The sequence below is a fragment of the Muscardinus avellanarius genome, assembly GCF_963383645.1.
Source record: "Muscardinus avellanarius genome assembly, chromosome: 7".
Classification (NCBI taxonomy): Eukaryota; Metazoa; Chordata; class Mammalia; order Rodentia; family Gliridae; genus Muscardinus; species Muscardinus avellanarius.
In genome coordinates, this window is record NC_137793.1 from 41,229,393 (window position 1) to 41,373,571 (window position 144,179).

At 41.3% G+C, this 144,179-nt stretch overlaps 1 protein-coding gene across 1 annotated transcript; it reads right to left on the reverse strand.

The window, feature by feature from the left end:
- Positions 1 to 8,850: 8,850 nt before the first annotated feature.
- On the reverse strand, positions 8,851 to 113,426 carry PRDM6 (PR/SET domain 6; the record flags this gene model as incomplete). Its single annotated transcript, XM_080698314.1, has 7 exons — positions 8,851 to 8,965; positions 15,927 to 16,103; positions 25,216 to 25,558; positions 37,061 to 37,185; positions 40,725 to 40,852; positions 103,882 to 104,189; positions 112,880 to 113,426. 7 exons carry the CDS (start codon positions 113,424 to 113,426, stop codon positions 8,851 to 8,853), a joined length of 1,743 nt encoding a protein of 580 aa, XP_080554440.1.
- Positions 113,427 to 144,179: the final 30,753 nt, after the last annotated feature.

The following is a 144,179-nucleotide window of genomic DNA, read 5'->3' on the forward strand; positions in this document are numbered from 1 at the left end:
CTTGAATTTGCTGGGAGTGGACTTGATTGACAGTCAAGCAAACTTGCTTGCTAGCACTTGAGAGAGGAAAAGAGCAGTCTCATCTCAAATATATTTCAATAAACCACAGAACTCAATTTCAATAATCTTTCTGCTAGTTAGGTCTATTTTCCAGCTAAGGCACCCCACTGAGAGTTTGTTGACTGCTTACCACCCAAGGTGAACATTAGAACCATACAGTTTGCTCTTGAAAAATGATCGACATGGGGCTGAGGATGTAGCTTAGTGCTAGAGTGCTTGCCCGGCATGCCCAAGGCCTTAGATTTCATTCCTGGTACTGGTAGAAAAAATAAAAGGATCATCCTGGGACTGGAAGGACAGAATCTAAGGGCAGGTTAAGATATCATAGAGATGGCTTTATTAATCAAATATATTTACATTTCACCGTCAATGATCTCTAAATGTGCCTGTTTTTCATTTAAATACAACATAATTCTGGTAGATTCTGTGATAAGAATACAGTTGCATGCATGATTTCATTGGTCTTTAGCAGCTTTTTTCTTAGTAAGATGTGAGTTTAATGAAGTTTAAAGAGGTAAGCAAATTATTTGCCATTGTAATGACTGCAGGGTAGTCATTCTTATCAATGTCCCTGGCAGCCAATGCCAACCCACAGGGATTTTCTCCTCATTCCCTTAATAGACTTTTTTTTTGGTGGTACTCATAGACATTCTACCTCCAAGCTATGCCCTCTAAACCCCTTATCCCTATTTTTATTCTGTATTTTTGAAACAGGGTCTCACGAAGTAGCTGAGGCTGGCCATAAACCTGTGATCCTACTGTCGCAGCCTCCCAAATTTTGGGATTACAAGTGTGTGACACCATACCCAACTTAACTATTTTAAACTTTCCAAACTTCAGAGCTGAAATTGAACACTCACCCTAGTTATTTTATTTGGTGGGAAGTTGGAGAGAGACATGATCCTATTCCAATGAGGAACACGTACAGTAAATTTTAAATATTCAGATTTAGAAATGTCATACGATTCCCTGATAGTACCTAAAGATCACATTTCTAGTTGCATACTTCAGAACCTGATAGCTTCTCCTTGATAAAACACAATTAATTAACTTAGGGGGTATTAGTTTTCCAAAATAAATTTGCTGACCCTAGCCAAAGTTTCCCTTCACATCTTAGTTACCACCTTGGCTTTAGCATTTTGAAACTGGGCATAAAGAACTTGATGCGTCCAAACAATTTGCCTCTGTTTTTGCTGTTTCATCTTCTCTAAGCTGGGACAAAATGGGGATGTGTGCTAGACTGTTCAGAGAAAGTGAGACTATCAGGCTTATTTTGTCAGCATCAGATGATACTCAAGAGTGGGTCGGCAGGAACTGTGAACTGGTGGATATTTAGTCTGGAATGGCTTCTCTCCTCAACATGTGAAATCACCTGCTATGGCAAGGTTGTTTGGTTGTTTGTTTTTCTTTTCTCTTTCTTTCTTTCTTTCTTTCTTTCTTTCTTTCTTTCTTTCTTTCTTTCTTTCTTTCTTCCTTTCTTTCTTTCCTTCTTTCTTTCTTTTTGGTGGTAGTGGGGATGGAATCCAGGAGCATTCTACCTCCACACTATACCCCCAGCCCTGTTTTTTGCTTTTATATTGAAACAGGATCTCAGTGAGTTGCAAAGGGCCTCCTCACTAAGTAGCTGAGGCTGTCCTCCTGTCTCAGCCTCCCAAGTGCTGGGATTACAAGTGTGTGCCACCATGCCCAGCTGTTTTTGTTTTTTTTTTAACACCAAAGAATTCTGCTATAGAAATGTATCTCAAACTTAAGTTTATATCAAAATAGTTTGGGGCTAACAGTGACGTGCCAAGCTTTGGGGAAGAAAAGCAACAATAGGAATGTTGTGCATGACAGGAAACGAGAAATGCCGAGTAAGAGCCTACCATGTTCAACTGACGTAAAAAATGCATTCATTCTTTTAACAAATGTGTGTGTTAGAATCAAAATCTGTAGGCAAGCAAATTACACTGTGATTCTGATACCACAATAAAGAACTGCTTGGTGAAGAAGCCAGTTCATGGGGGAAATACTGTAAACTTACTTTTTGAACAAACCTCACAAACATTTAGATTATGCTCAAGGACTTGAACCAGTTCCTTGAGTACCTCATGCATGTAATATTTGTACTTTTGACAAACAGAACCTATAATGACCTCAGTCCTCCTACCTCAGAGCTTTAAACCAGCAGGCCAATCACATAAGCCTACATTCTTAATGGACACAACTGCATAATTACTCCATTGATATCTGAAAATAAATTCACTTAGCATTCAGTGAGAACAAAGAAAGAACACCGGCCTTCACTCAGCCCCGCTAGATGCGTTTTTCACTTGTCGATAGGGTTCAAGCCATTTCTTCTCTTCTGGTCCCTCTCCGCCAGACCTGCCCTTCCTGCCTGTTGCCATTTGTCCTAATGGATTTCACACCCTTGAGGAGGTTACTTTTTAGTGTAAAATTTTAGTTGCGTGTTTACAAAACACCAAGTGCCTGCCAGCTCTGAGCCATCTGGAAGCCTGCTACCTGGCAACACAGAATTGGAGGTTACAAAGTCAGCGACTACAGTGGTGCAGAGTTCGAGTATTCTAGCTTTGCTTTCACCGACACATTTTATAAATACATTTTATTCATGTGTGTTAGCTTTAAAATGTTCTTGGTCTCAAAAACAGCTTCGTATGAGGAAGAATTTTCTGTTTTTAAAAATTACATGGTTTCAGGAAGAGGAGAGAAGCTCCTGAGATAATACTGTTAAGTATAAATGAGAAAGGGCTAATGCTACTGATTTTGTTATAAAGTAACTGTGGATTAAGTTAGATAATCCACATGAAGCAGTTAGGACAGTGCCCTGCAGTAACTGCACAATGTAAATTATGATCCTTATTATTGTCTCCATCAACATCTGAACAAATAAGCTAAGAGTTTCCGTAGTTTTCCATTAAAATGTACTCAACAAATTCTTTTCCAAGTACAATGGTATAATCTTTAGTATAGAGAGGAAACAATGCACTGGTTCTATGTCTTTGCCCTCTTTTCTAATACATTTGGGGCTTTTGTCATTTTACAGTTTGGCCTGATGAATGCCTGACATCATTACTTAAAAGAAACTAAATTTAAAAATGTAAATGTTATACATAGCCCCGATCGCTGCCTAAGCATCTCTGGAAAGGCTTCTAGAAATAAAGCAGTATTCTTTTCAGTTGGCTGTCTCTGATCAGGGCTGGAATATGGGCCTCTTCCCAGGGTTCTCTGTTGTTATTTTGTGGGTAGTTCAAATAAATACTAGTGATGAGTAAACCTTGAACTCTTGGGTGGATAAGTACCTAAACACCAAGTCACAACCTGAAATATCTACAAAACTCTCACCTCGAAAGGGACCTGACAAAGAAATAGAATTTCTGGAACTTACTGCTAGGTTGTTTTTTTTTTTTTTTTTTAGTGTTTTTTTCTTTAGGATTTAATATCAGAAATTGGTGAAGGCTGTGAGAAATAAAATTAAATTTGCATCCAGGAGTTTCTTATTACTGGCCGGGTTGTCTGTAGACATGTTTGGCCTTAGTAGGACAACAACAGATTAGCTCCTGACTAAGACTGCTGGGTGTGCTCAGAGTAGCACCACACTGGTCTGAGATGTCCCCATTTTGTGACATGTGCCATTTTTCACATTTCATACAACTCAGTAGATACTTGCATTTGATTTTTAAAGTTAGTACAAACCAACATAATAATAATATATTTCTACTTTGAAAAGCAACTGAATAGTAGTTTTCTATATAAACAATCCCCCAAACCAATTACTAGCAATTCGTTTTGCACTGAGGTGCCAGAGACCTCGGGACTCAGAGAAGAATGCTACTTACTGATGAAGAAGATTCTCCAATTTTATGCTACACTCTTGGATGAGGAGGTTTAAATGCTAAACTCAACCAAACAACTGCTATATATGTTTTGTGTGGGGGGGTACTGGGGATTGAACCCAGATGTATTCTACCTACAGGCTACACCCTCAGCCTTTTTTATTTTGAAACAGGGTCTCTCTAGGTTGCTGAGAGTCTATGTTGCTGAGGCTAGTCTAGAACCTGTGATCCTCCTGTCTCAGTCTCCCAAATACTGGGATTACAGATGTGAGCCACCATGCCCAGCTAACAACAGCTATATTTGAACCACTGATGAATGTCCACTCTGGTAGTGCTCTCTGCAGCACCTGAGCACACTGTCAATTCTAAAGAAGGCTTGGGTGTCCCTGTCTGTGAGAGCATGCACGACAGCCACACACAGGACACTGTGTGGCAATGTCAAGGTTCGGCACTAGCAAGGCACCTCAGATTCACCGAGGGTCCCCAGAGTTCCTTCCCTGAGCAGTTCCAGCCCTGTTGACATCTGTTGCCTTGTCAATGAGAAGTATTATAAAAACCTAAGACACTGGCCCTAGTCCTGGTGTGATGTCTCAGTATTGCTGCTAAGAACAAATAGCCTGGAGGGGTAACCAAAGACAACCAAGTTGTGATGTGAATTTGTTTTCAGACACACTGCTTTCTGACCCCCTGCTGAGTTTATATCTCTCGGATTCTTTTAGTTGCAGCAGTCTCTTAACCACATTGAGACAATGGTCCAAGGGAGTCATGCTACTAACTGGTCACTTGGAAGAATATTATTTTCTCACCAATAATTAGTTAATTAGCGCTGATTATGGCAAGTGCCTCCAATGAGGTTTTGATATAAAAGAAGATTATAATACATAGTTGTTGAATCAATTAATGGAACAATGAGCTGATCAATTGATGAAAAAGTCGATGAACTGGTAAATGTTTATAAATATTTGTGTATCAGGTCTAGAGTGAAGCTTTCCCAAGGTTTAGCCAAAAGACTGTAACCTCTTGAGGACAGAGTGGTATCATAACTTCTTTTGTTATACGTAGTTTCTAAAGAAGGCTACACTCAAAAAGACATTTAACATAAATGTAGTAATTGAGCCAAATTATATAAATTATACAAATTTTTAGCTTCATAGATTTATCCATTTAATAACTTTGTAAAAACATATCTTCCCTATAAAAAGTAAATTTTAGAAATAAAGACAAAAACAAAATGAAAAGTTTCTCTGAAAAAAAAATTAATGAGCATTTTTTTGGGGAAAGCATTCAATTTTTCTTTAGGTTATTGAGGATTTCTAGAAATATGACTGTCTTTAGCCCCACTGCCACCTTCTACACTATGATTTTACTGTGTATTACCCTTTGGCTTAGACTCTTAGCTGAACAAATGAATATATGCTAAAATGTAAAGCCTTATTCTGAAATCAAAACATACCATTCTTTTGTCCCGAGTGACTGAAAGGGTAAAGAAGATTGCTTTAAGAGCCAAGCCCTGGTTAGTTTCAACAGTCCACCTTCTCATCTTAGATATCCTCTTTCCTTGGTGGTTCTGAGCTTTTACTGTTTTATGCCAGTATTAGATAGAAACTTGCTAATCAGGAAAACTGGTGAATCTTTAATTGCAGTTTCCACCACCACTTGCTGTATCCCAAGTGATGATGGATCCATTTTAGACCTGCTCAGTTTCTGACCTGGGCTGGTTCACCCTCCTTAGGCAACCTGGTGGCCCCCCGCTCCCAGGAGGTCACCATATTGATGCCGAACTTAGTGTGGACACCCCCTCAGCATAGCGCACTACAGCCCAGAACTCCTGGACTTAAGCGATCCTCCCACCTCAGCCTCCCGAGTAGCTGGGACTACAGGCGCGCACCACCGTGCCTGGCTGATGGAGCCATTTTAAATAGAAAAGTTTAAAAGCCTTTCAATTGTTGGGACGTCTCAAGGAGAAACCCCTCCCAGCACACACACTGGGATCTAGCACCTTTGCCGGGGCTCCAAGTCACTTAGGCTCAGAAGTATGAAAATTGTAATTATCTCAAAATGCATGGAATATAATAATATCCACATTTTCTATATATTAAGAAAATATTTTCTAGTCAAATTTATTGGAATATATATAAAATATCTCTTTTTCTTGCAGTACTGGGGATTGAACTCAGAGATATTCTACCTCCAAGCTATACCCCCCAGCCTTATTTTTTATTCTTTGTTTTGAAACAGGGTCTCACTAAGTTGTGAAGAGCCTCACTAAGTAGCTGAGCCTGGCTGTAAACCTGTGACCCTCCTGTCTCTGCCTCCCAAAAACTGGGATTACAAGTGTGCACCACCATGCCCAGCTAAAAATCTTTCTTAATAATAGAAGAAAAATAGAGTAGAATACTAGAAGGATCTGTGTAGAGGCCACTGTGACATTCAGTGGGAGTTTGGGACCAGCTAGTAAAGCCATGGGTGGGGGGCAGACATCACCGCTCTGGGAACTCTTCCCAAGGATGCTATCAAGGGAGGAATGAAGGCCTCTTCTCCTTATACCTGCAGCCACAGGACCTGAGTGAGTGGCCTTGTGTTCAATTAGAAAATGAAGCAAATATTTGATTTTTTCACAAAAACCAACCAAACAAAATACGGCTGAGCCCCTTATCTTTTTCAGAAAGTTCAACCAACTGTTTCAACCTTAACATGGGCCAGTTTGCTCATCTGTGCAGCTGATCTGTCCTTGTCCTGCAGGTTTCAAGTTAATGTGGCTACATGTTAGCTTCCTGGTGACATGGGTTGTTGGCAGATGCTTCTGTCACACTTAGAGCAGGGAACTGTAAAATCAGAACACATGCCTACCTACCAGAGAACACTTAATCTGTAACAGTGACAGAGTAGCCTGGATTGCTTACCACTCCCGGGACAAAATAACCAACAAGAACGGGGGGAAATTCCCAGTGAACGACTCGTGATTGGCAACTGGAGGCCAGAAGAGCGGAGTTCCTCTCTGTGGCCTCCAATCCTAGATGATTCTAACTACAAACACAGAGAATAAGGCCCTATTTTATCCCATGTTAAATGTGACCGTTGGCATCAAGGAATAGAGAAGCACAATTAGAAGAGGAGATTGTCAAAAAAAATTAAAGACATGGTGACAGAAACTAAACCACACAGTGTCCTTGCCTTTCAGTAGTGAGATCTGTGTGTGTATCTTCTCTCTCTGTCTCTGTTTCTCTGTCTCTCTGTCTCTCTCTATCTCTCTCTCATAGTCTCATAGTACTGGGGATTAAACCCAGGAGGATTCTGCCTGCACTACATACATACCCAGCCCTTTTTATTTTGAAACAGGATCTTGCTAAGTTGCTGATGCTGGCCTAGAACCTGCAATCCTTCTGTCTCAGCCTTCCAAGTGCTAGGATTACAGGTGTGTGGCACCATGCCAGGCTATTTTATTTTATTTTATTAAGGGATGACAAGAGAGAGCGCAAAGACCAGGAATTCCTTAAAACACTGTACCTTGCTAATAGGTGACCAAGAAATCTGCAAACAGAACTTATTTTTACTAAACAGTCTGAATAAATGGCTTGGAGGTGGACTTAGCCTCTGAACTGCTGCGGGGAACTACGGGGCCAAGAACTGCTCAAGCCATGACGGCTGCCCGCTGCAGGCTCATTTCACAGAACGTGATCCAACTGTATTGCTTCACCGCTGTGGAACCACCCAAAGGCTGGTGAAGTTGAACTCACTTTCCAGCCACTCAATAAAGAGCAGTGCAGTCGCACATGTAACGTTCCCTCTTTTGATTAATCCATGGAGAGGAAAGGTAATTCCTACTGATAAAATTAACTGCTCCTGGGCCATATGAGTAACCTGAATCCCCCCATCCCCCGTGGCTCCTCCCATCCGTCCATGGTTCATGGCCTGGCCTGTTCTCATCTATTCCCGCAGTAATGCTTCTGCCACACAGAGGATTCAAGGGGCCTCCAGGCTCCGCGTGCACAGGGGAGGAAGATGAAACTGCCTAAGGTGAGGTGAGTTGCTGGCGTGGTTAGGAACTACGTTTGCTCACATGTTCAACGCTTGCCCAGACAGAATCAAAAAATTACTTGAAGTCTAATACCTCGTGTTCAGCCTCAAACCGAAGAACTTTATTTCCATTTTCTTTTTTTTTTTTTAGGCTAAAATGTTATTAAAAACAAAATTTTCTCCACTAGCTGCTTCAGAACAATATACTGTATTATGAAGCCCCGTACATTGGAAATGTTTTGGAAATCCCAACAGGACAAAGGAAGTCCCCCACTCTTTCCTTTGAATTTTGACACTGACATCATTATCCTTCTTTCCAGGCTGTCCTGCATCGAGCCAGGCTGCTGCATGGGAGGAGCCGTGTGAGATGTGCATGAGAACCGGGAATACAGAAGCAGAAGCAGGCTGGCTCTGGGGCTCCGAGCGAGGCTCTCGTGTCTGTTTCCATGGTCCCCACTGGGCCAGCCTGCATCAGCCGGGCGGTGCCAAAACAGCAGGAAGAGAGGCTGCACAATGAATGGGCCCCTTGAAACATGCTATGAAAACAGGTGCGACGAGAACCAGGTCCCTGTGTATTCACAGTCACAAGTGTGGGCAGAAGAACCCATCCGATTCCTCCCTTTGGTATTAAATAACAGTTAAAAAAAAAAAAAGCTTTTTAGAAACAAAGCAAATGCATGGTGGGACTGGAAACATTAGCCATCCCAGGTTAGCTGTCCACTGAAATCAGTCTCATCCCTAGTCATAAATAAATAATCTCTTTCCCGGTCTGACTTCCACGCCAGGATCAATATCTCTTAACATCTTACTTATTTTATTACTGCTTTTGGTTTTCTGGGACTGATTGAAAGTTGCTCAGAGGAAATCTTTGGTTTTGCTTAAGTGTCCGTGACATTTAATCATGACTTTCCTTGCAGTTTAATTCCAACCAGTCAATCAGTTAATCCACTTCGATTGATTCTGGGCTCTCGGTTATTGGCTTGCACTCATTGGGCATCCGCTGGTGTCGGCTCAGCTGGGTGGCCTGCGTGAAGCTCCGCTCACACCTCTCGCACCTGGTGGAGGCAAGAGAGAAAATTGAGACCAGGGAGCGGGGCCCGCAGGGTGATGGGCTTCCTCTCATCCTGCCTAATCAGAACAGACACTCCAAAGTGGCTTCAGATTTTACCGGCTCAAGAGGTTTAATTGGTGGCTCCTTCCAAGGCCTGGGTGCCTGGGATGGGACAAAGCCCGTCTGATGCAGAACAGAGGAATCTGTCAATAGGCAGGGGGAAGGTGATTTCTCCAGAGAGCCCTGTCCTGCTGCAGCTCTGATCACTGTCAGTTCAAATAGATAAAGAACAAAAAGAGATTTTAGGAGTGAGCCATCAAAGAAGCAGCTTGTCTGCAGTTTTCTGCTCCGTAACCCCAAAGAGAAATTGATGACAAATAGAATTTCACCTACTGCTAATTTAAAGCCCAGAATTCTGCTCCCCTCAACATAACAGCCAAAGAGTGATCATCTCAGAATTTGAAACTTGGTGAAAGCAATACTTTAATTTGCAGGGGTGGGGTTCCTGAAGCTAGTTACAGTGTCACAGCCCAACCAAATTTAGGGTTAGAGCAATTTTAAAAAGGGGAGTTTGTGGTGGGAACTCAGAAAAAGTGGAACTCAATGGATAGTTATGTGTTAAGAAGGGTCACCCCTATACAAAGTATAGTATATATAGTATATGTGTGGGCTATAATTAGGGTCCAGTGTCTCTATGAGGAAAAAACTGCTTTCATACTTCAATTGTATATCCTCCCTTCCAAGGAAAATATTTATTTTCCAAGGAAAATAGGAATGATGCTGAGCTCATTCCTATCTCCCACACAACCTTCACTAATTGATGGCTACTCAATCTATCAAATACACAGTCAGAGGAGGGGAGGCTACAGGTTTTCTATGGTGGCAGCTGTTCCTGGCTGATTGTCTGTGACTGTACACACACACACACACACACACACACACACACACACACGAACTGTAGCAGCAGCTGGGCATAGGGACATTCCAATCTCTACCTTACACATCCACCTTTCACATCTGGAGCATTGGCCTAGCACTTGTCAGGGCCCAGCAGCCACCTCAGCCATCCCTTCTGTCCTTTCCTCAAACCTTGAAAAAAAAAGATGTTCCCAAGGAGCTGCAGATAATGATCTTCCTTTAAATATCATAGCCTCGAGCCGGGCATGGTGGCGCACGCTTGTAATCCCCACGCTTGGGAGGCTGAGACAGGAGGATGGCGCAGGTTCGAAGCCAGCCTCAGCTACTGAGTGAGGCTCTCAGCAACTTAGTGAGAGCCTGTTTCCAAATAAAATATAAAATGGGTCTGGGAGTAGAGCCCAGAAGTAGAAAGCCCTGAGAACCTCTAGTTCTCAGGTCCCTACACTACTGGGGCTACAGCCAAAGCTACTACAAGAAAGTCCCCACTGCCTCATCACATGCAGCATGACCTCCTCTTTCTCCTCATTGGTAAATCATAAAAAATGCTCTGCCACAGAAATAATACCTGTAGGACTAGGGCACTTGTCCAGCCTGGGGGTGTCCCATGCCTGTGAATGTTGAGAGGTGGGAGCTTGGATATACCCCAGATTTTCTGGGCTCCTGTGTCAGTTGAGCATGTCAGGGTAAAGAAGTTGTTTCTTTGATTGTCTTTTGGGGAATATTTTTAGCAGCCTGTTCCACTGTTAAAAACTGCACTGTGATCTTGACAAATGTATAATGTCAGCTTTAATGTATCAGACCTATCAGCTCAATGAAAATAACTCAGAAGTATTGATCAGCTAATGATTTTTGGTGTATTCATTAACGTTCACAGGCAGCTCATCCCCTCTCCAGAGCTCCTGAGTGCTGATGACACGTTAGCGAACTGCTGATTGTTTATTAGAAAACTGATTAGTTACTGGATTAGTGTGTCAAAATATACTACCTTTCACCACTTGACAAACTTTCAAATTATTACATTCCTTTTTTTATTTTGAAGCTCTGGAATCAATTTCAAAGAGAGCAGAATAGTTTAAACAATTGTGAGGAAGGCCAGTTTATATAGTTTAGAATTTTTCCCTTTTAATATTATATGTTAAAATATGAAGAATTCCTAAGTGGGAAGCTTAGTGCTTCCAATAAGGAAAGGTGACTTTTAAATATCATATTAGTTTGGAGACATTAAGAAGAGAGTTATGTTTTCCTCAAGTGTTTGCCTAAAGGTCTTACAGATACTTACATTCATGGGACAATTTGTTGTAGTAGTCAGGAAAATTTTATGATCTACAGGGTGCATGAGTAAACCATTCCTGAAAAATAATTTCTAGTACTATCTTCCCACAAGTATGAGAAAAAATATATGCAGATGTGTTGAACTGCCTGAATCTAGATTATTTCTCAAGGAACTTCCCCTTTGTATGGAAAATGTGCTACTAGAAATAATATCTAAGTGGTTTGGGTATTATAAGAATATAATTTGTATATCAGAGGAAGTAAAGACAACTAAAATACTTTTTTAAAGGCTTCAGATTTATGTTCATCTTAAATCTTAGAGACATCTCCTTCATGAAATATTTTCACAGCTTTGTGAAACTCATCAGAAAGCCTGGCTCATTTCAAGTACCCTGGTGCTGAGAGGTCAGAGCTTGACTTTAGTTGAGTTGGCATATAATTAATCCCAAATTAAAATCTCAGGCAAGTGGTGGGGCATGGATATCTCTAACCCTGGACTTCATGGTGAGGATCCAAGTAAGAAGGAAAGAAAGATGCAGAGGATGAGTCAGGAGGAAAGGCACACTCTCGTGCACAAGTCTCCTACACTGTGCCTGCTCTTAGCCTAGGTGCTGATGTCACCGCCTTGAAGGAACCATTGCAGGAACACACAGGTAGAAAGTCGTCCAAATATCTCAGCAAAGAGGAAGTCCCCAATTTTTTTCCCTTCCAGTCTGAGATCCTCTTGTACTCCTTTACATAACATGATGGTTGATTGGACTGGATGTGCTGGGCACTCAACAAATGTGGTGAAGTTTTCTTACACAGAAAATTCACAAGAAGCTTTCTGTACATCAGCCACTCGTCACAAAATACTTCCTGAACTGGGCCATGGGCTTCATACCTGCGAGGTGCTCAGTGCATATTTACTGATTTGCTCTTTGGATTCACTTTGATTTGTCTAGATGGTGTGCAAATGTTGGATGTCCTTAGGAGTTTCCTTTTATTTCTTTATGCTGAGCCAAACTGCTTTCTTTGAGGCAAAAACATAGTGGTGTTTCCCCTGTCTTCTCATAGAATGAGGGACCCCTCCTAGGGAAAGCCCTGGCCTGCTCATGCAGCTTCCTGGGCTCAGAAGCCAGGCATCAAGCAGGTCACACGCATCCACCCAGGCAGAGCAGAGCAGCCTACCAGAGTCTTGAGACACTATGTTTAGTAATGGAAGGAAAGAAAGGTTCTCATCATAAAGAACAGTTTTAGATTTCAACTCGTTTCCTTCCATCCTTTCCTTCCTGCAATAATATGCATGACTATTGCCATTAAATGCAATGATATCTTGCTTTCACTTCTTGTTCTTCATGACTTCCAGTCTCACAAAACAAACTGAAAGTCAAGACTTTTGATATGACTTTTGATGTTTTAGGTTTCCTATGTTTTCTTTATCTCAGGAATTCTAAGTCTGCAGCCTAGGTTAGCTGTCATCAGGCCCCTGATCTAACTTGGGAGATGGACTCTTTCAGTGAGATTTCAGTTTGACTGGGTTGTGAGGAGACGCCTGGAACAAATCCTGATCTCTTAATGCCAAATCTTCTCCAGTCTTCTCTGGATGCCAACGATCTCGATCTGCCTCCAAACCTCACTGTTCAGCAGATTTCAAAACTTGGAAAGAGCTTGCCCCCGATGTGGCAGGCTCAGTCTTGGCTCTCCCTCGAGAAATGAGCAAGGGCCTCTTGAGCCCCGGGTGGGTGGTACAATCCAAGGACTGAGCCGTTTGGGTCATCTATTTGGAAGCTGCCCCAGGAGAGGGTTTAGGGTTGTGCATCTTTACAAGTTTCTTCTCCTTCTCAGCAACGTTGTTTAAGCCAATACCCATTAGTTGAAACAGTAAAATTAACTGTTGTGACGAAACCTTTTTTATTGACTAGTATGCAACAAAACTTTTTTGAATGTTTGTTTTATAAGATTGTAAAAGGATATCTTCATAATATTTACAAATGTTCAGGGGTTGGATATCCATGGGCTACGGTTGGAAGATTCCCAAAACTCCCTTGAGACAGTTCAATCCTTAAAGACCTGGTTGTATACACTTAAAGATTTAACTTTCCATTTCCCAGAAGATGTTTAAATCTTACACTTTCAAAATAAGCATACACTCAGCTTTCCCCTGCAAATATATATTTGATAAATTGAAACTCCCCCCAAATTTACAGCATGTAGCTATCTTGATAAGTATAGGAGCAGAAAGAACTAAAATGTACACATAGAAATTAATCCAACAATCCTAGTTATTTTCTTAATTTTTCTTTGCATTTCCCAGATGAAACCAGGTATGGTCGCCAAAAACTACTGTTGGGAAGGGGAAAATCTGCAACCATTAAGCCCTTTAAATATTAATCTGATGAATTAAAATTAAGTTAAGATGGTAATTCTATTGGAAACATGACAAAAACAGAATGTTAAAGAAAAAATTGAGTGGAGTCAATGAGGTTACACATAAGTAACACCTTAACATTAATAGAAATCTATTTCCCATTTTGACCCTGGAACCTCTTCAATTAATTACTAAAATCTATTTACACAGCAACAAGATAAAAATCAATCTGATTCCTGGCACTGTGTCTGTCTGGCTGCCCTCTGTAATGTGCGGGACCAGGAGGATCCTCTGAACTCCCACACCTGTTTCTGAACAGCTCTCATGGTCAAAGGCACATGAGCCATTGTCTCCTTTCACCTACAGAGCAGTGCTGAATCCAGATTCTGGGAAGCCTCCGGGGTCAGGCCTGAGGGTGACAACAAGGTCTACCAGGCAGGTCCTAAACACTAGTGATGGGGATATCCTAAGATGGAGAAGCCCTCTACTGCCTCAGGGTGATTAAAGAAAGAGGCTCTATTTGGCCTATTCGAGAGCACACTGCAGGATCAACTTTAGACCTCACCCAGCTCACTTTACTGCATACTTTTATGCCGTTAGCAATCTGTGCCTATGTATATGGACATAAGTTACCACCATTATTTTATTACTAATATCAATTAAACCATGGTAAATAATAATTAAAAGTAACTAATTCTTGGGGAGATCAACAAAGATGACAGCCTTTTATGAGTTCCTTCCTAAATTGACTGCCCACTGAGAAAGGCAGGACCCAGAGCAGCAGGATGTGCTACCCGACATACACTGTCCTCAGGCTGAGCATGACAGTGTGTTCCGACAGCAGATCTAGAGGGAAAATGATGGGTCATGAGACTCTGGGAGGAATTCTTGACTGACACTGAGCAAGGGAGTTAGTCTCCTACTCCCTGGACCACTTTCATTCTTGCTTGATCTTGTCCTACAGATGGTAAATAAGGCTGTTTATGCCCTTTTAATTTTCTTTCTCAAACAAGGGAAGCCATTATGGCAAATGAGTAAAGAGAGATGTAAGAGGGAAGACAGTTCATCACACAGACAGTTAAAACTGCTCTGAGGCCATCAGCCAGTTATGCGTGCTGGTTCACCCTCCCAAACCTTTCCACGGGCTGCTCGAACAAATGGAAATATTGCTTCCCCTGTATGTCTGGCAAACCTCTGCTCATCCTTCATGACACATCTTCAGTATCATCTCCCTGACAGCACTGATTATTCCATTTCTTGCTATTCCCAAATATTATACCTACATATTTTATTGTTGCACTTTTAACCCTGTTATTTACTGTGTATGTGCATGTATGTGTGTGGGGGGGGGTATTTTTCTGGGGCCTTCTACCTCTGAGTTACACCCCAGCCCTTTTTTAATTTTTATTTTGAAATGGCCTTGCTAAATTACTGCATGCTAGCTTCGAATCTGTGATCCTCTTGTCTCAGGATCCCAAGTACTGAGATCACAAGTGTGCACCACCATGTCTGGCCTCACCTTACGTTATTAACTGAGCTTCCCCTAAGAGTGTGAGGCCTTCAAAGCTGGAGTGGGATGGGACTGAGTCTCATTCACCTTTGTATCTCTTATGCTTAGCAGGGTACCCAGTGCAAAAGTAGATGCTCAATAAGTATTTGCTGGTTAAATGAGCATATATAATTGAAGGAGTGAATGAAGAAATGAATGAGTGAGTGAACAGGTTGCAGTGCATGGTTCAGATGAGCACTGTTTTGATGCCTGGGCTGTATCTTCAACACATTCTCTTGCTCAGGTGCCCTTACCCTGCCAAAGTCCTCAAAATTCACTTTCATCTCTTCCCATATTCCTGAATCCTCAAGAAGTCAAGATGTCCTGTGTTTGAATTTTTGTTTTGTTTTTCACCAAAATTTTGAGGTCAAAAATATACACTAAGAAGTCATAAGTTTGCAACTATAATAGATCCAAACTCCTTAACACATAAGAGGAAGAAATAGTTCACCAGAATTTTGAAGGGTTCAAGTCCTTCAAGAAAGAGTTATTTCAGATGTCCCAAACTTATGGCTACCTTCCTCAAGGTCATAGGGATTACTGATGGCCAAAAGAGCTCTGTGTTGTGGCTTCTAAATAAACTTTAGATACACAAACCCTCAGAAACTCAAAAGAATATTAAAATTACTTACTCATGTCTCCTTATTTTATTAATTAGAAGACAGACCCAGAAAGATCATCTCATGTCTGAGGCAGAAAAATTTGAGCCAGAATGAGTATATAGGTTTCTCAACTTCATTTCCTAAATGTTGGTCACTAGCCTACAGACTTTTGTAGCCTTGACGCTGACCTTCCCAGGGGCCTTCACCCGACGGTGAATCTGCCATCTCTGGAAAAGGCTAAGAGAGCGAGGACACATGGCTAGCCACTACTTACTTGAAGGGCTTTTCTCCAGTGTGGGTTCGGATGTGGTTGTTGAGAGTGGTGGCCCCAGCAAAGGCACGACCACAGTAGCCGCACTTGAAGGGCCGGTCACTGGAGTGAGTGACCACGTGGTTCCTCAGTTCTGAAGGTTGGGAAAAGGACTGGGAGCAGTGGCCGCATTGATAGGGTCTGCAACAAATAAAGAGACTTCCTGGTCATTATTTTCCACGTTGGTCAGTGGAAATCAGCATCATGAGACAAGGGCCCAGAACTTTTTTTTTTTATGTATTTGCACACTTTTCAAGACAGAGCAGAGAGCTTTGGCCTCTGGGTTCCTACAATTTTACTTGTTGCCACAGAAAAAGAATTCACAGAGCTGCTGAGACATAACAATTCCCAAGTGAATATTTCCTTTGAGTACTAATCATACCATTTCAAAAATCACTATTTTCTGGTTTTTATCTCTCCCTGGGGAAACATTAGTGTATTTTTGTAAGGCTTGAAAGCACAGGCTTAATTAAGCTGAATATTACAAGAAAAAAATATGTAATTGTCTCTTATGGTTCCATGGCATTCTTCACTTTTCAAAGTGCTTTAAAATAAATTATCTAGCTTAATCTTTATAATAATCCTCCAGGACAGGAAAAGTGGTTGTTATTATTTCTGGCAGTTCAGAAAATTGAGAATAAACGATCCTTGCACGATATAAGCTCTTGACGCCAAGGTCATCTTAGTTTGTTTGGACCTTATTCTCAGTGCCAGATAAACATACAGGCAAGTTTCACACGTGACCAATAAACGCTAAATTGCCCGGGGTCTATCCACAACACAACCACTGGTAGTGCACAAACATGGATGTGCACCCAGGTGCATCTCTTTGTAAAAGAAATCCCCACTTCTACTTACCACCCCTTCCCCTGAATGTTTATCCATCGAGTCTTTTTCTTGAACCTCAGTCCCCCAGTTTAATCTGGGAGCAGGGAATTATTTATAGCAGCACAGAAATGATGGGCTGTCACTATGCTTGCAGATGGGTGACTGGGATGCAAGAGCAAATGGAAAGAAGTTGTGACAAATACCTGATAATTAGCAAGATTATCAGAGCACATTCTTTCCAGCTCATGAGAAGTAAATCAATTTTTGGTTTTCATAAAATAGATTAAAATTCTGTCTTCCCTACAGAAGTTCTTCTGCTGACTTAAGCAGAATCTGGTGAGTGATATGAAACCTGAGGAGTTTTCCCTATTCGAAGCTATTTCATATCATTCTTTGACAAGGCTCTAATTTGTTTATCAAATTTTTTGTTCGGGAAATTAATAATCTGTCATGAAGGATATTAACAGAGCTCACTACCCACCCCCAGTTTGCAGCCCAGACATTTCTAGCCACAGTTAGAAAGCCAATGGCAAAAGAAGACTTAATTGCTCTGCCTTTAACACATGCAGAAACTCCAATGACCAGAAACCAAAATCAAGGGCCAGGAGACAATGGTCCCTGAGCATGTACAACAATTCAATTAAGATCAAAATAAAGTGTACCCTCTCATTTGTCAAGTGAAGTGCTTAATTGTGGCTACTTGCCTCACTGAACACAAACACTATTATTTTACCAGGCTTCCGCACACTGAGCACTGATTGTAGAATTTTTTAGCTTGATTAATAGTCCAGGATTGGTCAATAACTCAATACTATACAATTTTAATTACTTACATTTAGAAATCTATCTAACTGCTCTCAAACAAGTTTCAAAGAAATATATAAGAATCCTTGATAAGGAGTTTATTAATCTTGACAAATTACACATACATTTTATGACAATTATAAAATAATGCTTTGAAAGTCATTAAAATTATATGTAGATGAAAATGTCCTCCTGCCAGATCTGTTCTCGGTAGGAGACATTCACCTTTAAAAAAATTTCTCAAAAAATAATTCTCTTAGGAATAAATTTTTAATGCTATTAAGGATTATAAACAAAATAATATATTAATATATTCTATTTACACTAACAATTGATTTTTCTAATAGTGAAGGGACCATTAACATTTATTAGCCTCTGGTTATCTATTTTAATAGCTATCACTATAAACAATAAGCCTCTAAATAAAACCAATTAATCTTTTCTTTTTTTCCCTACCTCTGCTGTCAAAAGTTGAGGTGATTTATTTCCTATAGTCAGAAGTCAATCCATCCTTTTTATGTTAAGTCACAGTGGCAAAGATTTACACACAGAAGAACAGAGATGACTACAGAGAGGCTTAGCTGAGTTCTTACACCCCGGTAACAACAGTGAAAAATGAATGAAAAAAATGAAAAACATGAAAAATGAAGGACTCTAAAACATTGCTTTTGGCCGGCACCAGCCTGAGAGGCATTTTTAGGGATCCAGTGACTGATATGCATAGTTTTTAGAACCTTGAAAAAGTTAGCTTGGCTGAATAGAAGGCCTAGAGCAGGAGAGACAACAGAAAGCTCAGCCTCTAACTTGATCAGCTGTGGGGCTTGGACCAGTCACTCAACCTCCCTGACCTTCCTTTTTCATCTATCTGGAAAGGGGAGTGGACAAAGCTGGGTTCACTCTGACATTCCATCATGCTTTGCTCCTTCCGTCAGGTAACTGACTCCTCTGCCTGGCCTGGGATTTGTCCAACCCACAGCCTTACAAGACAAAGCATTACCAATGACCTCCATTTTGCACCATGTGTACTAGTTGGTGCCCTGGAGCTGTGTGTGTGTGTGTGTGTGTGTGTGTGTGTGTGTGTGTGTGTGTACATGCTCACTAGAATGTGGAAAATTTTAATGTATTGGTTAAAAAGTTTAGAATTTGAAACAAGAAAATGTAGTACCAAAATTACCAAGCCCTAATTTTAGTTAATTTCAAAAAGCAAAGCAAGTTTCTTTAGTCTTAGATACCTTGAAAAATAAGATTTTAAATAGTCTGATCATATTCAGCTTGGCAGAGCTTGACTTCATACAGAACTTATTTATTTATTTATATTTTTATTATTATTATTAATTTATTAATTTATTTTTTGGTGGTACTGGGGTTCCTAGAAGCCCTTCTACCTCCGGGCTACACTCCCAGACCTATTTTCTTATACTTTTTTATTTGGAAACAGGGTCTCCTCAGCCAGAGCGGCTGGCTTCGAACCTGCGCGATCCTCCTGTCTCTGCTTCCCAAGCGCGGGGATTACAAGCATGCGCCACCACACCCAGCCTCATGCAGAATTTAGAACTTGAGTGAGAACCTCACTTTTATAACAGTTTTTCTCTCAGTCTAGAAATTTATAGAAAGACTTCAGGACAGGAGTTACACAGCTAGAAGACAAGATTCTTTTATCCTTTCTTCCCCTTAATTGTCAGCATTTTCTTTCAAATTAATAAACAGAAATGATCAAAAAGGTAATTTTAAAATGTATTACGTGGCTAGGGTTTATTCTAAAAACACAGGAACACATTCAAGATAGAATTAAATCTCAAGCAGGGTTTAGAAAACATTATCACCACTTTGGAATCTCAGGTGTCAAAGTTTTGTTTGGGACAAACCTCCAAGCGAGTCCTGACTATGCACCTACACTTCTATTAAACACCTCTCAACTCACAGCGAAGGGCCTCTGTACGCAGGATTCCTTGCCATTACTCAGCTTACTCAGCTTTTTACTCTGGTTACTAACATTTCCATTACTTTTTCAAAGGCTAGCAAGATAATAAGACTTTATCCATTATGATTTTTTTTTTTTTTTTTGGTGGTACTGGAGTTCCTGGAAGTCCTTCTACCTCCTGGCTACACTCCCAGACCTATTATTATATTTTTTTATTTGGAAACAGGGTCTCTTAAGCCAGCGCACACACGGCTGGCTTCGAACCTGCACGATCCTCCTGTCTCCGCCTCCCAAGTGCAGGGATTACAAGCATGCACCACCACGCCTGGCTCCATTAAGACTTTGGATACAATCGATCTTAGCTCCAAAGTTCTGTCTCCCTTTGATGCGCCATACCTGAGGAAGGACAGGACTGACACCCATGGGCGCTCTGTTTAGCTTTATACTCGTTCCAAGATCTCACATCTTTACATTTGGGAAACTCCTTTCTAAAGCACTTTATTCTTCCAACTCATTATGCACATTAAGTATTGTACTGTTCTCAAAGCAGACACAACATATCACAACCATAAGTACCTACGGTTTTGTTACTACCTGAGATCTGGAGCAATGTTATCCAATGATGAGGGCATCCTGGATTTGAGATATCCAGTATAGGGGGCATTAGCCACATGGAACAGCTGAGCACTTGAAACATTCACCTAAGACACTAAGTATTATTTCACTTAATTTTTATTAATGTGGAAAGCCTCGTGTGTCTGGTACCAACACAGAAATCAAACTTAATAAAAAACTAGGAAGCATTCTGTATTCAATTAAAGAATACTGAAAAGTAAAGTGCGGGTAGGTTTAGTTAGCATATATGGATGCTGGTAAGTTTTTTTTATTTTTTATTTTTTTTTTGGTGGTACTGGGGTTCCTGGAAGCCCTTCTACCTCCGGGCTACACTCCCAAACCTATTTTTTTATATTGTTATTTGGAAACAGGGTCTCTTCAGCCAGAGCAAGCAGCTGGCTTCGAACCTGCGCAATCCTCCTGTCTCTGCCTCCCAAGCGCGGGGATTACAAGCGTGCGCCACCACGCCCGGCACTGGTAAGTTTTTAAGCAGAGAGAAAGCAGTGAAATAATTTCATACCTTCCCTGACACGCTCTGAAACTGGCAGCTCCTCAGCCAAAGAGTACGCCAGTAAAATGTGCAATTCATTTTCTTTGAGTTTGCAATTGGGTTGGTATACACATAGAAAAAGGATGAAACATTTAACAAAATTAAGTGTGGTTTGGTTTAAAATTATTAATCCTTCTTTGATTTTTTTTTTCCATGGCGTGAAAGCCTTCAGGGTTTTTGTTCAGTTGGGGCTACATTCTCTCCTTGCTCCACATCAGCCAGCCCAAGCGCAAATCTCCCAAGACTTCAAAGGGCCCCTGCTTAGGTCACTGCTGGCTGGTGGAGTAAGAATAGAACTTAGCTCTATGTAAGGAGAAAAAGACTCAGTAAAGTACAGAACCAAAAAGAAGATAACCTTCACGCTTGGGTGGAGGAGGGGCAGACAGAAACAGTGGAATACAGGAACATTGATACATCCAGAAAAACTACCATGGTGATGAATGATCTCCAGGCCCCTCCCACCAAACAGCACCTTTAAAAGTCATTTTCCCCTCAGGCACAGTTACATCCAATTACAAACAATGATATTAAACACAAATATGAACAGCTGATGGTGTGCCCAAGGGGCTAAAGGCAAATTTCCCCCACACGGTACAAATAATCTAAAGGGAGAAATAAAAAGGATGCAAAATAAAGATAAGCATTATAAAATACTTTCTGTGAAAACACATAAAAGAAGACACATGTACCAGAAAATAATCCACTGGTTGAGGCTTTGCTTACACCTTTCTGGAGCCTCTTCCTTTCCCTCAGCATGGATTTCTAACTCCTAGTTGGAGCTACAGTGAGACAAGCTGCCCTGACCTAGGAAATAAGCTTATGCAAAAATTCAAATGTTTATGAAGTCTCTAAATAAAATCTTGGTTGATCTAGATTCCAACAGCTTCTTGCCTTTGAATTCACAGGGTAGGGGGTGGTCAAAGAAATATTTGGTTTTGTTTGTTCAGTATTAACAGAACAAAATCAAGAAAATAACAATTCCAGCCGGGTGTGGTAGGGCATGCCTGGAATCAAAGCACTTGGGATGCTGAGACAGGAGGATTGCAGGTTCAATGACAGTCTCAGAAACATAGCGATGCTCTCAGTAACCTAACGAGACTCTGTTTCAAATAAAAAAATAAAAAGGGCTGGGATATAGCTTGGAGAGAGAGCATTCCTGGGTTCAAAACCCAGTAACACACACAGAAAGAAAGAAAGAAAGAAAGAAAGAAAGAAAGAAAGAAAGAAAGAAAGAAAGAAAGGGAAGAAAGCTTCGAAGAAGGAAGGAAGGAAAGAAGGAAAATTCCATGGCTCCTAGACCCTCATGGATATGTTTTTATCTTTAGTGCTCATTACTACTTTGCCAGTTCAAATCGATTTCTTTTTCTGTATTCTGTGTGAAATAACTCAGTGGTGAAAATGGTAATGCCAGAATTGCTGGATATCCCCAGATCTTTATACAAGGCATAGACTTTTGTAAAGCACTGACATGAAAAAGCTCACAAATAGAGACACACAACACCTCTTCGATAAAAGTTCAAATGTCTGGGGTTTCATGGTCTGTTGAGTGAAAAATCTTTAGGATTTCAGATGAAGAGGCCTCAAATCTAGGGAACTTCGAATTTAAACCTGTTGGAAACTCTAATCTGTTCACATCGAAAATATTCAGAAAAAAGTACCTATACTAAATGTGCACAGACTTTTTAAATCATTATTCCTCAAAAATAGAGAATAACAATTTTTAAATGACGTTTACATCGTGTGAGATTATAAATGATCTACAGATTATTTAAAGTGTACAGAAGGATGTACATTGGTTAGATGTAAATCCTGTACCACTTTATATAAGAGATTTGAGCATGCATAGATCTTGGGGTCTGCATAGATCTGGGACTCCTGAGACCAATTCCCTACAGATATTGAGGAACAACTGTATATTTATTGATGAATGGGGACAAACTGCCAAAGACTAAAACCCAGCTGAAATTTATATATATATATTCCATCAATTGTAAGTTTCTATGCAGATAACAGCTGTTTCTAAACTTAGTAACTATCATGAACAACTTTCATTTTCCATTATGGTCCTATACATTTTTCCTATCAAGCAACCTCCCTGATGTAGTAAAGGATTATGAACAGTATCTTTTCCTTCCGAACTCTCTGATACAAAGAAAGCATCCTGAGTCTGAAAAAACAACAACAAAAACCCTATTCCAATCCTATAAGCTAAACGCAAAGTATGCAGCTTGAATGCTATTAGTAGCTCACAGTACCTGGCATCTCCCTCTACTTCCTCTTATCTGGAATAATGGACTCATACGTAATGGTATAATTCAAGCATCTTCCCACTGTTACTATGAAACACTGTTTTATTACTTTGCCCGTAAAAGGACTGATCTTTTGATGTCATAATTCTTAATTTTTGACTTATTCATGAATTTTGTCAACTGCCTCTCAAGTTTTCACCAACAAAGTGCAGGAAGGGAGAAGCAGGAACCCAATGCTTGAGTAACCTGAGCCCACTCTGGCTAGTAAGCCTGATAACAAAAACACCCTTTATTCTTCCCAGTCTAGAAAGTCTGATCTCTGAGTATCTGAGTCAAATAAGCCATTTAGGTCTAGCACGAGATAGGAATCTCATACCACTGAGATTTTTGCCAAAACTCTAAATTAACTTAGAATCAGCAGTGACCTAACAAGCTCTCATACAAGTGCATTTTGTATATGGAAGCTAAAGTTTTAGATAGTTTTCATGGATATATTACAAGTGATGACACTATATTTTACAGGAAAGCCTTCAGAGGGACTTTAGCCATAATACACCCATGATTTTCTAAGTGTGACTGGCATCTGACAAAACAGTCTGTTTCGGTATTTTCCTATTTGCTTTAAAGTAGTTTGACTGCTTTTATGACATTCACCACAAAAATCATCCAGAAACTTGCAACTCTAATTTCATTTTTACTCTGCGTGTTCAGTTTCCATGACTACAACAAACCTTTGCAAATAATAGATGCATACATCTGAACTCACTCAACTTTATAAAAGCAACTTTATAAAAAAGAATTTAATGCATATGTTATACTAAAAACTGCTAAAATGCCTTGTAAATTCAGAATAGATGTATCTTGAGGCTATATGTATATTTGAAAGAAAAGTAAACTTAAAAAAAAAATTCTTTCTGAATGAGGAAATCATTGTCAAACTTTGCTATCACCTCTACAGCTAAGAGTACTAAGAGGTACACAAGTCTGTTAATACTTTCATGGAGACACAGCTGTCTTAACAATCCTAATGTAAATGTTTCAACATTAATTAGTTACAACAATGCTTGATGCTAAGCAAGTGGTTGTTATAATGGCACAATAAAGATGTACCATTGTAAATGTGCACATGTACCTCAAAACGATTATATCAGTCTCCCCACCTCCTTCCACCACACCTCCATCCTCTCTGCCCTGGCTTGGATTTTCTGGACACACTGCAGGATCCTACAGAGCTGGGAGGGAAGCACTCACTAAGCTAAGCATACATTACTAGGCAAAAAGAGTTAAGGGGCTCATTTAATTAGAATAATCAGTGGCAAAATTAAGGAAATAATTCAAGAATTTTTGCTTTCAAGTCTCCTATCCTAACTCTGAAAATCATCTTCTGCTTTTTTATTCAAAGTGAATTTTCAATGCTATTCCTAGAGATTTGGGATTTAATCAAGTTTTCCTATGACAGAAAGGAGAGATAAAACACAAGCAATCCTTTCTTATTGAATTAATTTGATTTTTGTCTTTTGCACTCCCTGCTATCAAGACTGTCGAATAAACCAGTTTTGATTCATAAATAATAGTTCCATTATATCTACTGTGCCACTCGTCAGAGTACCTGAAATTTTAATTCACTTGTTCAGCTAAATTTCATCCTCAGTTCATGGCCATAAAATTCTTTATTGACAAACTTTCAAACCAACTTTGACTCTGAGGTATCTAGTCAACATTTTTCTTCTGTGTGGATATTAGTTTATTGAATAAGTGGCATCTGTTTTCCTCCACATCACTAGCAGAGTAGGTATTTCCTTTTGACAGCTTTGCAGGATTTATGGGTTTGCATGCTCTGAAGAAAAATAGTACTAAGCAAAAAATTCCAATTCATTACCTCTTAGTACTTAATTAAGTCCATACCCACGGCACACTGGAGGTGAACTCTGAAATGACCATGACAGCCGCAGAGCAGCCGGCTATAATATCTTTAGAAGACAGAGAGGATTCTAATTATCCTGACCTCATTTTTCCACCTATGATATTCATAAATGTTCCTTCTATTTTGCTCCCTTTAAACTTGGACAGAACTGTTTGGATATCAAGTGCGGATTTCTCTCTGCAGCCACCAGCCTGTCTGTGCAGCCCTTGTGAAGCACAGAGGCAGGAGTGGCCGGCAGGATTCTCTACCTTCCAGCATGCTGACACCTCTTGGCACAGGCCTGGAGGCGGGGAGTAGGGGCTGGTGGCAAGGCAAGTGGCCAGGCTCGTAAGCAAACACAGTGTGAGCGTGAGATGGGTTACCTGTCGGGGTTCTGTGTGCACACATGCATCTGGAGGAGGATCCTCTGGGTGAAAGTCTTAAAACACTGCCCACATTTCCAGAGATGCCAGTCACTGAACTCTGAGTGCAGCTGGCTTGTGGAAGTGGGGCTTGCCAGGACTCGCTGGTTTTTCACGTTGATTTGGTTAAATCCCGATTCGATGGGCCCAGACTTATCCAGGAGAGAGAAGTTCCGGCTGCAGGGAGTCTGTGGGAACACTACGGAGCGTTGCTGGGTGGCCGGGGAGAGTTTGCTGCTCTTGTTGAAGGGCGGCAGGGCGTCCTGTCGGCACATGGCTTCCATTACAGTTGAAGGGACATTTACTAGAAGAAGGGCAAGAGTTTTAGAAGGTCAGTGTTACTAACACCTCAAATACACAGTAATACATTCGTTTTAAAGTCTTATAAATTAACATTTAAAATTTTAATTTAAACATCAGGGTTTATTCTAGAATAAAATTACTATATAGCCAATAATTCAAGAGAGAAAAGCATCACAAATTGATAACTCCCCTATTGCCTGTTTATTAAGCAACTACCATACGCTCAGGATTGTTCCTAGGTGGGCTTTGCCTTCAGAGTTCACTGTGACTTTAGACAGAGAAGACTCCACAGGCTGCACACTGCACCTGTCTGTAGCAGCTCAACAGGAGGTTCAGCAGAAGATGGGTAGTGAGCAGTGACCACCCATGGTGGCCTGGAGCCCAGCATCTGGTGGGCTTGACTTGCCTTGAAAGTCAGGCCTTGCACCAGACCTTTCCAGCACACAACAGGTGTTCAGGAAGATCCCGTTGAAGATATGAATGGAAAAAAAGTGACACCAGAGACCGATGCCTGGCGTTTTGCTGGGACAGTGATGGGGACAGGCTGGCCCGGCAGACACAGGTTAGTGGATACCCTAGGAATAAGCACTGGGGGACAGACTTCAGAGGGCCTTAAAAGTCCTACTGGATAATTAAAGACTTCATGCCTAGAAATAGGCACCGGGAGGGCTTGAAGAGGCATGACCGACAGAAAGGCACTCAGTGGCTAAAGTTCGCATGGGAGGCAGATGAGATGGGGCTTGCAGCTCAGGCTTCAGAATTAGAAAGACCTCGGGTCAAATCCTGACTCTGCCTTTTATTAGCTTGGTGATCTCAGGCAAGTTATCCAATCCTCCTGTGCCCCAGCTTTCCCTTCAGTGGCAGTAATAATACTAAAAATAATAGCAGCTTGGCTTAGTGGTTACGATGGCCTGGATCCCAACTCTGCTACTGACTGGCCTGTGACCGTGGGCAAGTGTGGATCATCTAAATCCATGATTGAGTCCTTGGTAAAAGGTAGAACAGAGCTCTATGCATTGGGTGAGATGATGGCATAGAGGGCATTTAAGGAGCTTGACCTCTGCTGACAAGAGACACAGAGCTCTCAAAACTCTAGTTCCTTCATCTTTCAGCCTCTGATTATGAAGTTGAAGTGAGACCATGAGAGCACACATCACAGGGCGGACCGCAGCAGCCACCACCATATTATTATTATTCAAGGAGAAGAGGCTGAAATAAAGAGGCTGGCTTTAAACTGGGGCGATGGCAGCAGAATTCAAGGAAGAACTAGAAATAAATATTTTTGAGGAAGGAAATTTAATATGTTGAAGTTTTTCTTGAAGTTACATGGTAATAATATTTATAAAGCATTCACTGGTCCTTTCACAGGGCCAAAGTGATTAGAACCTCCACAACAGACTTTCAAATTTTTTTTTAAAGTAACTAAAATGTCAAAAAAAATGGACTTATTTGTCATTTCAGGGGACAAAGAAGTTATAGGGTGGTTAAGATAGTGGTAAAACCATGAGGAGCAGCCTGGGCCACTGGCTCAGGGCTACATGGAAGTAGACACACCAGCGGGCACTGTCATGCCCAGCCACAGACAATAGCCAGCAGCCCTGCTCAGCATGAAGACTCAACCATCAGCAACTATAGAAGGAGAAAGCAGAGCCTGGGGATGTCGGGGAGCTCTGTGAGGTCAACCCAGCAGGTAGACGTCATGTGTGGGGACACAGGTTGGGTGAGGCCTGAGGGCTCTTGACTCATTCCTGCAGAATCCTGTGGTCAACAAAGCCAGTGGAAGGAGATGCCCCATCTACAGGGTTCTCAGCACAGCTGGTCTTAGAGAAGAAGCACAGTGAGACAGCACACCTGGAGAGAGCCTAGAGTCTGCCAAACCTGCAGTTCTCCACCCTGGCCATTGCATGTTAGACTCATGGTAGAGTACTCACAAAAGTTAAATCAGAATCTCTCACTAGACCTGAACATCTACATTTTTTATAAAGTTCACCAAGTGCTTCCAAAGTGAAATCAGGATTGAGAATCACTGATCTAACCCTACCCTCTCTCTTCACGCACAATGCAGGCTGCACCAAGCAGCTCCGGTGACTTGCTCGGATCACACGTTCAATTAAGACACATGTAGGCTCAAAGCTTTTAGCTCTCGACTTTCAAAGAATTTTGTTTCTGACTACACACCTTTACCATTTCTGCTCACTAGCTGTGTTTCAAACATACAGAGGACATTTTGCAGGCAATACCATGTTTTGTGTTTGTGTGTATCATGTACATCAAATCAATCATATATACATGTTAAGATAGCCACCCCTGCATACCTGTGTATTTTGCATATATGCCTATACTTAATATATAAATATTTATGTATAATTTGAACTTCTGAGGCAAAAGAGTATAATCAATATAAAATTTGTGGACACTTTTTGGATTTTTAAAAAATACTTTATTGCACACAGGTTGTTAATGTTTAAATAGGCACTGTAAGGTAAGGGAAAATGTTTGGCCATGTTTGGACCTTGTTTTAATAAAAAGTAAAAACAGCAGCACTATCAGAGATCATAGTAGAACCTGTCTGGGTTCAGCTCTTCCATAAGTAATAGGAAGAGGCAAAGCACAGGGAGACCACAAATGTTCAGGTGACACTAAAGCTCTTGCAGGCCAGTAAGTTTCAGAATAAAAGGCAGAAATGCACAGGGGGAAGCCAGTAGAATTAAGATGGCATCAATGTGCTGGGCAGTGGGAAAAACTGAACAGAGGCTTTACTGTGGGAAAGAGGAATATAGACTTTGGGGAAAATAATTTGACAAATGTATGTGAATATACATGATACATTCAACTTCTCATTTTTGCTTCTGGAGAGTAATCTAATAAGTTAACTTTAAAAAACTGTTAAAGTCACATTAATCTTTATATGGAAACAAAAGAATGTGTGGGCCGATGAACTTTTCTAAGTTTAATAAAAAAATGTCAAATGGTAACAAAGATAACTCACTATTTATGTATCTCAAAGTTTGTATAATAAGCCAGGCAGTATGGTATTTGAGTTCATTATAACATGATGTAATGACAATAAATTATTTAGGCAACAAAAAGTGGGGATGGTTGAAATAAAATTTTTCCCCATTTTATTTTTTATTTTCCAGAATACCCCAACATAAATATAAAATGTTTTCTAGCAGTACATAGAAATACATGCATTCTGTATTTTATTTTGGATATAGTCCTTTATTGTAGTTATGAATAAATTCAATTCTACCAAATGAAACTGAGTATATAATTTAGACAAAGGAGAAAGGATGGATAGAGTAAATATTTTTCACAAAAGCAACCACTTTTTATATCTCAGCTCTCCTGTAGTCCCTGTACACTTTTGCAGGACTCTAAGGGTCTAGCAGCTTCTTCTTTCTTCTTTCTTAAGCAAAATATTTTAGAAGATAAAGAAGATTATTTTCACTAAATATCTACCTCACTGGCTAGGTTAATCAAAAGTATTACCCAAACATAGGTAATTAATTATCACAAAGGGGAGCGAGCATGATATGGAAAATACTACTTCATTCTAACTCAAGAAAAACAATACAGACAGTCACTGTGGCACAGGCATATAATCCCAGTATTTGGGATTATAGGTTCGAGGACAGTTTCAGCAACATAGCAAGACTCTCAGTAATCTAGTAAGACACTGTTTCAAAATAATAAATAAAAAAATCCTAGGGTGTAGCTTAGAGGTAGAACATCTCTGAGAAGAGAAGGAGGAGGAGGAGGAGGAGCAGGAGGAGAAAAGGAGGAGAGGAGGAGGAGGAGAAGGAAGAGGAAGAGGAGGAGGAGGAGGAAGAAGAAGAAGGAGGAGGAGGAGGAGGAGGAGGAGGAGGAAGAGGAGGAAAGGAAGGAAGGAAGGAAGGAAGGAAGGAAGGAAGGAAGAAAGAAAGAAAGAAAGAAAGAAAGAAAGAAAGAAAGAAAGAAAGAAAGAAGAGGCCCAGCCTGGTTGTCATGTATCACACTTGTAATCCCAGGATTTGGGAGGCTGAGACAGGAGGATTGCACGTTCACAGCCAGCCTCAAGTACTTAGCGAGGCCCTCCACAACTTCAAAATAAAGAATAAAAAATAGGGCTGGGGAGTAGGGAACAAATAGCTTGGAGGTAGAATGCCCTTGGGTTCAATTTCCAGTACCACAAAAAAAAAAAAGATGAGGCACAGAGATTGCTAATTAACAGAACCAAAAAGAGCCAGTGGTTTGTACATGAAATAATACTGAGCTGGTAAATCTCTTAATACATTGAGAGAGGCAAAATCTGGAGCCATAAAATGAAGTCTTACTTTACCCGGTGCTTGAACACTCTTTCAATCCACAAGAACTTACTGAGCATCTACTTGATGCCTGCCATGGTGCTAGGTGCTGAAGATGTAGGGGGAACAAGAAAGCTCACAGTCCCTGCCCTCCTAGCACTTATACGCTAGTGGGAGAGACAGATAGTAAGCAGATATTTTTACAAATGAATATTTACTCTGTTGCATCACATTTAAAATTCTATTAAGTGCATTTGAACTTGTAAGTCATCACTCACTGGCAAGATACTTGCCAGTCTCAGAAACACTGAAATATAAAAATGTATTAATTTTAGAATTAACAAATATAGTTGCCACAATTAAGTAAGTGCTGTAAGAGAGAAGATACGGTCCTAGGAAATCATATATCAGGGATGGCTAAGCTTTCCCTGAAGAGTGCCTAGACATCAGAGAAATTAGAAGGAGGAGATGGGATTGAAGGAGACAGGCAACTCTGCCATATAGCCTTTGTGTCATGTTCAGGGTGTGGGGGAGCTCACAGTACTGAAGGAACTGAAAGAAGACCTATGTGGCTGGAGAGAGAAGCGGAAACAGGCTGCTGATGAGCTGGAGAGGAAGGCAGCCCCACTCCAGCACATGAGGGTGCCGGACAGGGATGGAAATATGTGATGGGGGATGGAGGCCGACTAGCACAGAGAGGGTAGAGGTCTGTACACAACGGAATACAGCACAGCCAGTCAAAAGATCTCTGGATTATAATTTTTTGGGGTGGTACTGGGGTTCCTGAAAACCCTTCTACCTCTGGGCTTCACTCCCATACCTTTTTTTAATATATTTTTTTAAATTTGGAAACAGGGTCTCTTAAGCCAGCGAGGCTGGCTTCGAACCTGCGTGATCCTCCTGTCTCTGCCTTTCAAGCGCAGGGATTACAAGCATGCGCTACCACACCTGGCTATGGATTATAATTTTTAAAAACACTATGTGAGACATACAAAACATTTCTGGAGAAATATGTGACCAGAGGATATCATACTAAAAAACTGAGTCTTTAGCATAAGAGTCAAGGTAAGCTGAAAAGGGTCTTGAGGGAGGGTGTGAGATCAGATTTATGCTTTAAGTGCATCATCATTAAATAAAGAAACGAGGCACAAAACATGGATATAGGATGCTATTATTTGTGCAATAAAGGAAAAGAGGGTGGAGGGAGAGCGCTCCAGAAAGAAAGGGAGGATGTGATAAGAGGTCTGAATGGACAGAAGTGCAGGAAGCACAGCTAAGAATCTGCAGCACCTCTGATCGTCTCTTGGAAAGACACCTGTTTGTCCATGGAACTTTCTATACTTTGATCTAGGAGACTCAACTCTCTGTTAGCAAAACAAGGGTATAAACTGAAACAGCAAAGTAAGTGATGGATGGAGCCTCCCTCTGGCTTCTGTGGATGGGGATGCTGAGCAGCATGCAGGGAGTAGAGATAGAGAAAGAAAGCACATTAAGAACACACAGTGGTGGAGGGAGCATGGCCAAGGCTGGGGTGGCTCTCCCATGCTGAGGGCAATTCTACAGCCCAGCGCAGCTAAGAGATGCCAACCCCCAAAGGCCCCGGGGAAGAGGGAGTCTTTAGATCCTGAAGCAAGGCTAGGATGGAGACAGCACACCATGCCATCCTACATTTTCCAAGAAGCCAAACCTCTCAGGACAGTGGCTTTGTCTGAGCCTCTCGTCGCCTTCCTCTGTGAACACACGTTTAGTGGGTTGCTGCTTTCTGTTGGAGTCTCTACAGAAACAAAGGTATCCCTGCATGGTCATTTCTCCTTTGCTTTTTCTAGAATTCTAAAGGTTTATCCAGTTTGGGGCCCATGTTTTTATTAATATCTTGGCCCAGGGTTTCTATATCTGCCAGGTAGTATAAAATCAAGCCTTATAACCTCCTATGGGTACAGCTAGTTTTTGAGTGTGATTGCTTTTACTAGTGGCCCAAGATAAACAGTTCCTTGGCCTCTTTGCTTAAGGGAAGTGTTTTTCTTGCATTGTTTTGTATATATGACAATGGGGATTAAATTCAGGTGTATTATACCTCTGAGCTATACCCCACCCCTTTTCTTCCTTCCTTCCTTCGTTCCTTTGTTCCTTCCTTCGTTCCTTCCTTCTCTCTCTCTCTCTCTCTCTCTCTCTCTCTCTCTCTTTCTTTTGTGGTACTGGGGGTGGAACTCGGGGGCTTTCTACCTCCAGGCTATACTCCCAGACCTTTTTTATACTTTATTTGGAAAAGGATCTCTCTAAGTTGCTGAGAGCCTCACTAAGTAGCTGAGGCTGGCTTTGAACCTGTGCGATCCTCCTGTCTCAGCTTCCCAAGCGCTGGGATTACAAGCGTGCGCCACCACCCCCGGCTCATTTTTTCTTTTGAAACAGGGTCTCATTAAGTTGTCGAGGGTCTCATTAAGTTGCCAAGACTAGTCTCAAACCTGCACGCATCCTGTCTCAGCCTCTCAAGTATTGAGATCACAAAGTCAACGTCACTACACCTGGCTGGGAAGCATTTTTCCCAGTAACCATTTCGAAATAGACTTGTAACTTCCCTGTTTCTGGGCTTACATAAGGAATCAATCCCAGCTTCCCTCTGTGCACAGGCCTGAGCTCTGGCTCCCCCATCCATATCCAGCCTAACACCCCCAGCTCAGGTTTAGTGCTTGGCTGTTTCATACAGAGATGGCATGATGTCTAATGCTGAAGTTGTGCATTTAGGTCCTTATAAATTCAGGACAGGGCCTGAATTTTGCACAATGCCTCTCTTTGGGGCCCCCACACACAGATGTTCTTGTTGGACCAAACCATGTTTTGGTTTCCTAAAGGCCACAAAGGAGAAAAGTTTGAATAAGTCCTTCAAAACACTGGTCTACTTTCCCATTCTTGGTGGGATGGCAGAGATAAGAGGCACTGTGCAGAGGTGCCCCTTTTATTTTCTGTCCTGTCAAATCTAAAGAAACAGACAGGCCCCCTGGAGGCAAGGGCTAACCCCACGCAACTCCCGCGTTGCCATCAAATCTCACATTCTGCAACCTCAGCTTCATACGCCGAGACAGAGAAAGCAGCAGGAAGACTTGTTGAACATTTATTCCCAGGTTTTTTTTTTAATTTCCTCTGAAACGAATATGAATGCACTATGGTCTTTACACTCCGCAGGAGCTAATCCCCCACTGGAAGGTTTGGGGAACCTCATTCCTCCTTGCGGATGCCATCTGTCAACAGGCGCGCTCCTGCAGGCTCTTTTGAAAGGCCCACAGTGCATGGCGTGGCTTTCTCTTTGCAAGCTCTATTACAGTTATAACTATGATTCTTTAAAAAGAAAATAATGTAGGAATTGCTTCCAGAGCCCAAATGCCTGTGTGAAAGGCTGTCTTCTCTTGGAGAGCAGGCGGCTTTCAGTGGCTTGTCCGGCAGTGAGTGGGGCTAGAGTCCCCACTGCAGACCAAGGGGGCACTTACCCAGGCCTGAGCCCACTGCACACACTCCACGGGAAATGTGTACTTTCAGTGTTGAAAGAACCATGGGAAGAAAATGATATTTTTATAAATGAAAGTGCTTAATAAGTATTATTCACTAAGTAAAATCATATTTGCCTTGAATGTCTTTGTCAGTTTCATTAACAAAGAAAAATCTGGCTGAAATATTTAATCTCTTCCAATAAAATTAATAAATGGCAATAAAAAATTCTCCATATTGGTCCAGTGAGCATTTATTAATTGTTTGCCATGTACATCATGCTATTAGGAGGCTCTGTGAACACATTTTAGCCAGTCAGACTTTGATCTTTAGAAGCTTTTGTTAAAGGTACCTAATTTATTTTGTGTCTATCTCATGGGATAAAAATTGTCTCAGAATTTCTAATCCAGTTTAGATGATTTAAATTACTCAAGGCCCATGAAGGCTACTGTAAAAATTTCTCTCCATGCCCTTTCATACATTTGTGATTTTAAATCACACTGAGTATTTTTTTCGGCAGGGAATAAGGAACCCTCATTATGAAACATTCCCGGGTCTGTCAGTGAATCGCATGGAATGAGAATCCATCTTGGAGTCAAAGTCATATATCTCCCCCACGCTATCTGATAAAATCATCTACTGGTTTCTTGGGTGGCCCATCACATGACAGATATATGACTTTGAGACAGGAACTGAAATAAAATTCCTGTAATACCCTTAGGGGAAAGAAACATTGTCACTGTTGAGCCTTTTAGTCAATGACTTAATTCCCTTTAAACTTTCCTTAACTCTTACTTACATCTTTGAACTGAACCCAAAAGAGCTGCCTAGTTTTCTCACTGAATCCACAGTGCTTCCTACTGCCGTGGTTTTCTGGATTTTCTTTCAAGGACCTTGGTGCTAGATGATGTGACATTTGCCCTGAAAGATTGTACTCAATGCTTTGATCCACAACCTCACATAGGCAGGACTACAGGAGAGACGAGGGCTGGAAAGCAAACCATATGGCGTTCCCAGAAAGAACAATGTACTCCTGATGGCACTGTGGCCCTACATCTGAAGACCACATGGTACATTCTTAGCCACTGGTTGTCAGATGGCCACGAACGGCCCTGAAATGCTGCCCCCAACCCCTAAATCCCTTCCATCCTATATCAGCATGATGAGGTAGAAGCAACGTGTGGATGTGTGACTTCCGCTCCAGAGAGCCTTGTCTTTTCTGCCTCAGGGCTTGGTAAATGCCTGGGCCCTCCTTCCAGTTCCTTGGACCAAAAGCCTCAGAATCATCTTGACTCCTCTCTCACCCACAATCTAACATTTCAGAAAATGCTGTTGGCTTTACTTTCAAAATAGGTCCAGAATCCAGCTACTTCTCACCACCTCCACCACTGCCACACTGGTCCAAACCACCAACATCTCTCCCCAGGGGCCCTGCAGGAGCCTCTAACTGCATTCCTCAAACCACCCTCATCCTCACGGTCTACACTCCACTGAGGACCCAGAATAAGCTTGTTAAAACCTCCGTCGGACCATCTCACTTTACAGCTTACAACTCCATGCCAGCCCCATCACTGGCCCACACAGGACTATGGCAGGGGGACTGATGGTGGCCTCGAGGACCTGACCAGATGGTTGTCCACACCTCCAAACCCAAGCGGTCATCTCCCCACTCACTCTGCCATGCTCATGCCAACCTTAGGACTTTCCTCCACATGCCGGAATGCATTGGGTCTTTATGTTTTAAGTCCAGCTGCCTGCAATGCTCTTCTCCAAAGCAACACATGGCCTATACCTTCACCTCCTTAAGTCTTTGGCCAAAGGCCACCTCCCCACTGGGGCCCACCCCAATCACCTTCTGAATCTGCAGTCCCCTGGTACTATTTATCCCTTTTCTGTATGGTCCCTAAATTCCTGAAAGTATTTATCCCTTTTCTGCCTTTTTAGCTATACAACATATTACCATCTGAACGACTATTTATTTATACAATTGTGGATTATCTCCCTCCACTAGAATGTAAGCTCCACGGGGGCAGGAATTCTTGTCTGTTTTGTTTCCTACTGTATTTGTAGCAACTAGCATAGACACTGGCTCGTGGTGGGTGCTCCGTAAATATCTGGGCAATGAATGAATGAATGTTTGGACTCTGAGCTCTCACTGTAGAACTCCAGACATTCCACTCCCAGACATTCCTTGCATACAGCACATCCTCAGAGCCTGCAGCAGTTTGTACTAATGGAAGAAGCAGGGTCCTCACAGGATTTCTGGAATCCTTTAGCATCAAACTCTGTACTTCAGAAAGTGAGGTTATGTTAAGGTTTCAGTACAGAGACCAGCTCACGTCAGCGGATCAGGGGTGCTGATACTAGGATTGTTACATACACAGCCCTGGATCTAGTTTCAGGGGAGGCCAGCTTGGAACCATTCTGGGCAAGGCACAGCTCAGTGGCCTCCACGTTCATATCTGACTCTCACAACAACCGCACACTCATGTTCAACACTGAGGTCTCCTCCTAAGAAAACAGACACTCCCTCAAACAGGAGTATCACTGCGAGAAAGAAACTTTCCAATGGAAACTTGGTAAGTAAGAAGAATGTACCCTACATCCAAAGATTCATTTTTTGACTTGAGACTGGTTTGGAGTTAGGGTAAAATAGAAAAAGAAAGTTGATAGCAACAGGCTTCTTGCGGATTTTACTTTTTACAAAGAAATTCAAGACAACATGGGAAAGAAATATCTGATCATCAGCACTTTGACCAGTAGTAACATAAGCATTTTTTTATTGGAGTTAGTGTGCACACATGTGTATGTGAGAAAGTAAGTTAAGAAGGAAAAAGAAAAAGTAATTTTTTAAAATGGAATTTTATATCCATTAACAAGATAGATTTGTTGTCTCTGTGGTTTTTTGTGGTATACTCTCAAATGATCAGTTCACCTGGTCAATTTAGTAACAAAAAATACAGCATCCTTGAAAGAAACCAGTGTTTCTAATTGAAGCACATCAAATTTACATAATTCTGTTCTGAACATTGGAGATTACCTTATAATACTTCCCAAAGATGCAATAAAACAAAAATACAAATTTTAAGTAAAAGTTGCTTCAAGTTCACATTTACCTAAATATTAGACTATTCTTTTCAAGATAGAGAAAAAAGTTACAAGATTTTGGACAAGAAAACTTAAAAAGTCACAACTTCCATAGTCATATATCCATGACTTGTGCTATCATTTCTTATTCTAATGACTGCTTAAGAAGAAGCACACTCAGGCCACTGTCCCTAATTAAATAGTATTGTATTCTGTTTTTGTTTTTTTTTTTTTTGCATGAAGTGTGGCTCCAGAAGACTGTGCATCCTTCCAGAGCAGCGGTTGTTGGATCTTCTGCTGCTCCTACAAGCCCCAAAGTGGCAAGCACAGAATGAGACACATACTAGTAGGTGCTCGGTGAATACCAGCTGGCTTAACTTTGCTGTTAGACGTTATTCAAAACTCTAGCAAAGGCTTTGAAATTGTGCACAGGCAAAGAAGAACTGGCCAGTTCATGTTAAGAGGCCCTGTGAAAAGCACACAACATACGGGGCGGGGGGGGGGGAGAAAATGATAGAATAAACTCGTGCACATTTGTACTATGCATCCTGTTTCAGAAATTTCAAAAAAATAAAAATAAAAACACGTCAAAAGTTAGCTTTGAAGTAGGTATTTTCAGATGTGAATTCAGAGCTAAAGTAAATTCTTACAGTTTTCATCCTGGGCAATGCATTGTAAGGGGATCCCAAAGAAAGACGTATAGCTGTCATTGTACCACACCAGAAGCTCGGTGCCCCTGGGGATATCTATACAGGCTCGGTAGAATATATTCGACCTATTCAAAACAAAAGAAAACCCAGCTTAGTAATGCATAGGACTCTTGTGCCCCCACCACATTTTTATTGCCCCGAAAATGTTCTGCCCAGCTCCATCTAAACAGTTTGTAATAAATCTACACCCACCTTATTGTCCTCAGTAATCAATTAGAGCCTGTAACTCAGTATGATAAACAGCATACAGTTTATTTCCACAGTGTTCTTCTACAGAGGGTCTTAAAGAGACAGATATTTGGCCGAGGAGACAAGCCAAAAGGAAAAGTTCATTTAAAAACAATTCCATCTCACACTAATGAGAAAATTATCTCTCCCGGCAAACTGGAAATACTGTGGTGCACAGCCTCATATATAAATTAATACTATTAATTTCTTATTTGAAGGAAAAGCACTAAGCATATTCTGGTGAGTTGGCATCGGGAGCTATTTGTAATAAAATGAACCATCTTCATAATATAAGGATTAAGAGAAATAAAAATCTGCTCCACAGCCTTTTCCCTGAAGTTTGATACAGGAGACCAAAAAAAAAAAAAAAAAGAGAGAGAGAGAGAAAAAAGAAATCCTTATGTGAAATAAATGGAAATTCAATAAATACAAGAGGAGCACTTTACACTGGCTGAAAGATTATACTCTGAAATGATACAGTGAGGGTGCCAAGAAATAAACATTTTTTATAACAGCCTTGATACTGTAAAGAAAAATCTACAGATTAAGAAAAAAATGAGGAGACTGCGACTGGTTTTCTCAATGAAGAATGGCTACAAATATTAGCCTCAAGTTCCAGATAAAAGTGTGTGGGGTTGGTGGGCCTTAAATTTCGCCTTTCTATAAGGAATTGGCTGTAGCAGGGCAATTTGCTCCTTGTGTAACACTGCAGACACAAGGCGAGCCCTTCTCCACATTTTTCATGGCAGTGAGATATGCGCTTGTCAACATATTTTGTCACCACAAAGTGGCTCTTGGCAATAGGATCATAAAGATCAATAAAAAAGTGCAGATTCTCAATATTTTACTTGCAGCTGCAAAAATTTCATTTATCTTGTTATTTTCCTTACTTGCTGCCACTCTGTCTCACGAGGGCACTGCTAGCTAAGCATAATGTTTTTTCCCCAACATTCTATGAATATCTGACAAAAACTCCTGCCAGTTGTCCAGCCCTGGCCGCCCTTCCTCCCCCTGCATCTCCTAAGAGCTATGCATTTTATTAATTCTTTCCACCGCTACATATAAAAAAAATCAAAATCAGAGCAAGCTATAAATCACTGGCATCTCCTAACTTGAGAAAAATTGAGTCTACTTTGTACTTCACCCTTGTAACATTTCATCTCTCGGCTTGGCTTCCCTTAGTATAAACACAGCGCCCGGCAAATGAATGTGCGAAAACCAAATGACACACTTTGCCGCTGAAAGAGCAGAACTGTTTTCGAGCGATGGGTGGTCTTCTGAGGCACGGAGTAGGCCGAGAGGGGGGAAAAAATGTGTAAGCGTACACCGTTCCTTACAGGCGGGCAGAGCTTCCAAAACTCGCAGAAATCTCTGCATGTTGAAGCACATCAAAGGGATTTTTCCCTTTTCAGATAATATTTCCTTTGCTGACATGTATTTAGTATTGTGGTTGGATGACTCATAAAGATAGCTTCGTGGCGTCCCAACGCAGTTGAAGCAGAACACATGCCAACAAACATTATTGTCAGCCTCAAAATAAAAACACAACGTTCAGCTGAGGGTCAATCAATCAAGGGCGCTTTGAAGAAAATTCCATTTAGATATTACAAATCATAACAGAATGAATTTAAACCAGCTGACTTTTTGTGAAGAGGACATTCATGTACAATAAAAATTAGGCTGGCTCTTCAGGGTCCAACTTTTCTATTTTCTTACTTTTGGACGTGGCCAGTAGTGATGGATGCCAGTTTTTAAAATTGTGTTTTTGTAGTTCGTTTTATAAAGATCTGAAGTAATCGAAAACAGACCAGCCAAGAGAGCTCACGGTTTCAACGCCGTCATGAAAAGGGAATTGTAAGATCCACTTCATATTGACAGATAGGTAATGACTTACTTATTCCCCCTTCCGTTTAGGACTTTTCTGTCCCAAATTCAGATTTTGCCTCAAGAGTTCCCTGGGTACCCATTATGGAACCAGCCAAATTATCCCTTGCCGACCGTATGAGAACAATCCTTACTGATTTTTTTAGTTCAGAGTTTGGTAAAACCTTCACGACAGCAAAGGATTATGAGTAAAGCTTGTGCACGGCAGTGTAACCAAATTCTGTCTTGCACTATTTCATTTAGACCATTATTTAATCAAATAAAACTGCATTGGGAACCAAGGCCATAAGTCAGATGCTGCCCAAAAAGGTTCCTTTTAAATTGGAGCCCTTCAGAGAACAAGCCAGATTTGAGCAGTCTTTAAGATATAAAACGAAGAAAGATTAAAGAAAAAAAGGAAGAAAGAAAGAAAGAAAGAAAGAAAGAAAGAAAGAAAGGAAAACTTCATTAAAAATAAAAACAGAAAGGAAAATAAATAGCCATAGGCAGGACTCCAAGTTGCCGAGCACAGGGCCCTCTGCTTTGATGTGTCTGTGGTGCCTGATAAAACTAAACAGTTGCTTCTGATTTTAAAGAGAACACGGCTGTTTATAACTGAGCTCATATATTTATATGGCACATGTTTTCGAGGGATTTTGAGAAAAGATGGCTTAGTGGTAGGGCTTTTTTTCCCATTTGATTTGCTTTTGGCCTCTCATCTTCACTCCAGCCTTCTTGGGCTCTAAGTAGAAAGCTTGGCCAGCAGGTGCACTGAGAAGAGCTGGCTTAGCATCTGAGGGTCCTCGTGCTCCTCAGCTCCGCAGAGGCCTCCCTGTGGGACTCTCAGTGGGGAACAGGGATGGCTTCGCCTTGCCTTTATCACCCTTCTGGCTTTGCCCATAGATCTTGGGAGGCCAGAGGCCTCTTTGTGCTTTGAAACCCCTTCATCATGTGAAACATATCCAGAATCATTAAAGGGTCCCATCTAATATCCAGATACCCTTTGAGGAAGCAGGAGAGGTTACCCAAGGCCAGTCATTGCTGAAAGCATCACTGGTTTGGGAATGGCAGTCTTGGGAAGGTTGAGAGTTCTTGGTTTCCCATGCCTTTGTGCAAATAAAACTGTCCTCCCAGGGAGCCAGCCTGAAGGAGATGCAAAGCAAGGGATCTGGGGCTGAGTCTGCGACTCCTACTTATCTGCTGGGTGAATCCCTCCAAGTCAGTGGGCTTACTGGACTCGATCAGTCCTCTGTGAGAGTTCAAGTGATGATGTAAAAGTAACTTTAGCATGTGTACAGGGTAGGAGAGGCCATCTACTAACACCTTTATTTCTGAATGCTCATGAAATGACTGCCTTAGGAACTAGCCAAAAGCAACAGCAACAACAACAACAAATCTACCAATCTCTGCAGAGTTCTGCAGGCTTTTTCCAAGCACTAGCAGCAAACCTGAATTTGTATATTCAAGCCAAAGGGCTTCCATTATTTAAATGGTAAATCAAGATATACTTTACCTGTACTGAACTACTGTTAGATTCTGTTCTCCGCAGTGCCTTGCACATCGGATATACCTCATCCAGCTCGACTTACTAGGTTCCCCACCATCAATAAAGTGCTGTAGTGTCCCATCTTGGTCATATATCTAGAGAAGAGGTCAGAAGGTCAAGTAGTTAGAACGAATCATCAGCAATCATTTTCCCTGCTTCCCTTCATGTCTTTCTGTGTCAGCTGCAGAAATTTATGGCCCTCAGGTTTCTTAGTACCTATTGACGCCCTGGAAACTCAACCAGAATAACAGTAAACTATTTTTTGGTGATGCAAGCCCATTACGTTTTTCTTATCAAGCCAATCTTCCCTGTATTAAACATACTTGAGGTATCTCAAGGATGTGATCGTATTTCCCAAAGAATATTTAGCCTATTTTGACAGGCTAGTCTTAAGTAATGAGCTGCCGGATAAACAAAGCAAGCTGAATGGAGAGGCACGCTGACATGGTTGGAACATCCACATAACAGACCCGCAAAAAAAAAAAAAAAAAAAAAAGGCCCCAGTCTCAAACATGTGATCATTCAAAGGCATTTGAGAGGCCATCACCGTCTGTCCAACAAGCTGGGTGACACCAAGCAGAAGGCAGTTGGAGACTTACAGAGCTGTAATAACCGGTAATGGGCTGGGGATATAGCTTGGTGGTAGAGTGCTTGCCTAGTGTGTGTGAGGCCCTGGATCCAATCCCCAGCACTGGATAATAAATAAATAAATTAATTAATTAATTTTAAAAATTAAAAAGCTGGGCATGGTGGAGAACATCTGTAATCCTAGCAACTAAGGAGGCTAAGGGAGAAGGATCACAAGCTTAAGGCCAATCTGTGTGACTTAGTGAGACCTTGTCTCAAAATAAAAAAAAAAAAAAAAAAAAAGAAAGAAGTGTGGAAGTAGCTTGGTGGTACAACATTCCTGGGCTCAATTCCCAATACTGAAAAAGAAAAACTAGAACTGGCAAAATAGATTCCAGTTCCAATGAATGAACAGACTTTCACCTTGCAGTAGATGTCAGGACCCAAAACTATTGGGAAAGGAGTCACCAAAAAAGGGAGACTTTCAAAAAGAAAATGAAAAAACTGTTTCCTGTGTCTTAAATTCCTTCACTGACATTGCTCTCATAATTATTGCCTTGGGCCAACTCAAGCCAATTTTTTTCAAGATGGCAGAGAAGAAAATAAAATCTACTTCAAGTCAGGCAATCGCATAGGACAAAAATTCTTCTGCAAAACAACTAGCTGGCAAGCACATACGAGTCAGTGCTGACAGGAGAAACCATAGCTCCCCTTCATAAACCACGTCAGAGCCAGGGCACCTCAGGGATGTGGTGTCTAGGGGAGGGGGAAATGAGATGGCTATACATCAACAGCAATTCTAGAAGGAATGCTTAGTCCTGGGGCTTCTGGGAAGCAAAGGGCAGTCAAAAGAGTTTTCTAAGGGTTTTTTCTCAGAAGGACCAGGGTATAACTATTTTCAAATAAAATCATTAGTGAGATTCTAGTAGCTGTTGAAATGTCCCCAGAGCATCCTGGGAAATCATCTCTTGCCATTTAGCCTTTCCACTTTTCCTTTCCAAATAAACATGGAGAATAAATCTTACAGAGAACTTCACTGGTTACAGTTAGGCCCTAAAATTAGCCTGGTCATTCACATTAATTTAGCTCAGTACTTCTATTCTGGAGGGCCACAGGGCTTAGTGATGACAGTTTCTTTTTACTATCACCAGTCATTTTAAAACAGCTGAGGGTTTTTTTTTCCTGCTTTTCTTGAAATCATTCCTCTCCACCCCCAACCTTTTCACTAACCCCGCAAATAAAAAACAAACATTAATAAAGACAATCATTTGAGAAGATACAACTTTGTTAGCACACCTCAGTAATTGCAACTGATAATCAATTTCTCCCGAGAAGAATAAAGAGATTCCCAGATTATATTCTATTCTAAGCTAATGCTTTCTTTAAATTCCTACTTTGTGGATAATGACAGAGAATGGAAACATCTTGTGTGGTTGGTACCCCTGCAGCATAAGCAAGCTAAAGACGGATATCGTATTTAGATTAGATTGCATGGAAGGTTTTTTTTTTTGTCATGTTATTTTGTTGTTGTTATTTTTTAGGAAGTCAGTTAAGATTCATAATCTCAGCTCTGAGCCTTTTGTTGGCAGCCAATGTGACATCGAACAAAGCCATTTGGTTTCCTGAATGCCACTGTTTATCATTAATGGAATAAAAAGTGTTGATGACTCAGGCCCTCGCCCCACCCTTCCTCCAGAAACAAGCTTGGTGAAAATGACTATGGAGCATTTTGAGCAGTGCAGGCAACAGTCCGCCCGCCTGGCACTTGTAGGTGGAGGGGCCTTTCTTAAGCGTTAACTCAGTTGGAAACCATCCACTAATCAGTCCATCTTGAAAATGAGTACAAATGTCTTTCTTCCCAAACTTTTGTATCCGTAATAATCTCCTCAATTAAGTATCTTGTGATCATAAAGAAACCTCCACAATTTTGGCCTGTCTGATGTAAACTGCTAGTTGCTTGAAGTAGAATGCATGGCTATTTGTCGGGAATTAGCATATGGTATAGCGCACAGCACAAGGCTGGGCTTTTAGTGATACTGATATTATACTACTTCACATAAAACTGTGACGGAAGTACCACACCTCTCCTTAAGTCTCATAGCTGCGTACCAGAGTTGAAGGAAGTCATTCAATCTTCATACTGTTTTCCAATAGCTCCAAAAAAACACAAGGAATTTAAAGAGATGAACTAATGCCAAGACCAAGAGTTATTTTGCTTTTATTATCTTTCAAAAGATTTAAAATAAGCAGTAAAATATCAAAAAATCATGAACAGAGTGTTTAGACAACCCCCTAAGGACCTGTGTAAAATGTTTAAATGGTCAGAAATTTTATTCGTTCAATTAATGAAAAGGAAAACAAGAGTGTCAGATTTAGAGTACGGAAGAGGTTCATTCTGGAAGAATAGTTGATCACAGCAAAGTTTTGCTGAAAATCGTGCTGTTTATTCTGAATGAACATGAACAACAAACTTCAAGTATTTCCTCCATTCTTCTGGAGAAGTTAAATGAACCTTTAGAAGCAAAAGAAATACATAAGACTACAGGGGACTCAGAGGAGGGGAGTAAATCCTGCAACAGAAGACCCTCAAAACCATGGGCAGTATATTTGGTTTAGACAACAAGGAACAGCATTGCTGGGGAAAAAAACAAAAAACAAAAAAAAAGCATAATATGGTTCAGCCACATTGGGGAATATTTTGGCAATACTTAAATAAATTTGGTAAAGCATATATCCTATAGTTCAGGGATTTTACTTCTAGGAAGTTACCCCAGTGAAACCCTGATCTGTGTGCTCAAGGAGACAAGTTCAAGGGCACTCACTGAAACATGCAACATTGTAAAAGCAAAGAGTTAAAAATATTGGAAAGATCCACCATCAGAAAAATAAATTGTCTTAACCATTCAAAAACATTTGTATGGAACATTTAAAAGTAATGAGCTAGCCGGGCGTGGTGGCACATTCTTATAATCCCCGTGTTTGGGAGGCGGAGACAGGAGGATCGCACTGTGCTGGTTCGAAGCCAGCCTCACTGGCTTAAGAGACCCTGTTTCCAAATATGTATATAAAATAGGTCTGGGAGTGTAGCCCGGAGATAGAAGGGTTTCCAGGAACCCCAGTACCACCAAAAAAAAAAAAAAGTAATGAGTTAGACCTACTTGTATTAAGATCCAGTTGATATAAATATTGAAAACAATGTTGACTGAGAAAATCAAGTTGCAGATCATTATTTGCTAAAATTTTAAATTACACAAAATAACACTCTAAATAGTATATATTATAGTAGCTTATAACTGAAATATATGTAGTAAATAGATAAACATATATGCATATATACAGAAAAATTCTGAAAAGACATGCCAGAAGGATTCCCAACAACTTCTTCATAGTACTGTTCTTCAGAAATAAAAGAATGGAAGGAAAGCAAAGGCAACTTACCCTTTATCAGAAAAGTTTCACTTCTTAAAAAAAAAAGAAAGAAACCTAACAAACAGCAAAGTGCTAACATGTACTCGTCGTCTTTTGTGGCCTGGATACAGACGGTTGATATTTGACTTTGTTTTGTTGTGTATTTTGGTGCTGGCGATTGAACCCAGGGCCTCCCACAGGCTAAGCATACTCTTATCACCAAGCTCCCCGTCGTCCAGCCACTACTTTGTATTTCTCCACTTTCTTTCTTCTTTTAATCAGAGAGAGAAAAATAAATAAAAAGAAAGTCTATCCCTTCATGTGTTTGTACTTCAGTTTTTGCATGCATTGTTAAAATAGAGAGGCTGGCTATGTTACCCAAGGTTAAAAACTTTATCTGTGTTATCCTCCTGGGAAAATATTTGTAATATGTATCACTACATTATCAGCCTCTGATTTTTTTTTTTTTGTGATTGCTGCAACTATTTTAAAACCACTACTTCTGGTCTGTACTTTTTCTTTTGTCCTATATCAATGAAAGTAGAAAGATAAGAGGGAGAGCTAATTCAGACTTTTTAAGGGAATTTTAAGTTTTCAATCTGATAATAGTTACTGTGGCAACACACACTTGGTTAAAATAATGATCACACAAATTTTCACTCATTATAAACCATGTGTGGAGCCGGGCGTGGTGGCACACGCTTATAATCCCTGCGCTTGGGAGGTGGAGACAGGAGGATCGCACAGGTTTGAAGCCAGCTGGTGCTGGCTTAAGAGACCCTGTTTCCAAAAATAAAAATATAAAATAGGTCTGGGAGTGTAGCCTGGAGGTAGAAGGGCTTCCAGGAACCCCAGTACCACACACACAAAAAAAAAATTAAAAATAAATAAAATAAAATAAACCATGTGTGGCACCAACTAAAACCCACCATGAGAAAGGCATTGTCTTGCAATCCTGGATATCAGGAAGGGCCATTCTCTTCCATGATCATCTTGTCTTTAGAACAAAGTTCTACTTTAATTGTTTATTTGTATTTATTTATTTCTTTTTTGTGGTACTGGGGATTAAACCCAAGGACATTCTCTTTCTGAGCTACACCCCAGCTCTATTTTTTATTCTTCATCTTTTGAAACAGGGTTTCACTAAGTTGCAAAGAGCCTAAGTAGCTGAGGCTGGTTGAAAACCTGTGATCCTTCTGTCTCAGCCTGAGATTACAATTCACCACACCTGGCTCAAAACTCTACTTAAAATGAGAAGAGCAAGAGTAAGACATCCATCAGCAACATGTGTTACAATGCTTGCTTGGGAGTGGCTTGTTCACAGCTTCATAGTTTACGAATGTTGCCAGCCTACATTAATGATAATAATCATAAAAACAATGTAAGCCAGAAACTTATTTAAGCCCAGTTAATAGCAGGAAAACACCTTCCACATGATAAGAATTTGTGTGCACTGGTGACTCTTGATGACTCTGAACAAAAACTGCTTCCCTAATGCAAGACTGACAAATGAGTAGATGTCAAGCTAAACTCAGGCACTGTACCGACTTTGTTTTTCTTGCATGGTGTTATTAAAATTTTTTAATTTTTTTAGGTGGTACTGGGGTTCCTGGAAGCCCTTCTACCTCCAGGCTACACTCCCAGACCTATTCTTATATTTTTATTTGGAAACAGGGCCTCTTAAGCCAGCATGGTTGGCTTCGAACCAGCGTGATCCTCCTGTCTCTGCCTCCCAAGCGCAGGGATTACAAGCGTGCGCCACCACGCCTGGCAAAAAAATTTAATTTTTAAAATTAGACTTCTGCCGGGCGTGGTGGCGCACGGTTGTAATCCCCACGCTTGGGAGGCAGAGACAGGAGGATCGCGCAGGTTTGAAGCCAGCTGCACGTGCTGGCTTAGGAGACCCTGTTTCCAAATAAAAATTTAAAAATAGGTCTGGGAGTGTAGCCCGGAGGTAGAAGGGCTTCCAGGAACCCCAGTACCACCAAAAATAAATAAATAAATAAATAAATAAATAAATAAGCAAAATTAGACTTCTAATTTCTCTTGACAAATCAAAAGATGAATTCCCAATCTTATAATAATTCACTGAGGCTAAGGCTGAGAGAAGGTGACCATCTTTAGATGAGGCATGTGGTTTTCCGATTCTCCACAGAACTGTTTCCTATTGTTTTATGTGCTACGTACTTCACTAATTTACTTACCTGCTCGGCCTAATTAAACATTTACATTTGTAACCACAGTCATAAAGGAATTACTCCTATGGCTAAAAATTACTCTGTTGTAGCTGTGAGCACTTTAAAAAAAAACCCACAAAAACTTTGAAGCAAGAGGCTAGAAACACTGCAAACATTCATCACTCCTGTCCTGCCCCAAGTCCAAGCTTTCTGTCCTGTAGCTTTTCCATTAAAGGAGAACTGAGGCTATTTTTTTTTTCATTTTTATCAGCCCAGGCTTTAGACTTTCATAATTTCTTTTCTTTTTTTCTTTTCTTTTCTTTTCTTTTGGTACTGGAGATTGAACCCAGGGGCATTCTGCCTCTGAGCTACACCCCAGCCTGATTTTTTATTCTTTATTTTTGAAACAGGGTCTCACTAAGTTGCAGAGGGCCTCTCTAAGTAGCTGAGGCTGGCTGCAAACCCGCAATCCTGTCTCAGCCTCTCAAGTACTAGGATTACAAGTGTGCACCATCACACACACACAAAAACTTTGAAGCAAGAGGCTAGAAAAATAAAAAAAAAGGTTAAAAAAAGCTATCATACTTGTTTTAAGTAAAATATCCTTTTAATTCCAAGTCTTAAATGTAGCTCCACTGTTAAAATAAAACAGAGGAAAGTAGCCCTGGTTAAAGAATAAAGGTTTAGTGGAAGCACCTCACCAGCTCCACGAACCCTCCGCGGTCATTCTCTGAGGTGGCCCCAGGATGTCTATAGGGGTTCCACAGTGAGCCGGGGGACCCGGTGTGAGACACAAAGCATTCCCTCCAGTAGACAGGCTTCCTGAAGATGTGGGTCACCAGTTCTGAGAAAGCACTGAGCACCGTGGCTAACGTTAGGGCCCAGGAAAATCAGACCTGGAGGGAACCCAGAGGCTGTTCAGCCTGATCAGCTTATTCTCAGGAGTGAGGGCTGCAAAGGTTAGTGACGACCGAAGCAACACTGCGAGTCCACAGCAGAACCCGGCTCCTCTCCCGGCCTCCTCTCTCTCCTGGCCTCCTCTCCTGGCCTCCTCACACATCCACCTCTGGTCTGCGGTGTACTGATTCCTCCCTCACCTCGTTTAGTTCCTCCATACCCTGAAGAGACACAAAGGCCTAAACAAAAAGAGACTAGAATTATAACTTAAACATGGATATGTCCCTTCCGGAACCTGGCTGCCTAATTTTTGCCATGGCAAGGGGGGAGAGAAAAGCAGAGGTTTTAGGAAAATGCACTAGACAATTTTAAGGGAATGGGGAGACATTTCAGACGTCTTCCCCTCATTCTCAATCTTGGCATGTCCCTGTGCCAAAGCCCCGGACACTGGCATTTGGTTCTGTGTGGAAATGCCAGGCTCCTTCGGTTTTCGCCAAGCCGCTGAGGCGAGGGGGTGTTTTGTGCCCAGGCCTCTAGCGCAGGGCCCAGCACGCGCCAGGAACTGGGACGTGCTGAAGAGAACCCTACCGAGTGCTCGCCATAATTCCACAGCTGCTTAAAGATTGTGGATTTTATTCAAAGCTCAAGAAGAAATGACCACTAAATACAATGAAATCTGATTCTAAGCACTAACAACTCGTGTTGAGAAACAAACTTGTATCCTGCTTAAAGCCAGCCTCTTTCAATTCTGTGAACTGCAAAGGTGAATTTCATGTGATTAAAAATGAAATAAGAAAAGTACCAGGAAAAAAACCAGAAGAAGTTATTGGGAGTTTTCCAGCTTATCTTTGTGAACCCAGAACTGAACTGTTTTTGTTTTAATTTTTTTTTTTTTTTTGGTGGTACTGGGGATGGAACCCAAGGGGCCTTCTACCTCCAGGCTGCACTCCTAGACCTATTTTATATTTTATTTGGAAACAGGGTCTCTTAAGCCAGCTGAGGCTGGCTTCGGACCTGAGCGATCCTCCTGTCTCAGCCTCCCAAGCCTGGGGATTACAAGCGTGCGCCACCACGCCCGGCTGTTTTAAATCTTTTCATAGCACATGAAGAATTCCACAAAAGAACAAATAAAAGGATGTTTTCTAAGATCTCCTCTGCCTCATCTCCACACAGTGCCTTTATCAGCCTCTTCTCTCTATAAAATGCAAAAAAATAGGGTTTTTCAGAGTCACGTGTACTAGAAATTTTGCAAACTCAATAGAAAAGTATAACATTTGCCAAGATGGATAAAAATGTGTTATTATGAGATTCTTCTGTATGTCATAAGAACAACTATTGACTATTTTAACTGAAATGTTAATGACCAGAATGCTTTTATTGGAAAATAGAAGATTTTCCTTTCAGTAGTATGATTGTTAAAGGAGAACTTTTTATTATCATCAGGAAAACACGTGGCATCAGCCACTCCTGCTGGGGCCACAGGGGGTGGGGCAGAGGCTGAGAGTATGCCTGTGTGTCGGTTCCAGTGCGTAAGTGACATTCACGGCCTCACCAGGAGTGGTTAAGCGATTGGGGGCAGATCGTTGAACTCTCAAAGAAGCTGAGACTTTCTTTTTTAAATGATGCTAAAGATGTTCCCTGCCCCAAAGGACTGCTATGAAAACCAAATGAGCAAGTATATGTGAAACTTAAAGTGATGCTGGGCACCCAGGAATTCTCAAAGGACACTAGCGATCTTCAGGCCTGCACTATTACAGGGGGAGGAATGTCAGCCCTGGCAAAATTTACGCAGCTGTTCTTTGTCACTGTTACAATATAAGTGAGGCATATATAAATCGCTAAGGTTACTAGATCATAAGCTCACTAAAGATAGTAATGCATTTTAATCAATTTTAAAATTTAACCATATACACCTTAAATGGGGCTTTATAGACACCAGAAAGTTCCCTTTTGTGGAAAAAAAGGAGGAGGGCAAGAGAAAAATAAGCCTTAGGCTGACATCAAGGAAGTATAGGAGTAAAACAGTTGTTTAGATTTTTATCTCCTAAATGAGACTGTTAAAAATAAAACAAAAAAATGCTGTATGAATGTAAATATTTTCTAGAAAAGAATTAGGAAGCATATCTTCAGTCCTACATTTTCCTATGCTCCCATTCTTATTTTATTTTTTATTTTGAAACAGTGTCTCACTAAGTTGCAGAGGGCCTCTCTAAGTTGCTAAGGCTGCCTGTGAACCTGAGGTCCTGAGATCCTCCTGTCAGGTTCCCAAGTGCATACCATCACACCCGGCGTAGTCAGTTTTAAGTTTAACACAGTTTAAGTCCTTTACCATTCAAAGACACAGGCACCTACCAGGACTTTAAGACTATTCCTGGAGCATACTGAAAACTAACAGATATTTATTGCAAGTGTTTTGATTGGCTGTGGCTTCAAAAGCCCCGTATATCCCTCAGTGAGCAACACCGTGCAAGATTTCTTGACCTCTGAAGTCACTGACATTTTGACCAGAGGAAGTCCCAACATACAGTTCATAAACACTTGACATGTTCACAGTAGGTGAGCTGTCCGTGCAATGCACTGTACCTAGATGAGGGGCCGGGAACAGGGATGTTGTTGTGTGGGTTTCAGCCTGGAGCCTCAGATGAATGAAGACTCGGCACAGCCCCCCACCCCATTAAAGAAGACTATAAGACTTCACCTGGATGGCCTCTTTGTTTTAATATATTTTTTTTTTGGTGGTACTTGGGTTCCTGGAAGCCCTTCTACCTCTGGTCTACACTCCCAGACCTATTTTTATATTTTTATTTGGAGACAGGGTCTCCTAAGCCAGCGCAGGTGGCTAGCTTCGAACCTGCGTGATCCTCCTGTCTCTGCCTCCCAAGCGCGGGGATTACAAGCATGCGCCACCATGCCCGGCTCATTTTTAAACTTTTAATCAAACTAAATCAAGAACACAAAATAATTGCAGGCTGTGCATCCCTATCCCAAAAATGCAAAATACTATGAAATCTGAAATATTTTGAGCATCACGGCATCACTCAAAAAGTTCCAGTTTTTGAGCCAGATATGGTGACTCATGCTTGTAATCCCAGTACTTGAGAAACAAGACAGGAGGATCACAAGTTCACAGCCTGTGTGCACAGTGGATTAGGAAGACTGTTTCAAATAAATAAAAATAGGGCTGGGGGGTAGCAAAGAGGTAGAATGCTCCTGGGTTCAATTCCCAGTCACACACACACACACACACACACACACACACACACACACACACACACTTCAGATGTGGGAGCATTTTGGATGTCAAATATTTGGATTAGGATGCTCAACTGGTAAACTCTATACAAATTTACCCTGATCAAAAAGACTTCAAAATCTGAAGCACTTCTGATGCTAAGCACTTCAGATAAGGGAAACTCAATGTTTATCAAAATGAGCAACATCGTCATCTGCTTCCACATTAACACGAAAGTAGAGAGCAGCGGTTAATTACCAGGTCACACATTTGTGTGGCATTTCAGTTTCTAAAGTACTTTCACAGGCTAATTTGATCATTATATCTTACCCAAGAGGTAGGCTGCAGATATAATTGTTTTAGAGATAAAAAAAACACAACACTTTGGGCTGAGAAAGGTAAAATGACTTGCCCACAGCCATCCTCTGGGTAACGGCCACCATGTTATTGCTTTTTTATCACATCCCATTTGACCTATCAGGGAGATACAGTACAGTCTTTTCTTTAAAAGCATAAAAAAATTTCCAAATGAGGGTCATAAAAATGTTCATGATGATTAATAAGGCCATTTATCAAACAAATTCCTATTTTTAGAGCAAATGTCAATTTAGTAAGAATTACTTAATCTGTTAGTAAGATTTACACAAGCAGCGACCGTGTGATGCATAAAGACATCAATCCCCAGTTCTGCATAAAGCCACTCTCCTTCCCTTGGCAAAGTGCCATAATGGCCAGAGACATCAAAAAACGAGCTAGGTGTAAATCTGGGGATGAAGATGCATATTTTATAATGAAAGCTTCTTCACTAAAGCAAACACCAGCCAGTATGTCCACGTTATTTGTGTTCAGTTTTTAAACCTTCTTCATATTCCTTACTAATGTTAATATGAATTGATTTATTTTGTTGTTTCTAACAAGAAGACTCTTTCCTCTTCCTTTCTTTTGGAATATTTGGAATGTCTGGAATGCCAGGATTCTAAAACAGGTCTTGAAAGGTCAAGTAATGAATGCCCCATAAAATAAATGAGTAATGATTATATACACCGTTGCTGTATTTTCAGTAATGCTGATATAAAGCTATATACTGTACTTTGTCAATTCACATTCATCAAGTTCCAGAAATATTAGAAAATCATTACAGGTTTATGTTGAGTTTGCAGATAATACTAACATATAAGTCAAGACTGAAATATGGTAATCAGAAAAACAGTTGAAAAGTGTCAATAAACTGTAAAGCACTCCGTGGTGGTGGCGGCAGCTAGGCCTTCACCAGCGAGCTGGCCATGTGAAGAGATGGAAATGGGTATTTTGGTCCCACTGTGAGTCACGGCTGCTAAGTGTCAGGTTGGCAGAGAAGCATTGTAGGTGACTCTGCAGATTAGGACACTGAGGCCAGGGAGCTCCTGGGAACTGCTGAGCATTTGGTGAATCCCACTTATCTCCAAGGACGGTGGATACGAAGCCTGCCATCCATCAATCTGCAGTCCTCCTCAGACATCCTCTGTCTGTTGATCAGAGGAGGACTTTGGAAAATCAGGCTTCCATTATCAGGATTTTGTCTGTGATCCGAACGAGCCACTGAACCTTTAACTTTTCACTTGGCAGAGGCATATATTCTGGAAAAGTCCTGACAGTTCATTCGTTTTGCTCCATCCTGGAGCCAGCTGATGTCTGACTGCACAGACCCACCCTCTTTGATGTTGGACTCTTTTGAGAGTGCCCTGCTGTGAAAAAAATTTTATCCGTCCAAATTAAAGAGAAATATTTCTGCACCCAGCTGTTAGCTGTGACATGTTTGCCATTTTTCAGGGCACTGGCTTGGTGCCATCCACAGGCTCTGCTGCAAACCTATCTTTTCCCCTCTCCGTCACAGCGATAATATCCACAGTGCACAACTGTTCCAGTGTCGACACAACAGCAACATTGAAAAGGAAAATACTGGTAATCCTGCATTGCTAAGAACGGCCTTGCACATACAGCACTTTCTTTTTTGCCTCCCCTCCTCTCCTCTCTCCTCTCCTCTCCTCTCCTCTCCTCTCTTCTTTCCTCTTCTCTCTTCCTCAGCCCCTCCCAGTTCAACATTAAGTTAGTTCACAAATGTTACAATTCTTTTGACACAACCTACCCATTTAAAAAATCGCTTAAATCCAGTGTCTTGAGCTGTTTTGTTTGCAGTGCTCAGGATGGAAACCAGGGTCTTGCTCACACTAGGCAAACACCCACCACTCACTGAGCTGCACACTCAGCCCTTAAATCCAGTCTTTTTTTCCCCCTAAGGCAGTTTTAATCAAAGCAACCAAGTCCTGACCTCTTCTAACTGTACTTACAAATAAAATGAGTTGGGATCCTGTGAAAATTTTGTCATATATACTGAGTTCACCTTTACAAAATGGACATTCATTTAGTGGAGAGAGCTCTGCACAAATGAAGAAAAATTCTCATGAAAGCCCAAGTAAACATTTAGATCTAAGTATCAAGACAACCTGTATCTTCTTGTATTTATTATGCACTATTTGGGAGCTCATAAAGATCACTGCCGTGAATTGTGCGTGTTGTAACCAAAGAGCCGCTTGCTTTTCTTATGACGGCGTTTCTCTCCTACCCTGAGATGACTGAGAAAACACTCCCATTTCCAGCCCCCCTCCCATCTGGCCTTGCTTTATCCTGTCTCTCATTTTCACTTTGGCTGAGATGGAGAAGGATCAGAGGATCAGCGAAGGAGCTCAGCACTTGGCCTCAGGGGGATCCTGCCTTGCGGCCGACTAGCAAACGAAGAGTCTCAGACTGACTAGCAAAAGTGCTTCCTCACTTAGCTGAAAGGCAAATAATATAAAAATAAATAAATAAATAAAGCTCTACGTAAGGAAGTATCAATTTTATAAAATAAACCACATGGAAAACTGAATGCACATCCTCCTCCACTTTGAAAACCAAAGCCTTTGTTTTCTACCAAACAGGAAAGGGGACCATTACTTTGTTAAAAATACTACTGGAAATAATTCCAGTGTGAACTGAAAGGATTTGCACATCCCCTGTAAGAATACAGCAGATAATTCCACACTTAACTGTAAAATAGCACATTAAAGTTAATGCTGCACTGTTATGCACACTTGAAGCCTCCATATGGTTCATCAACACATCTTAGGAAGCTCTATTTGCTCCTTAAATCCTGCACTGGAGCAGAAATTTTTGTTTTATGTATTCTAGTGAAAACAACACTATGTATACCTATGCTGTTCCCAAGCACAGAAACTAGGAAAGAACATTATTTCCAAAAAGTAGCTTGGACTAAAGCCTAGTACAAACTGCTACATTAGACAGTATCTGTATTAAATACCTGCAAAGTGCTAAGTGGGGTTGTTTGTAAAAGAAATGCCCCTAAAAAATCAGAGGACTACTCTACATTTGTATAGACACCCACATATACCGAGCCCTGGATCTCACCTTTTTGTAGTAAGAATTTTATAAAGACACAGAATTTTGCACCAATGAAGTAATGGTTTCCTATGGTTTTACTTCATTTTAGAGCAGTTTACTGCTTTCTTCGCTGAAATGTGTCACTCTTTAAATTATTATGTTTTTCTAAGTCTATGACATTCTTTTCCTAACCACACCAATAAAATACAATTGTCAGACACATTTTATTAAAGGGAAAGTGACCATCTGTGGAGGATAAAAAACATATTTTCAGGTCTTAAGTAATTGGGGAAACATTTCTTACAACAATTTGGGACAGTTCTTAGAATGCACTCAGTTCCTAATTTACTGTCCTGTTCTAGATCAGGAAAGAGATGAAGCCACCCCTCAGAATCAGGGTGCTTTAGAAAGTGAGAACGTGAGAGCCAAGCTGGCCTAAATCAAGAATGGTCCCCAGGGAGGGTCCCCTGGGGTGGCTGTCACCCAACATAGCGGTTTACAGGAAAACTTGATGAAATTCCAAGTGCATTCAGAGCAGAATGGGAGGAGGCATGAGACTAGGCTGGGCAGCCGTTTTTTCTGGAAGAAAAGGCTGTACAGTGCCACAGAGGACTGAACACACACATGTATTTGCCCTCAGCCTTTTCTCCATTAGGAGCCAAGAAAGGATGTACCAAGGAGAGAAGGTGACAGCAGTTGTGGCAAATCTCACATTTAGACCTTTGACCTTCCAGGCAGCAGTCTTTCAACAAACATTTGGTAAGCAGCTACTATGTGCCAGTTGCTGAGCTTGGTGTAGGGCATTAAAAACACAAGCCCACTGTCTGCCCTCGAGTAATATATAACACAATCATAAGACATTCTGGCACCAAAATACATGGTTTTTTTTCCACCTAATTTTTGTACATTTGTTCTTTAGAATGGGATTCATGAGCCTGGCATGGTAGCACATGCTTGTAATCCCGGCATTTGGGAGGCTGAAACAGGAGGATCTGGGTTCTCAGACAGCCTCAGCTGTTTAGTGAGGCCCTTTGCAACCCAATGAGACCCTGTTTCAAAATAAAAAATAGGTCTGAGGTGTAGCTTGAAGGTAGAATGGCCCTGGGTTCCATTCCCAGTACCACAAAAAAATGGGGTTCATAGATGTGAGAAGGGTCATCCGTTTTAGTTTTGCAAAAAGGACATCAAAACTTAGAGAGTCAAAGTTGGTTGTTTAAACTGATTATGAGCCTTGATGGAAGTGTTATACAAACATTTGATTAAAATCTACCAGACTATAACCTTAGTGAGAACAAAGACAAAAATCTATCTTGTCATGGTATCCCTAGTTATTTACGCAGCATTTAACACATTGCAGAGCCCACTTTCAATAAATGCTGGTTGGTTGGTTGGTTGGTTGGTTGGTTGGTTGGTTGGTTGTTTGGTTGGATAAGGATGGATATGGATGGATGAATGGATGGTTGTTTGGGTGGGTAGCTGGATGGATGATTGGACACTCAAGTAAGTATAGATGAAAGGACAGGAAGCCTTGTATATACCCAAGCAATAGGGGCTTAACTATGTCTTTCTGCTTTTTGGATGGGTCAATATAGCCAAGGGAGAGTTGAGTATCCAACTAGGAAAATTTTGAGGAATACAATGTTATTTTTTTAAAGTGTGCCAGGCCTCACTAGATAAAATCAGTGTGTCCTTTAAAAATGCCCAGCAGTCTCTTCAGAGTAGAGGCAGCTGCAGAGCACCTGGATCAGGAGTCAGATCAGAGAGGCTAAAGGCCACTCAAAGCCTGGCTTGCACCTGCCTGTACCCAAATGTTGGCTCTTCCTCCCAATCCGACCCCCAACCCATCCCAAGGGAGGATTGTGGTTCCTGCCCCTGCTCTCCCCACTCCTTGACTCTCTTCATCCCTCCCTCATGCTTGCCTGGCTCTCTTCTGGGCCCAGGGCTCCCTCTCATAGCGATCCTGGCAGGTGTGATTTACACCTCAGAGTGACTACAGGTCAAGGTGCCACTCCTGAAAAGAATCTTCTCGTTGGGAGCTTTAAGTGAAGCTTGAAAGGGGGCAATGACCTCTTAAAGGAATTCAAGTCACCACAGTAAGGGCTGAAGCCATCCATCATCAGGAGAGAATAGATGGCCACTCCTGGGAGCCCCTCTGGTACAGATGCTGCTTGGTGCTTGTAGAGAGCCAGCGGAGGCCAGGACTGTGCTGCGGCGGCTATTGGACAGGAGCTTGAGCTCCCCTAGAAGGGAGGCATGGGTTCTGGGAAGGGCAACTCCAGCTCTCCACAAAAGCTCTCAGGAGTTCCTCTTCACAGAGTGCAGAGGCCCTTTCAGCCCCACTTTCATAAGGAGCTTCAATTTGAGACCTTTGGTGCCATTTTCAAATGAAGGAAGGAGGCCTGCTTCACACACCGCCACACTTGGGTCCTGTGACCAGACCACACTGCCTGTAGTGAACCGTAAATTAACATTTTTATAAATCCTGTAATTAACTTATGAATAGCAGGATTATCCATTTCTGGTATTAAAGGCATTAAGTTGTTAAAAGTAAACATTTAAAGTATACCACTGTTTTTGTAACCCTGTTCCGGCATTTTTTTCCATTTTTCAATATAGCAAGAACCTCAAAAAATGGAAGTGGCCCAGGCCACTAAATGCCCCTGGTTTGGGCTTGTTAATAAAGCTCCTTTCTCACAGTTGCGCTAGAGGGCTGGCAAGTGTGCTACCAGCACGGGGACACCGAGTCTTCCTACAGAGAGACAGCCCTGTGTTTCTGGATACACATTCACATCCACGAAGTGTGATTCCTTGGGAATGGAGCCAATGAACCCAGAAACCCTGGAGGTCCAGGGCACAGGGTTGCCAGTCCTTTGGTCAGCAGAGGTTACGACTAATATCGACCCTGAAAAAAAGCAACTGCCTAATTGCCACAGGGTTATAAAGACAGCTGACTAGTTTTTAGACACAGGGAGCATCTGTGGGCTGAACAGAAAGAATGAAATGGAGTCTCTTACACTGGGGTCCACAGAAAGAATGAAATGGAGTCTCTTACACTGGGGTCCATAGAGAAGTTTCAGGAATAGCTGCAAACACCTTGAAGCCAAAAGAACTTGGTGAATATGCATGACTAATCATCTAAGAAGGGTCATATTTTATTAGATTCTCAAAGGTTGCCTGCACAAAGACACATACATGTTCAAAACCACTGTCAAATCCCACACTTTTAAACAGGAGGGTAGTGAATGGAATGATGTAAACTAAGACCCATGTGGGGAAGTTTGTATTTTAGGGGCGATTTGTGTATTTTTGAGGAGATTCTCTTCCAAGCTTGCTAGATTTCTTTGGTCTCTGAAATATCTGATCTCTTTCTCTCTCTTGGATCTAGGGATCCTCAGCTTCCTACCTTGCTTTCACTGTCCTTTATCGTTCATTGCAGTTGTGTCCTGACATATTGTTTTTGCCTAAATCTCCCAACAATTTTTCAGGACCACTAGAGGTGTAAACTAGAATACAGTCTTTTGGTTGGTTTATTTCATAAGACAGATATTTACAGGTTAGAAATCATGTGAGATGGCCATATTGCACTGGGAGGGCTCAGTTTTGGATGAACATTCAGCCATGCCTATTGCTGGATTTAGTTAGACAATGGTTATCAATACACTAGCACATTCCCTTTCAGTTTGATCAAACCCTCTGATGACACAATTTTTCCAACTAATTATAAAACATAGCCGGGTATGGTGGCACATGCCTGTGATCCCAGTACTTGGGAGGTTGACAGGAAGGATCACAGGTTTGAGGACAGCTTTAGCAATTAAATGAGGACCTCAGCATCTTGGAGAGATCTTGTTCCGATAAAATAAAATAAAATAGGGCTGAGCATGTAGCTCAGAAGTAAAATGCACCTGGGTTCAATCCCTAGAAAAACTATATATTTGAAGTACAGTAGCCCACCCAAGAGAATCATTTCTTTGTAAACTGTAAGGATTTTTTAAACAAATTAAGACACTATTTTCCTCCGGCTTGTTTCATATATTCCATAGTGAAGTAGTTGCTAGATGAGCTGCAAATTAGGAATCCTGAGCTATAATTCTGTCAATACTCACTTCGTGACTAGTAAGTCACTTAACATGACTTTCCATGTCCTCCAGTGGTAAGTATGAATGTTCACCTGGATGATATAGCCGGTTGTGGTGGCACATGCTTTTATTCCTGTACTTGGGAGGCTGAGACAGGATGATCCCAGATTCAGGGACAGCCTCACCAATGTAGAGAGACTCTCAATAACCTAGTAAGAACATGTTTCAAAACAATAACAGAAAAAGGGCTAGGGACATAGTTGAAGGTAGAATACCCTCTGGGTTCCATCCCCAGTACCACAAAACTTTTTTTAAATGAATGATGTTTGGGATCTTCCAGCCTAACTTCTGTGACCTCATGAGTTGAAGACTATGAAAATGTGTTGTAAGCACAAATACTTTACTGCTAGAAACTATAAGAATCAAAGCCATAATGCATTCATTTCAAGTATATAAGGAAGTTTTCAATGCCCACTGAGGGGGAAGTAGGATATCTTAGCCATGAGTGATACCATCTTTTACTGCATCTTTGTAAACTTAGTTAGAATTCACACCTTCCCAGATGTATAGTACAACTAGCTCAAGAACAAACACTTGAAAAGTTATTTTTTTTTAATTCCATGTAATTACAGCTAGGTATAGTAGTACATGCTTGTAATCCCAGTACCTGGGAGGCTGAGTCAGGAGGATCATAGGTTTGCGGCCAGCCTCAGGTACTTAGTGAGGCCCTCCATAACTTAGTGAGATGCTGTTTCAAAATGAAGAATAAAAAGTAGGGTTTGGGCAAACTATGGAACCAGCCAAGATATCCATCAACAGATGAATGGATTACAGATCTATGGGATATGTACATAATGGAATTTTTACTCAGCCATAAAGAACAACAAAATTACATCATTTACAGGGAAATAGATGGAACTGGAGAACATTATGTTAAGTGAGATTACTCAGTTACAAAAACATAAGAAATCAGATGTTCTCCCTAATATGCAGAAGCTAGGGAGAAAATGGGTCATAGGAGGAACTCTAGACGAAGAAGGAGAAACTATATAGAAGAGCAAATAAGTCAACCCAACTAAAGGGATGGGAGGGGGGAAGAGAGAAATTCCCCAGTGTACATGATGTACATTCACAAACATATCAAAGTCAATCAGTAAGCCAAACATGAGCAGGAGGGAGGGGAAGGGAATGGGGTGGGAATTGGGTTAGGGCTAATTAAGTGATGTGTGCATCTATGCCTCTACCATCTTGTACTCCATTAAGATGTATGACTACAATGCACCAATTAAAAATTTTAAAAAAATAGGGCTTGGGATATAGCTCAGAGAAAGAATGCCCCTGAGTTCAATCCCTATTACTTCAAAAAACAAAAATAAATAAGTTATTTCCATGTAGTTTAAAGTGTTTGTATAACTTCCTAACTATATAAATATATATAATCTATACATTTAGATTTCAATGAAAAGAAAGTATGGTTGTGGAGTTGATCAGACAGCCTGGAACTAAACCTTGGACATATGTGTCATTCTGTCAACTTGTTTGTAAAGTGAGGGAGATCTTCATATCAACTTCAAAGGATTTCTATGAGGATGAAATGAGATAATCCATGTAAGTGCTTGACACATGGGAAGTGCTCAATAAATAGCACCATTATCATTGCCTCTTACTGGAGGGTTTCAGTTTTCCTTTCCAGAGTATATTTCCTTCTATTTCAATGTTTCTAAACAAATAGGCAAAAATAAGTCTAGAAAAAAATGACACAGAATTTTGGTCCCTTGAGTGTTGTGTGATAAGTGGAACTGAGCAGAGCAGGAACCAAGCCTCAGTTGTGTGATATTACACAAGTTTATTTAATTTCTTCAAGCCCATTTTTCTTTTATGTAAAAAAAGAATAATAGCAACTCCACAGGGAATGCAAGGATTAAGAGAAAAATGAAATGTAAAATGCTGTAAATGTAATGTAAAATGTAGAATAGTGCCTGACATACAACTACAATGATAATTCTTAGAAAAATAAAGTGTTTCTTTTATAGATCAATGACCCCTATAATATAAATATTAAAAGTCTCTTTAAGTCATAACAAATTCTGAAAACAATTGTTTTAATTATATAATGAATTAAAAACATAAACTCCAAGATAGTAAAATGATGTTTGAAACATTAACTGAGGCACATTCAAACTTGTAAATAGATTTCCAAATAATCTCAAATTTACCTCATTGCATCATACCATATTTCTTTTTTAAGTCAAAATAATATTTTAAAGGGAGAAAATAATATTATGCATCCCCATAACTATCAGAATTTGATATTTTTATTTTATAGAACAAGGCTAAGCTTGGTATAGAATTACTTAAAATTTGTATCCAAGGAAGTAGAGCCATGATAAACTTCACAGAATTCACACTTTTTTGTACTTTTTTTCATATATGCTTATTGGTGTGCCGTAATTATCGTGAGGGGGTTCCAAGTAATACACACACACACACACACACACACACACACACACACACACACACACGTCTTGGTGTGTTTCCCTTCAAGTCCCACCTCATCACCCATATGTAATAGTGGGATTGGTATTGCCACCTTCATACATAAGCACAGTGTAATTTGAACTGTTTCTTTCATCGATTCCTCCTTCTTCCCTCCCCACATCCCTTCCTCTATCACGTTCCACTATTCTACTGCTCACCCTCCTCAGTTATATAAATTCCCTTTTCTTTTCTATTTTTTTCGCTAGCTTCCACATTTGAGAGAAAATATTCGAACCCTGACTTTCTGAGTCTGGCTGAACTCACTTGGCATAATATTCTCTAGTGTCATCCATTTTCCTGCAAATGTCATAACTTTGTTATTCTTTATGACCACATAAAATTCCACTGGGTATATACCACATTTTCATGATTCATTCATCAGTTGGTTCCATAAACTAGCTACTGTGAATTGTGCAGTTATAAACATGGACATACATGCATCACTATACTATTCTGACTTTCATTCTTTTGGAAAGATGTTGGTTTATATGGTGGTTCCATTTCCAGTCTTTTTAGAAACTTACGCAGCGATCCCCACAGTGACTGTACTAATGTGCAGACCCACTAACAGTGTATTAAAGGTTCCTATTTCCCCATAATTTTTACCAGCACTTATTATTGTTTTTAATCTTGAGGTTTCCACTCTAACTGGAGTTAGATGGAACCTCAGTGTGGTTGTGATTTGAATTACCCTGCTTGCTAATGATGTTGGACATTTTTTCATATATTTTGTTGACCATTTGTATTTCTTCTTCTGAGAAGTGTCTATTCAGTTCAATTTCCCATTTTTGATTGACTTCTTTGTTTTCTTAGTGTTAAGTGTTTAAAATACTTTATATTCATTTTATATTCTTGGAATTAGTCCTCTATCAGAGGAGTAGCCAGAAAAGATTTTTCTCCCATTCTACAGTCTCTTCAGACTTTGATGGCTTATTTAGTTTTTATAATCACCTTTTTAACAACTACCAGAATTTACTCTAAGAAACAACTTCATTTAAATCCTTTCACTTCTTTCTTTCTATAAGATTCAGTTTAGAAATGGATATGCGTGATTAAAAAATAAGTCCATAAACAACTTTAGAAACAATACTTTCTAAAATGGCCTTGGAGCCGGGCATGGTGGCGCACGCTTGTAATCCCCAAGCTTGGGAGGCGGAGACAGGAGGTTCGCGCTGTTTCGGAGCCCAGCCTCGCTGGCTTAAGAGACCCTGTTTCCAAATTTTTTTTAAAAAGTATAAAATAGGTCCGGGAGTGTAGCCCGGAGGTAGAAGGGCTTCCAGGATCACCAGTACCACCAAAATAAAATAAAATAAAATAAAATAAAATAAAATTGCCTTGGAGAAATTAAATAAGTTTAATATAAGAATTAACAACTTGACTTTTCTTGATCAGTAAACCATTTATAAATACTGTTCTCATGAAGAGTTAATATGTTTAACAATTCCATGCAGCAGAAGACTTAATACAAAGATTCTGTTTAATTCATGATACTCATTTCTCAAACATTTGTTTTATAGCAATTTTATCAGAAAGCAAAAATATATAGCCTTACCAAGATATGTGCATTTTTTAAACTACACAAGTTTTTTTCTCTAAGCATCTTTTCATCTTTTGTAACAAATTAAGTGCATGTTAAATTCTAAATGGTATAATTAAAACTCAGCAAATATCTTTTTTTTTCCTTTAAATTGAATAATTTTGTCCTGCTGAGAAGCTGCATAAATCTTGCCTAGTTTGTACATTTTTGCTTTCAAGGATGTAATGTAACCATCAGAGCTGTTACATCATGTAAATAAATTTCAAAGATGGTATTAATATAAAAACTATATCACATAACCCTAAAAATTTAATATAGCTGCTATGGTAATAACCAGATCATTTTTCCAAACAAATATATATTCCATCATGTCATTTTGAACTTTTTATGACCTTTTTTTTTGAAGGAAAAAACTACAATTGAGACCAAATGTTTTATGAAAGAAAATACAGGCAAGCTGATTTGGCCCCAATACAGACAATTTCAGATTAAAGATGTTATTATATTTTAAAATTTAACCCACTTTTTCATAAGCCACAGTAATTATGTTATCATTTAGAAAGTCTATGGGCTTGCAATAGTGCTTAGAATATTTTTTAATGGTTTGATATAAACTATGACTACCAGTTACAGTTTCTTTTAAAAAAACAAATTCAGGGTTTACTGCAATTCAAAATAAGGGCTACAAATGTATCAGCAACATTTCATAAACAAATTATTAAAACATTTACAGTAGTAACTCCTTATCCATGGAAATATGTCCAATATGCCCAGTAGATGCCTGAAACTACAGATAGTTCTAAACTCCATATGCACTATTTTCCCTGCATCTACATACATTCCTATAATAAATTTTCATTTTCAAATTGTTCACAGTAGGAGAATAACAACAATAACTAGTAAAACAGAACAAGTATAGCAATGCACTGTAATTTAAGCTATGTGAATAGGATCTCTCTCAAGGTATTTCATAGTACTGTGTACGCTGGGTTTAGTACTACATATGGCATGTCAGTAGTTAAAAGCGTGGGTCGGGGGGTCCACTATGTGTGGAATAGAGGCTACTTCCACAGCCTCCCTTTGCCACCACCCTACCCCTTCCAGGTTATCCTCCTACCTTATTTACCCCTTCCTTCATGCTCCTCTCTTTTATTCAGTCCGACCTCATCTTACTTCCAAAATCTCTGACTTGTAGTTTAACTCTTCTCCTGTAATAAGCGTGAGGTTCCCAAATCCTTGCATTTTAGGCAATGGTTGGATTGACCAGTGGTATCAAAACAGTAGGTGCTGTGACTACAGAAATCAATTCGCGGAGTCCAGCACTGCCAGCACACAGGGTGAGGCCTGCACCCCAAGGACTGACTCAGCAAACACTCATGGAGAGGTGACTCTCCAAAGGCACTGTCAAGAGAGGCGAAGCCTCCACGGTCCACACCTTCCACATCCTCTCTGGAGCTCATCAAGCCAAATGTCACACAAGCCCCTGCTCAGACACATGCTCACACACACGCACACACAACTATGGAAACAAAAACCAGATGCAAGATCTAACTTTGACTGAATATCATCCCTACATCACGAGCTGCACCCTTCTGAATGTTCTCATGAGGACCTCAGTTCACACACTACCGTAAAAGAAACAAATTCTAAATGTGGAATCCACCATGATATTCTGTATTATATTTTAAAGCTTTTTTCAGCCAGATTAGATCTAACTTGAGGGATGATAGACTTCTCCTTTTCTTATTTTTCAAAGTGCTATGAATTTATTATTAGAATTTTTATTTAGTTAGCCAGGTTGTGGTGGTGCACACCTGTAATCCCAGTACTTTGGAGGCTGAGACACAAGGATCACAGGTTCAAGACCAGCTTCAGCAACTTAGTGAGACCTCATTTCAAATAAAAATAAAATGGGCTAAGAGTGTGGCTCACAATTAGAAAGCCCCTGAATTCAATCGCAAGAAAGAAAGGAAGACAGGAAGGAAGAAAGAAAGAAAGAAAGAAGAAATTTTCACTTATTAAAGAGATAATGTAGCATATTTTATAGGAAAAATGGAGAAGAACTGTGTTAACAAGGGTACGGAAGACCACTTCTTTCCACTAGCCAGCTGGCATTCCCAATGGCTTCCTACTACACCTTAATAAACAGAGAGCAGTATAAATATCTGAAACAAAACCAAACACTTATTACTTAATATGCCCCAATATTGAACATTCTCTGATTATAATTGTTTTACTTTAAGAAAAGGTTATATATAAAAATCCAAATTTGCAAGAGATGAAGAAGTAATTTTTGCCAGGTGTGGTGGCATGCTCTTGCAATCCCAGTACTCAAGAGGCTGAGACAGGAGGATCACAGGTTTGAATTAAACAAGTTCAAATTACATTTCAAAAATGCTGCTACTGTGTGAAATAGGATTTACCTGTGTATATATAGATTAAAAGAAGAATTGATATAGGCACTTAACAATCTTTGCTGAAAGCAAATGGGTAAGTGCTCCTGTGTATGTGATGAGATAATCCCTATCAGAACCCTTCCTGAGGTTCGCTTTTCATATCTGCCTTTTCTTTCTAAAGCATGTTTCACACTTCCTTCAGCTTGGTACAACTGCCAACAACCACTGCTTCCCTCTGCACTTAGGACTCCAGGAAAGTATGTCATAGGGTTCATCAATATTCATTCATAATGTACTTATTCATTCATAATGGACTTATTTAAAAAAAGCCAGGTGTGGTGGTGCACATTTGTAATCCCAGTATGAGACAGGAGGATCACAGTTTCATGGCCAGACTCAGCTACTTAGAAAGGCCCTCCACAATTTAGTGAGACCTTGTTTCAAAGTAAAGAATAAAAAATCAGGCTGGGGGTGTAGCTCAGAGGTAGAATGTCTCTGGGTTTGAGCCTCAGCACTACAAAAAAAAAAGGAAGAACGAAGAAAAAAGAAGAAGAGGAAGAGGAAGGGGAAGAGGAGGAGGAGGAGGAGGAGGAGGAAGAAGAAGGAGAAGAAGAAGAAGAAGAAGAAGAAGAAGAAGAAGAAGAAGAAGAGGAAGAGGAGGAGGAGGAGGAGGAGGAGGAAGAAATTAAAGAAAGAAGGGAAAAGAAAAAAATATAGCCTGGTGTGGGAATACATGCTTGTCATGCCAGTACTTGGGAGGCAGAGACAGGAGGATCATGGGTTCAAGGACAGAGTCAGCATAGTGAGACTCTCATCAGCCTAGTGAGACTTGTTTCCAAGTAAAAAAATAAAATAGGGCTGGGGGTGTTGCTCAGAGGAAGAATGTCCCTGGCTTCAATCTCCAATTTAAAAAAAAAATCAATTTGCACATGGTACTTAGTCTCACCTGAGGCAATAATATTTATAGAATTATAAGTGTGGTATACCAGAAACATTTTTAAAAGCATTTTTCTGCATGCCAGTTACAATGCTTTGGATACAACATCATATCACACCTTGGGAAATGCTGGCCTAAGAAGCAAGAACACCGCACTGGCTTCCGGGGCCAACTCGGCCCTAGCAATGTATGTCTTAAGACAAATAATTCTATGCTCTAGGGATCTTCTGATTTGCTTATCCATAAATAAAATTCCAGAGCAACCTCAAAAGTCTCTAACATCTAAAATTTGATGATCTTAGGATTCCCAAAGTGATTTTCACAGTCGCCTTGCACAGTAAGCCAAAGAAGAATCAGATCCAGATCTTGGGGTTCTTGACTCCCAAGTTAGTGCTCCAATTTACTATTCCATATCCTACCATTCTTGCAAAAGTTCATGTGATTTGGGAATGGACATATTGGAAAATGACAGCAAACATATCGAGTGCTTACTGTCGTACCAGAGACCAGTCCAAGGATACACCATACACCATACACCATACACCACCTCACGTCCTCCGCACAACCATCTGATAACCTATTTCACAGAGGGAACAGACATGGAGAGGAGTCCTGTGCACAAGGCGATAGGGTGAGGAAAAGATGTCTCTGGGCACTGAAGCCCCAGGAACCTGCCTGCAGAGAGTGGGCTTTTGCCACCAAAACACATTGCAAATTTGGGGTGCCTCTCAGCTGCTGAGGTGTCCACACACTCGCACCTGGCAGAACTTTGAGGAGTGAGGAAGGAAGGGGAGACACCACCACAAAATGATGCAGAAAGTAAATGAAAGTTGGGAAATGGTAAGGAAACTGAGAAGAAATATACTATTTTGTCTAAATTCAATATAATCTCAGCAACATCAAACCTTTATCTAGCACTAAGAATGGATGAAAAAATTAATGAGTCAAATAGCATTATATACCCAGCCACTTGTCTCAAAAAAAGTATTAAAAATTAAAAAGAAAAATTGTGGCTAAAGACTTCTAAATGAAATCAAATGTGCTAAAATATATGTGTGATCTCTTAGTTGGAATGGCCACCTAAACATTTCCTAATTAGTTTATTTTTATTTTGGTATTTTCATCCTTTCTACAAAAGAAAGAAAAAGAATAACATTAGAAACACTTTAACTGGCCTCTGGGGTATCTGCTTTGTAAAACAGTTACCCTATTGTGTGAATAACATCATATATCTCACTGCAGTTTTTGGCCAACATGAGCCCTATAAACACATTAAAATGGCCAGAGCAGAAATAAAATAGAATTAGTGTGGGTCACCATGTAACAGGCCAAAGAATACATCCCAAGTTGAGGTCTTATAATCATTGTCTTAAAATTCATAAGCAGAATGATTTCCCAAAGACAACAAAAGTCTACTTTAGAGTGGGATGGGGCTGGACATGCAAACTGACCATTGAAATCTTCCTCGAAATCCTCACAGGACAAAATGCTCACTCTCCCTTGACAGGCCTCTGCAAAGCCCACGCACACCCAACAGAAAGTGACAGCTGGCCCTGCGAGACAGTTGCGTTTCCACTGTAGGGTCTTAGACCATCTGAAAATACCATTTCAATACTTTAATTTCCGTACTTCAGTGAGAGTGAAAAAGTAATAAAAAATGTTTAAATATCCCAAGGCAATGTGACAGTTAACAAAACAAACTAAAGAAATGTTAAAATAATTATGCTGAACACAGCTGTCCAAATGGATTGGTCTGCTTATTTTAATATTTGTGTATCGTGGATAAATATGTGTGTAGGGGGGTGAGTGAGTATGAATAGATTCTTAGGAATTTGGAAATTCATCCAAAATTTAGCAGTTTTAGATGACTTAATGAGTTTGATAATGGGATACAGAAATTTTAATTCTTAAATCATTTGTTTTATTTCAAAGCAGTTAGCGTTGATTAATCTGCCTTACTAATAGGGGCTTAGTTGTAGTTCCCGGTACTCTGGGCTAGGGAGTTGGGGGGATTGGTAGAATAACAACTTCCCATCTATAATCATTAGTGGACGCATGCTAGAGTTTCCTTAGGCCCACAGGTCTTTACCAGGAAGCTAAGATGCAGCCCTTGGCGTGCGCAGAGAGGAGCTGCGTCAGTGGAGAAACCCCTCCATTCACTCCAAGCCAGCGGTGTCTTTGTGTTTGGCTTGGTTTGGTTTTTGAGGGAACAGCCAGCCTTAGCTTTTCCAGTGTGCTGAATCTCAAAAGCTCCATGCTACCTTCAAAATTTCCTACTACCGCTATCGCCCAAGTTACGAATTTCTACACATTCATCTGAGAGAATAGGTGGAATGTTCTATGTGCACACATGCACACGAAGATTCCTTTGTGTTCATATGACAACACTTAGTACTTGTGTAAGACTTTACTGTTCTCAAAACACTTTCATATATTTTACCTCACTGCAGTTTCTAACCTGTGTAAACCATATAAAAACTGCTAATTATAACCATGATCTTTTAAACCAAGATGACCATAGAGGTCATTTATCTTCAGAAAAAGTTTTTAATTACTTGATTACAGAGCTTGGTGACTTTTGTAAAGAATACTTTGTTCTTTTATGCATTATTTTGATAAGATCTGGTTGTCCTTACTGCCCATCAAAGCTAAATGTGTCAACCACTACAGGTGAACTGTCCCTACACTGCGGTGTGATGAGCTTAAGACACTGCTGTCTTACATAACAGCCCACTGCACATCTCTTCCTGTGCTGCAGTAACTTGAGATCATCCAGTTTATTGAAATGTACTCAAAGTATTAATTCCTAGGAGCTAAACAAATATTGTTTAACAGAAAGCCTAACTAAAAATGATTGCTAGAGATATAAGCTTAATAATTTTCTGTTTACAGTTATTCTGGCTTATTTTATTTATTTCTTTATTTTATTTGGTGGTACTGGGGTTCCTGGAAACCCTCTACTTCCAGGCTATATTCCCAGACCTATTTTATATTTTTTATTTAGAAACAGGTCTCTTAAGCCAGTGAGGCTGGCTTCGAACCTGTGCAATCCTCCTGTCTCCACCTCCCAAGCGCGGGGATTACAAGCGTGCGCCACCATGCCCAGCTGGCTTATTTTATTTAATTAAGCCATTTCATGACAAATGCATGAAAGTTCAGTTTCTTTTGAAAATAAAGTCAAGTTCACTCTGAATGCAGCTCAGTGGCAGAGTGCTTGCCTAGCATGCACAAGGCTCTGGGTTTGATAGCCAGCACAGAAACAAATACAAATACATTCAAACATGCCCATAAAATAGTCTTCTGTGTGTGTGCTACTGAAATTTTAAATACATATCATCTGGGCATGGTGGCTTACACTTGTAATTCCAGTGCTTGGGAGGCTGAGACAGGAGGATCGCACAGGTTCGAAGCCAGCCTCAGCTATTTAGTGAGGCTCTCAGCAACTTACTGAGACCCTGTTTCTAAATAAAGTATAAAATAGTTTTGGGAGTATAGCCTGGAGGTAGAAAAGCCCCTGGGTTCCAACCCTGTTACCACAAAAAATAAAATAAAATAAAATAAAATAAAATAAAATAAAATAAAATAAAATAAAAATACATAAAATTTAAATACTTTCTTAGCTTATTTTTTTAAGGGGGGGGGTCTTTTTTTTTTTCTTTTTGTCTTTTTGGACTGGGGATTGAACCCAGGGCAGTGCACTTGCCAGGCAAGCACTTTGCCACTGAGCTACATCCCAGCCCAAAATTTAAATATTTTCTAAATAAATAGAAGGGAGCTAAAATCCAAATTTACCTAGTTAGATCAATTCATACTTGGTTAACAGACTAGAGTATCCTCTTCATTAAAGTAGGTTTCATTATTTTACATTGAAATTAACATGTACCATTTTCATTCAATTTCTTCTAGAGGCTAGTTTGAAGCATTGACATAAAGATCTCTACCGAAAAACTCAGAACTGACTTTCAGGTGTTTTATATTCTTTTAGTGTTACATTTTTTTAGTTATCGTCTCCAGTGTTTAAGGCTATTCCAATTTTTAGGAAAAAGAGAGCAGGGAATCCAAATGTAGTGGTAATATAGTACCGACAAGAATATTATGTAAATCCTACGTTTATTTTCAGTTACATTTTGAATTTTTACAAGGGCAAAAAATACAACTTGGCTAACAGTTAGAGAAAGATGTTTAGTAAAAGGACAAAGTGACTTTGAGTTTGTTGGAACTATTTACACAGAGGTAACCCAAAAATTTGTAAACGGATTCATAGTTGGTTTGATTAAAAGAGGGTAATTAATAAATGACAAGACAGAATGAAAAGTTCATTGTGGCATTTGATAAACCACCCAAGAAGTTAAATCAATGCTTTTTGTTTAATTTCACTATTTGTTTTTCCATTTGAGCTGCCAATTTTCTAACATGCTACAGAAGAAAGAAGAGACTTTTCTCTTTTTTTCTTTCTCTCGCTTTTTGATTGATAAACATCACAGATTTTTGTTTCAAATCAATTGAACTTTTTCAAGATGATCTTTGCATTTTCTGTCACACTTGTGGTGAAGCCATTATTCCATCAAAACTCTTTAAATAGCCCCCCCTTTTTTAGCTACTTTGACAAGAACACCATAACAGTTCACATCACCCTTGACCTTCAGGGTGTATATCATCTTGTCAACATATAAACAAACACACTATTGGTTGTATTTTAATAGATTCTGTAAATATCAAGATCCGATTTATCAAAAGGTTCACCCTAAGTGACAGCTCTGAAGCTCTGGGTTATATTTGCAATGCTAATTTTGACTTTTAATTTTGAAAAAAAATGATATTTTGGTTGTGTTTTATTCTTTTGCCTATCTTTTCAGGAGAGTGTAAAAAACTACCAGACCTTTTGATTTTTATTCTTTATGATGGAAGTTTTAACTCTGTTTCAAAAGCAGATGAATTAAAGTACTATAAAAAAGCAAGTGTTTCTCTTAGTTGTAGGAAAAATACACATGTTTGCATGGGAAGAATTTTTTTTTCAGTACTGAGGTAGGACCCAGGGCCTTATAAATACTAGGCAAGCCCTCCACCACTGGACCCACAGAGGAATTTATATGAAATCTCAACAGTAGTACTGTCTCTTTTTCTTAACAGAATATATAGCCTATAATAATACTTTGTTTTATGTGGAAAAAGAGATTATGACAAAGATGACTTAAATGATTTGTGTAATCAAGTAATTATTTTCTTTTATTTTCATGTTCACAACTCTCTTGCACAGGGTTTTGCTGACTGCATCTTCCTTCCAAAACATAAAATGTGTTATTACTATTAATGTGGCCTGTTTCCTCACAATAATTTTAGAAGGGAGACAACTATAGGAGTGTTGTACACTTTGTGGACTAGGAGAACTGGATAAACAAAATGAACTGTTTGTCAGAGAATGGTCTTTAAGATAACATTTGTTAAAGATGTAAACACAGCATGGTGGTGCACTCTTGTAATCCCAGTACTTAAGAGACTCAGAAAGGAGGATCGTAGGTTCGAGGACAGCCTCAGAAACACAGCAAGCCTATTAGCAACCTAGTGAGACTCTGTTTTAAAACGAAAAATATAATAAGGCTGGGGATGTAGTTCAGAGGTAGAATGTCCCTGGATCCAATCCCCAGTACCACACACATAAAGAAAAGAAAAGAAAAAGAGATAGCATGTACAAGTTTATCAGGCTTCAATAACTATAAAGAGAACCATGAACCATTTGGTGTTTTTTGTTGCTGTTGTTGTTTGGTTGGTTGGTTGGTTTTTTTTGTTTTGTTTTGTTTTGTTTTGTTTTGTTTTGTTTTGTTTTTGGTGCTAGAGCTTGAACCCAGGGACATTCTACTTCAGAAGTATACCCCCAAACCTATTTTATACATTTTTGAAACAGGTCTACAGGTATGTGCCACCATATCCAGCTGAAAAAAAGTCATTAAAAAGCTGGAAGAGAATTTTAAATAATTATCAAAATTATCTAGAAGAGGATTTTTTAATAATCAAGGTCGTAAAAATAATTGTGTTATGCAAAAGGCAGGGGCCTTTAGGAGCTATTGACTTGAATATATGTGTATGTGCATACAGCTGCAATTCCATCATGTTTAGAAACCAAACTTGGAAACTGTCTTGTACAGGCACATTTCTTTGAGTCTGGGCCAAACTCTAGGCAGAAAACACGGATGCATTTAGAAACATTCAAAGCTTCCTGAAATGTCAACACACTTTGAGAGTACTTCGCCAGAGATAGAGGGATGATTACCTGCTCTTGTGAAAATCTAAACAAGGAAACCCATTAGAAGGTACTTACAGAAAATCCAAGATTTGGAATCTTCTTTTTGATAAGTTAAGGAGGAAACAAACACAACACATGGAAACAACCCACATACCCTGTTATTACTTACACAAGGATATCTGTTTATCCTGCCTATTCGAAGTTTGAGCCAACAAAAATTCTAATTTTGGAAGACCTGAGATCTTTCTCCACGTGTACACACCCCATATGCTAATGGATGGACCCTTAGCTCTGAAAAGATCACAACAGAAATTTGGCTGGAGTAAAGAATGAATGTATTTTTCTTTCTCCCTAATGGAACACTTTTAACTATGATACCAACAAGAGAGGTTTATAATAAGGGATCATAACTTAGAATGACATGCCTCAGTTGGAAATAATAATTCTGGTTAACATTATAGGCTACTCACTTGCTGCTGGGCACTGTTCTAAGTGCTTTATATATGTTAATTCAGTTCATAGTCAACTACGGAAAGCAGATTACTACTGCTGTGTCCATTCTGACTCTGAGGCACAGAAAGAATAAATGACTAACCCAAAGACACACTTCTAGTAGGGACAGGACTGCGATGTAAGCCTAGGTCATTCTAGATGGAAAACATCTGGCACAGTGCCAGACATAATAAGCACTCTAGACCAATAAATACCTGTTAGCATCATTGTTCCTTTAGCAAATAGTTACCTATAACAGATACACATTTGAGATAGACACAACCTTTGAACGCAGGTTGCTTTTATTCATTCTACTGAGAAATATAGATATTAAAATTTATGAATCCAATGCATCATAGCATTATGACAGATATAGCCCCTCAGGGCCTTGGTTGTTTGTTTTTGATATATTCATGGGAATAACTAAATCACTGCAAAAGGATTATTCAAGGCTAAGGTGGATAATATGTGCAAAATGTACAGCGCTGTGCCGGACACATGGTAAATTCTGTTATAGTAAATTTTGTTAATATTAATAAAAATGAATTTGGCCGGGCATGGTGGCGCACACTTGTAATCCCCACGCTTGGGAGGCAGAGACAGGAGGATCGCGCAGGTTCGAAGCCAGCCGCACGCGCTGGCTTAGGAGACCCTGTTTCCAAATAAAAATGTAAAAATAGGTCTGGGAGTGTAGGCCAGAGGTAGAAGGGCTTCCAGGAACCCCAGTACCACTAAATAAATAAATAAATAAATAAATAAATAAATAAATAAATAAATAAAAGTGAATTTAACATAATTAAAAGAGTATGGTAGCAGAAATGTGTTCTTTTTTTTTTTTTTTTTTTTTTTTTTGGTGGTACTGGGGGTGGAACCCGGAGGCTTTCTACTTCCGGGCTATACTCCCAGACCCATTTTATATTTTATTTGGAAACAGTGTCTCACAAAGTTGCTGAGAGCCTCACTAGTAGCTGAGGCTGACTTCCAACCTGCGGGATCCTCCTGTCTCAGCCTCCCAAGCGTGGGGATTACAAGCATGCGCCACCACGCCTGGCTAGAAATGTGGTGTTCTTAAGAATAAAGATATACATACAGAATTGGAGCTATACAGAATTCTCAGACCATCATTTGAAAGAATTAATCATTGCTTATTGGCTATCATTTGGCTCAAATGCAGTTTTTTTTTTAACCTCTTAATACTATAACACTTTAATGGAGCACATGGATTTTGTTGTTTAAAAATATTCCTAAATAAATGACAAATCTAATTACAGTTACCACAAAAATAGATCCTTTGTTCCTGATTCTAATAAAAAAAACAAACGTGTGCTGCTGCACATATTAAGAAATTAGTTATTTCCCGAGGATTTCCTGATTCTTCAAGATGTGTGTCAGGACTAACTGCTGTGGAGAAAGAGATAAAGAGAGGAAAGAAAAGAAAGGGAAGAAAGGAGGAAGGAAATGAAAGAGAAAGGCTGGCCGAGGTTTGAAATACTGTATTTTCTGATTCTCCCTGGCTTCTGAAATGGAGAATAACTCCCTACACTAGGTTAAAAATATATACAAAATAAAGGGAAATAAATAGTTAATGAAATCCTACTACATGCTGGGTGCTATAAGTTTTTGAAACTTAGTTTTAATTTTTATCCAAGTTAGGTGAGGTTGGTGAGCTCCATCTTACATATATAAAAAAATGAAGCCCCAAAAGTTGGAATTGCCTTGACCGCAGTCATGTGAAGTGAAAAAGAGAGTTGAACCAGTCTACAGATTGCCAAGACCTACTCAGATGTTGTTCTACTTAGATCCTTTAGAAAGACTGGGAGGTAGATGTTGGAAAGGTCATACTATAATCTTTATTTAATATTTTTAAACTCTGTGCTTGTTTGCAATGCAAGGTATTTCCTACCCATCTTAATTCAGTGGTTTTAGGGTAAGCCCCCAAATTTAATTAACACTACATCGCATTCTTACTGTACCTGATATTTGAAGGTAGTATTTGTTAATAATAGTCTACATAGCAAATTCTGAGTTTCGTGATCCTAAAGGGCTTAATACTGAAATATCACATTTATACTTATAGCCCATAGAACTGTATTTCTCTAAAAGTTTTGTTTTAGGATCAAAACCATTTGCTTTATGTTTATCTAAAGATCTTTCCAAGCATATGTTTTAAAGTTAAACATTGGAAAAGATTCTCATAAGGATTAAGTCTCATAACTATAATGCTTTAATAATGTGAGCCCCAAGTATTTGCCTCTCTAATAACTTCTCCCAATGATGTTGTATTTCCAAATGTTCAGTTAAAAGGAATAAGAATAAAAACTTCTTCCCAGCCTTTTGACTTTTTTTTTCTTCTTTTTCGATTATCTGATTTTCCCAATGCTTTCAGTGATTAGGAGTAAAAGAAAGTACATTATGGGTCTCTGTCTAAACATTGAAAGTTCTCAGCTGCTTTCCCTAATATGTGAAAGCTAGGGAGAAAATGGGTTATAGGGGGAACTCTAGATGAAGAAGAAACCATAGATGAGCAAATAAGGCGACCTACCTGAGGAGGATGGAGAAGGGAAGAGGGAAATTCCCTAATGCATATTATGTACATTCACAAGCATATCAAAGTCAATCACTCAGGCAAATATGAGAAAGGGAGAGGAGAGAGGGAATGGAGTGGGAATTAGGGAAGGGTTAAATGAGTGATGTGTGCATGTATGCCTCTACCATCCTCTACCCCATTAAGCTGTAGGACTACAATGCATCAATTTTAAAAAAAAAAAGGGAAAAAAAGGAGTAAACGTTAAAAAATACCCACAAATCAGAAATTTAAATAAAGAAAGTTCTCAGCTGAACTTACTTCTAAGTCATTTTGCACCAAAATTGTAAACATTTGCCAAACATGCCTTAACCCAAAGAAAGAATCACTTTATATCACAATATAAACACAACATGCTTATTAACTGTACTTGTTTTATATGCTATATTTGTTTTGATTAAAATAACCCCTGGGGACAAGGACCAGGTAAACAGCTAGAAGATTTTTTTCTTGAAAACAATGGTAAAGCCCTGCGTTGTGGCGCACGCTTGTAATCTTAGCATTGGGGAGGCCGAAACGGAAGGATTGTGCTTCTCGGACAGCCTCAGCTACTTAGCGAGGCCCTTCCCGCTACTTAGCATGGCCCTTTGCAACTCAGTGAGACCCTGTTTAAAAAAAAAAAAAAAAAAAGACTAAAGAAGGGGCTGAGGTGTAGCTCTGAGGTAGAATGCTCCTGGATTTCATCCCAATATCACACACACACACACACACACAATGGTAATGGCAGGTGTAAAGTTTTGGAAATTCTTGTTATTGGCTAATAATATGCTCCTTAAAATTAATTTTCTAGCCGGGTGTGGTGCTGCACTCTTGTAATCCCAGCATTCGGGAGGTTGAGACAGGAAGATCATGATTCAAGGATAGCCTCAGCTACTTAGTGAAGCTCTCTGGAACTTAGTGAGACCCTGTGTCAAAATAAAGAATAAAAAGTAGGACAGGGAGGATAGCTTGGAGGTCACATGCCCCTGGGTTCCATCCCCAGACCTGCAAAAATAATAATAATGATAACTTTCTACATGCTAAGAAAATGTAGGAATATGTGTCATCTGTCGCCAAGGATAAATATCTTGCTTCAGAAAAAAAAAAAAAAAGGTCAAAATGGACTTCAGAAATCGATGCCATCCTTAAAATACCTGGATTGACTCTGAGAGCACATACAGAGTGGTGGTGGCTGACATGAAACTCTTTCTACCACTATTTGGCTGAGCCCAGAGAGAACGCTCATTCCAAATAGTAGTGGTCTGCTGGTCACTACCAGGGGGCCTGGCTTCTCCATTACTACATTGATGCTATACAGACTTCACTAGAAAAATGATGACAAATTAGGCTCAAGAGCTTCCTGCTTTTGAACTTCTAAGATACCCATCTACTTTGACACTTCATCCCAAGCAAAAGAGACACAGTGATTTCAAGTGTGACATAACTCAGGGAATCCTGGGGGAAACCGTGGTCCCTCTCTCTGCCTTCACTGATGCTTCCCAACACCCTCTCAGAATGAGAAAGACTGAACTTAGTTATGCATGAATGGGAGTCAGAACAAAAATATACCTGTGACCCTCCTTTGTATGTTGGTTCCTTATTCTCAGAACCTGACTATTGTGCCAACTTAGATTCTGCTTCCTAGCTATTAAAATGGAAGTAACTAAGACCCTAAAATAGTATCTTCCCAGATACTCTATTCCCCGCCCAAACACCCACATAAACGTAACAGTAAAGCATACAAGGACAAGGACAAAGACCCAATACAGTTTAAACAAGGTCCTGAAGATGAGTGTATACATGTTGTTCTCCAAGATCCCCGAGAAGGGACAGTCTACAGTCTCTCCAGAGCCTGCACATCAGGGCTTGGTGTCTTTCAGAGCATAGAAATCCCTTTCTCTTCAGCGAGACCACTTTGGGAAACTGATTCTTCTTCAGATGTCTGAAACCAATAACTTTTTTCAACTTTCAAGTCTCTTCTCCAGGAAGTCATAAAAGAGGCAAAGCAAATGGATCGGGAACTATTCCACTCCAAACATCAGGGAACTTCTTCCTCGAGCCCAATGACAGTTTTCCTCAGCCAAAACTGCTCATCCAGCTTGCAGTTTGCCTTGAACCTACCAAGCACATGGGAGCAGCGTAGAGTAAGTTTGGAGGAGGGGCCATGTCAAGGAGACTTTGGATTTCTGGCAAATGGCTCACTGTATATTTCCTTTCAAAGACCTAATTATGTCTGCATAAATAAACTGTGCTACGCAGCTTGATGCATGGCCATTTGTCATATTAAAACAATGGCATCCAAAGTAAATCCCCATTAACATTGTTTAACTTTAATGCTTTGGGGTGTTTGCTACTCAAATGATTAAAAAATGGAGTGATTTATGATACTACTATTTAAATGAGGCAACAAAACAAATAGACTGTGAGTCACTGAGACTTAAAATGCACTATGAGCCCAGCTGGGTTAGCCTCAAAAAATGCACCCATAGCTGAAGAGTCCCCTGGACTCTGTATTCTGTGGCCAGCCTTTGCCGTGGGTGTGTGTGTGTGTGTGTGTGTGTGTGTGTGTGTGTGTGAATTCAGCAGAGTACTGGGTAAGTTTTCAAAAACTACAACACAAGATTAAGAAAAAGAAAAAAAAATGTTGCCCACTCTCAGTCTCCAGGGTAAGGATCAGGATCAAGTTTTAGCATCAAAGCCCACCAAGTGCCATGGGCATGCATGTCACTATCTCTATGAGCAACATTGTGATGTGAGACTACAATGCACCAATAAAGTATAAAAGTATAAATTGTGAATGAGAAAAATGTCCTAAGAGATTTGGGTTCAATATTATGAACTTTTTAAATTTTTTCCTTTATTTTTCCTTTTTCTTTTCAAAAACTACATGGAATTTTTTATGTGTAGGGAAAAAAAAAACCCAGAGCTTGAAGACATATTCTTTCAGAGGTTACAGATTAGCCCTCTGAAGCAAAACATGCTACATGGGCCAATAAATTAATAAGTGACAGAGCTGTTCAACTTTCCAGACTTCTCTGCTCCTAACCATAAATTTTCCAGAAGCAGCCATGCCTTGGTTTTTGCTGGTGTCAAACTTGTCTACTTTCCTTTTGGGCAGAACCATTTTAATCCCTGATCCTTGTCCCACCTAAATCAAGATGGTATCAATGCCAAAAACAACAAAATTTCTAAATCAGACACTGTATCTGTGAAAGATCAGAATTACTCTGTTTAATGCCAGTTCTAGGATGGCCTATTGTCTTAATAAAGCATATTGGATAAATATTCTTACCAAAGAAACAATAAGATTTTTGCCTTCACTCTTGAGAACCAAACTTCCTGTATCTGTTCCATAAAAATACTTTGAGGTCTTTTAAAACAAAGCACCATATGAAGTGTGTCTAAACAGCACAAAAGTAAACTGAAATTTGGCTCTACTTGTTCTACCAATGTGAGTGTCTAAAGTGGGCAATTTAAGATAAAAATCATTTCCATTGGAGTCTGAATTATCCTCCTGGCCATCTACACTGAGATAATTATTTAGAAAACCACCAGATTTGTTTTTTCTGTTGTCTACATAAACAAGCACCAATGCAAAGAACTTTGTTATGTTTGCTGTATTGCAAGATAATTACTACAAAAAAAAGAGATACATAACCCAACTTGCTTTTGATTCAGAAGGAGGAGCCACCAGCCCGGCAGGTCAATCTCTAAGGTTAGCCTGTTTTAGAATGGGTTGAAATTTGGCAGGGATATTGTCTTCTCCGCCTTTCTGCATATCACTCTGTGATCTCTGTTTAAAGGCTGTAATCTACTCCAAACTATGCATTTCTTCAGTTTTTCAAAATATTCAAGTATCTTAGCTCTCTCTTTTTCCACCCAAACCTCAGCTCTCACCTCTTCTCCTTTATGTTTTTCTCTTCTCAGTCACTCTGTAATGAAGGCTCTGAGAACTCCTCTCTGATGCAAGAGACTGGACTGAGGTAGCCGAAAAGCCAAATTAGAAATTGGGTAGGGGTGCACATCAGACAGAATTAAATTTCAACTTGTATTCAAATGTCTGTTAACAGAGTGGTATAAGAGTTTGTCAGAGAGGTGCAAAGAATCCTATGACTAATTAAAGTATCAGAGTATATGTAGGAAGAGAATAAAAGGCAATATAAATAAATGGAAATAATACAGATGATTGCAAACTATTTTTTTCCTGAAAACTTGGAACCTAAGGATCCTAGAGATAATTGACAAAAGTTTATTTATCTGGGGTTCATTTCAAAATCTGCCAATAAAATGCATCCACTTTTAGAACCAGGGCATTTCATTATCTTGGCCACAATATGGTATCTAAAAGTGACCAACTGAAGTTCCAAACATTCTAATCCCTTTAAGAAGAGCTGAGGGCTTTGAACTAACCACAGGTCACTCCCCAGATCTCTAAAGGGTATTTTCCTAACACTCAAAAGTCAAAAGGGCCAAATACTGATTCGTCACATGTGATGTGCCTCGAAAGTATAATTGAAGTTTTCTGTTAAAAACCATTAATATGAAAGATGAAGGACACAGAAATAGTTTATGGTAGAAAAAAGCCATAATATAGACAAGAATCAGAGAAACAAAAACAACAACAACAAAAACTCCTGTCAAATTAAGGTGCAACTAACACAACTCTTTTGAAGGTGAATGAGGCCAGATTAAAAACTTTTAAAATGTAGAAGTATTTTAGCTCATAAATTCAAAAAATTATAACCAGAAAAATAGTCATGGAGCTGGGCACAATGGTTCACACCTGTAATCCCAGTTACTTGGAGGCTGAGGCATGAGAAACATAAGTTCCAAGGCCAGCCTGGGCAACTTAGTGAAATCATTTCTCAAAATTAAAGAATAATTTGGGAGTGTTGGCTGTGGGTATAGATCAAGTGGTAAAGTGCCCCCTGGGTTCAATCCCCAGAACTGCAAAAAAAAATCATTAAAATTAAAAAGAAAATAAGTATGGTGGCCCTTGTTATTCAAGTATTTACTAAGCTGAACCAGAAATGTACCAGGTTCAAGGCCAGTGCTTGACTTAGTGAGCCTCCTATTCCAAAATTTAAAAGGGAGAGAGAGATATGACTTAGTGGTAGAGCACTTCTAGGTCAATCCCCAGGACCACAAAAAAAAAAAAAAAAGAAAGAAAGAAAAGAAAAAGTAATAGTAAAAGAAAAAATAAAGGAAAGAAAGAAAAGTAGAATGGAAGGGAGAGAGGGAGGAAGGGAGTGAGAGATAATGACAGTCATGGATAAAAAGAAAAACAAAAACAATTCTACAAGGATTTCCATAGAAGGAAAAATTTAAATGAGTTGAATATCGAAATTAGACTATATCCAGCTGGGCGTGGTGGCACATGCCTGTAATCCCAGCATTTGGGAGGCTAAGACTGGAGAATATCTGTTAGCAGACAGCCTCAGTTACTTAGTGAGGCCCTTTGCAATTTAGTGAGACTCTGTTTCAAAATAAAGAATAAAAAATAGGGCTGGGGATGTAGCTTGGCAATAGAATCCCTCTGGGTTCAATCCTAGCAACACACACACACACACACACACACACACACACACACACTTAGATTCTATCCATAGTCCTGAATACTAGCCAGCCGTTAAACTTGTAGCAAAGAATGTTTAGTCATTTAATGTTTTAGAAGAATTTTTAACTTTTTAAAAAGTTCATTGCCACACAAAAAATTAGAATATGATACAGTGAAAATTCTAACACCAATTACCTCTAAGTAAAAACACTATAGGCAATTTTTATTTTCTTCTTACTTCCCTATTCTGTTTTCTACAACAATTATCTTTTATAACCAGAAAAACAAATTTTTTCAAAGAAAAGATAGATAACTCTAGGTATGATGCAAATGAATTGAGAAATTTAAGTAGAAAGTGCTTGACAGAAAGGAGTAAAACCACCCTTACCCAAGAACAACCACTGGGGGGAAAATGGTGGTAGAGACAAGCTACAAATCCATCTCTATCACCACCCCCTGCCCTATTTTTTATTATTTATTTTGAAACCGGGTCTCACTGAATTGCAGAGGACCTCACTAAGTAGCTGAGGCTGTCTGCGAACTGCGATCCTCCAGGTCTCAGCCTCCCGAATGCTGGAATTACAAGCGTGTGTCACCATGCCCGGCTTGTAATTTTAAAATCCTTATCTTGTAGCCCTGGGCATAGTGGCACACGCTTGTAATCCCTGCGCTTGGGAGGCGGAGACAGGAGGATCGAGCAGGTTCAAAGCCAGCCGTGTGCTCTGGCTTAAGGGACCCTGTTTCCAAATAAAAAAGAATAAAAATAGATCTGGGAGTGTAGCTCAGAAGTAGAAGGGTTTCCAGGAACCCCAGTACCACCAAAAAATAAATAAAATAAAATCCTTATCTTGTAGAGATAGATAACGAGATATTTGTAAGTAAAATTTTATGGAGACTGGAATTTACATCTAAATATTTCAACAAAAAATACCAAACGAAATTAAAACACAGTAGAAAAAAATATATAAAAAATAGGTCTGGGAGTGTAGCCCGGAAGTAGAAGGGTTTCCAGGAACCCCAGTACCACCAAAATAAATAAATAAATAAAAATAAATACATAAATAAAACATCAGTGACAATATTTATAAACATCAACTTACAGATATTTAAAACAGCCCTATTGTGTCCAAAAGTAAGAAACAGGACTCGTATTTAATAAACAACTATTACTTATTATATGCTATCTTATTATCGTCAATATCCTCACAAGAAATAATTCACAATACATAGACCTCAAAACTATATTCCAAAAGGCTAAGTAATATGTACAAATATGTTCATTAAAGTAATGAAAAACTGTTAGTAGCCTAAATGCTAAATGTCTAACAATGAGGAAAGAGTTAAGCAAATTCTACTCATCCATCAAGTGGATAGTATATTAGATACAAAGATTACAGTGAGCATCAATTATACTAAGTCATGTTTAGGTATTATTTTTAAGAAAAAACTCCAGCATAATATTTACATATATACACATAAAGTTTTCTAGGAAAAATACATTTAAACATTTAGAGTTTGTCTCTAGATGATAGGTTAAAAGAAGTTCAGGTTTTTTCTATACTTTCACAATTTTTGGTAATGAATATTAATCACTTGTTTCACAATGACAGAAAGACTTAATAAAGAAACTCAACACTGTCCTTCTAGACAGCTACACCCCACACACTGATTCGGGTCTGTCCACTTATGTCATTGTTTCCACAGCATGGGGCAAAAACTCACTTCACAAGTCACCCCATTTCCATTCCACAAACAAACAACAGAATTCCTGGAGGAGGCCTACATCAGGTAACCATGTCAAAACAACACTATTTGGATCTAGAACATTCCAGCATCAAAACAGTATCAGAATATTTTAAAGTTACGCACATTTGTTTCTGCTTAAAATTTTCCATTTTCATCTTCTCAAAATATTTATCCATCTCTGAACTTCATCTTTCTAAGATCCACTTTAAATCTTTTTGGAACAAGGTGAATTAAGGATAAATAAACAAACACCCTTAATAAAATGAAAAATATTCAAAATGACCCAATCCGTCTACAAAATACCTAATGGATACTGGGCATTGTAGGAGACAAAGTAAAGGAAAACCTTTAAAAAATATTTTTTAACTCAACCTAAAATTTTCATGTTAAAAAAAACTAACATATAAATTCAAAATAATTTTTAACCATGTTTAAAGCTCTGGAATAAAACTAACTTGGCTTAACTTGTATAACCATGGCTGTATTTTAATTTAAAATGTCTTCACTTAACTTGCCTGCTTGAATTCCTTTCTGTTGCTTAATTTCTAAACAAGAGATATTACTGCTCGTTTTAAATGGCTGAATCATCTGAGAAGGGTCTCTCTGACACCGTTGTTCTAAAAACAGAAAATTACAGATTATCAGAGAAGAAAGTTTAGAAGTATCAGCTTAGAGCCTGAAGCATGTCTTGTGAGGCCACCCAAAAAGACAGCCTTCCTGAAGTCCTGGGTCCTGAGCTCTAATCTCCAGCCCACAAACAGATGCATTCCACTAATTCCAAGAGGGGGCAGGGGAGGCATCACCAGCAGAAGCTTCTGGTCCCTGTGGGCCACTTGCACACGTTACAGCTGAGGACTAAGTGCAGTGGCCTCTGAGGTGGCAGATTAACCTCTAATCCCCACCTTCATGGCACCTGTGCCCCTGCGCGTGGTGCCTCCTCTCTTCCTTCCTGTCTTTCTCCATCTTCTCAGAGCCTGTCATCTTTTCAATGAAGTCCTCTCCTCAAGTCCTAACCTTTAGCATCTATTTTGGTTCTGTTCTCCTTACCTCATTTTTAAAAAAAAATCCTGCATCCTGTTTTTCCCCTGCTTAATCGCCACTGGATTAAAACCTTGCATTCTTTAGTTTTCTTACTGGTTTGTAGTTAGTTTGGCTTCTCCCTTTCTTTTTGTTTCTTGGCACGTAGTAAATAACAGTTTATTCTACCAGCACCACGTTTGACTCTCCAGCACATTATCCAATTTTTCAGAGCTGTCATATGAACATCCCCATCCACCTTTCAACGCTGAGCTCCTCTTTTTTATTCTTTATTTTGAAACAGGGTCTCACTGAGTTGCGGAGAGCCTCACTAAGTAGCTGAGGCTGTCCACAAACCGTGATCCTCTGGTCTCAGCCTCTCGAATGCTGGGATTACAAGCGTGCGCCACCACGCCCGGCTCCCTCTGGCTTTTGTTTGGTGGATCCCTCCATCTCTGTGCATAGCTCAGGGCTCTTTGCTCGAGGACTATGTAAAGGCAGAGACCCTAGATCCTGAACCTAGCAAGATGTACTCATTTGTCACAAAACATAAGATGTTCCTCTCTGTTCCTGTAGGTTATAGAACTACATGGCCCTTCCACAATCACTGGAAAAGAAAACTAATTCCAGTAGAAAATTGTTAACTTAGAGGCTCCTATTCTCCTTCTGAGCACCTTCCTACTGATACTTGTTTCCCTCTTCTCTTTGCCCATCTAATTAGAATGCTACTTGGAGTTACATCCCTAAACCAAGACATTACAATATCCAAATGCCCTAAAAGTCCTGTGCACCCTGATGACAGCTCAGGTGACAATGATCTGTGCTGGAATCCATGGGGGTTCAGGATGTCCCTAGCTTCATCAACATCTTCGTCAGTCTGAATGAAGGGTAGATCTTGGATGTTGGTGAAATTTCCATTTTCTAGTTTTACCAACTAAAACCTTATCTGTGAGTCAAACCCACGTCTTCTTTATCTGCAACTCACCCATCTCAAGTTTCTCTCCTAAAGGCTGTAGCACAGTTTCTTATTTTTACCTCAAATTGCAACTCTCTAGCCAGCTTTCAAAATTTTCACTGATGTAGCTTCCTGATTCATCAGCCTCATTTCTTAATATCATCCAAATGGAGCTGGGTGTGGTGGTGCATATCTGTAATCTCAGTACTTGAGAGGCTGAGACAGAAAGATCACAGGCTTGAAGCCAGTCTCAGTAATTTAGCAAGACCCCATTCCAAAATAAAAAATAAAATAAGGAAAGGGGATAGCTCAGAGGTTGAACGCCTCTGAGTTTGACTTCCAGTAGCCCACCCCCTCAAAAATATACATAGATCATGCCATTGAGAGAGACCCACCCTCCCAATCAAGTTTCAAAACAGCCCTGCTCACTACTTCTCTGGGCTTTTGCAATTTCTATTTTTCTCAGTTTGAATCTCATCTCTCCTCCTACTTACTATTCCATGTACAGTGATACCAAAAGGCGTGATTTTGGAAACTAACCTCCAGAGGAGGCTTGAGGTGACTCACTTCCCCAACTGGTCCTTCAGTCACCTCCTCCAGTATCCCTCTGGGTTTTTGCAACCAGGTGCTTGTGATACTCAGTTGGTTTTTTCCTTGGGTGTCTGACATCTTCCTCATAGACTGAAGGCTCCTTTGGGGCTCAGGCTGTGTCTTTTTAATACAATGCTATCTCCAACCCTGTGCAGTGCCTGCCACCTAGAAGTTTGTTAAATACATGTTAGCTGGGCATGGTAGAAGTTTGTTAAATACATGTTAGCTGGGCATGGTAGAAGTTTGTTAAATACATGTTAGCTGGGCATGGTAGTGCATGTTTGTAATCTCAGTACTTGGGAGGCTGAGTCGTTCACATGGAGGATCATAGGTTCAAGGCCAGCCTCAGCTACAGGGAGGCCCTCTGCAACTTAGTGAGACCCTGTTTCACTAATTAAAAAAAACAGAACTGGGGGTGTAGCTTGGAGTTTGAATGCCCTTGGGTCAACCCCCAGCTCCATATATATGTTGAATGACTAAACGAGTATATTGCCCCTTTCACACTGTAAGACCCTCTCAAATTGGAGCTGTCTCCATGAATACTTCACAGACCTTCACAACTTCTGGTCCAGCACTTGGTATGATAGCATGATAGTCACCATGCATCCAAAACCAGTGGGACTTCACATTCATCCCTATATGACACACTCCACATTTACTTTGAAGGAAATTCCTTGCCCTGTAGCTTCAGTAAGAGTGATCTTATACCAGCAAGGTGAATCTGAGAAAAATCCATCAGTGACTCTAATTGAACAGAAAAGATGATGAACACACACACACACACACACACACACACACACACACATACACCTTACTTCCTGCACACACACACACACACACACACACACACACACACACACCTTACTTCCTGCTCATTATCTAGACTTTCCAAGATGTCCCTAAAACATCCACTCTAAACTCTTCAGACACAAACTCTATGCTCCAAAGTCAAGAGCATGAACATTTCGTCATGCCCGGCCACTAAACAGAGTTTTCAGAAGTATAAGTCACTGCTGCTTCTTTTGGGCCAGGAAAAAAAATAAAAGCCAAATACCAAAGGTACCTCAAATGACCCTCTGCCTTCTAGGACAGGCCAACCTTGGCAGCAACTACTGCAGTACCTATTATATCCCTACCAGAAGCAGCCTTGATATAGGCATTTTATTGTCTTCTCCCCAGACCTGACACCCTTAGTAAGAGCCCTAAGACTTAAAATTGCAAAACTCTACAGTTACTTGGGACTTGTGTCCAATTTTAAATGACTTGTTAAGTTTGGGTGGCCCTAAAGACCCTCTGAAAAAAGTCACCAGAACGCCCAAGGCTCATCCGAGGTCCTAGGGCCCCCTGAGGGGGGGGGGCAAGAACCAGTCCTGGGCATAAAAGCAGGAAGCAAGACAAGAGTCTCACGACAGAATGCCAGTTTATTCAAGGTAGGAAACACAGGAATTTGCCAGCTACAGAGAAGTGAAGTAAATTAGGGAGAACAAGGAAATTACTGGCTAGGAGACAGAGTTATTATGGAAAGCTGATTTCACTGTCCAAACATTTAGCCCACGTTTATTCTCAAAGTTATCCAAATACTTCAGCAATTATCTATTTATATTGTTGTTGTCTGGACATTTCCTTACTGTTTCTCTCCAGTGTTTTATACAGTGTGAAAGTCATTTGCTGTTGAAGCCATTTCCTTACTTCCATCACAACCTGCAAAGCCTGGTCTATCTACCCTTTCTAGGCTCCAAATGATCTGGACTTGGAAAAGGCTTTCGAGTGGCCTTTAGCAAATGTCCTCTAACTAGAAAAAAATTTTTTTTTTACTTGTGATACATAATTGAATTTGATATGCATATTTATCTCCTCCAATAAGTATTCTGGACAAATGTGTTTTATAAAGATATTTCAGTTTTCTTTGATAACTCCAGATCTGGAACACCAAGATGTGCAATGACATGAAACCTTCTTACCTTGAAACTAGTTCAATGTTACCTTGGCATGTATAATTTGCAGATTAACTTCTTTTTGTTTTGCACATTTCAGAAAACAAAGCTCATAGTAATGAGTGCATGAGTCATTCACATGGAGGTGACTTATAATTCAAATTGAATTAACTGTAAATGCAAGCAATTTGAAAAAAATTAAGGCCTTATGTTCAGTGTTGTCACTACATTCGTTAGGGATTTCATCACTGTGTGGAGGCGTTTAGTTCCAGGCTAACATTTGGACAGATGGAAAGCTCCCCTGGAGCCTGCAGGTCAAAGGAGCCAGCTCTGCCCTGCTTTCTGAGGAGCTGCGCAGGCAGCCTGCCCTCCACGGCTTCCCCCTCTCACTCGCACCAGGTAGAACAGAGCGCTCCCTGCATTTGAGAGGGCACAGCAACAAGCTAGCCAGCTGAGCTGCTTGAAAAATATCTTGCACATTAAAAAATGGTGGACAAATGTTTGCTGTTGCTCCAAGTACTGTTAGTAAACTGGGAGTTCCTGTGAGTGTTTGTTTTCCTGCAGGTATTTTGGCAAGAATGATCCAGTACACTCAGGATATCAAATGATTAGTGATATTTTCAAAGTGAGGAGAGAAAGAAGAGAGAAGAGGAGGAAGGGGGTGGACAAACATAAATATTCAACTATTGGATTCAACTGTATTACAAGTATATAGACAATAAAAAGTATTTTCACAAAAATTCCAATATGGGGAAAATCTTAAGATTTTATTATAAGAGGCAAATAGCATGTATTCATCCAAATATTTAAAGAAAATACTAATGGCAACGAGAACAAATTATAGCAAATAAATTGTGGCTCATTTTTCTTTCCTAAGTATTTCTCTGTATATTCCAAGTTCCCTTTTATAAATATTTCAACCTATGTAATCATAAAAAAATTAAAATAAAGTGATGACAAGCCGGGTGTGGTGGGGCGCGCTTGAAATCCCAGTACTTGGGAGGCTGAGACGGGAGAATCAGGGTTCGCAGCTACTTAGTGAGGCCCTCCACAACTTGTGAGACTGTTTTTAAATAAAGAATAAAAAAAATAGAGTTGGGGGTATAGATCAGAGTTAGAATGCCCCTGGGTTCCATCCCCATACTTAAAAAAAAATAAAGTAATAAATAATAATAAAATTTTGGTGGTACTGGAGGTGGAACCCAGAGGCTTTCTACCTCCGGCTATACTCCCAGACCTATTTTATATTTTATTTGGAAACAGGGTCTCACTTAAGTTGCTGAGAGCCTCACTAAGTAGCTGAGGCTGGCTTCGAACCTACGTGATCCTCCTATCTCAGCCTCCCAAGTGCGGGGATTACAAGCGTGCGCCACCACACCTGGCTAGATTGTGAAAACTTTAAGAAGATAGTGTGTGTGTGTGTGTGAACGTGCATCTGTGTGGATCTGCTTACACATGTGGCTAGCACGACTCCACAGAAGGAGGGCAGCTAAACAGAGATTTTTTTTTTTTAATTGGGACATTTAAGTGAGTCAGATTAAGCCTCCCTACCCTTGGGAAGGGTTCCCATCTGGGCCTCAACAGAAACTTGCAATGGCCTGAGGGTTCACAGACCAGACCCCAACACTTTCAGGAATGGCAGCATCATTCTAAAGTCACTATGCTAGTACCTCACTGTCTGCAACCATAGAGGCAAAAATAAGGGCTCTCTCCCTCTTTTCCAGAGGTGGGGAATGAGCTGAGGCATTCATAAGTACACAGTCACTGGCCCACATTTGACATAAAGATCCAATTCACAGATGTTTATTGGACCAGAAACATCTTCACCTGCCTCGAGTCAAACTTCTACCTGCCCTCCCTCCCAACAGACCTCAAGCTGCCTTGTGAATTTAAATATCATCTATTCTCTTGAGCTCCTAGTTTACTTCCCCGGCCACATTCTGTCTGTTGAGGTCCTCCTACAGTATTGCCCTTGCCCTACTATAGGCTACTCTCCACGCAGCACCCAGCATGATCCCTTTCAAACAAGTCAGTGTTGCTGAGTCTACAAGCAATGGGAGGTGATGATGTGTACTGAGGATGCAGAGTGTTGAGGACCTGGCTTCCTGGGGTTGGCAGGGGGAGAAAAAAAGTCTAGCTGACCAGAATGGGAAGGGAGAGCCCACCTTCCCTGCAAAGAACTATCACCGGCAAGATGACCACAGTAGAAATTAGCAAGATACATACTTACTGGTAGAGAACAGGAGTGCTTCAATTAGCTCCAGTGGGAACTACAGGCGGAAAAGAGCTGACCTTGAATACTCCTGACTGATCCTCTCCCAGGAACTTCTTTCCTCCCATCCCTAATCCTCCCAATGTTACCTAGCTATGTCCTCCAGATCAGATTCACCCTTCTTCCCGAATATTCCAGCAGGAAGTCACCCTTTGGCTCTGTGCACCCCCAAAAGCACTTTTTTGCATGCTTATTCCAACTAGAGCCACACATAGTACTTTATAGTCATTGAGGGCATTGACTGTGCGATGATCCACGCATGGTAGGTTCTCCATATGTGTGTTTTGAAGGCTGGGGGTTGAAACGTTCTAGGATAATAAATGTAGAGCGTATGGTCCTAAATCACAAGGTGGGCTCACTATGTCAAGGGCCTGGGCTCAGGGATCTCTGCAGCAGTAAGTGAACTGAGAAACCAATGCAATGTCCACCAAGAAGGAAAAGCTCACATCCAGGTGCAGAGGCCAGAATCAGTGGGATGGAGAGGCCTGGGGCAGGGGCTGGAGCCCAGTATTTCATGGGAGTTTAGGTCAAATGGCAAGAGGGGGGAAGCAACGAGGAGCAGGCTGGTTAAGAACAAGAACTCCACCATCCCTGAACCTCCAGAAAGAGGATACCTTGACTACACGCAGCCTCGGGCCAGTTCACTTCTCTGTCTTCAGAGTTTCTTCATCTGAAAAATGAGTATCACAGTCTTTACCTCATTGGGTTATTCTGAGGATAAATTAACCCTGTAAAGCTCTTAGCAGAGTGCTTAGCATATAGTTTCAGTTGAAATTATTGCTATCAGATAAAAAGTATTTATTAAGTGCTTTCTGTGTGCTCTTAGCTTCTGGGAATACAATTATTTAAAAAGACATTACATTAACTCCAAAAATGTGGGCTCATAAACCAAAAGGACTATAAGTTAGATATTAGGACACACTTGTTTGGGAAGATGTAGAATGAGAGCAGTTAGTGAATTCCAGTTGAAAAAGTATCAGGACACTCAAGTGGTGATGTCTCACAAACAGCTAAGGATGCAAAAGAGTCTGAGAGTCATCCCCACAGGGAGCGTGAAACAAGGAGAACAGGAAAGCTCTCTGCGCATGAGAGAACAGACCAGTGCAGGCTGCATTCTCAGACCTCCTCCAACAGGCAGCAATGGGAAGCCAAGGAGGAAGACAGAGAAATTAGTAGAGCAAGTTGGCACATAGCATATTTGTAGACCGCCCATCACAAATGCCTTACAAGGAGCGCAGGCCTCTCTGTATGTCACAGGACCACACAGAGGGGCTGTGTGAGAAGTAGAAAGGTCAGGAAAGCTGCCTACAGCCATGAAAAAGACCCGGGGACTTCTGGCGTCCTGCAAGTGTCACCCAGCACTCAGGCCCCACTCACACTCAGCCTTCCACTGTGCCTCCTCCTCCTGAAGTACACCTTGATTACTTCAAGGCCAATTATGCACCTCTGTTTATGCACAGCATAAAGATTTTTGTCATTCTGGAGACCTCTTTAGGCCTAGCTAAGTGAAGTCCCAAAATACAGAAGAGATGGCAGTCATGGGAGTTCATTTTGCTGCCTGTTAATAGTTATTTGATATGTATACCTATATTTTCATGCTAGCTATCGATCTATCTACCTATCTTCCTCTGGGGCTGGGGGAACTTGGTAAGGGAGGAGACTGAGGATATGCAAAGGAGAGGCCCAAGATGTAGCAAGGATGAAAGCCAGGTTGCAATTAGAATTTGAGCAGTAACAGGACCAGACTAAGTGTGGAACTGAAGCAGAAGAAAGGCAGGGTAAGATCAAGAACAGCAAAGAGGGCCAGGCATGGGTGCACAGACCTGTCATCCCAGGACTTGAGAGGCAGAGACAGAAGGATTGCAGGTTCAAAGACAGCCTCGGCAACTTAGAAGGCTCTCAGAAACTTAGTGAGATCTTGTTTCTAAATAAATAAAACAGGTTTAGGATGTAGCTCAGAGGCAAAATGGTCCTGAGTTCAATAGTTCAATCCTCAATACACACACACACACACACACACACACACACACACACACACACACAGTGTAGGAAAGTCACCAGGCATGGTGACACATGCCTGTAATCCCAGTGACAGGAGGATCACAGTTTCAAGACCAGTTTCAACAATTTAGCAAGACTCTCAGCAACCTGGCATGACCCTGCTTCTAAACAAAAAAATTAAAAAGGGTGGGGAGTGCCAGGCGTGGTGGCGCACGCTTGTAATCCCCGCGCTTGGGAGGCTGAGACAGGAGGATTGCACGGGTTTGAAGCCAGACTCAGCTACTTAGTGAGGCTTTCAGGAACTTAGTGAGTATAGCCCGGAGGTAGAAAGCCTCTGGGTTCCACCCCCAGTACCAAAAAAAAAAAAAAAAAAAGGTGGGGAGTAGCTCAGAGGTAGAAGGCCCTTGGGTTCAATCCCTAGTTAATACATAAATATATACATACACACACACACACACACACACACACACACACACACACACCCAAAACTCTAGGTATTATAATGCCAATGATTAATATGGAACATATATGTGTTAGAAAAATGCTAACTTTATCTAGGCATGGTGGTACATGCTTGTAATCCCAGCATTTGGGAGGCTGAGACAGGAGGATCAAAGTTTGTGGACAGCCTCAGTTACTACTTAGTGAGGCCCTTTGCAACTCAGTGAGACCCTGTTTCAAAATAAAGAGTAAAAAAAATGGGGCTGGGAGTGTAGCTTAGAGGTAGAATGCCCCTGACTTCCATTCCTAATACCAAACACACACACACACACACACACACACACACACACACACACACATTTTAAGCCGGGTGTAGTGGTGCATGCTTATAATCCCAGTACTTGGGAGGCTGAGACAGGAGGATCACAGGTTCGGGGCCAGCCTCAGTACTTAGGCCCTCTGCAACTTAGTGAGACCCTGTTTCAAAATAAAGAATAAAAAGTAGGGCTGGGGGTGTAGCTTGGAGGCAGAATGCCCCTGGGTTCAATCCACAGTATCACAAAAAAATAAAAGAAAGAAAGAAAGAAAAATACTAACTTTAGTCTAAAATTTTGTTCTTTACAATGTGTTTTTACATTTGTATTTACTTTTTCATTTTATTTACATTTGTGTTTATTGTGTTTTTACATTTGTGTTTATTTTTTCATGCAAAGTTCCTAGCTGCAAATTGCCAAGTGGAATTCTAGCTTTACACAGGGTCAATACTGACATAATTTTTGTTTGTTTGTTTTCTGTGGTACTGGGGATGGAACTCAGGGGCATTCTACCTTCGAGCTACACCCCCCCACACACACACCTTATTTTTATTTTTATTTTTGCAGGTCTGGGGATGGAACCCAGGGACTTTTGACCTCCGAGCTACCAGCACCTGCCCCATTTTTTATTCTTTATTTTGAAACCAGGTCTCACTGAATTGCAGAGGGCCCACTAATAGCTGAGGCTGTCCGCGAACCACGATCCTCTGGTCTCAGCCTCCTGAATGCTGGGATTACAAGCTTGCATCACCATGCCTGACTATAATTTTATTCCTTATTTTGAAAGAGTCTCACTGGGTTGCAAATGCCCTGAGTAGCTGAGGCTGTCTGAAAACCGCAATCCTCCTGTTTCAGCCTCCCAAATGCTAGGATTACAAGCATGCACCACATGCCCGGCTCAAAATTTAATATTAAATCCAACTGAAAAGTGATTGTTATTATTCAGTTAATAACTGAAAAGGGATTGTTATTGTTCAGTTTTTAAAACTGAACTGTTATGCCAAAGTTGTATTTTCTTTTTAATTTGCAAAATAGTCCAATATGACTCTGTTTCATATATAAAGAAATAGGGATACAAATAAATTAATAAATCCCCCTAAAGTTATAGCTAGATAAATTAATGTCTTCCTACTTAAGAAAAATTTTAAAAATACTTGGTCATTTTTTATTAACACCTTCATGTATAGAAAGGAAAGTAGATATTTCTCCTTCTGCTGATAGACTCCCTATATTCCTGAGAAAAGCACCGGTTTTATTAAAGACATGTTATAAAACATGAAATTAGCCAAGTGTGGTGGAATACATCTGTAATTCCAATACTTGAGAAGCTGAGACAGGAGGATCACAGGTTCAAAGCCAGCCTCAGCAATTTAGTGAGGTTCTCCGCAACTTAGAAAGACCTTATTTCCAATTAAAAAATAAAATAGAACTGGGGGTATAGTTCAGAGGTAATGCCCTGGGGTCCAAGCCCCAGACTGAACAAAAAAAGATATAAAAATATTAAAGTGTTTCTATAATATCATCAGAGTCTGTAAACCATTAATTAAAAATTTCCTACCAAGCCGGGCATGGTGGTACACGCTTGTAATCCCAGCATTCAGGAGGCTGAGACCCGAGGATCACGGTTCACGGACAACCTCAGCTACTTAGTGAGACCCTCTGCAATTCAGTGAGACCCGGTTTCAAAATAAAGAATAAAAAATAGGGCAGGGGGTGTAGCTCGAAGGTCAAATGCCCCTGAGTTCCATCCCCAGACCCGCAAAAAAAAAAAAAAAAAAAAAAAAAAAAAAAAAAAAAAAAAAATTCCTACCAAAATAGGTACAAAGAGAGTAAGATCAGGCTAGACAAAAAATAAAAATCTTTTCATAGATGAGCCAGATTTAAACATTTGCAAGAGATCTAGGAAAATTATGCCAGAAATGGCTCCTTTAAAAATGCATTTGCTTGTACATGTATGTACACACAAGTTTTTTTACCCCAATATGATGTATGAATATAATGCACCAATAAAAAACTAAAAAAACTATAAAAAATAAAAAAATAAAAAATGAAAATGTGTTTGCAGTATCAAGGAGACAATGCAATTGCAACTATCTTTAACCAAATGATGATTTAATAAAATGGGGATTACATTATAGTCACCATTCAAAAGGACATTGTGAAAAATTATCCACACTCTTTATACTTTCATATAGTTTTAATTTCTTGTGATGTGTATTAATTACTTTTTTGTAGTATTAGAGATTGAACCCAGAGATAAGCTATATCTCCAGCCCTATTTTATTTTTTTATTTTGTAACATTGCCTTCTTAAGTTGCTGAGAGTTTCACTGCATTGTTGAGGCTGTTCTTGAACCTGCAATCCTCCTACCTCAGCCTCCCAAGTACTAGAATTACAGGTATGTGCCACCATGCCTGGCTATTAATTACTTTTAATACAAAAATCAATTTCCCACTATTTTAAAACTTAATAATGTCATTTCCTTCTTTGTGAATTCTCTGGGTCAAATTTTATATTGCAATAAGTTGCAATTATGTGGTTTTCTTGGTAATGTGATGTTCCAGGACTCCCTCCCCCAGAAAATATTTAGTATATTTTATATGACAAGTGAATTTAATATTATTCTTAGACAAACACAAAAGGTTCCAAAAGCACTATAGTTTAACTTAAAATTTACAGCATTTAGGACCTATCTGCCATTCTGTATGTAGTATGCATGAATATTTGAGATTTAGTACTATTACTTTTGTGATAAACATTCACATTCTCAAGCGTGCTAACAGTACTTAGCTCTTGTTGCTTTACAAGTCACTGAAAACATGACTTGATTACATTTAATTTGATTCCAATTAAAAAGCACTTAAGTTTCTACTGAATTAGATTACACTGAATGTTTCTATAGAAGACACTTCATTATCTGAGGCAGCTTTAATTTAAAAGGATCACAGTGAGTGAAAAACACTGTTCATTTTAATAAAATTCGCTTAATTCCATATCATTATTTCACAGCTGAATGCTGCAAATTTTGGTTTATTAAATAAACGTACAGGAGTACTGGGAAAAATGTGCATAACACTGAGTGTCTCATTTGCAGTTCACCTAAGACGGAACTGGTCACACAGCTTTTAAGACTTAACAAAAACCAGAAACTCCATTAGGAAAAAAAAGTTTTTAAATGAAAACAGGGAGAGAAGACTAAGACACTGAAGTGAAAATATTGTGTTTTTACTGAATATTTGAACAGGGAAGTTTTCAACTACCTAAAAATGAAAATGAACTTCTGGTTTTTTTAGGCAACAATAGCCAAGTCCATGCAAGGTGGCATCAAGCTCCTCTACGTTCTAAAGTGTAACATTTCCCTTTTTAAACAAAATACTACCTGGACATCAAATTATTAGATATTCACCATCAGAACAAAAATCAGACTTTTTTGTCTTCCAAACACTCTCAACAATTTTCAAAAGTACGATTATTTTACAATACCCAGTCTGTGTTAAAGTTTCAAAAGGAAAAAAATTATGATTAAGAACAAATGTGCTAAGTCAGTTATTTCGTACTAAGCATAAACCGCATGGCTAGCTTCCACTGGACAGAACCCTCCAGTCACACTTGGCATGCCCAGAGCCCGATATTTCAGGATAAAGGCAAGTTTGTGGTTTGTGGTTAGTGATTAAGCACCCAGTGAACTTGTTGTGTGTGTCCTTGTATAGGAAAATCTGCAACGTTTTGAGCATTTCACACTTGTAACAATGTCTTTATTATGCCTTCCAGAATTAACTGACCTAAAATCCAGTGACTCCACGATATATCTATTGGATAATTAGAACTCTAAGGACCAACAAATAAAACAAATTATTGACTTTTAGATCTTCAGTCAAACAAATATTTTACAGCTGCGATTTGTAAAACTTATCTCCTTTTAAATTGGCATCCTATCAAAATCTGTGCTAGTGATCTGAAGCATATCAGTATTATCAATACCCTGTCCAAAGTTAAAACTAAAATCTAAAAACAATGCCACAACCTGCACTGACTCTCACGGCGAAGGTGGGTCTTTTCTGAAGATAAACAAAACTCCTAATCCCAGGCTTCTTTGGAAGCCTGCCCGACCTTGAGACCAGGGTGGGGGGATACTGACCTGGTTTAGTGACCAGTAGCTATAGATATCACAGAATGTGCTTGTTGTCAATGATCATTGCTGAAATCTGTCTATACCACACTGGAACAATCAATTTTGTAAATGATTGCAATAATCAAGGAAATTGCCTAATTTATAAATCCTCACGTACAGCATCTTAATGGATTCCTCCATTTTAATGCTGATGCCTTCAGAGCGAAATGAATTGTTGTCTAGACTGTCATTACACAAAATGATAAAAACATTCCGTGTGGTGGAGAAGACACACCTCATGGATATTCAGACCCTCAGCTTGTAATCACTCATTAATGACTTCTGTGAAAGTTTCACGTTGCTGGAGTTTCAGGACGAACCAAAGAGCAGGCTGATCTGTGTCTGCGCCTTTATGGAAATCCCTGCTACAGTTTGAGAGTTTGAACAAATTACCTTTCGAGGAACTGCAATGCACTGAATGTCTCCCCTAGTTCTGAGAGCCCCACATATAACAGTTTTCCCCTCTCTTTTTGTCTAATGCCGTGCCATTTTTTACCACCAAGCCTCCGAGTCAGCAGGCTCAGCCACTTTGAACTCCCAGATCGTGAATCACATCAACCTGATCATGGGGCATGTGCTGAAGCAAATGTGTGATGTCCCAATCCTTGTGCTCCTGCTAACAGGTAAATCCACAGAGTCCACCTGGAAAGCCAGGCTGCACGCTTAGCTCTTTTCCCGAGCCCACCACACGTAGATTGCTCTTCTCACTTAAACCTTAGCCAATTGATTCCAGCCAATAGTGTGCTGTCAGTACTTTACTTACTGCTCAATCTCACTAACCTGACATTTATGGTGCACTGATTGGCCTCTGTCAGTGGTGCTGGTTGTAAATTCACTTTGAAAAGCTTTGTGTTAACAGCCTTCAACCAGGCTCCAAGAAGAGCACGAACAGGCAGCCTGACAATTGCTCGACCTCCTGCCCTTATTACAGTGAGTAAATCAGGGTTTGAGCCATTAGTCTGGAGCCTGGGGCCTACACAAAAAGGATTGACATGACGAAAGGTCAACCTCTGTCACACATGTGTAACAATTTGGATAATGGAATTCTGTAACTTATCTGAGCGAGGTGGCAAATGCTTACAAGGAAAAGTATATTCTGCTCTGGTTTCTCCGGCTTTTATACTAAGTACCTATCCCAGAGTCTGCATTTCTTGTGTAAATACACAAGGAATGTCTGAACTCATGAAATCTTGGAGTACATATGATTCAAAAAACAGGAAAGCAAGAAAAAGAAAGCGAGGCTCATAGATGCTTTATACACAGAGGAACAAACATTTTCCCCACATTTCCAATGTATCATATCCATCCTCTGAAAAGAGAAGACACTGGTATTGTGGGCAGTTAGCAATACGTAGTTTTTCATATTAAACACAATGTTTTAGTCCATAGTGTCATACGACTGTAAAGAATTCTAGAACACAGCAGATTTTCTCAAATCATTAAAACTGCCTTCAGCTGGAAAATGCTCATGGTACAGCATTTTCCTTGCACAAGACCCTGAGTTTAATCCCCAGAAACATCAAATATAAAATAAATATAAAATAAAATCAACATTTCATATATATATATATATAATGCCTTAATTTACCTAGTGAAATAAGAGTCTCCCCTGCAGGTTTCTAGGGACCAGTATTACCATAACCACATAGAACCTCATTTCCATCAGCCTACAAGCTACTCTGCAGTGATCAGAGAAAGCAGCTTTCATCTATCCCACAAACTCCAAGATTCTGATTTTACTATCTCCTACTTTTAAGGCAGTGTGGGAAAAGATTAAAATTACATGATAAAAGAAAATATGCAGTTATGAACCCAGAAATTCTTATGAATTATCTTCTTTACATAGACAAAATGCCATCAATACCAAAGCAATCTATCTGTGAATAAAAGACAAACTAATAGACACATAGTCCTATGCATATAGAACACATCAGTAGTTATAAAGTATTTGCAACTAAAGCATATGTAGGGCCACGTGCATGTTTGGATGAAATATCACTACTGTGAGAATTTCCAATTGGCTTTTGATTTTTTTTTTAAAGTAGAGTCATTTGGGGACTTAGAAAACCAAGGGTGGCACCGTGAACCATGATCTATAATCAAAGGACCAGGACTTTAAATGGACCTTTTCAAAGCCAACTTAAAGGACTAAGTTTTGGGGTTTAACACAATGCTGAAAACCATCCCAAGAGGCAGCAGATGGTTCTACAGTTTATGTAAAACTACAAAATGCTCTCACTCTATCAGATGAAAACCACTATAAAAGACATCTTCAAATCAAATGAGGCAAAGCCAGAGAGATATACCAGCTGCTACGCTGCATAATTTAAAGCATTGCTGTAGTTTATTTTTAAGGGGAAATTATTTAAATTTCACAAAATTGACATAATCAAAACAAAACTGACAGAATATTAAATGACAAATTGCTGAGAAACATAATTTCTACTTCAATATAACTGTGACAGCCACATAATTCTATCCCTTGGTGTTTCAGTGAATGAGGGCAAAAGGAGCCAAATTCTGTAAAGCAAAATATGAAGTCTAGTTACAATATCATCAATGGGAAATTTTTTTAATGATCTTAATTTTATTTAAAATTATTTTTAAACATCTAAATATATACAATGGGTACAGTTCTGCATAAGTGAAATTGAGTCATTTATAAAAACCTATACAACATATTTAAAACATAAATCAATACATTTCTTTCTAGCACCAATTACCTATGATGGTTTTGAAATATAAACATTTAGCAATGTGTAATATATTTTTAATATGGGTTTTCATTAATATATTTTGATGTACACTAAATGGTAATAATGAAAAATAGATGATTTGCTTAAAAGCAAAACTATTATTAAATCTCAAATATTATGGCACAAAACCAAACCACAAAAAGGACCACATTATGTTATTCCCCCTGATTTTCTAAAGAAAAATAGTAAAGCTTCCTACATAACGCAAATGAAAATGACACATTCAAATTTACTCAGGCAAAGAGAAGACAGGTTCTATAAAACTAAATTCCTTTCCAGTACCCTGACTGTAATCCTAACAAGTCACTACATTATCTCAATTAGCAGAATAATTTTTTAGGTTGAAAATAAGTGCAATTTATTTTGTCATTGTTGCTAAAGTTTCTTGTCAAATCAGACTGTGGGCTGAAAGGCCTGAGTAATTCTAACCTATCTTCAATTGTAATTTATTTTAAACTTCCGTATTTTATTCCAGTTGAATTTTAAATATACACTGTGTACATTCCCCAGGTCTAGTCATATTAAATTATAATATGAAGCAGGATGGGGAAACCATGAGAAACTAGATTAATTTATCTCAAGGGGAAAAGGACTCATTGATAATTGAGATAATTTTTTCATTAATGTTAGAATCAAATTGCCTTTTCGCTTCTTTATTAAAAACACATTAGGATAAAATTATCTCACTATCATCAATAAGACCTAATTGATGAGATTCTACTTTTTGAAAAACATTTAGAAAGATTTTTCCAACATGTCCAAATAGTTAGAAATATATCATGCATTCAATCTTGTTCAAATAAATGCACATAATCATGTGGTTATTCAGTGCATGTAATGTTTTTGCTTTAAATCACCTGAATTTATTATTTATAAAAACATGTTAAAATTTTGATTCTAAAATAAATTGGCCTAAATATGACTAATTTGGCTTTTAGTTGATAATCTTCTTAAAATTAAAAAAAAAACTTACTTTTTTAAAAAAAGGAAAAAAGAAAAGGAAAAAAAATCCCTTGGAATTTTCCATAAATACCTGCAAGATTCAAAACATATTTAAGTAATTGAATGATTTAACTTTCTTTAAACTGCTGCATTTTGAAGAACTAGTATTATAAACAAAGAATATTAACTAAAAAATGATAGCATGCTTATAAACCAATCAAACAAACTCTCCATGGCTGATGTATATTGAATATCAAAAAGCTATTTTTCTACAAAGAAAATAGAGCTTTTAATGATTAAACAAAAGGAGTAACTAAGGAAAATCATACTGTTTTTATAATAAGCTTTCATGTGTATGGCAAAGTAGAAACATACTCAAAACAATAAATTGTAAACTGAAACAAAAATCTATCATCTACTTGGAAACAGTGACAGGAAAAGATTAGCAATCCATTTATTGTAGTGAAATAAAGATAAGTAATCTTGGTAAGATCCATCAGGACCCAAGTATTGAGCTCTAAATATAAAGATATTTCTTCAGCAGCAAGTTACTTTTAAAAATGTGAGGAAGAGAAATGATTATAGTTGACTTTTATAAGATAGTCACAATTCAACTGCTTTTATTTTTTTTAATTATGTCAATCTGATATTCTGAAAGATATCTAAAAATATATTTTAAATGAATAATTATTACATGAGTCATTAAACAATTATTGCCACACACTTCTTACATAGACCTGTAGTGGGTTCCAATTACTGATTCCTTCTAATGTAAAAATATGATTAAAATTTTTCACAATGGCCAGTGACTCCAGAGACTGAAGCCAATGGATCAAAAGTTGGAGGTCAGCCTGGAAAACTTAGTGAGATGCTATATCAAAATAAATAAAAGAGGGCCAGAAATGTAGCTCAATGGTAGATCACTTTCCTAGCATGCCTGGTCTCAGGGTCCAATCTTCAGTATTGAAAAAAATTATTTTTTTCCATAATAGAATTTAGGTTAAAGGAAAGAAAGACTAACATTTAAAAACCATTCCATGCCGGGCGTGGTGGCGCACGCTTGTAATCCCCGCGCTTGGGAGGCAGAGACAGGAGGATCGTGCAGGTTCGAAGCCAGCCGCGCGCGCTGGCTTAGGAGACCCTGTTTCCAAATAAAAATGTAAAAATAGGTCTGGGAGTGTAGCCCGAAGGTAGAAGGGCTTCCAGGAATCCCAGTACCACAAAAAAAAATTAAAAAAAATAAAAAATAAATAAAAACCATTCCAATATTTAGTGTCTTCTGTCATAACTATAGCGTATCAAATAGTCATATTTTATAAGTTGTGCTGCCTAAAATTAAAAATAAATCCATAGTTCAAATCTTAAAAGTAATTATACTAATAAAACCTAAAACCTATTGTTAAATGTTTTATTTTACAAATAGACATTGGCATTAAATTAGTTGGCCTCAGTCACATTTTTTATGATCTCCCAGAAGACATTTTGCATGGCTGAAGTCTTGCTATCCCTTCAATCCCCTAAATGTATGTTATTCTGTTGAACAGATGATAAAAATAAATTGTGCCCTAAATTTAGAAGTAGAGACTTAAAAATTATCCAAGAATATATCCAACAAGCAGCACAAAACAAATGCTACATATCGCCCAAGACACTCAACTTACATACTCCAAATATAGGTTAAGCTCACTTTATATCTAAGAAGCATAAAAATAAAACAAGCCTAATTCCCCAGTCTCTTTTCAATAAAATTTTCACTTCATCAAGTAAAGATATAAAAGAAATATCCCACATCTTTCAGTGTTCATGTATACTATTATTCTATATGCATAGCGACTTCCTGCCAACATCTCGGTCAGATTCAAAACCTTCTAGGAAAAAAATTAACTGTGGAAATTTTTTTCCACATTTATGGCTTTGTCCTCTGCACTCTAAAAATAGACGGGGATCAGAGGGCAATATAACAGTGCTCAGCTTAACATTTTCAGATAGAGCAAACCTGTACCACTGAACAACTACTTTGATTTCCCCAGAAAAGCACTGGCAGATCTTTAATTATATAATATTAAGAGTTCCTAATAACGCCACTGGAACCTGAAAAGTGCCTGCAAGTGCTTTATAAACTTTCATCCACACTGGGTTGCAACTAATTAGTCAGAAACAAACACCAAGTAGGAAATGTTTCAAAACCAGATTCTTGGGAATTAGGTAGGGGCTAAATGGGCGATGTGTACATGTATGTCCACACAAGTGTTTTACCCCATTATGATGGATGAATATAATGCACCAATAAAAAATTTAAAAAAAAACAGATTCTTCACTAATGCCCCACCTGCCCTTCTCCTATGCAAATGCTCTAACTTCAAAGCTACCAACCTAGTCACCAAGCCATTTTCTTCTGCCTCTTTTAGAAACTAAACATATGTCTTTTTTTTTTAAAGAAAAGCCCACTTGGTAACTATATATATATTTTTTTTTTTCTCACTCAGGAATCCTATTCTAAAAGATTGAAAATCATTGTTTTCCAACAACAGTTTAAGGGTGAAAGGGAACCTGGGAGCCTGGGCCCAAGGTTTTATTCAGCAGATAACTATAGGAAAAGCAGCCCATGGGCTGCCATGTCCTTGCCTTGGGCTGCTGGGCTGTGGGCTCGCATACTCACTCGCCCCTCCACCAGAGGAGCCGTTGTAAACATGGGCCTCAGCACAGGACCCTAGACACCAAGTCTGTTCTGCACAGTATCTTCAAGTCCTGATACAGGACAGGCCAGAGTAGGGGCCGAGCAAACACTTGAGCAGATTATTGAGCCCCTTGAGTTTCATTATGAGGAAGTTCAGGGTGAAAATGATCATGCTGGCAAGCCACTGAGCCAAGTGTGAGGGGCAAACTACTGCAGAAATAACCATCACTGAAGCCTCGAGTTCCATGTCAACTTGGCCCCTGGTAATTTACAGCATCACTTTCTGACTATCCTACTACATTATTTCACCTGGCTGCAGTTAGTCAGGTTTACATAGTACTTAAAGTTATTTCTCCTAGGCTTCAAGCATTTTATATTTCATAAATAATCCCCCATGGGTGGCAGTCGCTAATTATTAACAACATGTATCTATCTTTCCAGGAATCGACCATCATGCTCTGGGAGAAATAAGTTAACTTTTCAGATAGGTTATTTTTAAACGGTAACTTCAGGTATTGGGTTATACCATGTTTTTCCATGTTCAGTGTTTTCTCATGTTCTGGTTTTCCTTTGTGTTGAAAATTGCATAATTATTCTCTGTCAGAAAAGAAGTGAACTCTGTGATTTTTAATTTATAGTATAATGTGCAAAGTGTTGGGCACTCTGAAAATTGTGAAAAATGTTTTGTCTCTCATATTCAGTTTTTACAAAAGTTCTTTTTAAAAGAGAAAACAAACCTGGATCTCTCTACTCCTTCCTATGCCCATGTTTCTTTTTGCCCTGGACCTCTAAACACATTGGAAGAACTTAGAATGAGAAGTCAAAGTCACTGGTCTCCACCAGGGAGTGGCACAAGCTTGTAATGCGCTTGGGAGGTGAGGCAGGATGACAGCCTCGGCTACTTAGCAAGGCCCTTTGCGATTCAGTGAGACCTTGTCACTGGTGTCCCACCCGGAGACCCAGCCATGTCTGCTCTATCTCCTCAGCTGTTTTCTCTTTTTGTCAAGATTCAGAGGGCAGGACTGCCAATTCCATCTCAGCTGGCAAAGAAGCAGGTTTGGGCGGCCCCTTCTTCAGAAACCAGTAGGCCCTGTCTTCCTAGCTGGGTTGATTTTGTGGCCCACCTGCTCTGCAAGGGCTGCAGGAGTCTGGCCACACAAGTTACAAGGACCAGGGAAATCTATTCCCCGCTGGCCTCTGGGGGCCAGTGGAGGCTGTCCTGCGGAGGACCAGGCTCTGCGACACTCGTGTGGAGCAGCGGACACTCACCTCCCAGAGATGCTGCGTGTTCCTCACAGCGCCCGCCTGCACCTTCTCCGGGGGCAGAAGCACGCCCTGGAAGGGCCCGATCCAGGTCCCCTGCTGTATCCTCTGCGCCGCGCAGATGCCATAGGCCAGCCCCGGCACCGTGCTGGTGCACAGGCACACCTCCCGCGGCAGGTCCCGCAGCCACTCGGGCAGCTCGGGTGGAGGGGCGGCGGCCGCTGCACTGCTGGTCCCCACGAGCCGGCGCAGCGAGTGCAGTGGCCCGTGCATGGGGCACTCGCCATTGCGGTTGTCCGCACACATGTCGCAACCTGCAGGAGACACGCGGGAGGGAGAGAAGGGCAAGGTTAATCAGGTATCCAGGCAGCCAATCTTTGGGTAACCGCCCTCCCCCCCATAGCACCCCAGCCCTCTATGGGGAAAGCCACCTATGGGGAAGGTGACGCCTGGCGCGCCCAGGCCACTGGGAGTAGGAGAGACGGGCTCTGCCTTGGATCTCCCAGCACCCAAGAAGCCTTCGGAGTTGGGCGCAGAGAGCATCTTTGCCCTTTCCAAGGAACAGAACGCCTGCGCCTTACTTGGCTTCAAACTCTGCATTTCTCTGTCCGTCTCTGTCTTTCCCTTTCAGTCTCCCCGACCTGCACCTGCTCTGTTTCTGTTTGGTGTTTCAAGGTGTGTTTATGATACTATCTCCCTCTTCCCAAAAAAGTCCATCTTATGCCCAATCTGGTATGTCGGAGGGACTCCAAATCAGTCGTCTAGGATTTGGTTTTCTTCTTTTGGGTTGTATGAGGAGAGGTTGTTAAAGTCACCAAGGCAAGTGGTCCCAAGACACTGCCACTTCCCAGGGCCAGCACTAAAGAGAAGAGTTGGCCTGGGAGCCCAGCACCCAGGAGTTCGAGCCCATCCCCTGGCTGCCTGGAAAGCTGGGCCCAGTCCTGGCACCTCTGTCATCTGCCGCTTCCAGGTTTATTGCCAGGGGAGGACTACCTGGAATGGGGGGCTGTTCTAGCGGGTTAGGTGAGCCTGTGCTTGCGTGCAAGCTCTTCATAGAAGCCCAAGCAAATGGCAAATTTAATGATCAGAATAATAGGTCTTTAATGATCAGAGTAATGGTTTGATGGTAGGGACCCAACTCGTGCCCCACCGCTGATCATGAGGCTAAATGCGACCATCTTTTGCATTAAACTGAGTGAAGCTGTTGCTGAAGCTGCAGCCAGAGCATAAAGGGGACCACCACCCTTCAGCAGGCAGGACCTGAACACCCAATGTCGCTCAACTGGAACTGGGTAGGAAGGGGCCAGGCGGCCACGGGAATCAGGGCCTGCAGCGACCGCGCTGTCTGATTGCAGTGCCCTCTGGGTTATTAATGGGCCTGGCGGAGCCGCTGTGTCTGCGCCCCAGCATGCAGCAGGCCTGCCCAGAGGAGGAGCAGCCTTGTCGCCCGCCAGCAGACCCAGATCCCTGGCCCAGCCTCCCTGGAGATCCCTGGCGTCCTCTTGCTGGGGAGCCTTGCACTGGTAGAGTCCTTGAGAGCCAGGTGTCAGTGGATGCTCAGGTGCTGGCGCTGCTGGTGGTCAGCTGGGTATCTGAGGATCTGCTTTGCTGCAGCTAGGCCTGGTTGATCACCCTTGGGTTGAACACCCAAGGGACTTGCAATAGAGCCAGTGAGGAGCTGTCCACGAAGGAACATTCATCACAACCCTGCATGGATAGCTAGTGATCCCTCCACTAGCCATTTGCTTCATAAGCCAGCATTGACTCCAGGAGTATCCTGTCTCAGCAGAGGCTGACTGCAGCCAGCTGGGTCATTCTCAGTCACTAAGGAACTAGGGGACTTTCCCACTGCCATTTATTGGAAATGTCCTCAGACCTCTCAGATGAGAAGTAGCAAGCTGCTTCTGCAGGTAGTGAAGTATCCTCACCTCTGCCAGCAACAGAAGCTAGTGTCAAAATATTCAAGAAGACCCTGTGTGTGTGGTGTGTGTGTGTGTGTGTGTGTGTGTGTGTGTGTGTGCTGGAATTGAACCCAGGGCCGTTCTACCTCTGGGTTCACCCTCAGCCCTATTTTAGCTTTTTAATTGGAAAACAGGTCTTACTTTGGTGCTGAGAACTTTGCTAAGTTGCTGAGGCTGTGTTCAAACCTGTGATCCTCTGTCTCAGTCTCCCAAGTACTAGGATTACAGACATGTGCTAGGGCAACATTTTGTAACTTAGGTCCTAAATGGGAGCATGCAGACACTTGTTCATATGTCACTTCCCTCAGAACACACCTGCTTCACACACTCTCTCAAGCATTTGAATGGGAAAATAAGAATTCCAAGATATTGTGGGAATGGGAAGACAATAAATACTCATCATTACTGAGCATCTACTGTGTGTCATGCATCCATCTGGAACTAAAGTATCACCATAGTATCTGAGTAGCATGAGTCCCAGTTTGCAGAGTCAAGGAAGGCCTCACCAGCATCATTAGGGACCGAGGTCAGTAGGTGACAGAGGAAAGATTCACACTTGCAGCTACCTGACTCGATAGCCCTCAAACTCAGAGATTTAGAAAGCCTAATAAAAGCTAGGAGAATTTTATACCCAAACCCAGGAGTCAACCAATAGAATTGAAATATTTCACTGAAGTAACTCCGTGTGGAGGATCACAAAAATTGCTGTAGCATGATTGAGTTACAGAGATTTCTTTCTTTCCCACACTCTTGGTTATGAAGAAATTGAAGTCAGAGAATGAATAAGAAAGTAAGTAGATAATGTTCAGGATTTTCAGAATTTTGAATATTAGCATCTGACTTCAGAGATGGCCTTTCAGGACCTTAGCAAAAATAACAAATGACAATACGCAAAGGCAATATGCCCATGAAAAGAAATATAAATCACCTGGGAGTTGCTTAACTGATTTTTCCTTTCTGGTTGACTCAATGAAGCAAACGATGAGAAGGAAAAGCATCTACTATTCATGTCTCTAACAGCTTTTACCAGAGATGCTATCAAGTTCCAAGATCTCCACATGTGACATCACATCAATTATATCAGTAATAAAATAAGCGGCAATAAACTCCAGCCACTGCCTCCACAGACAAGAAGCACATTTCTAGTAATATTTATAAGGAATGACAGTAAAAGTACAGCCACATCCTTTCTTCAAGGAGTCTTCTAAAGCCCTCTTCAACTTACAACTGTTTTTTTTTCTCTACAATGTGTTGAAAATATTTATAGTAGCATTTTGCAGAGTACTGAAAAAAAAAAAAAACTGAGGGTCCCTTAATATCTAAAAAGTACCTGAAAGTTAAGTCCACTGCAAAGTAGACAAGTCCAATTCACTTTAATTAGCCTGACCAACATTAGTCTTAATGTGTGAATCCCTTTAAGCTTTATCAGAATATTCTCAGAAGATGACCAAATATCATCCAAATATGTGTTATATTCTAATGTTTTTTTCATACACAAAATCTCCCAAACTGAAAACATTCTAACAGGTCCCAGAGTCCAGAGAAGTTTGAGGATATTAAAAATAAGTAACTTACTTCTCAGGGTTGACAATTATGTTACAAGTTGACAATCAATGTAGCAGCAGAGTATTTTCTAAGCAAGGAGCTATAACCACCCCCATGAAAAGGTTCCACAGAGATGCAGGCTAGATGGCCAAACTACTTAAAAAGACATGGACAATGTAGTATATAAAACATCTATCGCAACACACTCAACATTTCTGGCCAAGCAATACATAATACAAGGCCATTTGTATCCATAAGAAGGCAAATAAATGTTCTTACTTTCAAAATCAGAGAAAGTGTTTGATACAGTTTTGTAACTGCTATTCATAGAGTTTTCTCTCTTTGTGAGGGATATTTTCAGAATCTCCAAGCAAGATGCTTTGAGATGCCTGTTTGCATTAGGGTCATAAGTGATCGCAGTCCCGTTGCGATCTCTCCCTGATCTGTCTCGGGTCCCGAGTCAGGGAAGGGGCCAGTTAGGTTGCAGACGAGCTCACCAGTGCCTCGAGGTCAGTGAGCGCGGACTTCACTCTTCCTTTCAGATCCTTCTTACCGTGTGAATGTTCTTACAAGGGCAGGTACTGCTTTTAGTATTTTAAATGTATCTACTAAAGGGTGCAAAGCAAGCTATCGTTTTCTGGAACTTCATTTCTAGTTATAGGAAAGGTACAAGATACAACATATTTCAGGGCTTTTGGAGTCAGAAGAGACCTTTAGGCTCAGGGGCGCAGGCCGAGCCCAGGCGGCAGGCGTGCCCGCCATGCCAGGCCTTCACTCCCCAACGCCTGGCAACCAGGGAGTCGATGGGTGAGGAGCCAGCTTCCCTGCCTGGGCAGCGGCGCGGGCTGTAAATCCTCCCCGACGGCCGAGGTCGCAGCCCTCAGCCCTTAGGCCGAGCCCCGAGGGGCCGGCGCCCATCGATCCGCGCCGACCCAGCGCGGCCGGGGGAGTGCCGCCTGCTGGCCAGCCGCGTGCGCCCAGCGCGGCCGGGGAGGGCTGGGCTGCGCTGAGCCGCCGAGGGGCAAAGCTTCCCGCACCCCGCTTGGGTCCTCGAGGCTCCGTCCGCTTCCTCCTCCCGCCCCCCGCACCGAGGCTGGACGGGGCGGGGGACTGGGCGCTGCCCTCGACGGGCGCCCAGGCCTCGACGGGCAGAGGCTTCCCCACCTGGGCCGCGTTCTGCAGGACTAAGCCGCTTCTGCCCGCGAAGGTTCACCAGGCGTGGCCGCGGCACCCACTCACCCCACCTAACCCTTCTCCTTCCCCGGGCGGGGGTTTGGGCGGGCGGGGGCGCTGGAGCAGCTCTAGAAGATCCAGAGGCGAGGAGCGCGAGCCTGGCCAATAAAAGCGGAGCGAACTGTGACCGCGTCCCCGCAGGGCGGCCGGGCGCGGGGACCCTCCTCCCGGGGACTCCCTCGCCCCGCGAGTTTCAAGCTGCCTGCGAATTGCAGGCGCGCGGGGCTTGCTCGCCGGCCTGGCTGCAGGCTTGGCCCTGGGACCGAGCGGGAGAGGCAAAAGAGGGAAGGAAAAGGGGAAGGAAGGAGAAATGTGGGTTTTATCTGTCTCCCGATGACTGTATTAATAAATTAAATGGGAACGCCTGTGTGCGGAGGGGAGAGAACACCGCGCGGAGATAAACCTCGCCGGCCCCTGCCCCGCGAGGCCACCATATACAAAGCGAAGGTGATGAATAGGGGCCGCGAGAGGAGATCGAAGCGGGTCTGGGCTGGCTCCACTCTCTCCTACGAAACTATAGGGCAATTAATTGTGACTTGTCCCCTCATCCTTCATCTCCTGGTGGCACATATCGATGGAGATTACTGCTGATGGACCATTTTATCACCTTAAATAAACAGTCGCCACCTCTTCTAACCTCAATCTAATATATGGCTCTATGTTCCGTTTCAGGGCACCAGATAACGAATGATGTAAAATAGCTAAATCATGTGTGTTACGGGACAGGGCTGGGCCTGCACACAAAAAGAGAGAAAAAAGGAAAAGAAAAATAGAACATAAAAGCCCACGTGCTGACGCAGAGCCTCCTCCCACCAGGGACCAGGTGTAAAATCTAAGCCGCTTGCTTGGGGCGCAGAGGATGTGCCGCCGGGGCACTAAAAGCCTGACTTGGGCCACTGGGTTCGAAGCTCCCCAGACGACCTCCGTTTTCCAACAGGGTGAACAGAGATAAGTGAAGGTCAGAAAACACTCTCCCTCCCTACTCTCTTAGATCCTACACACAGCCTTCAGGGAACCAGACAAGTCAGTGTTGGCCCCAGATTTCCTTGTCTTTCCCTAGGTTTTCTCCCCAAACCCTTGGCAAGTTTGGCACTGCCAGCTTGGAGTCTCCCACCCTAAGCCAGTGCCCTCCTGCTCTTCCCTGCAACGGAGAACGTAAGCAAATCGAGGAGGGGCAGCCCAACTTTCTCTCTATTTTCCTTCTCCCTTTCAGGTTGAGGGAAGAACTTCTTACAAAAAAGGGTAGGAACATGTAATTGGCGCTTCCCAGAGACCGCAGTGCTCTGAGTCCCAGACACAAAGGGCAGGCACACCCGGTGGCCACTTACCCCTACTTCCCAAGAGATCTCAGACAGTGCACCGGCTCCCAGAACCTGAGAGGAGGCCACTGTGATGGAGCCTGGTGGAATCCAGGGCTCCTGGCAACCCCAAAGCAAATAGAGGCATTAATGCAAGTGAGAGAGAAAGAGTCCCGGTCCCCAAGTATGTATTCTACAAGACCCAGTGCTGGGCTTTTAAGCTAAGCATTCAGAGCTTCAGTAAAGAGTGTGCTTCAGAAACAGAATAAACAGATGTATGGGGTTAGAAAATATAAGTGCTCACCTGGGACAGCTTGCTATTTGGGGTGTTTTAAAACCTTTTGTGTTAAAGAGCTCCAAGCTCCTTTGCTGTGGCATTTGCCATATAAACCAATAAAGTTTCTGGGTGAAGCAAGCGTTGCTGAGTTATTTTCCTACGGAGAACATTGTGTACTGCTCATCCCAAGTAAAAAGTTACTCTTCTAAAGGGAAAATCTTCCTTTAGAAGGTGGTCCCTTCCTGTGCCTAATAAAAAAGAGAGAGAATGACTGAACACCTTTTTAGTAAAAAGTGATAAAATGTAGCAATGCTGAGTGGTCACATCGCAGAATTCTTTTAGAGGGAAATAAAAAAAAACTAAAAGGGAACCCGTCTACACAATAAATTAATATGTGCTGCCCGTCAACCTCCGCCTTTCCACCCTGCCTCGCCCCCACCCACCCTACCTACACACAACGGGGGAATCAAGAAGGCTTCTATTTTCAGTCTTTCAAGTGACCAACGTAGCAACTTCCCAAGCCAAGGGGAAATGGTTCTGTGTCTTGCATTTCTGATTTGTTTTAATTCAATCACTTTTCATTTCTGTAAAATGCATCTCATGGTTTCAGTGGAATGTCTAAGCCTATTTGCCTGGAGACGTTCCTAGAAGAATGGGCTCCCAGTATCTCCCACAGCTACCTTAACTTCTGTTTTCTTTCTCAGTGTCCTTCAATTAGTGAGCAACATTGGGTAGTACTCTAATAAGACAATCTAACTTCCTTTCCCTTCTGACTTCCCTCCTGCACTTTAGACATCAAAGTAGCCCAGTTGACTCCAGAGGAGTGCCAGAGGATTAACACAAGAATAATTTAAAGAAAATCATATTTTATTTTCTCCTGCCAGAAAAAAAAGGTACCTAAGCAATAAACTGGTTCAATACCCATATATTAATTAGTAATCTGTCTTGATGCTTTCTCTGATTAGTTTGTTTCTTCTGGTGAAAATGTACTAAATCTCAAGACCGTATTGTAAACAACATAAGGAGTACACCAAACAGCCAGGGTTTTGGGGCGTGCTCTCATGGCTTTCCCAGCACAGATTTAATTCAGAAACAAGTCTACGAGCTTGAGGAGGGACTCCCAGGCTGCAATCACGACATTTCACTTTGCAGTAAGAAATGCCTTTTCCAAAGCATTTGTTATTTTTGTTTTACAGTTTTAAAAGAACTACTTTTGAAAAAACATGATCAAGACATTCGTTAGGAAATAAGTATTATTAAAAATCCATTAAGACATATTTTTATATGTCCTAAACTCTGAAATATGAGTCTTAAGCTGCTCAGGAAACAAGAATTGAAACTCCCATTTTTAAACGAGCATTTGCCCTCAAATTCTAGATAGGAAAAAAGTAAATATGACCACTTGTTTAGTTGATAATTATCTCTATTATTCTAATAATCATATCCAAGCATTATTAGAAGATTAACATTCCTAACTCACTAGGTTAATGCACAGTGTATTTCTTATCAAAGCAACGACTGTGAATTCTTTAAATTGCCATAACTAAACTTATTTTACAAATAAAAGAGTTTGTGAAGTGATCAACATCCTTTAAGCAGTAGCTTGCTCGAAGCATAATAGAAGCAAATATTTCTGTCAACTTTTCCTATACAGAAGCCAGATTAAGGGATGAAATGTAAAAAAAAAACAAAACAGCTGAATAAATGCTGATTTTTCAATGTGAAAGATCAGTATTGCTTTCAATGCGATTCTCTAAATCCGCTTGAATGTTATCTCCAGAGCTCTCTGGAAGTATAACGCCCCAAAACCTTAAGTGTAAACATGTCATAACTTCTGAAATTATCAAGAAGTAGATATAAATCAATACACATTCTGAATTTCACTTGGAGTTTTGCTTTAAAGCCTCAAAATAGAACTGTCCTTGTGATAAGCTTTTGAAATTGCGCAGATAGGGCCCAAGCTAGAAGAATTCTGATGTTTCGCTATCCCTTTACCGTTTACTTGGAGGAAAAGAAGAGTAAGCTGCTCTTGTTAAATTACTCTCACCCTTAACCTTAAAAAAAAAACCGACATGGATTGCAAACGTTTGCACGATCAAGGGTGTGCGCGGAGAATGCGGGACACGCGGGGACCGACTCTACCCTCAAGTCGGAAATTTTCTTTTCCTTACGTAGCGGGCATTTCTCTTTTCCTCCTTTTCTAAATAAATAGCAGACCTAAGAATAACGCCTGCTCGCAGAGACCCACAGCCACGCTACTTAGATCTCGCCAGTCAACAGCTCCTCCAGGATCCCCCCACAACCCGAGGCCCGTAAAAGAGGGGGTGAAGTTCAACTCCAGAGCTGGGGTGTGGAGACGCAGGAACGCGCCGCGTCTCGGCGCATCCCTCCAGGGTCCAGCGCGGGGACCGGCCGGGAGCGCCGGCCGCGGGAGGCGGAGGTCTGGACGGCCCGGGCCCCCGCGACTCCGGCCCCCGAACTTGGGGCTGCGCTGCGGCGGGCCGAGGCAGGCGAGGGAGGTGGCCCCCGGTGCCCCCGGCCGTCCCGATCGCCCTCCTCCTCAAGCCAGAAAACTTTCACCCCGGGTGCGGGGTCGCCCTGGGACCCGCACCCCTCCCCGCGGCCACTGCCCCGAGACCCGCGTCCCCGCCGGCGGGGTCCCGGCCCGAGCGCCCCGGCTGGCTACGTACGGTTGTTGGGGTCGCTGGTGTGCTGGTTGAGCGGGATGATCTCCATGCGCTGCTGGCCGTACAGGTAATAGTCCAGCTCCTCCGCGCTGCAGCGGAAGCGCGGGGCGCCGCGGCCATCCCCGCCGCCGCCGCCGCCCTTGGCCGGCCCGGGGCCCGCGGCGGCGCCGAGGCACAGGTCCTTCGGGGGCAGCGGCTCGGCGGCCAGGGGCGCGAAGACCGGCAGCTGCGCCACCGGCAGGGCCGAGAGGCCGGCCAGGGCGGCGGCGGCCGCGGCGCAGGAGGAGGCGGAGGAGGCGGAGGCGGAGGAGGAGGCCGGCGTGGACGAGGCGGAGGACAGCGAGGCGGGCCGCGGCCGCAGGCTGTCGGGCGGGGGCTCGGCGCGCTCGGGCGGCGGCGGCAGCGGCTGGGGCGCGCCCAGGGGGCCCGCCGCGCCGCCGCCCTTGAGCGGGCCGCCGCCGCCGTGCGGGAAGAGTTGCTGCCAGTGCTGCAGGTAGGCTGGGTCCACTTTGAGGAAGGCCGAGCCGCCGGGGTCTCCGGGCTTCAGCATGTCCGACGCCTCGGGCTGCGGACAGAGAGCGGGGAGGAGGGCGCGCGTGAGCTGGCCCCCGGCCGGGAGGACAGCGCCCCGGACGCGGAGCGGGCGCCGGGCCCCGACCCCGCGGGCCGCAGCCCGACTCGGCGACCGCGCTCCCCAACTCCGCCGGGGCGCAAAGTTTGCCCGGCGGCCCGAGTGCCACGCAGAGGGAGCCGCGCGCACCCTGCTCGCGGCGCAGCCCGCGCCCCGGCTCCCACCCCGCGGGGCCGACCCGGCCGGAGGGCGCCTCCCCGGCGGAGCTCGGCCGCCCCGCGCAGCCCCCGCCCCCGGCCAGCGCCCCGGCCGGCCGGAGCCCCAGAGGCGCAGCGGCGCCGGCCCCGAGCGCCGGGAGGCGGGACATCGCGACCCCCGCCCCCCGCCTGGGGCCGACAGCCCCCTCCGCCGGGGGCCCAGGACCCTCCTTCCTAGACCAGCCTCACTTTACCTGAAAACTCGGAGCCGCCGGCGGGTGCGTGCGCGCGTGCTCAGGTCTCGGGGAGCGAGCAGGAGAGTGTGCGTCCCGGGTGCGCTACATGCCCCCGGGCGGGGTGGGTGGGAGCCCAGACCGCGCAGCCTGCAGCCAGCCCGGGTGCTGGCGAGGGGCGCGGAGGCCCGCGGGGGCGCGGGAGCGGCGGACCCGACGCCCGACTGAGCCGCGAGGGCTGCTGCGCTCGGCCGCCGCGCCCGCTCCTCCGATCCACTCTGGCAGCCTCCGGGCTGGACACGTGGGTTTTACGAAAGCACAAAATACAAGTGTGTGCGAGTGTTCGCGTGTGTGTGTGTGTGTGTGAGAGAGAGAGAGAGAGAGAGAGAGAGAGAGAGAGAGAGAGAGAGAGAGAGAGAGAGAGAGAGAGAGAGGAGCCCGGCCAGAAGAATGAAGGGAGGGGAGAGGGAAAAGGAAGTTCTAACTCCGCTGGACCCACTTAGAGCCCGTGCGCTTCTTTCGCACAAATACCTCCTCTGCCCTCTCACCCCCCACTTTCTTTTTGGCGTGACGTCTTCGGCTCGCCTGTGGTCTCTTTCCGCCCATGATAAGTCTTTTCTAGGTGCCGGCGCAGAGCTCTGGTCCTGTGAGCGGTGGGAATGCAGAAGCCAGAACGTCTGCACACGCTCGGGCGTCCGCGCGGCAGCGAGCGCGCCGCCGGCCAGTACCAGCCCGCGGGACCGAGTTTGCACTTTTGCCGGACTGGGTTTTTCCTGGAGTGCTGCTGGGTGCCAGAGTGGACGCGCCCGCCAAGCAACCTTTAATATAAATGCTCTAGGGAGTGAAGTTGGGGGCTGGTTGAGCGCTGGAGCGAAACCTTCAGTCTGCTTCGGAGGAGAAAGGCTTGGCGGAGATGGCAGGCTTGGGAGAGAGGGTCTCTAAAGGGCAGCTGGTCCTGGCTGGACTCCAGCCTGGCCGCGGGGCTGGGTGGCGGCTGCGATGCAGTGTGCACACCTCAGCGCTCAAGCAGTCCTTCTCAGGTCGTCTTCCAGGAAGGCTCCCCAGCCCTGCTTCCTGGCACCTCCTGCCAAGTATCCAGAGCCTCGTCGGGTGGCACAACAGCTCTGCGATGGGAGGTCAAGTGTAGGTTTCTCTCCCCAAAACTTGGCGCTGGAGGTGCAGAAAGAGTACAGCTTCTCTCATAGCTTGTAGACCTGAGATGCCCTTCAATCCGCTGTCTAGCAACCAAGAATCAGGCGCTTGCCCCAGCTTTTCCTGGCGTTCGTGGTACTTGGTGGTAGAGGGCACCCACAGGCTGTGTGAAATTGACCCACTCGTGTGCTTTCCTCTTGCCAGAACGCTGTCCACACCGCAAAGAAAAAACATGGCCTTTATCTTTTCCCCAGACAACCCAATTTATTCTGCACTCGCCACTCCGAACAATTAATAGCTGTTCTTTGCTAATTTCTGCTTGTTTCCTTTTTCTCTTCCCATCACTAATTTTGTTCGAGCCTGGGAAACGCGCTGGTTAGATTTTGTCCAAGTCTCACGCAGGATGCCACGATGGTGGTTGGAACAGAACTGGACTGAAAATGTTTTGACTGGCGTCCTTATGACAAGGCCATCAGTCATCCCGGGATAGATTGATAGCACCCAAGGCTAAGGCAAACACCGTAAGGGAAAACCCAGGTTCTGTGGAGCCTGAGACTGGCCAGGCAGTCTTCTCAGGCTTTGAGCAACTCCATCCGGGGAGAGGATGATAGTCCAGGCCCCTTCTATTAACCTGCTCATAGAACTGCGGTAGGGTGGCTGCTGGGCCAGCGCAGAAGAAGATGCAAACTCTCTTTTTCGCATTCTCCCAACTCACTGCTGAAAAGCCAGGACACTTTTATGTTTGTTGAGAGAGACTGTGAGCGCCCACGATGGAAGTCACATTGAAGTAGCAGAGCCCCAGCCTCCTTGTTTCTGTCCCAAACTGGCTATTCCCAAGTGCTTGATCCCCAGGATTGGAAGTCCCAAAGAATCCCTCCTCCTATCTGGAGATTTAACCTGCTTGTTGATGCAACTGCTTCAGAAGTCTGCTGCTGCCCACACTTTGGGGAGGTGTGTGTGTGTGTGTGTGTGTGTGTGTGTGTGTGTGTGTGTGTGTTGTAGTAATAGCTGATGGGTTCATTAGAGCTTTGGATGTGCCAAGCTCTTCAGATACATTTAGTCTACCTTGCAGCCATGCAGGGAAGGCATGATCATTAACCTCCATATTACAGAGGGGGACCTTGAAGGCCCAGAAAGTCCATGTAGGTTTCCTAAGGTCACCCCATTAATGAGGATGGAGGCAGATTCAAACTCAGGTCAGCAACCATGTTTGGTACATTCTCTTGCTTACGCTAGTCAAATCTTTACCCACTTCATTCATATAGACTGAGGCCAGAGAAGGATGTGGCGTATTATAGGGGCCATGGAGGGAAGACAGCAAAGGTTCTATGCCTACAGATAGAGGGCCTGACCTGACAGATTGGAGCCCCTTGTCTTCCTCCAGCCCCAGTAGTCCCAGGCGCACCTATACTCTAGGTCCCACACAGACCTGGAATGAAGACAAAAAATAAAAAAATAAAAAATAAAAAAATAGAGGGAACCCTCTGAAGGACTGGGAACCAGCAAAAAAGTCCAGAGGTCCAATAGGGAGTATCTAGGAGTCTGAATATCTCCAGCATGGTGCTGGCTTGAGGGAGGTCAGCATAGTCCTGTCCACCCAGGCTCACCTCTGCAAACAGTAGCCCCAAGCCCTCACTGCACAGTGTGGAAGTCTCTTCCACTTTACCCCCACTGACCCTAGGCCTACTTGGCCATGGCACACTTGCACATCTGGAGGGGGCTGTTAGAAAGTGCACCCACTGACTGCAAGGATACGCACCCCTCAAATTTGCTCCCCTCTTCATTACTTACAAAACCTAGGAAAGAAATCACTTTGACCACTTAGGAAGCAATCAAACCTTTATAAAAAATCCATTGTTTCCAAATCGATGGGTGAATATTTGCTGGGAATTTGTTCTAGAAGAATAAATAAGGAGCGTGAGTGTATTAAATGCAAACGGGGGGAAGACGGTGGTGTTTTTCTTCATTGATTAATGGCCTCTAAAATAAAACAAGTGGGAAGAGGATTTGGGATCGATAAATTAGCTACCCAAATTCATCATTTTCTCCAGCATTTTCCCCCGAAAATTATCCTTAGGAAGACTGTTGTGCCATAGCTAGAAGGAAAATAATAGAGCCAGGGACCAGATGGTGGAGAAAGCAGCAGGAAGGGACCAGAAAATAAGAAGAGCTGTCTGGGAGACCCTCTGTCTGATTTCATTTGACATAGAATTAAAAAGTTTGCCTTTCATATTAATTGTCTGTCCTGATGGGAGAAGGGGAATGAATGGCTGTCACCTTTGACAGGACTCCAATAAAGGACTCAGCACCTCTGCTCTCTGCAAGGGTGTTCCCGTTTCTAGGTTTAAGGTCACGGATGGCTGAGTTAATAATTCATTAATATAGACATTTATTCAGAAAGGTTCTCTGAGATCCACTCTGCCTGCCTCCTCCCAGAGATTTATTTTCCTAGGAAATGGATTGAGAAGGGGGGAGATTGGGCTGCAGGTGAAAGAGGGGTGGAGAAAAAAAAAAGAGAGAACAGAGAGAGTCTAGTTACAGCTGGGAGGAATCTTTGCTTAGCAATACTCATGGACACCCTTAGCCTGCCACCAAAACCTTGCTTGAATATGTGGCATGCCAACAGCACAGGGATTCTGGGTTTTTGTGGTCCTTCTCCTGCTTCTACAGATATATATTCACTTGTTCAGAAAGCTCCTTTCCACCATGCTTTAGGATCTAGGAAATTCCATGTAACTGAGGACCTGGGGATGCAATAAGAGGAGGGAAAACTCTGGAAAGAGAGCACCCCACCCTCTACTCCTGTGAAGTTTCCAAAGGAGGAGCTTCGAAACTTGCTCAGACATGGGACTTCCTCTGCTAAACAGCATAGGCAATGTCTGGTGGACACTCTGCCCCTCAGAAATGGGACTCTGGGGAAATGAAGCAGTACAAAACTCAAAACTCCAAGTCCTTAAGTCTATATTCTAGAGGGATGGATACTGAAAGTAAACTGGGACAGTAATTATTGGATAGTAATAAACGCTATGGAAAGTAATAAGGAAAAGATAGAAGAAAAAGAGAACATACAGGCCTTAATGATGCCATTGTAAATATAATGATCAGAGAAGGCTTCTCCTAGAAGGTTTGATTTGAATAGAGACTGACAGCAAGAAGATGCAAGTTTTGTGCCCAGAGAGGGGACATTCCCTGACTAATCTATAGCCCTTGAAAAGCTGTTAAGATTCTCTTTTGGCAAGGAGACTGCCTCTTGCAGAATCAGCCACACCTGCTTCTCCAAAGATGCCGTGAACTACCAGCTACCAGCCACACCTGCTTCTCCAAAGATGTGAGTTACCTGATACACTTTCAATACATCCATTCACCAGTTACATCAATAGGAGTTGCCTCTGTTGCTGTTGACTTAGACCATGACCCACCTCACATTAGGGTTTAATTTTTTCAAAGGTCAAGCAAAGAATTAGGACTAATGTGGCTTTCTACCCTAAGCTTTGCATGAAGCAGCTGCCACATTCTGACCTCTCTCTCTACTGTGCACTGAATATCCCACCTGTGAGATGGGAGGCATGTGTATTGAAGAACCGAAGACGACAAACCCCACATTATTTATTTGAATCACTGCAGGCTTCCTATTGATCATTTTGCATCTTCACTTATTTGTCCTAATTCAGTAATAGAAACCAGTAACAGCCACCTTGCGGAAGAAAGAGGATGTGGGCGAGGTGGTGATGGGGAAGGCTCATTTCAGCCCACAGCAGAAGCAGCGCTCTCCCCAGATGACCAACCCAGCAGGAGTCTGGCCATTCAGCTGACAGCACTGCCTCTTCCCAGCTCTCCTCCTGTCAGGCAAGCTTCTCACTTGGCCAGGTCAAAGATGGCCTCTGGGGTGGAGAGACCAAGCCCAGCCTATTTCTGAGTACTCTCTTTTATCCTCTGCCAGGATTGCGGCAGACGGCACCTGTTCACTTCACTCGAAGTGTGGCAGAACTCTCCAGCTCCTTTCGCCTTGGTCACCAGCAGCTGTCACTTACACAATGCTTCTCAGCCACCCAGGCCTGATTTGGATTTGACCTACTGACCTTGAGGTGAAAGGCTCCGCAGTCCATTACTGATCCCTGGGGCCAGGTCATTCTCTCAGGAAAGCCTCTAAATATATCCCTTCCGTTTGCAGGCAAAGGTCTTCTGAATACAAAACATATCTGTAGCAGTTCCGTCCCATACAACATTGAAGGAATAGCCACCGAGTGAAGAATAGCTGCTCTTTCTTTTATTTTCAAGTCTTAACAAGGAAAAGTGAAATAATCTTATAAGAAAATTATACCTTCAGATAATCATGTATTTCCTTCACTATCTTCTTCCATCTACCCTTTCCCTAGAAACTTAATCATCTATTTTCCAAAATGTCTGCAAGAATAAACAAACCTAGCCAAAGTTACCTACAAATGAAGAGCAACATGTAATATCTAGTGAGCACCTACAGTGTAGGAGAGACTATTGATAGGAATTTTTGGGACAATCTCCTTTGAAGCTCTTCTAGCAAATGCTACCTGGTTCTAAGACAGTCATCTTTTGGTCACCAGATTATTGCCAAAGTCAGTTGAAGCCAGTGGCTTTAGGTTATCAGGATGGAGCAACCATGTTGCAGGCATATGTTTCAGATTAGGAACATATGCTGCGGCTGATTCACATTCTGAGAGTTGGCAGTACCTGGTGTATGGTGGTTCCCCTGGGTGCCTGGCAATAGCCTCTAGGAGCCAGAATGGCTACCAATGACCCCCACAAATGAGGAGGCCCAGAGCTTCCCTCAGGCAGAAAACAGGATCTTACTCTCACAGGGGCTTTTACGTGCACCTGTGTGGACCCTGGGATACCTGTGTGCCCCCTGGTCATACTCTCTCTGGTTATATTGGTGTCCTCACCCTACTCTGAGTTAGGGTGGCACTAAGACTTGGTTTTGAGATCTATTTCTGGGGAGCCTGTGTTCTCTGTGTAGGAGCCTCTCAGTAAAGAAAAGAACCTATTCTCAGTTCTCTTTTTGGAACTGGAAGACTTGTCTTTAGACCTAAATAAAGACATGGTGCAGGTTGCTGTGCAGAAAGCTAAGAGTGTGAATTGTAGCGCCCCTCCTCCAGTAATTTCATACTGTGGAAGTTCTTCAGAGACTCAGCTTTGCTTCCCAGCTCCTGAGCTCTGGAGTCAGTAAGTACCATAAGAATTTGGAAAAGGAAGCCATCACTTTAGTCTGGGAGATGAACAAGCAAAGCCTTGTGAATGAGATGGGACACCGGGGGAGCTGCCTAAGCAAAGACCAAAGGACAGGATCCTACACAAATAACCTGAGAGTTCCAGGAGGCTTTTCTTCCTTTATTTATGAGATAATGACTGGCTGACTGCCTATTTATTCTCTCTGAGAACCAGGGCTCCATCTCCTTGGGGGCCTGAAGTCATATTCCATAGATTTAGAATGATGCTTTTGTGAGAATGTTGTGACCTAAGATACACAAGTTATAAGTCTGAAACTCAACTCACAATTGAGACAATTGAAAACTAGATGTGTATGTTTGCGTAGGGGCACGTCACATCCAAAATGAATCCATCAACACAGGAGAAAATGCACTGGACTGTGATTGGGTAAGACTGGCAATTCTATTTCCTGGGTCTGGATGGTGCAAGCTATGGTTCTCTGACCTGTTCTTCTTACGCCTTAGAGAACTACGTGGGGTGGGGAGGGGGCAGAAAATATATGAATAAGGCTGAGAAATTCAAAAGATTGGCTATTCAGATCCTTCTGAAGTAAAAATAATATGAGAAAATGATTTTGAATAGACAAATACACTTGCCACAGATCCTTACAGATAAACTGTGGTTAATCTCCTTTCAGAAGAAAAACATCACAGAAAAATGACTTAAAGTTCCTGGGACTCAAAGGAAAAAAAATTACTTTTTGCATAAACAAGATTGCCATATTCTTAAAGAGAACTAAAGAGAGATATTATACATCTTAGTCTATTTATAATACAGAAATTAACAAATGACACTGGAACATTGGAAAATTACAATTTTGAAAATGCAGTGATTATCAATATGGCTTTTTAAAATATTTCTAAGCTTGACCTTATTTTGAGCATTTCCTCCTTGTCTGTCTACATTGGCAAACATTTAAAATTGAAATCTATGTTTGTATGGACAAGTATTTTATTTGGCAGCAATCAAATATTTTAAGTGTAGATTTCCAGATCAAATGTTTGCAAACAGAAATATTTCTCTTAATTGTTTCCTCAAAACAAATGTTTGTCTTGAAGCCAGCAGGGAAGGCCAAGCATTCCAGGAAACTTCTTCCATTAGACTGTCACTGTTATTGTGTCACCTTCAAGGTTTTCTACTGGTCACATGCTCTTACAGATTCCCATGAGTCACTTTGCTTTACAGGACTAGCCCAAAGAAGTGCTTTTCTAAGAGGCGTGCAAACATCTTCAAAATGATTTTTTCTTGAGAAAAATGAGTTGGAAGTATGTGTATGTGTAGCAATGTTGCATTTCTTTTGTGCAGATGCCTTCTTATTTGTGATATGATTATTTGCACTATTTGTTTTTTTGTGTGTGTCCAAGTACAGAGTGGTGAAAGTGAGTAACAGAGGTCCCTCTACTCCCTTCCCCTGGACAGCAAAGGGAGAAGCTCAAGTTACTGTGGTTCTATGAGCAATGTGTGTGTAGTGTGGTGTGTGTGTGTGTGTGTGTGTGTGTGTGTGTGTGTGTGTGTGTGTGTTTTAAGAATCAGGGCTGATGTGTTCTACCTATATTACAGAGAACTCTTTCTACTTCAGGTGACAGAAATTAAACTGGTACCAACTTAAAAAACTGATGGTTCACATGCCAAAAAAAAAAAAAAAGTTATGAAAAGTTATGGGTTTCAAGTATAGATGGGTTTATCGCTTGAGACAATTTCCTGAAGCCTCAGTCTTTCTCTTCATCTCCTCATTCTGCTTCCTCTTTTCTGAATTTAATCTCAGGCAGAATCTTCTATGTGATTTTCTTTACCTTATTCTTGCAGATTGCAATCCTAAGGGAAATAACAGCTATTTTCCTGTTTCTAGAAATTTTAGAATTTAGTATTAACAGACTACTATGGGTCACTCACCCATCCCTGGATTAATCACTGTAATGAAGAAAATAGAGTATATTGACTTGTCAGGCATAGACCTTTGTCCTCCCCAAATCACCTGTAAATAGTAAATATTCCCTTCTCTAGAAGCTTGTGCTGCTAATAGACACAGGACCCTGTGTGTAGAGAATATTGCTATTGACACACCTAAGTCTCATCACAGAGACTCTCTCTCTCTCTAAACATTTCTTGGGATTATGTGTGGCAGTTCTTGGTCTTTCCTGAAGCCACCATGAGTGTTCCCTAGGAACAGAGTCTTACCTAGTAATTTTGTCACCTACAGCAAATTATCCTTTGGCACAAAGCCATAGTTAAGTGACCCAGATCTCATCTGCAAACTTTTCTTCCCTAGTCACTTTCTAGAATTGATTTAGAAATAGCCAATGAGATATAAGTAGAAGTCCTTGGGTGAAACTTTTAAGAAAGCTTTGAAGAAGAGAGAGCTTCAGCTGTCACACTTTTTAGACCTTTGGCATTTGTTCTTTGCCCCTCCCCTCTTCTCCTGTCTTGGAACATACCATGGTTAGATATAGAATGCCCCCTAAAGAGCTCATGGATTAATGATCAGGGTTGATATAGTTAAGTCACGAGAGTTGTAATGGAGTTATCTGGGTACTAACCTAGGTAGGTAGAGGGTGGCTGAAGAAGGTGGGTCCCTGCGGGTGCGGCCTTGGAGAATATACATGGTCCCTCCTCCCTGTATCTCTCTATTGCTTTCAGCCTCCAAGATAAGGGTACTTTCCTTCTGTCTGCTTCCCATCACCATGCCATGAGATCTGTGGTCCCCAGCCTCACATGGACTGAACCCCAAATCTCCACGGAAACTGTGAGAAAATGAATCTTCTTTTTTCTAAGTTGTGTGGTTAGTCTTTTAGATTATATCCATGACCATACTGACTAAAATAGAACACAAACATGCTTAAAAGTGCACAAGCCATCTCACAATGCTAAGGAAGAAGGGCACAGGCTATAAAGATGGAAGAACCAGAGTATAGAAGCCAAAGTCCCTTGTGAAATACCACTGCTCTATAGTGCTAGCCTTGAGCTGCCTGTTTTGAGACTACTCGAGTAAGACAAACCCTTTTCTTATGGGAACATAACATCTTAATCATTCAGCAAAGCTCTAAATCATCTATGTAATTCATGATGTGGTTTACCAAAAAGCTTATTAATTAGGCACACCACTTGGTGGCTCCCTATTTTTATTATTCTTACAAATAGGTGCTAAGCTCTTGGTTTCCTTTAGGAAAGCATATATTGTCAACACAGGCAGTATAGTTAGACACATAATAGTATAGTCAGCAGATACAAGTCTGTCAGTAAGGGCATTTGGATTTAAAACTGGCTTTAATATTAGTTGACCTTAGACAAGTTTCTTAATATTTCTGTACTCTGAGGAGTTCATCTCTAAGTTTTTAGTATTGCTATAAGCATTTGATGTGACAGTATTAGAAAAATATTTAGAACTTAGGAAACACTGTCATATCTTCTGTATGCTAACTTTAGATTTAGCTCAAGATTTTATGCCTCTAATATGTTGGCATCCTGGAGATAATACAACTAACATATATAAGTGCAGCAAGAAGAATATGGCATGAATGGTTAATTGCTCCACTGCTTTATCTTCTTATCAACCCCTCCCATCTTTATATCATTGTGTCCATGGATGGCTGGCATTTCCAAAATTATTTCACTAGTTTCCTTATTTAACTTTGGCCAAAAACACTTGATTATATTCAACCTCCAGATGTTATAAATCATAATCAGGTCTCTCTCTATATATAAATTATAATAATGTCCATATATATTAATGTATGCACTAATGCTCAGGGTTGATATAGTTATGAGAGTTGTGATGGACTTATCTGGGTGGTAACCTAGACAGGTGGAGTGTGGCTGAAGGAGTGAGTCACTGGGGCTGCAGCCTTGGAGAATATTCATGGTTCCTCTTCCCTTTCTTTCTCTTTCTTGCTTCTAAAATATATACATATATATACACACACTGGAATTTTATATATATATATAATATATATCAGTTATGTTATATATACTATACATATTGGAATTGTAAGGACAATTAATGTACCATCTCCAAGTTCCCATTGGCCATATATCCTTATCCTTTTCCTTGCAGTTTGACCTTAGTCTAGTCACAAACTATATAATCTTGTATTGAAAATCTCAAGAGCCAGGTGTAGTGGCACACACTTGTAATTCCAGCATTTGGGAGGCTGAAACAGGCAGATTGCAGTTTGTAGACAGCCTCAGCTACTACTTAGTGAGGCCCTTTGCAACTCAGTGAGATCTTGCTTCAAAAATAAAGAATAAAAAAATAGAGTTGGGGCTATAGATCAGAGATAGAATACCCCTAGGTTCCATCCCCAGTACTGCAAAAAAAAAAAAAAATCTCAAGGAACCCACAAAATAATTATTAGAACTAATAAATTAACAAAACAGAATTAACCAAAGTCAGAAAAGTTTCAGGAAACAAAATCAACATAAAAAATCAACTGCCTATTGAGGACCCCTCTCTCCATCCTATATCAGAAAAAGGCCCCAATCTTTCAGGATGTTTCCCAAGTCCTGCTTCCTCCAGGCAGCACCGGCTACTCATGCCTACCCTTCCAATAACTCCTATAACTCATGCTTCTGGGTCACATTTTGGCACTGACATTCTGAACTGCTAAATGCTGTGCTAAATTAAATTCTAAAACATGTGTTATATTTACCTCTCAAGTAAAATTATAATGTTTGCTCAAACAGGGGTTATGACTCACTTTTATTTTCATATGTACATAGAGAGTCTCATTAAATACATGTTGAATCTTTTTTGAAAGAATGAATAAAAGAATGAGATCATTAGAGAGTGAATGAATGATGGAAGTACACAGATATGTACAAATGAGTGATTGCAGTGGCCCTAAATGCCCACCGTATGGAGGCTTGTCAGAGACCAAACCCAAAGAATGAAAGCCAGTTGGTGGCTCATGACACTCAGAGACCATGGCAGGGATAGTGGGTGGGGCTGGCACCTTGGAGAGCTTGAGTTCACCTAGTCCATATGTCAGGAGTGCTTTCTTCTGCCCTGCTTAATATTCAGAGTTTATTTTTTCCCATGATGCCAGTCAAAAATTATGTCCTCAATTATCACCTGTTTATATTCCTATGTCCATCCTGAAGTGAGGCCCCCTGCCCTTGAGTCCTCACTAGCTCTCACACAGCCCTGAGTTGTTGAGCTGCACTTTCATAAACAGATCTTCCAATGAAAGAAGGAAAATTAAGAGATTCCTCCTTTCCAATGGAATGACCTGATAAAATTATCACATCACCATTATCTCTCCCAAGCCTTCCCTGTGGTCTAATAACTCCCATTAAGATCTTGTAAGCACAAGCCAGAAGTGTGTGGTCCATTTTCTCTCTAATAGGAAATATCCGCACACATCAGTGGACTGGCAGAATGCACTCATATCTCACCTAAGAGCAGGCTCAGACTTTCTAAATGAGCCCCATTGAGTGTAATCATGGGGCTAAGAAATCTTAGTTCACAACATTATGTGATCTAATCTACACAGAATAAAGAACCAGGAACTTGGCTGGTCCTAGCAAAGCCCTAAATAATCTGAGAAATCAATCAAATTAATTTTGGACTACAAGGCTCTAATGAATTCTACATAGAATACAGAATTTGGAAATAAAGGTAACATCGGCTCTTGACAAAATGAGGAAACTTGCATTCACAAAACACACTCAGTTTCTAGACTTCTGAGTCAAAAGTGAGTGAATATGCACACTCAGAAGGGTAACCTTTCATAGCTGTATATTATAGTACTGGCGAGGAGTAGGGAACCTAGTAGCACATGGAAGGCAGAAGTCTTGTGGGGAAAGAAAGGAATGGTGTGACACAGAATACAGAATTCCTCTCACTCCTCAGAAGGAAGAGCATGCCAGGAGCTAGGAAACTTCCTGGTGCCTGTCATCCCCACAGCCTCCCCTGTGAGGAGTTTACCACCAGTAGAGATAACACATATATGTATCATGTGAATCTGATAGACATCTACAACTAATTTGCCCAGGAATGTGAATCTGTCTAACTCTAGCTGTCCATACCTAACCTTGTCCTAACTAGGTGGCGTTGGTATTGGCTGGCCAATCACATCTTTTCTCTTGAGTAGTATCATTTTGAGATAGACCCCGTGAGTCTATAAGAACAGGTTAACTGGAAGAATGGAGCAAGGAGCTGAGTCACCCCATAGTAGCACAGTAGAGAAGGATTCAAAAGATGCCAGCTATTGCCAGGCATGGTGGTGCAAGACTATAATCCCAGTACTTGGGAGGCTGAGACAGTGAATTCAGGTTCAAGGCCAGCCTAGGCAATTTAGCAACACTCTCAGCAGTTTAAAGAGATTCCCTTTAAAAAATAAAGAATAAAAAGAGCTAGGGAAGCTAGACATGGTGGCGTACGCTTGTAATCCCAGCATTCGGGAGGCTGAGAACAGGAGGATCATGGTTCGCAGACAGCCTCAGCTACTTAGTGAGGCCGTCTGCAACTTAGTGAGACCCTGTTTCAAAATAAAGAATAAAAAAATTGCCGGGCGTGGTGGCGCACGCTTGTAATCCCCGCGCTTGGGAGGCAGAGACAGGAGGATCGCGCAGGTTTGGAGCCAGCCGCGCGCGCGCTGGCTTAGGAGACCCTGTTTCCAAATAAAAATGTAAAAATAGGTCTGGGAGTGTAGCCCGGAGGTAGAAGGGTATCCAGGAGCCCCAGTACCACAAAAAAAAAAAAAATTGAACAGGGGGTATAGCTTGGAGGTTGAAAGCCTCTGGGTTCCATCCTCAGACCCGCAAAAAATAAAAAAATAAAGACCTGGGTTATAGGTCAGAGTTAGAATGATCCTGGTTTCAATTCTCAGTACAAAAAAAGGTAAAAGGATGCCAGCCATTGAAGAAATGTGGCCATGATGTGGAATGTATGATGATCGTTCTCTTGAGTTGTGTTGTTTCTTAAAAGACATCACAGCCTCAGTGGGGCTGGACCCTTCAACTAAGATGTTCTGAGCAAATGGACTTCTTTTCCACCCACAGTACCAATAAATACCTGCAGTACATGATTATTCCTGACTTAGGGTCTTTAGGGTTTGTTGCGGTTTGAAACTGAGGGAGCCATGCTTGGAGGTGTGGCCCAGGGGCGTGGCCCTGAAGGAAGGCGCTGGAGGTGGTTTCTTGCCCCCCTCCTCTTGCTTTCTCTGCTTCCTGCCATCATGTTCTTAGGACCTGTACCCCAGGTCCTGCTTGTCAGCCACTGCAAAATGTACTATCTGTACCCAGACTGAAATCTTCAGAACTGCAAACATTTCTCCTCTCAGTTGTGGTTGTGTTTAGATCACAGCAGTGTAGAGGCCATCCAAGCATCCACATGCTTGACGAAAAAGTCTATAATACTTCAGACAACATTTTCTTGTGTTTATTTCAGTTTAAAATGAAAAAAATGGGCTACAATTCATCATATAATTTTTAATTTTCACCTCTTTGAACTGAAATGCTATACATGTTATGTAACATTGAAGGCATATCACTTCCAACAAAATTAAATTTATAGTGGGCAAAATGAGACAGATATGGGAAAGAAAAAAAATCAGTGCTTATTAGCCAAAACATCTAGCAAAGTAAAGAAGGAGTTATCTCTGAACAATTTCTACAAGGAATTAGTATTGCTCAAACGGTGCCTGCTCAAAAGGTGTGACTATGACTCTGAAGTCGTCAGGGTGGAAAGCTTAGATTGAGGCATGCTGGTTTTAATCCATATTTTGTTTTAGACTTGAGTTATGAATTACCTACAGTTTCTCTTCTTGGAGAACGTTCATACCCTCATGGAGCACAAGCTTCATTAAACTCTTTTCTTTCTATAAAAACCAGTGCAGTTTTATAAGACACCAGGGCAGCACGCCAATTCATCATGGAATCCCAGCAGTGCTCTCATCTGGCATGAGTCATGGCATCTCCTTTCCACATTTATGAGGTGCTTCTACATCTGAATATGTACCTGGGATCTAAAAGCTTTAAATCACATTTACCACGAAGCTCACACTCACCTTGTTGTAAGGCCTTCAGAGCAGCAACAGCTGTGGAGGGAGGAACCACATATGAACATATTAGCAGGAGTGCCCACAAAGGCTACCAAAGCAATAGCAGGAATTAATGTGTAATTCCACATGACAGCTTACAGAGAAAAGAGGACCCTTTTGAAGGAGATCAGTACATCCAATTAGCATAGGAAGCAGAGTTTGTCTCTTTCTCACATATACTGTTCCCACCTTCAACACACATATGGCTGAGTACCAGCCCTGTGCCAGGCACTCTGTAACATACAGGGACACCAAGTGTGTTACAGGATGGGGCAAGACTTGCTCCCAATGCATGCACAGCCCAGTGGCTGTCAGAGGTAAAAGACACAAAGGTGTCACCAGATAGATCCCCTGGGCAAGTCAGGAAAACTAAGTGATGACCAAGGTATTTGCCCCGTGCTCTATGTGAATCCCCCCCTAGTTTTATTGAGGTAAATTGGCACATATAGCTGGGCATGGTGGCTCACGCTTGTAATCCCAGCATTTGGGAGGCTGAGACAGGAGGATCGCGGTTCGAGGACAGCCTCAGCTACTTAGTGAGGCCGTCTGCAACTCAGTGAGACCCTGTTTCAAAATAAAGAATAAAAAATAGGGCTGGGGATGTGCTAGAAGATATAATGCCCCTGTGTTCCATCCCCAGTACTGCAAAATAATAATAATAAATTGGCAAATATACTTAAGATATACAATACAATGATTTGTTACACGTATGCATTGTGAAATGATTACACCAAGCTACTCAGCACTTCTGTGATTTCACACGTGTGTGTGTGATGTGAACAAAGATGTGACTTTTTAAAACAACTCTTCTATACTCTATCTTTAAAAATGTAAAATAAAAAAGTGGAGGAAAAGGAGCAAGACAAGACTCTGTAGTTCAGGATCTGATATAAGCAAGTTAAGAGCAAAATATAAGATAAATCTTCAAAATTCCTTAGGTTGAGAAATAAAATAGCTCCAATCATATATATACATATATATGATTGGAGCTATTTTATTTATATATATGATATATATATATATATATATTATGATACCAGGGATGGAACCCAGGGGCATTATACCTCTGAGCTACACCCCCAGCCCTAGTTTTTAGTCTTTTTATTTTTGAAACAGGGTCTCAATTAGACTGTCCGCCAACTGCGATTCTCCGGTCCCCGCCTCCTGAATGCTGAGATTACAAACATGCGCCACCATGCCCCGCCAATCATATCTATTTAATGTATACTATTTGTTTAAAGGCTGACTAAAAGAAAAAGTGGCTATGGTGAAGAATGTCTTTATCTTTCCAAAGACCTCCCACAATGGTGTGGTGGCAAGAAGTGATTCTAAAGTCCCAAAATTTCACCAGAATCTCCTATCCCTTTACCCATATTCCTCAGAAAGAAAACAAGACTTGTCTGCAACATTATAAAAAGAGCTATGCAGACATACCTTTGAGCCACATTCTTGCCACATTCTTGCCTACCTTGCACTGCCAAACCGTGGCACCCAACTCTCTCCACATGTGATATTCTGGAGTTGTTTGAATCTTGATTATGCCTTGGTGAATACACAGAAGGGGCTGGGCATGATGGTGCACACTTGTAATACCAGTACATGGGAGGCTGAGACAGGAGGATTGCAAATTTGTGGTTAGCCTCAGCTACTTAGCGAGGCCCTCCACAATTTAGTGTGACCCTGTTTCAAAAGAAAAAGAATAAAATAGAGCTGAGGGTGTAGCTTAGAGGTTGAATGCCTCTGAGTTCAATCCCCAGAACCACAGAAGAAGAAGAAGAAGAAGAAGAAGAAGAAGAAGAAGAAGAAGAAGAAGGAGGAGGAGGAGGAGGAGGAGGAGGAGGAGGAGGAGGAGGAGGAGGAGGAGGAGGAGGAGGAGGGATTCTGAGAGAAGTAAAAGGGAGTTGTGTTGGATTAAACAGTATTTCCCTGAATTCAGGTCCACCCAGAACCTTGGAAGCAGCCAGAGCTAGAGGAGACAAGGAAGAATTCTCCTCTAGAGCCTTTGAAAGGAGCGAGATCCTGCTGACACCTTGATTTCACATTTCTGGCCTTCTGAACTGTAATAGAATAAATTTCTGATGTTTTCAGTTGCCTAGTTTGTGGTACTTTCTTGCAATAGTCCAAGAAAACAAATATAGAGGCGAGGATAGACTTGTGGTTACAAAGAAAAAGCAGTAAGTTTAATAGACTCCTTCGGTGGGACGACAGTGCTGGGGCCTGCTGCCGCTGCCACGGGGAGCTTCACTGCGGCAGAAGGGGGCTGCCTAAAGGCCTCTGGTGAGCTGTGGTGATGACAGTTCTAGAAGGCTCAGGTGCAGCCTGGCACGCCCTTCCCTTTGCTTTAGGGATGGGCCCTAGTTGTTTACCTCCCCAACTTCTCCAGGCACTCAAGAAGCATCTTTTAAAATTGGCCCCTAAAAACTGCATTTGTAGTAGTGAGCTGTGGGTCTAGAAAGAAGAATACCCCAGACCCTGCTATTGCTCATTGTAGGGCTGAAAGAAGTTCTCTGGAGTCTCATAAAACAGGTCATATCCAAAGTCTTGGAAATCACTCACACAAAAATCGGTTTTTAAAAAATCAATGTGCAGATCTGGTTTACCTATGCTACCACAGAAACTACAGTGTGACATATATTTTTTGGGGGGTCTGAGGGTGGAACCCAGAAGCATAACCTCCAAGCTATACTTCCTGTCCTACTTTTTATCCTTTATTTTGAAACAGGGTCTCAATAAGTTTGCAGAGGGCCTCACTAAGTAGCTGAGGCTGTCCACAAACTGAGATCCTCCGGTCTCAGCCTCCCGAATGCTGGGATTACAAGCGTGCGCCACCACACCCGGCTGGTATTTACTCTTTTTGAGACTTGGTTCCTCTTATCTCAAAAACAGGAATAAGAAAATACGGTGCTCTTACTAGCCAAATATTTGACATAAAACTTGCAAAAGATTTTTACCTAAAATTCATTATCCAAATTGCAGAACTGCTCTAAATAAATAAAATGATCAAATATACCACTTTGCTCCAGACAGTACTAGTTTCAGCTCTTGTCCCAAAGTAATTATTAATAGCTCCTCCTCCACTCACACAAACTGCCCCCGCTCCACCATGAGTTACACGGTCATACAAGTTCTGAGGAATTCTCATGGGCACAACAGAGGAAAAGCTGATGGTGCATCCCCAAGCCTGGGCTAGCACTGGTGGAGAGCCCTGGTGAATGGCTTGGTGCTACTTGTATTCATTGTCTTTCTTTCACACACACACACACATGTTGGTTATTTCTCTTACTGTTCATTTTAGTTTAGAAGGAAAACATAGCTGGTCTACAATACTGTATTGTATCGTGTTTCAACCCAAAATATCCACTGATGTGTTTAATAATTAGATGACTGGTTTCTTTAATTCTTTATATGATGCAGAAATCCTTGGTGGGCTGTTACATAGATGTGTAAGCTGTTCAGTGATATTTGGAGCAAATTGATTGCAATTTTTGAATAAGCCTGGAGTTTGTCATAATTTTTACATTTAAAGTAATGGAACATAGTCTCTCATATTTCAAATATCTACTCTCTGGCACATTTTCAGGAATAAATTAAACTGATGATGAAGGGATTTGCCTCATGGGACTGTGAGGGTGGACTAGAAGGAGCGTGCACAAGGCATGGGGCACAGCGGTGCCCTCCTTCCACAGTGAATGAAACACTTCTATTTGGAGAGGAGGAATTTCAGCCCCTAGACCCACTGTGCACGATTGGCCACTTCCTTTATATATGTACTTTATTATTATTTTGTGGTACTGGATATTGAACTCAAGGGCATTCTACCTCTGAGCTATACCCCCAGCCTTTTTATTTCTATGTTGAAACAGGGTCTTGCTAAATTGCCGAGACTGGCCTCAAACCTGAGATTCTGCTGTCTCAGCCTCCCAAGTACTAGAATTACAGATATGTGCCACCATACCCAGTGATCACTTCTATTAAACACACACACACACACACACACACACACACACACGTATATATGTATATATAGTGATGCTATGGATTGAACTCAGAGGCATTCTACCTCCAAGCTACACCCCCAACTCAATATTATTTTTATTTGGAAACAGGGTCTTGCTAAGTTGTTGAGAGCTTACCTAAGATGCTGAGGTTGGCCTCAAACCTGCCATCTTCCTGTCTCAGCCTCTCAAGTACTAGGATTAATTACAAGCAGGCACTACTACGTCCAGCCTGTATTTGTATTTTAAGTGTCCATTTAGCCTGGGTGATAGAAACTCAGTCTCACTTGAAGGGAACTTCTAGCCTTCCCTTGGATTCTGACAGGAAATTCTGGGGTGCACCTGTCATGCAGGGGCTGGAGGAGCGAGCCCACTGGGTCCTTGCTCGCCAGTGCTCCTGGGTCACTGTCAAGACCCCCTTGTTGCTGAGTGCGCTCTCTCAGGTCTCTGCTGGCACCCTGCCCTGCTACTCCATCAGAACACAGGAGACTGGCTGCACGGCCTCCCTGGTCCTGGTCCTCCCAGCCTTATGACCTTTCTAGTGCTGCTACCAGAAACTCAGCAGCTTAAAAGCAGAAGCATATCTTACAGCCTCAGAAGTAAGAAGTCCAAGTGCATCTTATGGGCTAAAATCAAGATGCCAGGAAGGCACGTTCCTTCCAGAAGCTCTGGACAAGAATCTGTCCACTTGCTTTTGCCGCCTTCTAGAGGTTGCCTATATATCTTGATTCATGGCCCCTTTCTCCATACTCAAAGCCAGCAGCAAAATATCACCACAGGGCCTTCATGGTACTGCTGTACTTCCTCCTTCTCGCAGGGACCATTGGCATACACTGTGTCCCCAGGGATTCTAGGTAACTCTCCTCAAGATCCTTTACTCAGTCATACTGTGGTTTCTTTTGTATGCAAATATATTCATAGGTCTAAGAATTAGGACATGGACCCTCTAGGGGAGCATTAGTCCACCTTGTACATCCAACATAGGTGCCCTGCTTCCACACTCTATCAGAAATTAGAGCACATAACCAGGCTCCATGCTGCACACCTGCGATCCTAGCACTCAGGAGGCTGAGAGAGGAGGGTCAAAGTTTTGAGGCCATTCTCAGCAACTTATGGAGACCCTGTTTTAAATTTTAAAATGTTAAAGGAGCTAGGGTGTAGCTCAATGATAGAATGCTTCTGGGCTTGATCCCCAGCATAGAGAGGGAGGGAGGGAGAGAATAAGTAAGTAAGTCAGGGCTCAGCACCCACCCCAGGACCTACACTCCTGCCTGCATCCTGCCTGTATACTCTCCTCCTTACCTCTCAAAGCCCTTGTCCCAGTCGGGGAAGAGTCGTACTTCAAGTCTGGAGGTGGAAGAATAGCTCTTCCCTCTCCCAATCATTTGTTCAAACCAAAAATCTACTAAGCACTTCTAAACATTTTTGGAGCACAAAATACAAATAACTGTCTGTTTCTGTTTTTTTTTGGGGGGGGGGGTAGGCAAGTATCTTTCCCCCAAAATTATAAACCAGTGCCAATTATCTGATTTAAAGGAGGGAGGCAAGTCCGGCATGGTGGTGCACACCTGTAATTCTAATAGGAGGCTGAGGCAGGAGGATTGCAGGTTCGAGTCCAGGCTCAGGGACTTAGTAAGGCCCTCTGCAATTTAGTGAAACTCTGTTATAAAATAAAATAAAATAGGGCTGGGATTGTAGCTCATAGGCAGAATGCCCCTGGGTTCAACCCCTGGTACCACGAAAGAAAGAAACACCGGCAGGCAGGCAAAAGGGAAAAATAAGGGAAGAGGAAAATCTGTAAATTAATATCTCAAATATTGTTCCATCATATTTTCAGAAGAACATAGAACCTTCTGAAGACTAAACACAAACACAAAGACAAGTCCCAGAGGAAACCAGCTCTGCAGTCGGGCTCCCAAACCTTTTCCTTTACCCAATATCTTCTCACCTTAATTTACACTACAGCTACCACCTTCCTTGGCTGTGGGAACACCCTGATTCACCTTCAAAATAGTACCCCAAATGATATGATTTTGTTCTTCTTTATGGGCGAATAGAATTCCATTGAGAAGATGGAAAGCCCTGGAGAACATTATGTTAAGCGAGATCAGCCAAGCACAGAAGGAGAAGGTACATATGTTTCCTCTAATATGCCCAAACTAGGAAACACAGAGGATACCAGTGGGACTCCAGATAATGGAGGGGAAATATCAGCAAAGTTTGAATGGAAGGATAGGAGATAGGAGAGGAGGAAGGCTTATCTTGATTAATGAGGGTCTACATATGAACATGTGTAAAATTATGAATATGACATGGTTAACCTGGACAACCATTGGTGGGAGGGGGAAGGGAAAATGGGGGCGGGGGGGAGAGGGCACCAAATATAGTTTAAATGTATACTATTTATGTTCAATTAAAAATTGTTAAAAGAAAAAAAAATAGTACCCCAAACTCTTGCCCATGTTCTTTACCTGGAACAGGCTGGCATTGTCACCAAAAGCTGCATTCAGTACCATACCAGATGAAAAGAAACTAGTTACACAAAATATAGCATAAAAATTAAGACTCCCTCGGGCAGCTGTGTGGTACAAGGGCAAAAAGGCTGTCATTAGCCAGGCAGGACGTATATCTGGTTTTCTCCCTTCGCTCCATCCCAGCTGCCACCCCCAACCTTGCCTTCTACTCCGGAGCACACAGCAGAAAACCAGGGTACTCCTCTTCTCCCTGTCCCGGGGTAAGTAGAACCCACAATCCCCATCTCCACCTACCCAGCTGCTCGACTCCTCCAGCCCAAGACGGCACCACTGTGAAGGACGACAGGAGCCTCCACCTGCACATCTTAGTTTACCAGCTTCACTGTGGGCTTCACTACCGGGGGGAAATTTCACATTTAATCCACAGGTAAGAATGACTCACTCACCCCTCCCCAGCTCTACAACAAAAAAAAAAAATATCTCCAGAATGTGATAACTGTATTTTCCATGCATAACTACACAGCTAGAAATCCAGAAGTAAAATTTTCAAAGGTGCAAATATGCAATTTTAAGAAGAAAATTATAATTTATTTATTCTTTGTGGTACTAGGGATTGAACCCAGGGGCATTCTGTACCTCTAAGCTACCCTCCAGGTTTATTTATTTATTTATTTTTTGAAACAGGATATCACTAAGTTTCTGAGGGCCTTGCTAAGTTAGTGAAGCTGGCCATAAACCTGAGGTCCTCCTGGCTCAGCCTCTCAAGTATATATTATGCTGGGGTTACAAGCGTGTACCACTATGTCTAGCTTCTTTTTTTCCCCATGTGTTTATGTGTATGTGTGGTACTGGGGATTGAACCCTGGGGCATTCTACCTCCAAACTCTACCCTCAGCCCTACTTTATTTTTATTTTGAAACAGGGTTTTGCTAGGTTGATGAGAGTTTTACTATTTGCTGAAGCTGTTCTCAAACCTGCAATCCTCTATTAGCCTCCCAAGTACAGGATTATAACTGTGTGCTCCAGTTAATTTTTTTTTTTTTTTTTTTTTTTTGGTGGTACTGGGGTTCCTGGAAGCCCTTTACCTCTGGGCTATACTCCCAGACCTATTTTATACTTTTTTTTATTTTTGGAAAAAGAGTCTCTTAAGCCAGCGTGGCTGGCTTCCAACCTGCGCAATCCTCCTGTCTCCGCCTCCCAAGCGCGGGGATTACAAGCATGCGCCACCACGCCCGGCTTCCAGTTAATTTTTTAAAAAAGAAATACGGAACATAAAACTAGGAAAAGAAGTTGAATAGACATTTCTCTGACAAAGTTTCATACACGGCTAACAAGCACCTGAAAAGACACTCAACATTAGTCATTTTGGAATTGCAAATCAAAACATCAATGAGATGCAACTTCATACCCAATAGGATGGCTATAATTACACACACACACACACACACACACACACACACACACACACACACTGGAAGTAACAAGGGTTGGTGAGGAGACATGAAAAAACTGGAACCTTCATACACATCTGATGGAAATGTAAAATGTGTAGCCACTGAGCAGTGCATTTTGGTCATCCCTCAAAAAGTTAACATAGAATTGCCACATGACCCAAAAATTCCTCTCCTGGGTATATGTTCTAGAAACCAAAAGCAGGCACTCAAACACATTCTTATATATGAATGTTCACAGAAGCTCTGTTGAGAATAACCAAAAATTGGAAACAATCCAAATATCCATCAATAGCTAAAGACATACTAAATACACATAGAATGGGATTTAATCTCCCACAAAAGGGAATGAAGTACTAATACATATGCTGTGATGTGGATGAAGCTTGAGTACACTATGCTAAGTGAAAGAACAGACAGTGAAGTTTATGTTGTAAGATTTCATTTATATGAAGCATCCAGAATATGTAAACCCAGAGAAACAGAAGGCAGGGCGCAGGGGAGTGGGGATAGGGCCCCAATGAGCTGAGTCTTCTTTTTGAATGTTAAAAATGCTTCCGACACCAGGCGTGGTGGTGCACGCTTATAATCCCCGCGCTTGGGAGGCGGAGACAGGAGGATTGCACAGGTTCGAAGCCAGCCGCGTTGGCTTAGGAGACCCTGTTTCCAAAAATAAAATAGGTCTGGGAGTGTAGCCCGGAGATAGACGGGCTTCCAGGAACCCCAGTACCACCAAGAAAAAAATAAAAATCAAAAAATAAAAATGCTTCCAAACTAGGTAGAGATAGTTGTTACACAACACTGTGGCAGTGTCAAATGCCACTGGATTCTCACTCTCCAGTGGTTAGTTTCATGTTATTCAAACTTCACCTCAATAAAAAAAAAGAAATACATAACTAAGAGTAAGAAGACCAGAGACCAAGTCCTGATTTTTGTACTTATTAGCCGTTTCACTATGGGCAGGCAATGTGAACGCCCACTGAGCCTCAGCTGGCTTCTTTCTAAAGCAAGACGGTATTTGTACCACTTACTCCACAGGATTATTGTAGGTACAAAATGAGATACTGTTTGACATACAGGGTATCTATACCATGTAAGAGTGTTATAAAATGCTGGATATTACTGTTTTTAAGATAATAGTCACTAAAATATACACGCAGAAAACTAAGAGCGTTCTTTCACACTTCCAAGGTCCAAGTTGTAATAAATGGACTCACAACTTTCTGTTTTTAGCTTATAAGCTGTAAGGAAAGGAATATAATGGGCCACATCTATTCCAATAAATAGGAAACATTTTTATAATATATCCTTGAGCCAGGAGTGGTGGCTTATACCTGTTATCCCAGTACTTGGGAAGCTCAAACAGGAGGATTAGAGTTTGAGGCCAGTCTCAGCAACTTACTGAAGTGAGATCCTTAACAGTGTAATGAGATCTTGTTTCAAACTAAATATAAAGAAATAAAATTAGAAAGGGCTTGCAATATAGCTTAGTGGTACAATGTCCCTCAGTTCAATTCTCAGTATTAAAAAAAATCCAAGTATTCTTGATTATCAAGTCTCGTTATGAAAGTGACCTTAGGGAAAGAAGAGAAAACACACATCCCACCTTTACAGACAGAATACCGAAGAGTAAGTAATTTTATATATCCAACAGCCCAACATAAGAATATTTTGAGTACATCAGGGCTCTTTGAAGCAAGTTTTCACAATGTTTTTAGTAGAATAATGATAAAATATGGAGGAGGAGGAGATCTAATAACATCTTTAGTTTAAGAAAACATAAATAGGACTTACTTTTTGTTTGCAATGTCTTAATGCTTAATAACCCTGTTAGTATAAAAAAAAAAAGTTCACTGGGCATGGTGGCGCACACTTATAATCCCCGTGCTTGGGAGGCTGAGACAGGAGGATCGCATAGGTTCGAAGCCAGCCTCAGCTACTTAGTGAGGCTCTCAGCAACTTAGTGAGACCCTGTTTCCAAATAAAATATAAAAATAGGTCTGGGAGTATAGCCTGGAGGTAGAAAGCCCCTGGGTTCCACCCCCAGTACCACCAAAAAAAAAAAAAAAAATCAAGATGATGAGAAATTTGACTTAAACATTAACAAAACAACAGAAAAATATCTACATATTAGAGGACTTAGCAAATACTGTTAAAATATTCTCTGTCTCTGTCTGGAATACCATAAGCAGTCCCAAAGGAATCTGATAATAAACAAGGGAGAACAAGGGAGGTCTGGTGGAAGAATTAGGATTTTTCTAGCATATTTATGAGAATGCTAAGTAGTTACTCTTCTTACTCTTTATTACTTTACATCTACATACTATCTCTCCAAAGCATGCTAGTCAATAACTTTTTGACACATTTTAAGAGAAAATAAAGTTGAGGACTTTAAAGGATTTCACAAATAATGCAGACTATTTAATTATAACTTTATTCTTTTTTAGAATGACAAAGTCATTTTGTGCCACTGTGAGATTCTAGTCATCTAATAATGAAAGCCTGTGGTAAAATTACTCACTTGCACTAATTAGTAATCACAAATACAATCTTTTAGCACAAATTTGACATATGGACTTGCTATGAATTTCAGAAAAAAATGTAATAGCTCAGCCTAATTGGAATGTGTGTTATTATTGTGACTGGCTCAGTTTTATTATTAAACTCATTCTAAGTGTCCTGCAACAAACATGTCAGTCCCCAACAGTCTGGAGTTGGGAGTCAGGCCCCAAAAAGGGGCTGGGGATAACCAAAGAGCTCTTGAAGTTCCAAGTAACAAGGACAAATCCCAAATCTTGAGTTTTTCATGTACCAACTTACACATAGTAATAGTTCATTTTTCCATTTTTAATTAATCTAAGTATATATATATATATGTGTGTATATATATAAATATTGCTGATGATCATGGAATAAGTTGATACATTTCCCAAAGGAACTCAAAATTCTATTTAATATCATTATAAGTAAATATAATAATTCTCTTAGTACTTTTGAACAATTAAAGTAGGTGGTAGCCTCTTCTCAAGAAATTCTATTCATCAGTAACTTGGGCTATAAACAGCAAAAATCTAATGTTACTAAGTACTTGTGATATGTTATATTGCGTTGTAGACACCATAGCACTATGTTTATATTTTACCAGACACACACACTCACACACCTCTTGCTGAAATCTTGAGAAGAAACAGCTATCGCCTTGTTTTTTAACATTTTTTTAAATTTTTGTTTTTGTGGTAATGGGGATTGAACTGGGTGGTGGTGAGGGGCTCTACCTCTGAGTTTCACTCATAGCCCTATTTTATTTTTATTTTGAAACAGGATCTCACTAAGTTGCTGAAGCTCTCGTTAAGTAGCTCGAATCTGCAATCCTCCCGTCATAGCCTTCCAAGTGCTAGGATTTCAGGCGTGTACCACCACACCCCGTTTATCACCTTGATTTTAGATCTGAGACCAGTGAGGCTCAGAGAGTGTAGGTAAATTGTTTGGAGTTCCATAGCTAGTAGGTCAAAATGAAGCTCAAACACAGACTATTTTGATCCCAGGGGCAGAGCTTAAAAACCAGTTTCTGAGTTAACAAGGAATCCAGCACGCCAAAAGAAAACCCAGCCTCCTGGATGTTAATTGAAAACCAGAAGCAGTGCCAGACGTGGTGGCGCACGCTTGTAAGGCGGAGACACGCTTGGGAGGCGGAGACAGGAAGATCGCACAGGTTCGAAGCCAGCCACACTGCCTTAAGAGACCCTGTTTCCAAAAATAAAATAGGTCTGGGAGTGTAGCCCGGAGGTAGAAGGGCTTCCAGGAACCCCAGTACCCCACACACACACACACACACACACACACACACACACACACACACACACCAAAAAAAAAAAAAAACACCAGAAGCAAGCCTGGGTTTCAGGGTGCTGAATAATCATCTAACAAGTATTTTCCAAGCACTTGCTAAGCTCATCACTGTATGCTGCATGCATGAGATAAACTCGCTCTGCCATTGTGGAGCTTCATGGCAGAAGTTGGTTTAAACACAGAGCCCAAGACCCAGAGATTGTTAAAGAGCTTTGAAAGTGGCCGTGGGACGCACCACGGGAGAAGGGCCCTGTGGGTCTCAGGCCAGTGCCCGGGAGGATGGTGAAAACAAACCTCGTCACAGTGGCTAGCCTCGTCCGTTTACTAAGAGTTCTTTATATATTCTAGATATTAGTCCTCTATCGGAAGGGTAGGTGGCAAAAATCTTCTCCCATTCTGTTGGCTCTCGATTGAGGTTCTTGATAGTTTCCTCTGCTGAACAGAAGCTCTTCAGTTTCATGCAATTCCACGCATTGACTCGCCTTTTGGTTTGTTGTGCCTTTGGGGTCTTGTTGAGAGAGTGTTTATCTGTGTCTGTGTTGCAGTGTTGGACCTATGCCCTCCTATAGAGGAGCAACCTAACTGTGGGGATGGGAGGCAGGAGAGGGAAATGCTCTAAAGCACATGATGTACTTATTCATATCGAAGTCAACCACTAAACCAAGCATGGGTGGGAGGGATGGGGAGGGAGTGAGGTGGGGACTGGGTGGGGGCTGGCTGGGTGATGTGTGCATTTATGCCCACACAAGTTTTTTACCCCATTATGATATATAAATACAATGCACCAATTTAAAAAATTAATTTAAAAAAGAGCTCTGTGCTTTAGTCAAAAAGCAGGGACGGGCACAAACTGAGTGCGAGCACCAGGCCGAACCTCCTTCTCGTGAGAAGTTCCAGGCCCCCGCGCCTCTCCTATTTCATACCAACCGGCACCTCCCGAGAGAAAGTTGCCTTTTTGTGGAAAGACCAAAGGTATTTAAAGATTTCATTGGTTATCCTAAAAGTGGCCTGGAGATAAGAGATTTTGCCACATGGGGAGCCTGGCTGGACCCGAGGACACAGGCGGAAACTCCAGGCCACTTACGGGCCAGCAAGGCTCACAGAATTGGAGCATTCAGGTGGCGTCCCCCTTCCAGTGCATCTAACGGTGGAAACTCAATCAGGCCCAGAAATGAACCAATTTCCTTTGCCTGTGTCCTTAAATTTGATGAATAGGGCCTTTGCTGAGAGCTACTGAGGCTGCTATTCATCTCCGTTAGTTGCTAAATAAAACGTTGTTCTTGGACCTAATTCTGGTGAATATGACTTTGGAGATTTTTGTGTGTGTGTAAGTCCAAATTATTCCCCGAGTGATTCTACGCTTGAGCTATTTTTGCTCCACAGACTCCATATTTTTTTCCGTGCTGGGCTGGGAACCTGGAAGACCACGATTTCTTGTTGACTGTGAGAAGGAGTTTGAGCACAAGTGCAAAGTTTTATGACGAAACAGCCAAAGTCGTCTTTGTGAAGAACTGCTTTTCTAGTCAGGGCAATTAGATATCCAGGAAGAGTTTCGAACCTTTGGACAGAAACATTTTAAAGTAATAAAGGAAGAGAAAGCTTCAACAAACAAGCCTGGTTCTGATTGGAAAATTAGCAACTTTGACTTGAAATGGAGGGCCTAGTGGAACTTTCTTAACACAGAATCCAGAACCTGCCGCCTTCCATGGGAAGGACTTGCCCAGGCCTTGAGACTGGCTAATGGCAGGATATAACCAGACTCAGAGTCATCTCCCCGCCCATCCACCCTTGCCTTTTAAAAACTTTAAATAATTTTTAAACTTTTAGTCTAAGTGAGGAATGCATGCTTTCAATTTAAAAAGTCAAAACTAAAATCTTTCTCATGCACAAAAAAGCCCACCAGCCCCCAGCCCACTCTTTGCTATACTCCTGTGTTCTTTCTTCAGAGAGCACTGCTTTTGTTTCTAACACTTGCATATCTTAAATTTTTTAAGAGGTAAGTTCTTATCCATATTTTTGTGCGTGTGTATGTGTGATACTGGAAATTAAACCCAGGGGTGTTCTACCTCAAAGATAGACCCTCAATCCTATACTATTTATTTATTTTTCAAATAGAATCTCACTAAGTTCCTGAGGCTGGTCTCAAACCTGTGATTCTCTTGTCTCGATCCATATTGTGGAAAAAAAAAAAAGTAAAATACATATACATATTTAACTATACAACTTTTTGACAAAATCCTTTAAAACAAGTTGAAAACATCATGGTACTTCCTAAATACCGTAGAGTAATACTAAATATAAAACTATGGTATTTGGGGTCCTTCTGTTTTAGGGATTATCACTTAACTTTCTATTATGGGAGCAGGAGATTTCATTTTTCTGATACCACCATCTGTTTCCCATCGGCCATCCTCCCAGTTCAATTATTGTTCAATTTTAGATAAAATGTACTAAACATTTATACTCTTTTATATGTGTATGTGTGGAGGGGGTTACTAGGGATTGAACCCAGGGGTGTTCTACCTCTTAGTTACACTCCCAACTCTATTTTATTTTTTAGTTGAAAACAAGGTTTAAATTTCTGAGGATCTCACCAAGTTGCTGAGGCTGGCCTCAGATCTGTAATGCTCCTTTTTCAGCCTCCCAAGTATTGTTACAGGCATGTGCCACTATACCTGGCTCAACTTCACTCTTTAATTTTGTTGAAATTAATAATTGCTTTGCTTTTCATTTACTTCATTTTCTTTCTTTTTTTCTTTCTCTCTTCCTTTCTCTCTTTCTTCCTTTATGTGGTGCTGGGGACTGAACACTCAAAGCACCACTCTACCACTCCCAGCCTCAGAAAGCCTTTTTTTTTTTTCCAGTACTGGGGATGGAACGAGGGGCATTCTACCTCTTAACTACATCCCAGACCTATTTTTTTTTTAATTCTCTATTTTGAAACAGAATCCTTCTGAGTTGCGAAGGGCCTCACTAAGTAGCTGAGGCTGACTATGAACCACGATCCTCCTGTCTCAGCCTCCCAAATGCTGGGATGACAAGTGTGCGCCACCACGCCCAACCTCAAAACGCCTATTAACATCCCACTCACAGGCCAATCCCATCATCAATGTAGCCCATCCTCCTGTGCCCGAGCCCCCTGGGTCATCCACTGTGCCATCCTCTCTTTGGTCGATTGACTCCCTTGCTTGGGTGAGGCACAGCCTCCCGGAGCTTCCTGAGAAGCGGTGCTTGGGAAGGCAACATTTTTAGAACGTCTGTGCCCGACAATGGCTTTGTCCTTCACTCCATCTGTATTGTGGCTGGTAAGGCCTGTTGGCTGGGGCCACTTTTCCTTTAGAATTTGGAGTCACTGTCTCTCCAGACTTCCAGTGCTACAGTTGAAAAGTCGGAAACCATTCTGATTTCTTCGTAATCCTTTGTATGTAATGTGTTTTGTTTTTCCTTTTCTGTAAATTGTACAATCTTCTTCTCTTGAAATTTTAAGGTGATGTCCTATAGTAGGGTGGGGTGTGTGTGTGTGTGTGTGTGTGTGTGTGTGTGTGTTTCATACTGAGAATTGAACCCAGGGGTATTCTACCTCCATGCTACACCCCAACTCTCCCTTTTTTTTTAGAATTTTTTTTGACCCAGGATCTCACTAAGTTACTATGTATTGCACTAGCCTCGAACCTGTGCTCCTCCTGTCTCATCCTCCTAAGTACTGAGATTAAAGATGTGCACCACCACGCCCATCTAGGTATGGATCACTTATGGTTCATCATGGTTTTGGAAATAATTTTTTGGTGTTTTCTTGAAGAAAGAAAGAAAGGAAGACAAAAGCTTCCTAAGATGAATACAGTGACATTATGCACCTGTAATCCCAGCTACTTGGGAGGCCGAGGCAGGAGGATCACAAGTATAATGCAAGCATGGGAAATTTAGGAAGACTCTGCCTCTAATAAAGAAATAAATAAAACTTAAAAACTGTATTACTGAAACATCTGTATTAATCATCTGATTTTATTATTTCCTGGTTTCCATTTCCTTATCTTTTTTCTCTATTTTCAGAAATACTTATTCTTTCTTTCTCAGCATTTCTAATTTTATTTATTTTAT